At 41.3% G+C, this 144,179-nt stretch overlaps 1 protein-coding gene across 4 annotated transcripts; it reads left to right on the top strand.

Moving 5' to 3' along the window:
* Positions 1–26,808: 26,808 nt before the first annotated feature.
* On the top strand, positions 26,809–130,772 carry CHRM2 (cholinergic receptor muscarinic 2). 4 transcript variants are annotated; one of them, XM_075051101.1, is made up of 3 exons: positions 26,809–26,945; positions 74,446–74,532; positions 129,333–130,772. In XM_075051101.1, exon 3 carries the CDS (start codon positions 129,372–129,374, stop codon positions 130,770–130,772), a length of 1,401 nt encoding a protein of 466 aa, XP_074907202.1. In that variant the 5' UTR covers positions 26,809–26,945; positions 74,446–74,532; positions 129,333–129,371. The 4 variants fall into 4 exon arrangements, with proteins under 4 accessions (XP_074907202.1, XP_074907201.1, XP_074907204.1 ...); XM_075051100.1 differs by lacking the exon at positions 74,446–74,532 and having other exon boundaries at positions 26,835–26,945; XM_075051103.1 differs by lacking the exons at positions 26,809–26,945; positions 74,446–74,532 and adding an exon at positions 95,209–95,227.
* Positions 130,773–144,179: the final 13,407 nt, after the last annotated feature.

The raw sequence follows: 144,179 nt of genomic DNA, 5'->3' as shown, positions 1-144,179 counted from the left end.
GAAAAAGGGAAACATTGCACCCATTTTTTAAAAGGGTAGAAAGGAGGACCTGGGAACTATTGACCTGTCAGCCACACCTCTGTGCCTGGGACGATCATGGAACAGATCCTCCTAGAAGCTATGGTAAGGCACATGGCAGACAGGGAGGTGATTCAAGACAGTCAGCATGGCTTCTTGCCTCACCAACCTAGTGGCCTTCTATGATGGAATCACTACATCAGTGGACAAGGCAAGAGTTACAGATGTCATCTATCTGGACTTCTGTAAGGCCCTTGACACAGTCCCCCACAACACCCTTCTCTCTAAATTGAAGAGATATGGGTTTGATGAATTGATTGTTCAGTGGATGAGGAATTAGTTAGATGGTTGCATCCAGAGGGTTGTGGTCAACGGCTCAATGTCCACATGGGGATCAGTGATGAGTGGTGTCCCTCAGGGGTCTGTACTGGGACCAGTACTGTTTAATATCTTCATCAATGACATAGCAGGATTGAGTGCACCCTCAGCAAGTTGGCAGATGACACCAAGCTGAGTGGTGTGGTTGATATGCCCGAGGGATGGGATGCCATCCTGAAGGACCTGGACAAGCTCAAGAAGTGCGCCCATGTGAATCTCATAAGGTTCAACAAGGCCAAGTGAAAGGTCCTGCACCTGGGTTGGGGCGACTGCTGGTATCAATACAGACTGGGGGATGACTGGATTGAGAGCAGCCCGGCCGAGAAGGACTTGGGAGTGCTGTTGGATGAAAAAATGGACATGAGACAACAATGTGCGATCACAGCCCAGAAAGCCAACCATTTCCTGAGCTGTATCAAAAGAAGCATGGCCAGCAGGTCGAGGGAGGTGATTCTGCCCCTCTACTCTGCTCCTACTGCGTCCAGCTCTGGGGTCCTCAGTACAAGAAAGACATGGACCTGGTAGATTGGGTCCAGAGTAGGGCCACAAAAATGGTCAGAGGGATGGAACACCTCTCCTATGAGGAAAGGCTGAGAGAGTTGGGGTTGTTCAGCTTGGAGAAGAGAAGGCTCTGGGGAGACCTTATTGTGGCCTTTCAACACTTAAAAGTGGGATTGTAAGAAAGATGGGGACAGACTTTTTAGTAAGGCCTGTTGTGTTAGGACAAGGGGTAATGGTTTTAAACTAAAAGAGGGCAGATTTAGATTGGATGTAAGGGTAAAATTTTTTACAATGAGGGTGGTGAAACTCTGGAACAGGTTGCCCAGACAGGTGGTAGATGCCCCATCCCTAGAAACATTCAAGGCCAGGTTGGACGGGGCTCTAAGCAACCTGATCTAGTTGAAGATGTCCCTGCTCACTGCAGGCAGGTTGGACTAGATGACCCTTAAAGGTCCCTTCCAACCCAAACTATTCTATGATTCTATGATTCTAGTCAAGAAAACTTAGTTGGTTCTTACTCCCCTATTGCTCTTCTACCCTTTAGACTGTTAGAGCCCATCACATGCCCCAGAAATGTGTTGTTTATCCAAGTCCAGAGTACGCACCTCCTATGATCTGAACAGTGATAACTTCACCTAGTTAAATATGTGTGATTGGTAGGGTCTGAAAGCAATCTTGTCCAGGCCACTTCAAAGAAAGCATGAAACTTTGAAACAGAGGTCACCAAAAGAAAATGGGAAAAATAATTTAATGTCATTCTCAGGGTTTTATGGCCTTGAAGAATCAAAGTGCATAGCCACATTCCTGGCCACAGAGAAAGAAGAAAGCAGCAGGAGGCTCTGACAGTAAGATTAGTTAACTTGCATATATACCAGCATCACAGACCTGATGTGAATGAGCTAGCAGGTTGGGATGCACAAATAAGCACTGAGGAAAGATGAGGAGTACAAGTCCCTTCCTCCTTCCTGAAGGTCATGTTTGGAGAGCATGGTGGAGGTGCCAATGTCTCCGGAGCACACTAGCCACCTGGCAGATTTCACATCCAGAGTATTGGCCAAAAACTTTACAGTCACATTCTTGCCCACAGCAGTGCCAGGTCTTGAATAAGTTGGCAAAGGGTCTTACAGAAGAGTAGAAGGTGCCAAGTGGGAATGAAACTTGGGAATGAATCTTGTCCTTCTGGTCAACTGAACAACCCAGCTGGATAATTATAAAGCAACAGCAAAGGCAGTCAAGCAGAATAATTTAAAAAATATATCTTAAATTTTTTCTTTTCATTTCCCTTCCAATTTTTCTTCACAAATTGCATAAATATGAATATAAGTCATCAATTAGGGTGGAAGATATTCAAAGTCTTTCATCAAATTCTCATTTTAAGTCTCCATTCTCGTTTTGCTTTTCTGTTTCTCTTGCGCTCTTTTTTTTTTTTTTCATTTTGCTTGCAATTACTTGCATGAAACTTATTTATATGTTTAATTTACTTCATGATTACAGGTACATTCTCATACTCTCTGGTAGTTATCACTGGAACAGGATGTGATTGGCATAGGTAACGATGGCTAGACTCAACAAAAGAGTCTGCATTTCTCTCCATTCCCTGAGAAATGCAAAGCTTCAAAATGAAAGGGAAATAAGGTCACCTTAGTCTAAAGGCCAGTTGTTATCGTAGATTGTAAGTCAGGTCCTCAGCTGGGGCAAGTCGTAACTTTGGGTTACTGTGAGTTACAATGTCTGAAGCTCTGCTCCCTTATTTTTATATACAGCGTTTTCTGCACTGTTAATATTGCAGAATATTTTATGGATACTTTTATGTTCTGCAGGTAAATGAGATGTTCTGAGATGCTCAGGGAAACTAAAAAAAAAATAAAATAATCTCATCAAGGTAGCACTTACAGAGAGGAGAGTGTAGGAGTAAAGGGTAAAAAAGCCAGACTGCTGCCAAAGAGAATATCTGAGCAAAACATGCTCTGAGGTTTATTGTCTTAATGTAAAGAAGGTTAAGAGTTATCCCACTATGAAAATTGTGTCCTCAGCCAAGGGGTGGAGAAAACAGCACCACTGGCTGTACCTGGCGGCTGCTAGAGCAGAAGGTAGGGAAACAGAGGGGAAAGGAAGTCTGCTATTAGGGAGCTCAGGATTTGTAGGTCAAATACAAACTCAGCCAAGATAAGTGAGAGACAACCCAGTGTCTTGGCCAGTACTGGATCCAGATCTGGCTGAGCTGCCCCATTTGCTACAGGCGGCAGGTCTCCTCACTCCAGTCAGTGCTGGACTGCTCCGGCAGGAGGATCCTAACTGAATTTCAGATTAGGAGAACTGCCTTCAATAAAATCAGGTGGGGTTTCTTTCCCAGTTGAGTAATACATTTAATGAATGAAAGAAGAGTAAGGGCAAATGATCTGGTATTTGCATTCAATGATGCTTGGAATAAATCAAGAAAAGGTCCTTGTTTATACCTCCAGACAAAGCACGGCCTAATCAGCACTACATCATCTGAATTTGCATTCGAGGACAAAGATGATGGATTTTTTTAACTATCACATAACAGAAGTTGCGATGCAACAAATAAGAAACAGGGCTACACAATGGCTTGTTACAGATGAACTGCTGTGAGGACAAATTATTAGATGACATTTAACCTATGCTGACATTTTTGTTTGCCCTTAGAACATCACATAATTAAATGTGAATTTATTTTGACAAGCCAGATGGTTCTGTGGTTACTGCACAGGAGTCATGACATACCAGATCTATTCCTGGCTCTGCCACTTATCTGTTCTACGACCTTTGCAAATCACTTAACCTCTTCACACCTCCAAATTCTGTTTGTGATACCAGAAGAATAATGTGTTTTTCACTGTGCAAAGGCTTTGTACAGTTCAGTGCATTAAGATCACTAGCTGTTTCACTGTTAATGAGAGGACAACGGACTTAAGTTTGTGGAACTACATAATCAGCTGGCATTAACTGGTCCACCTCTCCTGGCTTAAATGGACTCTGACTAATTCATGCTGTCTGAGGTTTTGCCTTATTTTGTGCTCTCATTTAATTTGTAGTCTGAATATTTCGCTGGCTGCATTTTTTCCATTAAGGTCCCATTCTGTTACAGTGTTGTTAATAAACTATTAACAAATTTATTAAAGGGCAATAAATTGTTATGAAATCATACAAGTCGATGACTTGCTTGTTATCGTTGCTAATGGATACCTCACATTTCAGTAGTGTGCTTCCAAGGTATTTTATTAAAAATAGTTATTGCTATGTCAGTCTTTATCAGTAGCCTTTAATATGTTTTAGAAGGTAACATAAGTGGGTTTACACAAGTATCAGAGCCTGAACCTTAATATGATTCTTTGATTAAAAAGATGATAATATTTCACACTTAACTTTCTTTAGTTAATACTTTGGGTTAAATTTCAGATTAAGTATATTGGTAGATACAATGGAGACTTCTTTTTATCACAGAGGAAACAAATATTACGTCTTTATAAAGATTTTATTTCAAATTGCCCTCTATCTCAACCTTGAAAAAACAGTGGAAATTTGAAAACGAGCAAGAGCTATATAAAAAAAAGAAACAAGTTAACTCTAGTAAGATGTGTTTTAGCAATGTTTTTCATCTCGCCTTTTTTTTAAATACTAGTTAACTTAAAATTTTGAAATTAGAATTAATTTTAATCTCTTCCCAACTTTCAGATTTTTTATGAGATACTTCTACACCTTTGAAATTTATGGGGTTCTTTTCCCTTCCAAATTGGGACCTTTATCAGAACGAAGAAAGCGTCGAAACCTACCCTTCTGCATCTCTCACATCTTCCAAGAAATACCAAACTTACTCAGACAATAGCCAAATTCTGTGTCTAGTAACAAACTACTGTTAATATAGTCAGCATTTGCTGAAGAAGAGATCTGCAAAGTGACTGGTTTTTAAGGAAGGAAATCTGGACAAAAAGCTATAACCATTACATGATGCAAGTACAGCATTTGATTAAAAATTCTCTCCATTCCTTCATACTTCGCTTTCCCTGGGAACATGGGCTTAGAGATATTCCTTATGTTTACATAAATGTAATCCTTTCAATCAGACTAAATATGCAAACAAGTCAGAAAGAACTGGTAGACTTGTGTCCTTCTTCATTCCTTGTCTCATCTTCATCTCCTACATTTCTATAATTTTTACATACTTTAACATTCTGTTGCACACTTAGAGATGATTTCTTTGATCTACAAACTTCATCAGATGACTTAGCATCACTGCGGCAATAAATGGGTCCCTCAAAGTATTCTGGATTAATTTATTTGCAGCCCTTCCAGTAAAGATGTGTAGTCTGCAAAGTGGAGGCAACTACTGTTTTTCCCATGTTTTGCTCATGTTGGAACTTTCATTTTTCAATTTTAAAAATAATAATTTGCATATTTAATTATTTGCTTCTATAAATTCACCTTTCAATGTCATTGTGCCTACAGCTGGAACCTGAGGTCTCCAAGAGGTGCAATTAATTGTCAACGCTTTTCTCTTAAACACCTTTTTTGCTGAGTTATTTACTTGTTAGAAGATGATGGTGATATGGATGTGTCTTTTGCATACCAAATAGCAATAGCAAAGTTGATGTTCTTTCCGCAAATACTTCCTGCCTTCCTGATGCTATCGATACTTGCTTCAACCTCTTTAATAACAGAGGCAGATTTTAATGTGTCTTTTTAAATAAAAGAACGCAAAGTACGAGCAAAAGACATTAAGGCATCAGTGATGCGTATGAGATACCTGCAAGAACATAGCTCGGTTTATACCATATTGGATAGTAATTGGCTCCTGGAATTTAGACAAGATGGAAATTGGCAGGGTCAATATCAGATTAGATATTTCTGTCAGAAAAGTCTGTGCTTCATCAAGTAGACAGGTGGCTACATTTCTGCAAAGGCCCAAGATGTATCATGGAGTTTTAATAATATCCCCAGGAAGCCAGTTTTAAGAGCCTGATTTAAAACTCTTGGGAGGGAGTCTTTCCACTGGCACTACCAGGCTTTCAATCAATATGCTCACACCTCTACAGAGCCTTCATTTACCCTGGACATACTACTAATGAGTCACTACAGTAGATCACTGGCACTGAGCCCAGGCAGCAACATTTGGCTCTGGAACCAAATTTACCTCAGGCTGGCGGATGTGTAGATCTGGGGTTTGGACTCAGACTCCTACCTGAAATATTATTCCTTCTTATGTCTTAACTGAGATTTCAAATTATTAAAAGTTGGCAATCCCATGGTCTCAGTGCCCTTCATTAGCTACACAATAGCACACGATCCTAGCAGCACAGAGATATTCCTTCCCACACGTGACTTCTCCAACCCAGCACCCACAGGGACTTTCCCATCACTTCGGCGGTATGGGCATTATTCAACATTACGCTCTTCCACAGCATTCTCCCGGCCTCTCAAAAGCCATTCTCAAAGGCTTGCCTTTTACGCTGTACTTCCTTAAATTAACCATGTGCTTCTGTTCCCCACCAACAGTGGCAACAATCCCACTTTCCCAGGGAAAGCTCTGACACCTGAGAAATAGAAGTGCTTTGGTGACCCCAGAGGGGTTTCAGCAGGTACAAGGAGGGAGGGTCTTTCTAGGGCTCTTAACTCTGTTTTGTTGGTCTACTCAGCTCTGTGTTGGAACTGGTTACAGGCTGTACAAACAGCAGTCAAACGATTAAATCTATTTATTAGAGGCTTCTCCGTTCAACTGTGTTTGCTTCTCCTGTCTTTCGTGCATTTCACATGGATGTTTGAGGCCTAGCTGTGCATCACTTAAATACCCATCCAAACATGAAAACTAGGACCTTTCCGTGCAAACAAAATCATTCACTCTCCCCTTTCCTATTTATTGCACATTACTTGCCAATTGTAAAATGTTCACTAATTCAAACGGGAGCAGAAGCTTTGTCATGTGACTTAACTATTCACCCCCTGTGAGCAACAAGCAATATGTAAATAAAGCCAGCTATGTGTGGAGCTGCCATATGCTGAAATTTACTGCTAGAAACTACTTGATGAGAGCTGTGACTAACAGGCACTTGCAGTTTGCTTCCCAGAGAGACCCAGGGGTAACATCTGTAGAATGAATACTTTTGACCAGTTTTCTCATAGTATACCTGGCTTTACAATAATATTTTCTATGGAAAGTTTCTTTATCTCAAGTAGGACTTGACGTAAAAAAAAAATCCTAAAAATTTGGCATGTTGCTTTTTTTTTTTTTTTTCAAAATAATGTATTCAGCTAGTTTTCTTGGTGGTTTTATTGGTCTGAAAATGTAAGTCAAATTCCATGAAAAAGTTTGCAACAATATTCTGAACAAAGATGATTAAACATGGTGATACTTGCTGAAAAGGTTGTATAAATATTAAGTTCACTTGGTATGATCAACACTCTGTGGGATTATAAAGAGGTTGAGGTTTTTTAAGTTCCAAACTATATCTATGCAAAACAAAGGAATAAGAATGTGAGTGAACTCATCATAGTTTGAAAAAACCCTATTTATTTCCTGTGTTTGGAAACAGAACTGAAAGTAACCCTTTTCTGCAAAACTAAAAAAATCAAGTGTTTTTTCCATGGGTATGGGTGAGAACCTGACCACAGATAAACGAATGACACTTTTGCAATTCACATTAACAGAGCCAGGAATTGACCCTTTGGCTACAAAGTCACAAAAGGTTGTTACAGGTTTGTCATATTATTTCTGTATGGTAAATTTTCTGCTCACCTGCAAAACAGAAAAAAAAGGGGGGGGGAAGGGGGGGGAAGGAAGGAGAATAAAATCCTATTCTTTTTAATTTTTTTTATTTATTTTTTTTTTTTAGCAAATCAACTTTTTTTTTCTCTCTTTCTTTCTCTGCACAGAATATCCTTTCCCTTCAGTTTCATTTTTGGGGTATTTTTGAATGTGGGCAGGAATCACCTGTCCTGCAAATGACTTTCTGCACTGTGGACCCTGTTTCCCTGTCCATATAAAAAGTAACGACATGGTAGCAAGTGGAAGAAAGAGTTTGTCATTTGTTCCATGGCGCCAACACACAGAATTATCCCTACTTGATATCATTTGAAGATGTTATCAAAATGTGCTAATCTTCCAGCAGTACGTCAATTTTCATTTCTTATTAAATATTTGAATGTCTGTTCTTCTTCAGTTATAGTGTGTGGTCACTTCAAATATATTGTGATACTTATCCTGTGTGTTTGAAGGAATTGAACTTTTACAAAGATGCAAAGTGAAAGAATTTTCAGAAGACTAAATGTAAAGTCCCATTGTACAAGCCTGCATGTTAGTTATTATTTTCATGAGCCTTCATAAGATGTTTGGGTTTGGCAAAAATTCTTGCAAGTTGAAGCTACAGTGGATACAATTGAGAAGAATCTAAAATGGAACAAAATGTATCTTAGGATTTTTTTTAAATTACATAAAATATTTTGTATGGCAAATATCCAGCACTTATTACAATCTTCTCTTCTTAGACCAAAGGCCACAATTCTCCTTTCACTTATATCAGCAATAACTGAGAATAATTACCTTAAAATGCATGGAGCTGTCCTAGTGCAAAACCAGGGATATTTCTGGATTGGCAGAGAAATCAAGGTCCATAGATTTACATTCTTTCCTTGATAATAAAATCACTTGATCTTCTTTTAATTTCTGATTCTGTTTTCAAAGCTAGAAGAAAATGACCCAACATGTTTCTTCAGACACACAACTACAAGCTTCTTAAATTGATCTCTACTTTGGCACAATCTTCAGAAGCTTTCCCCTCATTCAGCGACGAATTCTCAACAAAGCCTTTGGAACATTCAGTATCTGCCTCAAACAAATTAATTCCTCGGGAGATAAGTATCCAACATCTTAGAAGCAATTAAAAGTTCTTTTAAGTGAATGGTTTTATTGTCTATTACAGTCCTTGTATAAGCTTACTCAACAGAGAGCTGCCTAGAGGCCACTGATACTTTGCATTCTATGCAGGTGTTGATGCATTTTCTGGAATTCACAGGAAACTGCTGTAAATTTATAGAACAGTTTGTTCTGGCGCCTGCTAGTCACAGCTGTGTGTGTTCATATCATGAGTAATTAGGCAGGCACAGGAGGTGTGTATAACATCTTTACTCTTTTTAACCAACAGTCCCTTTTCAAATTCCCTCCTGTTGTTTCCTCAGGAGGTGGCGTGGAAGTTTCTGTTCGCACATCTAATTAAGTAAAGCAGAGATTAGTTAAGACCCCTCTAGCTCCCTGAAATTAAAGCACATCCCTCCTAGGGAAGTGTGCTGGTTTTGGCTGGGATAGAGTTAATTTTCTTCACAGTAGCTGGTATGGGGCTACATTTTGGATTTGTGCTGCAAACAGTGTTGGTCATTCAGGGATGTTTTCGTTCCTGCTGAGCAGTGCTCACCCAGAGCCAAGGGCTGTTCTGCTCCTCACCCCACCCCACCAGCGAGGAGGCTGGGGGGGCACAAGGATTTGGGAGGGGACACAGCCGGGACAGCTGACCCCGACTGACCCAAGGGATATCCCAGACCATAGGAAGTCATGCCCAGAAATAAAAGCTGAGGGAAGAAGGAGGAAGGGGGGGACATTCAGAGCGATGGTGTTTGTCTTCCCAAGTCACCGTTAGGTGTGCTGGAGCCCTGCTGTCCTGGCGATGGCTGAACACCTGCCTGCCCATGGGAAGTGGGGAATGGATTCCTTGGTTTGCTTCGCTTGTGTGCGCAGCTTTTGCTTTGCCTGTTAAACTGTCTTTATCTCAGCCCACGAGTTATCTCACTTCTACCCTTCTGATTCTCTCCCCCATCCCACCGGGGTTGGGGGGGAGTGAGCGAGCAGCTATGTGGGGCTTAGTTGCCAGCTGGGGTTAAACCACAATGGGAAGAGACCACAAAAGTTTTTCTAGAACTGGTCATGACCACAGTTCTGAGTCCCAGAAACCTCCTGAATGCCTCTGGTTGCATGCAAAGGCAAAGTTTGCTGGCCTGGCATGAGATGTACGGTGAGGGTCAATCACTCAAGCGATAGCTGTTGACACTGTTTTCTCAAGTCCTGCCAAAGAAGGGCTTTGCAGCACAGATTTCAGGTGTATCCTAGCTAGAGCCATCAGTTTCCAAACTGAGGCTATCCTACCTGCTCCACAACCCAGAACTGCTGGGGGGTCTGCGCCGTAGCATTCTTCCCTGGGGGGGCTTGTACCCGCTCACCCTTGCCAGTGGCAGTTCATCCGCCAAGGATGTGCTGCTGGGAGCTGCACTCCTCCAGCAGAACTTGCGGCCGGTTGAAGTATTTGCTTTTATGAGGGCTGACTCCCGGCCCTAGTAAATCACTGTTTATACTTCAGCATTTTAAAAACACCTGCTAACACAGAGGGAGAAGGCAGTATATTGCAAAGCTTTGTTTAATAGTGTACTTTCAGCTTTAGCTTGGGGAGAGAAATGAAAGCAAAGATGATACCTCAGTTGGGGAAACCACTTTCCTCTTCAATAACCCAATGCTCAGATTTTTCACTCACACCATAGGAGGCTCCACCCTTTGGTTTTTAGCCAGAAGCAAGAAAAGGGCTAGTGCTTATTAGATACAATTAAGCACTATTTTAGTCTGGACACTCTAGAATGAGTGCTATAGATTAATAATTTTTTATTTTCTTTTTTTTTTTACTTCTGTGCAGTCCATGAGAGATGAGCAATAGGTAATCTAAAGGAATCCAAATCCATAGCTGTTTCAATGAGTGGAATCGTTCCACTAGCTAAGAATGGTCCTCCTTAGGGCTTTCTGAGCTGTACTAATAAGATCTATAGGGAGGACCTTGCTGGCAGATGAAGAAGCATTGTTGTTAAGAATAGATTTTAATTTCCCTCCTTCACTCACCTGAGCTGTTACAAAATCTGAAGCATAAAGCAGTAGGTTTTTAGGAGGAGTGAATATAGCACAAAGAAAATGAATCTAGAAAAATGTAGCCCACCTAGTGGCATTTACAAACAAGGAGAGCAACTGGTTCATAAAAGTCAGAGTGAGTGTCCCACTACAGCTGCAACAACAGTGCGGTCACTGAGTCTTCACTACTTCTTCCTTTCACCTTAAGGAGGAAGTTCATACTGTCTGCAATGCTTTCCCATGGAATTTTTTCATTTCTTATGAAATTCACAAGGGAATTTCAGACAAGGTCCAACCTCAGAAGTGTCTACTGAAAAGTCAGGAGCAATTCAGAACTAGCAAAAATATAGAAGACCTTAGGCCATAAAATACATTTACTGCTAGAAGAAAAATGAACCTATATTTCCTCATGCAGATAACTGAAGTTATACATGCATGTGTACATAAATGGAGAGAGATCCCACAATGATTTTATCCAAGGATCCCTCAATGCATACATTTGCCCCCTGAAGCCATTATTAAATAAGCCTAAAATTATTTATCTAAATTTGATTTAAAATATAAACAATAATTGAGTCTGTAAATCTCATTTTTAATTTCTATTGAGTTGTAGTCATTTAATCTTGAAGCGTGAACTCTTTCTGAAAAACAAATGCAAGTGATGCTTTTTTATATTCAGACATATGCTGAAATAGGAACAATAAACACTGTCTTCTTCATAAATCTATTTCACCATGGCAAAGAGCCATCTTCTGAGGGTGACATAATCACTGAATTATTCTCAGCAGCTATTGTCACTGATATCCTATTGAGAAATATAAATCTGAAATAATTAAATGAAAAAATTATTATATGCTAATTAATCAACAAGTGCTGGTCTTGCAACCAGTTAAAAGACCATACACACCTACGTGCAACTTCCACTGCATTTTTCTGAAGGAAGAGTCATAACGGACAGTGTACTTTTACTTAAAGAGCCAAGTCCCAAAAGGCATCCCTTGCTCTTCCAATACAGAAGAATTTTGAATATTATGTTATTGTACATTGAGATCTGCTTCTGCCAGCTTAAAAAAGCCATTATACTCCTTAATATAAAAATACTATTTCTCTCCCTTTTTGTTACATGTCAGACTGCATCAACTCTCTTCCACAAGGTATGTCTTGCTACCACACACATGCTACCAGAGGAGCCTTCTCAAACCCAAAAGCTTTACTGTTCAGATAACACCCAAAATTTTGCTTGACTCTATCCTCAAGGTACAGAAAACTCATCTTTTATGCCTCTGTTTTCCAGTTGCTCATTCACAACCCCCTGAAGATACTTTGGCTATTTCTAGGGAAGGCAGGAAGTACACCTAAGAAAAACAAATCTGGTTTCACTAGTCTTATATTTGCAGCTCCATTAGGAATTATTTTAGGATATACAAAACAGAAAAGTTTGAAAACTTCTGCTCTAGGGTCTTACAGTCTAGACATTAAGCACTTGGTAGTATGTGGAAGAAGGAAAAATAACAAGGAAACTGGGGGGAAAAGGATGCAACTGGAGGGAGTAAGATCCAGTAGATTCTCACATTAGAAATGGACATCTCAGTGATCCTGTCAAAGGGGTTGTGTTTTATCTCATGAAAAAATATAGGTAGCTTATTCTGTGTCCTTTTAAAACAATGAATTTCTAATAAGGTTAGAATGTGCTGTGATAAAGTAGACTGTTGATTTTAGGGGGGCGTTCACTCTTTTTTTAAAAATAACTGTGTGCTTGAATCAGTACCATTTACCCACTTAATTAGTAGATCTCCCTGCCCCCTAAGGTATAAGAACAAACACATATATTCCTAGGAGTTTCAGGGTGGGGGATGTTCTTTTCCTCATCCATAAGCGTGGGGTTCTTACTGAAATTGCAGATGTTGACATGGATGGCATTATTATTATTATTATTGTTGTTATTATCGTTATTGTTGTTGTTATTGTTATTAATAACCTAAAAAGCAAACCAAAATACTTAAGCAGAAAAATATCAATGCAGAGAAAATGTTCCATATGCCAGTGTATAAATAGATCTGGCAGAGAACATAACAATAGCTCTGCTTCTGCTCTCTCAGAGCTGGGCTGATCCTGATAAAAACAACGGGTGACTGTTTCTTGCTGTCTTTCACTGTAGATGAGAGGGAGCCATTGTAATGGTACTGCCTATTAAGGAGGATGTAACCCAGTGAGGTAAACAGTAATTATACAACAGGAAGAACAGACTGGGTAGGTTTGAACATGCTCACAAATAGGTTGTCTCTGTTGGAAAGCAGTGGCGAGTGCTGCCTCTGCCCCCCAAATACTTACATGGCAGCACAGAGTGCTTTATCACTGCAAGTGGTCGCTGCCTTGTGCTGTGCTGTTAATTCCAGAATTACCACTTTCTGTGAGCAAAGTCTGTAGGAACCATATCCTTGCTCAGTACCCCAATAGTTGGATGTTTTGATGTTGAATTGCCTTGCGGCTGCTGCCTAAATGTTGCATGGCCTCCCTAGCAATAGTGAACTTTTATTAAAGGCAGCACACCTGCACTAGTGAGGGCAAGGAAAAAATACAGTCATTAGCACTGGCAACAATTTACTTGTTGACCATGGTCCCCAGCGCAAATGTAATTCTGTGCTTTGCTATTTTGCTTCCCTGTTTTGAGAGGCTGTGTGGCCTAAAGGCTTAAAATAAGGAGCAAATATCACTTACCTGCTTTCCCTGCCCTGTACAGTGGAGATGCCAATACTAGCTGTCCATTACCGAACTCAGGCAGAATAAATTAGTTCATATTAGCACAGTTCTTTGAAACCATGCTTGAACCTGCTTGCTGTTGAGAATCTTTATCCCAAAAAGCAAAAGGAGTCCACTCCTTCATAGATCCAGAGAGGCATGAGGAGCTCTGGATTAATGGTGCCATCAGCAACATCCCTCAGCTAACCTGGTTAATCAGAGAGGACCTCGGATCCTGGATGATGGGTGCTCAAATAAAGGATGCACAGATAAAAATAGTATTCATCAAAGTCATCTTCCAAATTCACTGCACTGAGGGAAGAGGTAGAATAAATCTTGTAACAGACAAAAAGGGGGTAAGTGTTCAGGCCACAAAAAATAGGTCAAGTACAAAACATCCCACGTCCATGTTCATCATACAGTATAAGAGGAGCTGAACTTGCTCTCTGACCTCAGAACCAAGGTAGCTCAAAAGGTGCGAGTTAGCTGATCAGTGTAAAAATAGAGGGCAAACACACTTCACTTTTAGCTTAAGCTAATGGGTATTTTCTTTCTCCTGGAAACAAATTATATCAAAATAGCAACTGTTCTTGATCCTTTTTTTTTTTTTTTTTGGTGTGTGTGTGTGTGTTGGGTATTAATCACCTATATCCTAGGAGTCAAGAACAAAGATAATATATTTTCATTTTGTGGTAATAACTCTGATTACACCATGCAGAGGACCATGCATCAGGCAGTATTTATATGATTTAGTGAAGACAAATATTTATCTTCCATAGAGGTGTTGTAGCTAAGCAGATCATATGCTCATTACACAAATCATATCTGGGATCTGTTTCTCAATCTATCATTTTACCTGTTGCAGAATTGGAGCGCAGCTCTGAGCTGTACTTTCTTACCTGTTGAAGAGTGGAGTCCTAACACATATAATTTTTTTTTATCTGTCTGAGGATAGATCATGGTAAAAATTACTAAATCTCTTCAGTTCTTCACCCCTTGTTTTTACTCTCCTTACTTTTAATGGCCAGAGTCTCCAATTTAGATCCAATGGAAGTCTTGTGTGCAAAATATATTTTTTCTGTTTTATTGAAGCACATGTTTGTGTGTGTTTTCAAGGTAGATTCTTTTGGGGACATAAATCTTTCTGGTCACTACTGGTTAGGGAGAAAGACCCTTCCTCCATCCTCCTCCTGAAAGGCTGACTTCTTAGATTCACAAATTGATGTTTTGACACAGTTCTCTCAGAATAAAAAACTTTTTTCAGTGTTCTCGTCTTTACAGTGCAGAACAAAAACAAATTTTGAAACACTGATGGGTGTTACCACATGAAATTGGCATTCTACAGCCAGCTTTAATTTCCACAGTAGGTTCACACACGACTTACTTACTTAGTCCTTTGTGAATTCATCTAACTAACTGTGACTCGCTATGTAGCCATCATTCCATGAGCTGCCACACACTGTTAGTATGTCCTCAAATGGCTTCAGTGCTATTTACCTTCAAAAATTTTGTCCACAAAAAAAGGTAACCTGTAGTCCAGATTATTTTTCCAATCAGAAATCCTGGAAAAGCAGCACAGTCTAATAATAACCTTAGTTTTGCCAGATTTAAAAATATTAGCAAGGAAGTTCTATTAAAAATGATAGTAAACAAACAGGGATTAGTGAATCCAGCCACTCTCCTACTCATGGTCACTTCTACTGAAAAAAATCAAGTGTCCTACCCAAAGTCTGGACACCCTTAGCCCAGGGGTCTAAAGTACAGCAGACATCTAGAGCTCAGAAGTTCCTCATCACAGCAGGAACTATGGCTGGCTACTGATGTGGTTTAACCCTGGCAGGCAACTAAGCAGCATGCAGCCTCTTGCTCATTTCCCCCACCAGTGGGATGGGAGAGAGAATCAGAAGGTTAAAAGTGAGAAAACTCATGGGTTGAGATAAAGACAGTTTAATAAGAAAGAAAAACCCAACCAAACCAACAACAAAACCCAAAACCCTCAAGAAAAACAAGTAATGCAAAAAAACCCAATTGCTCACCACCAGCCAACCGATGCCCAGCCCACCCCCAAGCACCAGCAGCCCTGGCAAACTTCCCCTGCCCCTGTATTTATTACTGAGCACAACACCACATGGTATGGAATATCCCTTTGATCAGTTGGGGTCAACTGTCCCAGCTGTGTCGTCTCTCAACTTCTTGCTCACCCCCAGCCTACTCGCTGGTGGGACAGAGTGAAAAGTAGAAAAGTCCTTGATGCTGTGTAAGCACTGCTCAGCAATAGCTGAAACATCAGTGTGTTTTCAACACTGTTGTCATCACAAATCCAAAACACCACCACATGAGCTACTATGAAGAAAATTGACTCTATCCCAGCCAAAACCAATACAGCTAGCTACCAACAATGTGGACAGAAACTGATCGGCAAAAAGCCCCAAATCTCCTTGCCCATAGACACACACAGAGGCTGAAACTTAATCTAGTTGTATATAAATGGCCAGAAAGTTTGAGCACAAGGGGTCATTCTTCATCTGGATTCTTATTAGTCAATTCATGCTGTTGTCTACTGACTGAGCTATCTTTTATGAATCTTAGGTCTTAAACCTCTACAGGAAGACCCATGTACCTGGCTCAGGGCTGCGGAGTCAACAAGTGGTACAAACTAGTTCATTTTGCAGGACTAGATCTAGCTGCTTATCCTTCAAAGGCCCAGAGGATGGCTTGGGATGATGAAAAGAGAGTTTCTGTTCTGTATATGTTTCCCTGTTTATTATTGTTGCTTGGAAGTGAAGAGATTTTGGTCTTTGTTCTCCAGCACGTCTTGTTTAGGCTCAATTCAGATAACAGCATGTACAAAAAACTGGGATTGATATAAGGAACACTTTTCTAGGTATCGCCATTTTCTTTTCATAAAATCATGCTGAGTGTAGACCAGAAATGGAAATGTCTGTCAGAAAGGCCCATTAGAGAATAACATGAAGTCTGTAAAACATTCTGATGTTCACCAGTACATTAATATAGGGAAGACTTGGGGGGGGGGGTGAAGGGAAAAAAACCAAGCAAAAAAAAACCCAAAATCAAACCACCATAGTTCACAGATAAAAAAGTATGGAAATGTTCTGATGCATTTTTCTTTGATTTTAAAGAACAATCCAAACCACATCATCCATGTTTCTGGTTACTGGTACAGTGGGTGGGCCCTAATTCAATGAAACACCAGTACAGAGGTGTAATATTAAGCACATGCTTGAATCTAACCCTATTTCATGGGTATTTAGGCACATAAATTTTAACTTTGTTGAATCAGAGACATGAGTAGGAGGAACAAATAACCCATCCATTAAATGAAATAGATATATGCCTGGTTGCTGCTCTCTTAATAATTTGTGCTATAGCACCTTTTCCTCATGTACACTTCCACATGTTACTTGAAAGACTTTAATTAGTAATGTCTCATAACACTCCTTTGAGGGAGATAATCACTGTAGTGATTTTGCAGATTAGAAAAGGAAACCAAGACAAACTGTAGTCTATATTTTTGTTAAGTGCTTCAGTCTTTTAACAACTGACTTGAAATACCCAAGCGCTGATTCTCAGTGATAGCTCCTCTGCGGCAGTGATAGCTCCTCATTTGGCACTTCAGCCAGTTCAGCCAGAGCAGCCTTGTGCTTGGAGCACGAGTGCTGTATACCTATACTTGAAGGAACTAGTTTGAAAACTGGCACTTAAGTGATTCATTAAAGCAATAATCCTGATTCCTGAGCTTGATCTTTAGTCCCTGAGGTCCAGTTGAGAACATAGCATCAGTATTCAGGAAAGCAACCAAAGATCTTTTAACCTTTAAACCAACAATTTCGTGCTGAACACTGGGCAATCACTTAGCTGTTTTCACGAACAGATATTCTGATTACACCATTGGGAATCATCACAGAACATCCCCAGGTGTTACAAAAGTTATCAATAAATGCAGACCCCAGGTTTGTCATTCATATTGAAATAGGAATGAAAAAAACTCTCCCTCATGGTTTACGAAAGTAGCATTTTTCCTTGGGTCAGTTGCTGTGCACAAATTCAGCTTTAATGGTAGCTATAATATTTCAAAAGATAGTACACTGGGCTCAGCAGTTCAGGTAGTCAAGTATGGTCATTCCCTGAAGAGACAAGTCAGGAGCAGAATATTAACAGTTTCAGTATGTTATTGTTTGCACCAGGGTGTGACTTTTTCTAAAGGTTCTCAAAAACTTTGATATGTGAATATTCCAAGTGGCTCATAATTAAATGCAACTAGATTTACTTCAACATGTTTGTCATTAATGTCAAAAAGGGTCTATCTATCTACTCTGGAGGAAAAAAACACACTTTCTTCTTTCTAGAGGGCTTATACAAAGTTCCATAGCATCATTTGTTGGCTCTAAAAATGATGCAAGAAGGAATTGCTCTTACCAAAGGCTATTCAGTTGTTGAAATGTGTGTGGTACAGTGAGGAAGAGTACAAATTATAGTAATTTGATACTGGAGGTAGAAAAGATGGTTTGATGAAAAGACACTGTTTTGACCTAGCAGAAGTCCACACTGACAACTTGGAAGGTGAAAGAACTTATAAAAAGATCTTAGCTATTTCTCATTCTAAAGGTTCATACAAGAATCAGATACCAATGGATCCAGATCTCCATTTCTGCATAAGATTGCCACATGTTGTGATCTATAGTCTTGCTGGCTCACCAAACAATACTAAAAGTGTGCCCGTAAGACACATTTCTGAAGTGTTCCAGAGCTCATTTGGTTTGCTGGCTGAGCTTGACCACGTGTGATTCATTGCTCTTAATAATCATTGCAGCAATGTAGAACTTCAGCTGACACCTTTCTCTTTCTAATTTAAAGGCTTATTAGAAAGGCTGCTTATACTTGATTTAATACCAGCTTGAGCTACAAAACTATTGTCAAGTCTCCTCCAGAGAGTCTGTTCTTTTCCATGCAAAGCAATTCAGCCAATGTGTTACTGCACAGGAATATGAAAACAGGTAATTTTAAGATGTACAATAGGTAAATACTGCCAGAGAGTCCATATATTCTATGTCTGCTGAGTCAAACTGCATCAGAAAATTTTATTGTTGTTATTAGTAATATTGTCATTATTAAATATATCTTATTGACAGGAAATAACCAAAAATAATAGAAGGAAGCAAAAAATGGCTTCTTACTGTCATGTTTCATAGGTGTATTTCACCCTTTCTAAGTGGGAATAATGCATAGTTTTCAACAAAGGACATAAGCAAATTCTCCAGGATGCTTAGGAATATACTTAAGTTCTTTCTGTGATGATAATGAAGATGAGGAAGGAAAAAAAACGCAGAAGGATTTTAAACATTTATGGAAAGATATTATTGACTACAGTTCAAAACAGCATAGGAAAAAAAAAGTATTTCAGAGTAAAAAGGTGAGTTATGGAATATGTGACAGTATCTGTTACTAATCTTATCTTGATTCACAAACTGAAGGTTGAGAAGCTGTAGGTATATGGCTGGTATAAGTCAGTAAAATTTCACTGCAACTACTACAAATAGGAAGGAGGGGAAGTCTAAGCAACTCCATTTGGTGGACTTTTTTTTTTCTTTCAAAGAATAAATAGATAAGAGAGGAATGATATAATAAAGGAAGTAAGAGTTAGAATTTAGCACTCGACCATTAGTAATGAAAGGGTTTACAAATTAGTTCTGACAAAGGGACTCCTGTAGCACTTCAAAAGAGGACAGTGAATTGAGAAGGGGTTTTGTACTGGACTGGAAGTAATAGAAAAAGTGAAGAAATTTGAATATATTTAACAAGTTTGGTGGCTAAACAACAGGACAGTGAATAAAGATCAGCATTGATAAATACAAAGCAGTAGATGCTAAAGAAAAAAAATATATGCTGATGTATTTTGCTGGAGTTTTTCAGTTAAACATATCAGTGACATGGGTATAATTCCAGATAGAATAGCAAAGTTGTGTTCAGAGTTCAGCTAAGTAAATAAGGCAGAAGGATCTTAAGCAATGAGGTTTATACTGATTAATGAAATAGCATTAGGCAATCATATTAGAACATTATACAAAACATCTAGGTGGTGTGGTTTCATCTAGAATAGTATCTGCTATCAAATGACCTTGTCTCAAGAAAGGTGCTCTAGAGGGGGATCAGAAAGGGAAAAAGAATTGCTGTGAAGCATGAAAAAACAGAGACCCTTGGCTAAACAGAGGGTGAACAAAAAAATACGGACTCCTTACTCTTAAAGAGCCGGGGCATAAGAAAGAATATGGAAAAAGTAAAGACCTAGTGAATAATTCCAACATGGGAATTTGCTGTTCCAAGGTATGAAATTATTGTTTTTGCCATTTCAGACAAAAACAAACAAACAAACAAACACACACACACACACACCCAAAAAACCCAACAAAACGTGGTGGGGGGCCGTCAGTCGAGGTAAAAGTTATCAACTTTTTTTCACAAACTTAATTGAACTGTAAACCACGTAATTACACTGTAGTTCTCAAAGTCAAGGATGACCTTGAGCTTGAAAACTTCACAAAGTTGAAAGAACAGGGCATTTCTAGACATACTAGCAATATCCTAAGCTATAGTAGCTAATGCTAAGACAAACAGTAGAAGGCACAACAAAAAACATGCAAGAGAATTTATGCAGCTGTAATTCTTTGTGATTAGGAGGAGTCTTCTTGTGTCTTGTCTATCCCTATGTCATGTGTAGGGGAGAAACTGTTTTGCTCTTTCTATAGAAAGACCCAATTCTGGCCATTGTTGGAGAAAGGCTGCTAAATTTGTCAGTCTACAGATTGGGAATTCTTTACACACAAAAAACTTCGAAAGAAATTCCAGCTGTGAAGGAGAAGAAGTGAAAAGCTGCCAGGGGTCTAGCTGCCCTGGGAAAAATTTGTGTTTGAAATACCTCTTGGTCTTTCTCCAGCTAATTAAAATAAAAAGAAGTATATGGCATGCCTGACACCTGCCTTCCTATGTCCACACACCATCCCTGTGTATAATGTGAGTGAAGTGGGTAGGCTTGCAGTGACTGAGGCTCTCTTTGGAAAAGTTCCACTGACACTTTTGCAATAACACATTTACTTAGAGCCCGTACTGGAAAGGGAGCTATTCATAGTCCCGAGCTTCGGGTTACTGTGTTCTTCAGTGTATATTAGAGCTTCTCTGACACTTTTAAAGGACACGATGAAATCTTCCTCATTTCTACCCACTGACTCCAGCTAATGGGTATATGCAATGCACAGAAGTAGCCTTCTCCAGCTTGCTGCAGGGAGCAGCATTAAAAACAACAGATACGACCTCAAAGAACATCGCACCAGATGTGCAGCTGATTGTTGGCTTCCATTTGCCTAAACAGCTGCAAACACCCATGCGAGCAACGGTTGTATGTGCAAAGCGGGGAGGGGGTGGTGTGGTGTGTGCACACACGGACAGACGGACAGACGGACAGACGGACAGGCGGACAGGCGGACAGACGGACAGGCGCCCGGCGGCGGGCCGGCCGCTCTCCAGGGTGCTGCAGCCGGCGGCTCCCGCGGCTCTGCGCGTTGCAGGATTTTCTTATTTTCTCCCCATCAGAGACGCTTCAGGCTACAAACCCCTGAGTTTCCGGTCAAGGAGGGTCTGTGCTTCTGTGGTCAACGTCAAGTAAAACTTTTATGTGGTAGATAACCCACTCCACACACAGGCACACAATTTAGAGAGGATTTCACTCAACTCTTGGCCTTTTAAGAGCTTTGTGCCACAGCTGTAAAACATATCCTGTTAAAAACACAATCGGATGACTGCTTGCCCCCTTGTTAATGTTTTTTAACTCCCACATCACATAAATTGAGGCCATATACTTCCTTCTTGTTTTCTTTCTCCTGAAAGTCACTTTTCTGTCTGTACTCAGAAGTATGTCTGACAGCCTTGGACACATGCTATACTGTCATTTTCAGTAGCTGTCTTTCCAAGCCTGGACCAAGGTGACATCAGTTCTCAGAAAATACATTTTGCAGATTGTTCTGATGCTGTTTTCAGATCTGCCTACCTATATACTTACTTACTCACCTGGGATGCTGCAATATTTGCAAAGAGCAATTATTCCTACACAAAAAAGTGCAGAACTGCAATTTATAGGGTTTTATTGATAGGCAAACTACTTGCAACTTTACATTAAAAAGTGCCCCCTCAGCTTTGCTGTGCCTAGTGGGATGCTCCTCCAGATACTGTGTTTATCCGTAATAAAACAGTAGATTTGATTTTCCAGTTCGCCACCTAGCTGTTCTGCAAGAGAGGGGATCAGTTTGGCTTTGAAAATTAAACTCTGAGCCCCGTCTAAACCTGCTGGGAATTTCCATTTCATCAGTGTGGTCTGTTTTAAATAATTCCTAGTATATCGGGCTTTAATATTCATAGGGGCTACAAAAACATGTCATCATGCAGGGGAAAAGTGAAAGAAAAGCTGTTAGTAAGGCAGTGCTTAATGTTGCTGGTGGGTGAAAGTAAAGCACCTCCTTGCAAGCTGTGCTGGAAGACTGAAAGGTTTCAACCGGGAAGAAGAAACCGAGTTGTTCTTAGTTCCCTAGCACTAATGAGATCCAAGCTGTGATGTGTCAATGTTTCAGTATCTTCCCCTGGCAGATCTAACTGTGCTTTATAACACTCCCTTGGACATACTGCTCTGGACACAGCTAAGTGCCCTTTTCTCTTAAAGGTTTGACCATCAGTTTATTTAACTCATTTAATTTCCTCTAGTAAGTGCCTATTAGCAATTTATTTGCATGGAGTCTGGCTCGCCGTTGCCTTGGTTTGGATTTGTTCCTTCCTTTCTTCTTGCTCTTGGCAGTCTGCACCATCAGGATGATTTGCTGTTCTGTTGCCCCATTGTTTAACAGCCCTGTGCTGCTTGGGTCAAGTGCCTGTCTGCAGACATCTCTTCTTCCACAGGGGGATTAGGGCTTCTCCCTGTTCTTCCCAGTCCTGTTGGCCTAAACTGGTGGCAAAAACTCCAAGGGAAGAAGTGCTTCAAAGAAACATTGCTCCCAGAGCTACTTCTTTCCCCTGGGAGGTGACATGTCCACCTCCAGCAGGGACTGAGGGGGGGACCAGACCTCCAAAGGGAAATGAAACATTTCCATTTGCAGAGCTGGCTGTCTCCTGCTCTTGCTCTCTCAGTGCCCTGAGAAGGCCATCTGCTGGCTGGGAAGTCGATCGCCTAAGCCATGGCAAACAGGTTGGGAGGTAGCCAAGCCATCGGTACCCCCTCTGCCGGGCATCCGCACGTCTAAGGGTGCACCTTCCCTCCTTCCCTCCTCCTAGGAAACTTGGTAAATTGGAAACAATAAGCAAGGGGAGCTGTGCTACTTTCCTTGGCCATCCTTATCTGTCTGGGGATAGAAAGAGGCTAACAGGAGGGAAGTTCTCATCTGCCCTGGCTCCAGGTAGACATGAGTGCCTCTAGGAGTGAGCGGGAAGCCAGCAGTGTTACCTGGGGTCTGCCCATTTCTCAGAGCCCCTCTCACCCCAACCCTGTTGCAAGGGGGTGAAGCTGGGGTGGGGTGGGAGCGCTGAGGAGGGAGGAGTAGGTGCCGTGGGACTGTGGTCACGACCCACCCAGGACAATTTGTCCCCAGCCCCTCTGTAGCCTCCCTCACCCTTGAGGGGACCTTGAGTCTCTGCAGATACCTCTGCGGCCCCCGGGTGCAGGGGAGGGCTGAATCGGAGAGGGACTGCACCCACCTGAGTATAACAGGAAAGAAACTGTTGGAGGCGGTCCCCGGGGACACCCCTCCTTCCTCTGCACCCCTCACCCACTCAAGCTATAAAAGTCTCGGGACAGGGTGCTCGTCCTGCTGGAGCGCACCCCAAGGAGGCAGCTCCACGCCCGGGGGAAGGAGCCATTTGGGAGACGGGTACCTAAAGGCAGGGACACGGCCCGCAGCAAAGTCTCCCCAGAGATCACTCGGCATCACTGGATACAGATGCGACTTCTTTGGGAAATTTCCTCGTGGAAAGTTGCCTTCTTTACCTCCCCTCCCCGGGATCCCCTCTCGGTCCCTTCGTGGGAGGGGAAGATCATCATTAGCAAATACCCGCTTCCTCATGCGCTTTCCTATTTTTCTGTGAGCGAAGGGCTGAGCGCTTTGTTCTGTGGTTTTACGATGGATTTATCTCTACAGCTGTTTAGCACACTGTAAATGACTCGGCTCCCCCGCCCTCCCTCCTCTTGCATGAGCGGGGAGGAGAGGGGGGTGAATGCATTTTAAAGCTCAGGAGCAGCATTTTTTTCCCCACGGGAGGTGTGTCTAGCACGTAGTGCTCTGAAGAGAGGAGCCGGTAGTAACAAATGCTCTGTCAAACTTAAAAGGCGCTGCTTACCACGGAGTCACCGGCTGCCACCGAGATGTATCTGCTGACACTGATGAAGAGCAGGGCTCGGGAAGGCAGCGCTGCTCACACGCGTTTCGGTTGGGGGTCGTGGGGGGCAATCTCTGCTCTCCCCAGGAAGGCTGCAGACAAGGCAAGGTGGAGGTGGGGGTCACACGGCCGGCTTTTCACCACCGGCCTTTTATTTCCATGGGAGATCACGGAGGGGTGCTGGAATATGTACGAGAAGGGGAGATGCTCCCCGGCTTGGACGAGGTTTGCCCAGTGGAGAATGCCCCCCAACGGTGGAGGATGCCCCCCCCCGTGCAGCTGTGAGAGCACCCAGCTCTGAGCAGCGTGGCATTGGGGAGCCCTCTGCAGCTGGGTAGAGCTGAGCCGAGCCCCGGGGCAGGACGGCCGTGGGCTGCCAGGGTCACCCCGGGGCAGGACGGCCACCCCGTCCCTGCTCCTCGCTTTGGGAAAAGGCTGACTCGTGCTGGCCAGGATTGAACTCTAATTAAATCTCCGGAAATCAACGTGCACAATCAAACACTCGCGATGTCGCTGGGAGGGAAAAAAAATAGCAATAATAATAATAATAATAATAATAATAATAATAATAATAATAATAATAATGGGAAGAGGAGGCGGGCATTGTCCCTTTTGAGGCTGCTGATCATTTTGATTAATGAATGTTAAAATATGTTAAGCACCAAGGTCTCGGAGACAGCCAGTGGGAGGTGCAGGGGGTGGCCAGGGCTCGGTCTCGCCAAGGAAGGGGCAGCCAGGCTATGGGGCTGGTTGTCCCTGCCTGGGGGTGGCTGTGGCTGTGGCAGAGCAGTCCCACAGGACCACAACCAGTTCGTGGCTTCCTTCCAACCTCCAGGTGCCAAACTCCACCTGAGTTGCCTAGATAGCTGCCTCCTAACTCTGCTGTGAAGCCAAGGCAAAATTTTCTGTGAGGAGGGCTAAGAAAACAAGGGGCAGATGTCAGGTCCCAGCTGCCTTGATGGTCCCAAAGAGCTACAAGTGATCCAACCCTTAAACCCTGTGAAAGTGCTTTCAGGTAAAGAAACACAGACTTGTGAACACTGAAGCATGAGTACCTCCAAAATTCAGACCTCCCCACCTCCAAATTAGCCCTGCCACCGAAGGCAGGGGAAATACCCACCCCACGGCCGAGCAGAGTATTTCCAGAGTCCTGCTATCCTGAAGGTACATCCCCCTCTTGGGGTTAAATCCACCCCTGAGATCCCTCCAGGAGCAATAGCTAAATGTATGTGAGCAGTGTAGGCAGCTCCTCTGCCTGGGGTAAGCCCAGGCCAAGAAATACTTTCTGCAAAGTGAAAGGGGTATTGGAGTGGAGAGGAAGGGGAGTGGTTGGGCTGTGGCTCCATTGCAGGGCAGGGAGCAGCCGGGGTCACCTTCATAAGGTGCACCTCTCTCTCCTCTTCGCTTCCACCCTATTATTCTTCGGAGAAGAGATGAGATCGGTTCCCCTTTCCTGCTTCCCACCTTGACAGCCCCTATCCCAAGGGAAAAAACATCATTCCAGACCACAAATCAATCCCGGTCCACGAGAGAGGCAAACAAAGACAAAGCAAACCTAAAGATATTTATGTCTAGATTATTTCCATTGAACTGGCAAGTTCCCTAAGTGAAGTAAATACTTCTCAGCCTAGTGACTATTAATTAAAGGCGAATGCTTTACACCCAAGGAGATTTAACTCTTGCTCGCAAAATGTATCTGTTCCCGCTAATTCATTTGTCATTGTGCCGGGGTAACAGCTTTCCATGAATATTTCAGCACAATAATAAGTTTTAAAAACTAAACTGGATTTAGTGTAACATTTTTCCATAGTGCGTGGAGACTCTGATGACTGCAATAATCTAAAAGCAAGATCTCCTTCTCTCTTTCCCCTCCCGTACATCACCTTAGACTTACAGCTATCATGGAACTGTGAAAAAAAGTAACCAGAAATAAAGAGCGTTGCTGGGAAAGATGGGGAATAGGTAATTGAAAAAAATAAAAAAAAGGTTCTGATGCTCAAATTGTAGATAAAGACTTCTGATGAGGAAGAAGGGAGTGTCTGATGAGGAAAAGGGGAGAGTGTGTTGAGAGATAACAAGAACCAGTAATTTCTATTCAGCAAAGCCACCAAATCAGAGAGCAGTGCTGATCTTATTGGAGGAGAGCCTTCAACAGCAACTAATCCTGTCATATTGAAAGAAAATTGTAAATGTTCTCTGCAGAAATTGCCTGCCCATTGCAGCTAATCGAGCCCACTTCACGCTCACGCCCCCCCCACACCCCCCCACACCCCCCCCTGTCTCCGCAGGTGGGCAGCAAGGGACCCCACAGCCGCAGCACCCCAGCAAGGACATTCACCCGAGATGCTCACCTAAGGGGTCCCATTTCCCTCCCTCGCCACCCCCCCACCCGCCCCCCGAAGGTAGCAGCTTGCCCTCGTTTCCTCCGAAGCGCTGGGGGAAGTATGAATTATCACCAGCTCACTTACGAGTCCCAGCTTCTGCTATTTTTAATTTCTCCGGTTTTGTCTAAACCGTTAAGCCAGGTTTGATAGCACTATCGCTCTAATTTTTTTTTTTTTAAATATATTTTTTTTAAAGCTCAACTTGACTGAACTGAAGCAGAGACTCCCAAGGGCCAGGGCCACGGAGGGGGGGCGTGTATATGCGTGTGCCTGTGCGTGTGGGAGGGAGAAAGCGAGGGAGGGAACCACAAAAACTCCACCAGCCCGGACAATGCCACCTCTTGTTTAAAACCTCCAAACTGTTAATCCTTCCCCCCCCCCCCCCCCCCCATGATCACGGTACCAAGTAATCTGTCTTTCCCCCCCCCAACCCCCCCTCCTCCCTCCCTCCTCTTGGAAGATATGGAAGCGAAAGATAAAGCGGCTGGCTGCGGGCGCTGAGGGCGCGCAGCCCGCATGCCTCCGCCGCCAGACTCCGCAGCCGCCGCTCGCAAGGAGCCGCTCGCAAGCGGGATGGGATGCAACTTCTGCTAATTGGATCACAGGTAGGAAAGCTTCGGTTTTTACTAGCGTTTCCTCCCTCTCTCTTTTTTAATTTCCTTTTTCTTGCCTTCTATTTTTTTTTTCCCCCCCCTTTTTCTTTCTCTTCCTCTACCCTCCGCCCCTTCTTCGCCGCACCTAGGATTTCATCTGCTGCTCTCCTAGGCAAGCTCCCGCCAAGAAAATAATGTCCAAGAAAGGAGCTTACGTTTTGCTTCCTAGCAGCAGGAGCAGAACAACACATAGGGAAACTTTTGCCGAAAGGGTCCACGGCGGTGCGGGTCACCGGGGAAAGGCAGCGAGAGGAGGGAAGGCAAAGCGATCGCCCCCAGCCCAGAGCCTTTCTCTGTTGAGTTACGGTTGCGATATTAATCCCAGAATCGAGTCTATCGCGGTACAGCGGGGAAGGAGAGACGCAATAGCCTGATTTAGCGAAATCCTCACATTAGCCAAGCGCTGTCCACAGGGTTGTTTTTTTTTTTTAATATATTTATAAATGCTGCATTCCCACACAGGGACACCCCCCGGACTACCTTTCCCAAATCCCTCTGTGACAGGTTCGTTGGCGACTCCTGCAAAATGTCACCGGCAGCCGGGAGCGAAGCCGTCCCCGGGGAACCGAGCTGGCTGGGGGGGGGGGATCCCTGCCCTGTCGGGGACCATGCAGGGATGCGGGGTGTAAGAGGAGGGGGCTTCCACCCTGTCACTGCAGTCCCTCGCCCCCCCCCCCCCCAGCATCCCTCCTGGGGAGCGCCCCTGCCCGGGGTCGGTGCCCATCTCCGCTGCCTCAGGTCTCAGCTCCTGCCCCGGGGAAGGGGAGCTCCGGGGGGGGGCCGCTGGAAGCAGGGGAGGTATGGGCTTGCCCCGGCTCGTTTCTGAACCAGTTTTCCTGGGTCCGGTCCCCGGTGCGGCCAGCGAGCCGGGTGCGGCGGGGGAGGATGCTCCAGGGTCGGGGCCGGCTCCCCCCGCTCCCCCGGCCCGACCGAGCCCCTGGCAGGGCAGAGCCGGTCCCGGCCGTGCCTTCGGGCTCCTTTTGCTCTCGCCCGTGCCGCCGCCGCGGGGTGCTTGTGGCCAGAAAGGAGCGGGCTGATGCCTTGAGAGGGAGCTCAGATCAAGGCGGGGGAGAAAAACCGCCTCCTAGAAACAGCTCCGGGGCACCCAGGTCCTGATGACCCCCCCAGAGTCCAGCATTTTGGAAGGCTGTGGAGGAGCAAAGTGCTTTCCGGGTCGCTTCTTCTCGGGCAAAAGTGGAGCCCGGCCATCTCCCCGGCTAGGGCCACTCTTCGCTTCGCTCCTTCCCACCGCTCCGCACCCCCCGCCGTGCTCGCCGGCTTCCCCGCCGCTGCCCCGGTGCCAGGGCGATGCTCCGCCGGGGGAGCAAGGCGGGCTGGAAGCGGCATGGCCGGCTTCTCCCCTCCGTTCCTCTCCCCGCAAGGCAGCCGGGCCGGAGGGCCCTTCCCCAGCCGGCGAGGGGCTCCCGCAGGGCGGCTTTGCTTCCACAGCGCGACCCGCTGCCAGCTCCGAGGGGAAGCTGCCAGGGCTTGTAACTCATTCCCACGGGCCCAGGGGTGAGTCCTTATCCCTTCGCAGGGGAAAGGACAAGGGACCCTTCCTCCCTTCCCCGTAAGATTGTTTTTTCCTACTGTTTTCATGTGCTAAAGTTCCTTTAGGGCAAGGAGATGTAGCTTTTTTTTTCAACTGGAAGAGGACACTGGGAAGGGGGTAATTCTTGTTGCAAATCTAGCCAGAGTATCATGTCCCCATTTTTATGTGGCAGCCAGTGTGTTTGCTTGTCCCTATCCCTTAAGGAAGATTTTCCCTTTACAGAAGGGATAAAGGCAAGGGGGAAAAAAGGAGAAGGGCCAACCTCTACTTGACAGACTGCTTTTGCAGTTTCAGGGGGAAAAAAAACCCCAAAAACAAACAAAAAAAGGACCGACAATGAGGAAGGCTAATACGGGAGATCAGAAGTATGCACGCTGTCTGCTTTTATGGTATTGCATCGCCTGCAATCATAGCCCCTGTCTAAATACACACCAGCCTTGATCGTATGGTTTATGACACCAGCCGCTCTCGGTGACTCATCTATAAACCGCGTTAAGCTACACAGAGTGCGCTCCCTCTCTCCTTTGGGCTCTTTTGGATTATAACTTTGGTTGAACTTCCCCTCTGCGGGACCCCTGGACCGCAAAAGCAGCCCTGTTTGCTTTTGCATCACGAGAGCAAGAAGTGCAGTGGGCTCGCTGACTTGGTGAGCGTGTATCCCACTGAGCTGCCCACTCTGCCCGTGTCCGCAGCGCTCCGTGATTTCTGCATTGCAGTCCACTTGGGAAAGGGGCTTAGGACATGGGGACGGGGGTCTAGGATGTCCCCAAGTTGCTTTGGACAGAGGGCAAAATAATAAAATGAGATGTCATGCTCTTCTCCCATCCAAAACCAAGATTTTAAGTAATCTCCTCTACCCAAAAGATTGCAGCTCTGCAGCTGAGCAGAGTTTGGGGAGATCTGGACCATGCGTGATCGGGAGCGTCCTGAGAAGGTGGAAGGGGCAGCAGCCATGCAGTGCTGTGCCATCGCCCAGGAGGGAGACCAAGACACAGAAAGGGGGAAACTGAGGACATCAGTGAAAAATAGCATCTGTGAAAAGAAGTGTATTTTTTTGCCTGTGTGTTCAGTCCCGTGCCCCGCTGTCATTTTGGTTGTCACCTCTGGGCTGACTCCCTGTGTGTGTTTCATGGCTCTCAGTTGCTCTAAGTGCTTGGATCTTTCAGCCCACTGGGTGTCTAATTCAATAGTCTTTTGAGGACATGTATTATGAAATTCTGCACTGTTGTTGATTCAGTCCCAGGAGGTTACTCTGCCCCACTTCACTCCCGTAACCCACTCACCCGTTCACCCAGACATTCTCTTCTCCACTAATATCATGACCTACATGCAAAAGACTTATTTTCTGGTCCCGTTTCCATAGCAATGCAGCATGGGGAGCGCAGACAAACCAGTAAAAATGAAGGAAATTCCCCTTCTGTGAAATCAGGACCTCTTTGAAAGTTGACTTCAATTTAAGGGAAAGTAGGGCTCCGCGGAGAGTTGGATTTCCAGCCCAAAGCCCAGATCTCCGCGCCCTCTAGTGCCAGAGGCAGGCGAGGGAGAGCATCCCCGGGCACAGGGGATGAGAGGCTTGATAGCGAATTACAGGGGAGGGAGAGAAACAAGTGGTATGAGGTAAGGACATTCCTCCCAGTGTCTGTTTCCAACCAGCTCTTCCCTCTTCTAAATCCCAAGTTGCAAAAAAAGGCAGGTGGGGTTCGGCTGATCCTGGTTCGGTCCCTCAGGGGTTAACACTGCAGGTCCTGTGGGGTGGGTTAAACTATTGAGGAATGAGTAGGAAGAAATTAGACCTGGGAAGCCCTGTCTGTATCTGGCCATTTATTCGCAAATTCTGGATCTCTCTGGTTTAGAGCATCTCAGCTTGCAGCAATTTGCAGCTGATTCTCAGAGATTTGAAGGCACAGAAGAGGATTTCTCACTTGTGAAAAAGCTGCCCTGACCTCCTGTGGGTTCTTTGGGTGGGTGGATGGGTGGCCAACAGTAATCAGGCTAAGGAAAGCTCAAGGGGCTTAGGTCCGGCTCATATGAATGACGGGGATAACTTTTTCACAAATGCTTGTAGTCTTAAATCTTAAAAAGCTTAAATTGTATGGTAATATTTCAAGCCCTGTTAAATCTGAGCTTGGAGTCCCGTCTTTAAGAACCAGGCTGTGCAAATGACCAAGCACTAAGAACTGCTGTAACTAAATGAGACAATTAGCACACTCCTCACACACCACCCTACCCATCTTTTCCAGTTCCTATGTTTTGGCAAAGATAACTTTCAGTTTTGCCAGGGTCTCTGTGGCTTTTCCTGGGTCAGAGCTGCCCAAAAGATGCAGAGTTACTTACTTGCTTGTCCTCATCCCACCAGCTGAACGCCAACAGCCTGTGCCTAGCAGATTGCATTCCCTAGCCCTCCGTACCAAGTTGAGTAGGGATCTCTTGCTGACTTATCCCACTGCCTTCCTACATCTCCCTGATACAAGTGGGCAGAATTAAAAGATGAGGTCACCCCTGGAATTATATTAAAAGGCTGCATCCCCTTCCCATGGGCCCTGAGCTTGTTTTTATGTAAAAATGCTTGAGGCTGTGGAGCTGCCTGTCATTTTGGACTGTCTGTCCTACATTTAAAGCTGTATCATTACTTATATCTAACACCGTCTATTCCCTGTAGAGAGATATGTATCAGTAGGTGTTCCAAAAAGACATCTCTCATATAACATGATTTTAAGCCCCAAAAGGATGGGACAGGGTGAAGTGAGTTTCCTCTCATTTTCGTCAAGCATTTCCTAAAGAATGCTTACCAATGAAACTAAGATATGCAATGGGATTTCAGTAGTCCATATGCTTCATGTATTCATTTTTAAGAATATGATAAGGACAAAATGAAACAGACCATCATTTAGGGCCAGCTGCTTTGCTGAGAGCCTTCTGCATGTTTTCTTTTGACTCCATGGGCTAGGTTCTGATCATAATTACATTTTTTCAAATCAGGGGTGACTCCACTGACTTTAATTACTTTTGGTTTATTCTAGTGCAGTTCAGCTCAGAATTTGACTTTCACAGAAACATAATAAGTGTTGTAATTAGAATATGCCAGTATTTTGACAACTGTCCATGGAACAGCTCTGTTTCATTTGCCTCTGCCGAATGTGATATGGGCATTGGGAAAAGTATGGGGCACCTCTGACAGTGATGACAATAAAGGTCTCTATAAGCAGCCACAACACAAATAGGTGAGACATTCTGTAAACCAGCATCTCCCAGGGTTTTCCTCAAGCTCTTAGAAAAGCTCTGAGTAAACTGTGGGCAGGTGTGGGTTTTTTTAGATTTTTGTTCTTTTTTTTTTCTCTTTTTTTTTTTTTGAGAAAGAGGTGGAACAAGACAAAAATATCTTCATAGATCTTTCTTCTGAATCATTGTGAAAATTAGTGTTGGAAACCAAGGAGATAAAATAAACCTAGTCATTTAGAAGAATTCTCTTGCTCAGTAATTTCTCTGGGTCAGGATTTTCAGGTAGTCTGAATATGTAAAGCTCTCTTGATTTCAGTGGAGATAGGATGATCTGCAAACTCTGAGCATCAGACCCTTCATTTTTATAATCCATTCCAGCATGCGAGAAATAAAAATTAGCAAAATCTGTCCAGAGGAAACAGTAAGTTTCTGGTACAGCCCACAGCATTTTCATAGATTTCCTGAGAAATTTTCTCTCAGCTTCGCAATGAATTACTGATGTCTATTTTATACTCATCTATCTCACATTTAGTCAATTAGAAAGCAGAGTGGTCATATATTAAAAATGATTCACAAATTTGTTCATGAATAATGGCAACAAGCTCATTCCACTATGATTTCTGAAGTCATTTAGTGCAAGCCGGTGACCAATGATTTATTCATGAAAACATTCATACATTTCAAAAGTTTCATGAACGTTAGCATGAATAATTAACGGAAATTGTGTTATTTGTTATCATTACTCATTATTTTCCTATTCAAAAAGGCATCAGTCATCCAGTTAAAGAACATTAGAACATAGTGGTTGCCACATTGGATCAGGCAGGTGTTTTGTCTTGTCCAGTATAGTGTCTCTATTGATGTCCCTCACCGCATGCTTGAGGCAGGTGCAGGGAGTGCTGCCCTGGATATATGCTCTGCCCTCAACTAAAATGTTTTAATGCCCACCAGCTTGTGTTTGCTCGCTGCCCGGAGACCATTTCCAAATGAAGAGAGAAACCCGCCCTCCTCACCAAATGGAAACCTCTAGCGGTTCTAGACAAACTGCAGATATACGCACTGGCCAGATAAACAGCTAATGCAGTTTTGCCCCCAGTTAGTTCACTACCTAAGTGATAGCATGAAGCAGTGAGTTCAGTAGGTTAATTACATATTTTCTTGGGAAAACCACACTCCAAGCAACCTTTGATCTATTTAAATCAGTTGTCTTTCAATGTTATTGCTACCTCTCTGTTATATGAAGTGAAAAGGCCAACAGGAGCACCCGGTTCATTGTATAGGTGCCATTCATTTACTCAGCCATGAACCCTCTTGTTCTTTTCTTCTCTCAGTTAGACAGTCCCAGGGTTCTCAGTCACTTTGCACGTCTTAAAAACTACTAATTCTTCTATCTCCTTCTTTGGTGATGGATTGACCAATGTGGACACTGTTTTCCAGGTGAGGACTATTGGCTTATACAATAAAACTGTTTTCATTTTCACACCTTTTACTCCTTCTATGCACTAATGGAAATTTTGTTTTGTTTGTTGGGTTTGGGGGTTTTTTTGACCGCTGCTGTAACTGAGCAGAATATGCAACTGGGTTATCCGCAGTGATGTCAATAACCTTCCTTGAGTGGTCACGGCTGGTTTAGAATCCAGGAAGGTTTGTAAGTTTTTCACTCTACCTGTGATTGTTCTGCATCGGCCAACACTTATTTCCATCTTCAATCCGAATGCTATGTTCACCCAACTTAATTAGCATACTCTGAAATACTTCAGTCCTTATTCCCTTTTCCGAACAGCAATAATTTCAGTAAAGAAGTTATACGTGGTATAGAAACTTGGACAACCCAACTGTTAATCTTTTACAGTGAAAAATTATCATTCATGTGTAGTTCCTGCTTTCTCTCTCTTAAACAGTTTCTAACTTGTAATAATAAGCTACTTATTCTACAAAGACTTAAATTCCTCAAAAGAAATTTGTTAAAGAATTTAAGAAGATATATAAATACTTATATTTGTATATATGTACACACTTGTCAGGTTGTTTTTCTTGGTCTATTAGCTTGATGCTTCAAAGAATATATAGAAAAGACAAGATTTCTTTGAAAGAAACTATGTTGTGGTTTGGTTTTTTTTCTCCTGTGTGTAATTCCAGTTTTTCTTAGTTTGAATCAATTTACCTGGAAGTGAAGTAAGACTTTTCAATATATAATACCTAAGATCAATCCAGTGGCTGTCCTAAAGATAGGTATGTTAGCTGTTACCCTCCAGTCCTTCTGTAACGTATCTGACTTCAGCGACAGCTTCTGCATTTTTGCTATCAGCACAGCCACTTCATTTTCAAATGCTTTCCAAACCCTTGCATATATAACCATGAGGTCCTTGTGACAAGCTGCTATTTAGTTTATCAGTTTGTTCCAGTGTTTCCCGTTTCAATGTTTCACATTCTGACAGCTCATGTCCTTCTTGTCTTGAAAAAAAATAGGTCTAGTGTGGACATTGGCACAGCATTATTTGTGGGAAAGATTTACCAAAATGAATTGTTCAGAACCTCTGCAAAGTCCTTTTGCTCATTAATTATTCCCATTCCGCCCTGGATGTGCAGCAGATCCCATTGGTTCCTTCCTAAACGGGGTGAATTTAAGACCTTTCAGAAATGTCCTGCAGTTCTCCCCTCTGCTCAGTCCCCACAAGCTCTTGTCAGTTAATGCATCCTTGGCCCTCTTCATTTACAGCTGACATTTTGTTTGTGTTTTATTGTAAATTCCCTCCCTTAGTCAGGGGTTTCACCGGAGCTGATGTGCCATTTCCTGAAAGCTGGTTGCTTGACTCAAACAACCTCTTGGACCTTAACATTTCACAATACTCTTTTTTTTCTACCTTGCCTTTCAGTTTGCTTACTGCACGACTTCACTGAATCAGAAACTGTATGTTAATATACCTGTTGTTTTGAATCTATGGATTTCACTGTCTTTTTCTTTCATTCTTTGCTTTTCTTTTTTTCCCCCTTATTTTCTTTCTACCTTCAGTAGTTTTTAAGCAGTTCACTAATTATTAACAGTTTTAACCTCATGCTTTTAATATAGTAATAAGTTCATTACTATTCAGTGACTTGACTGTATCATTTCTTCAGCTACTTAAGACTAAGTTAAGAATATATACTGTTATGTTTTCCAGTTATTCTAGAAAACACCTAGAAATTGGGGATTTTTAATGCCTTTGTACCGTTTGACCTACCAACGTACAGGTGGGTGAAGTCACCCATGATTACCACTTTATAAGACTTAGATACTTCTTTGATCTCTCTCCATTTAACCCATTGAATATCCCAGACATTTCCTGGACTAAGTGTGCTATTGCTTTGTGCAAGCATCAGGATTTAATTAAAGAAGGATATTTTTATGCTTAGCACACTGGACTAAGACCAAGAAGATGACGGATAAGCTCCGGACCATGCCACCAGCCTCCTGCCTGATCTTTGACACGTTCCTATGGCCTGACACAAAGCCTTTTGAAGTCAGAGAGAAACTCGTTACCTTTGGGTAGGTTTTGGCTTGGCACCCTGAGGAAGGGAGAGTAACTCTTCTTGGTCTCATGACAGTGTTGTAAAGATTCACTCGCTCCCGTTTGTCAGGTATTGAAGTTCAGCCGTGGTGCTGCCCCGTAAAAACAGGAGCAGACAGACTCCATTCACAGGGGCTTTCCTTCCACTGGGGTGTTGGGAAATTGAGCCTTTAGGAGCTGATTATCAGGAAAGTTTCTGTTCAGAACAGAGGATAAGCTAAAATGTTCAGCATCCATCGAACAAAAAGGTACTGAAGCTCCTAACTGCTCCAGATCTTGGTGAGGAGTAAAAGAAAAAAATGGCTAACAAGGCCAGGTTTACATGGACAAAAGTAGATTTCATAATCTGGTCTTATTTGAAAAAAATGAAAGAAGAGAGAAATAAACTGAAGGTAATGTTTAACAACTGGATCTAGGTCTGGGGCTTTACTCAGTTCTGTGAGTTTTCGGCTTAGTCAATGTTAAGTACAGATGCAATTGCCAAAGTAGGGTTTACAATGCCGTGACCTTGCTCAGATCATATACTGCATCAGAGTTGTTCGCAAAATTTATAAGGACCTACTGGTCCTCCTGCTCCCCCCTGCCCCAACACTAATATCTCATGTAAAACAGAGTTAGTGGACTCTGAGAGCAGGGCACATGGGTGGAGCAAAGTCCATGTGTGGACAGAGAGGGTACACTTTTCTCCTCCACTATTACCTAGGGTCCTTGAGGACTTGTATTATCATTACCGTGGTAGATTAAGTGTAGTGCTTCACACTTCAATTGATGCCAAGGCCAGATGATGTATTAAAAATGGTTGCCTCTGAGACTCACTTTCCTATATGTCCAGCAGCATTCTGCCATGGTGGGAAATTGAGTTTAATCCATTTTATACATAATATTGCATGAGACTAAATTAATTTATGTGTGGAAAATGAAGGCAGATGAGGGCTGGCAGTGGGAACCTTGGGGAGGGTCTTGGTATGGAACATGTATATGGACATGTGCTCCTCACTGAACTTTAGAACTGCTGCTCAACATGGACGTCGGGGGAAGAGTGGCTTTTAGGGGAAGGGGACTAGTCAGGGAAATGTCTTCTCTGCTCTTGTTTTTCCATGCTTAGGCTAAGCTGCAAACTGATCTCCTGATCCGTTACTGGCATCTTTCACCCACACTAATTTCACTTTTCTAGCAGTGTATTCTCAGCTGATGAAAGCTGTCAGAACAGGAGTGACATGAAAGGAGAGGCCATCACCAAACAAAGTGCTATATTTAACCTGGCAATCTTGTGCCTTCTCAGGTCTGACCTTGAGCCCTAGCAGTGAGGATACAAATGGGGCATCTTGGTTGCAAAGTTTCCTCCTTTAGCCAAACATAGAAGGCTCTTAAATATAAGGAAAAGCAGGGAAGAAGGAAGGTAATACAAATTACCCTTCTGCTTTTGACTTTTGCGATAGCCAGCACACTTAGCTGCCACTAGAAGGAAAGAATACATGAAGGGCTCACTGTTAAATTCTCATTAAAAATGTCTGTTTGATGTCTGCAAGTCATTTTCACAGTTTTATCCACTGGGAGTAAGTGTAGGGATCTTTACTGAAAGGTTTTGACATCAGAAGCAGTTCCCTGCGAGGAATATCCTACTGTTATTAATCATTTTGCGATGTGATGCAGTAAAGAGAAAAAACCCCAAAAGTATACAGTTGGAAAGAAGCAAGGAAGGAAAAAGAAAGAAGATGAAGAAAACCATTTGGTCTGTTTCATCTGAAGAAAGCTTGTAACTCTCTCTCTTCCTTTCTTTAGCAAAGAGAGTGAGACTGTATATCTCCTACTTTGAAACACAGGGGAATGCAAAATATCTGGTTTAAAAAATGCAGATAACTCGAGTATTGCCGTTCTTTCGAATGACAAATTTGACAATTAATATTCCACTTTATTGTCTTTAATGCCTCTTAAAAATGATGTGGGGTGTGGAAATGACACATAACTAAAAAGATGAGAAGCAATTTTCCTGTTACTTCTTTCGGAAAATAGTGACAAGGGCTAAATTCCTAGTTTCACCACAGATTGTTGACGTGGCCTCGGACAAACTCGGGAACATCCTGTACCTCAGCTTCTAAGATGGTAACTGTATAAAATAGCAGCTGCATTCTCACATGCTTTGTCTGCCTTTCCTCTTTAGATTTTTAATTGTTTGGCAGCACTTCTGTAACAGTCTGCACAGGAGAACCTTACCTAAATTTGGGCATTCATAGAAAGAAATGAATGATAGAGGATCTTTCAAACATTCGGTTGCTTTTTATTCCCTGTGAAAACTAGCTTATAACATGGACCTGATCTTTCTTTTCTTTAGAGAGTAAGAGCCTTTCCATTCACCCCTGGGTGTTGCGGGTACAGGCAGCTGTACATGGGATACCTCTTAGCAGCCTCTATCTGGAGTGGGTCCGTAATAGATCTTCTTAAACCCTGAGAGCAGTTCTGCCGTGCCAGTGCTGCAAGGGTACAGAGGAACTGGGAAAGGCACATGGGAAGGTGACAAAGATGGTGAGAATTACATGCCTTCCAGAGAGGAGATGTTCAATAGACTAGGACTCCTCACCCCAGAAATTATATGATTTATGAGGAATACACGTAGGTCTAAGCAACCTTGAAGAAAGGGAGAGGGTGAACAGGGGGCTATTTCATTTTTTTTCACAACATCAGACTCAGAGCTCTCAGGTGGATATTATCAGGCATAAATTTAAAAAAATCACTGTGTGGCTGAGCTGGGGCACTTAGTGCCCTATGATGTTTTGCTGATTCCAGAGGTATAAATGAGTAAAAAGTGATCAAACTAGACAGAATACTGCAAGCAAAACACTACCAAAAGCTTTGTGATGCAAATAAAGTCACAGGGACCTCCCCATACCACCAATTGCTTCAACCTAAGAAATGTATACTAGGGTGGCATCACTGTATGCCCATTCCCTTTGCTTGCTTTTTGCTACCAGCCACTTTTGAGAGAGGACAGTGGGCGAGCTGGCTTAGAGAGACATGTTCTTGCACTCAGAGCCTCATTTGGAGTCATCAGGGTAGCTGCTGCCTTTGGAGAGTGCCCAACCTGTTTTACTTTTGCTGCTCACCAGAAATTTGTGGTCCTTCTTGGCTAGGTGCTTATCAAAACAACCACAAGACACTTTGGAAAGCTGTTTAATTAAACCCTGACTCCCCAGAAAGACCTCCTACAAATAAATTTAAAGATTCTTTCTTTTATTTGTTCATTGTCACAGTTGGAGAGTTTTAATATACACATGGTTTCCAAGCAGATCCCAATGCCAGCCACAGAGCGTTCTCTCCTACCCCACTGTCTGAAACTCTGATAGAACAGCCTGAGATAACCTTGCAGACGCATTTCTCTTTCAGCTTAATGCCTTTGTGTTCCCTTTATAGGTATTCCCTTTACAGGGGAGCAGTGAGTTGAGAAAGGGAAAATGTGGTCACAGCTCTGCCTTTAGTCTCCCTTCTCATTCAGTCTTCTACTTCCAACAAGCACACGCCAAAAACGAGGAAGGGTGTGACAGGCAGTGAGAGAGACCTTTGCATCCCTGTAAATGTGACAAGAGAAAGCCTCCCTAGGCAGTTGCACGTATACAATTTCTTACCTCATTAGAGCAGACCTGCTCCTCCCAAATGCCAAGAGAGAGTGGATTCCTTCTTCTTGCTTTTCACTTGAAAGCTCCAAAGTCACAGCTTTCTCAAAGCTCTGTATCATTTTGTGTGCAGTATCAGGATTTAGACAATAGCCTTTTAACTAGTGAGTCCTAGAAAAAAAACAAGAACTTTACAGAATAGAAAACTAAAGCTGAACTTCTGATGAAGGAGATACTTCCTGAAGATGATCTCTGCTTTGCTGATGTCTTTTATGTCTGTAAGTGGTGGGACATGGGCTCATTGGAAAGCTCTGTAGGTCAGAGTTTTCTCGTTATGACCATGGTCCAGTGGGAATCACACCACCATTCTTTCACCTATGTAGGATTGCTCTGTACTGCAACTACATGTCAATTTAAAAGCATGAACTTAAAGGTGAGTTGAAAAGCTTTGAAATGAGCAGAAGCCAAGCTTTCTGTTTATTAAGAAACCCACACAACAGCAGTGTTAAAATTACATTTCCAAGCTCATAATAGCTGAGGCCCCCATGTTTTCTACTGAAGAACTTTAAAGATGATTTCTGGGTGCTTTGTTTGTTTAAAAATCAAGCTGTTAGTGTGCGTTCTTGACTATGGCTTTAGAAATCCAAGTTTAGGTACACTATTTTTAACTCTAAGCCAAAATCTTTAACAAGTCAAGCAAAATATATCTCAAGGAAAATGTGGGCTTGGTTCCATTCTGTCTGGAACCTACTTTCTTCCCTTGCTAACCACAAGGCTGTAAAAAGCTGCAGCTCTCCTTGGGCTACACTTCAAAGCTATTTTATACACATACAGATGACTGCAAAATACCAGAGGCAAAGGAAAGCCAGGCCCATGCCACACAAATTAGCAATACATTATTTTCTGGAGGCACTGTTTGTGGGTTTTAGAAAGCAGTGGGCAACTTTGCAGGTAGCTGATAGCAGGGCCCAGTGAGTTGGAATTGGAGTTTTTCTCCTGCCAAATATTTCATTGGCATTCTCCAAGTTATTCTGAAAAGTGAACAAAGGTTTGGTGACACAGATCCTTGCTTTGCCGAGGTTGGCTAGGCTGTTCAAGAGTTTAGTACTGCCTTTCACCTGTAAGTTATCAGTTTCCATGATCTATCACCAGATCTGTTTTCTTTTACTTTTCCCAATCCATTTCAGTCATTTGGTGATTTCCTCAACATATTTGGTGATACATATGTAAACCAAATATACAGCATAAACCAATACATGATATATGTTATACATGTTAGTGTAATAGAAATTCCCTCCCACTATGGCTGGTTTGCACAAATGATGTTGAGACAGGTTCACATGCATGAAGATTTATTAGTGTAGTCCATAGCTGATGGCCTACATTGTCTCTAACTGTGAAAAACTGGGGAAAACATAAGCCAGGGAAAAATAAAACAAAGAGAGACAGAAGGGAAAAGGAAAGCTCTCCCTGTGGCACTCAGCTGGGAAGAAAAGCAACCAGGGTTTCCAGACCTTTCCTGGACACCCTCTGCTGTGCAGCAGCTGGTTCTGCTCATAATACTCTTCCCACAGTAACCATACTTTTTTCCACCAGGACATGCTCAAACCCTCAGCCGGTTGTCACTGCTTACTGTCAGTGTTGTTTGGAGCATGCATTGGTTGGGGCATGGGGCTGCATGGCCAGTTGCTTGTGTGCACATGAACATTTATTGCATAAACCAAAAGCTATAACCAAAATGTAGCGAAAGTGGGGAAAAAAGGCTGATTCTCTCACTGGTGGTAATCACTGCCCATGAGAACCCACCACAGAAAGACTGTTGGGGTGTGCAGGTGCAAGGCTATAAGAATAAGAAGCATAAGAATAACAGCACTGGAGCAGTGGGAGGAAAACACTGTCCCAGGGGCTCAGAAAACATTGCCCCAGCAGCCTGGAGGGGAGGGTACAGAGCTGTGAGGGAAAGGCAGGCTGCAAAGTTGCAGAGAGAAGGCCCTTAGCCACACAAACCAGCAACAGCGGTATTTTCCTAGCATAGGTAGGTGTGACAAGGTGATATAGTGGCACCCTAGAAGTCAAATGTGCCGCTCTTCAGGGACAGGCATTAGACCTGGCTGCTTTGGACAAAAGGTACAGTTTTGGAAGACCCACTCTGGCTGGAGGCTGGCTGAATCACCTTTTCCTTGTGTGATCTCGGGCACGGGCTGGCTGCCCACTTCTCTCTCAGAGGGGAGTTGAACCATCAAGTTTCCCCACCGCAGGTCAGCAGACAAGACCAGCTGAGGATGTGTTGATCCTGTGCTAAGGACGATAACATAACAAATACCTACAGCACAACAGCAGAGGAGAAATGCACCCTCTGTATTTCATTTTCTGATACACTTTAGATGCTATGTTGAGTTTAACTCAACTGGAAGGAGCAGAGACTCCTGATTGCACATCTTAGTAGGTGAGTAACTCTCAATTTAACTTTTATTCCAGACAGGGTAGATGGAACAAAGACGAAGGTCTTCAGCCCTTTACTTCAGGGTATGAGGAGGCTGTGGTTGAGCTTGTTTCCTAACCCTCAGGCACTGTTACTACTGCAACACAACAATGAGAACAAGGAGAAAAACCCAGGAGTGCTCACCTATTTGGTTTTGGTTGGATTTTTTTTGTTTGGTTTTTGGGTATTGTTACTTATTTATTTATTTCACAAGAGCTCCGTACCAAGATTTCATTTGTTGCACCTTATTGCTTCATAAACCAAGGAAGAAAACTAAAAGCACAACAGCCAGGAAGGAAAAAATTTTTTGCAGCTAAGCACAGAGACAGGGAAGAGTTAATAACTAAATAAAGGGGAATCATTTACTTATTTTGAAGGTTTACTAAGACCTCTTTGATAGGGATCACACAATTTTATCTATTTTTGTTGCACAGACAAGCACCCCATCTCTTCAGCCCGCTGTGCTCTGCCATGAAGCCGGTTCCTGCACTGCAGCATTAAGAAGTAATTATTACCCTTTACTGCGTAATGACTAGTTATTGCACAGGCCACGTAGAAGACTTCTGCAGTCGTCATGCCAACTCTCTCCTCTATCCTGCTTTAACCCACTCTGCTGGAACGATCAGCCACGGGGTGGGGGGGGCACGTTCAGGCCGTGCAGATCCCGTTCTGACTTCACTGCATCCCGGACACTAAAGAGCACACAGTCTCATCTAGTGTGTACAGGCACAGGGATTTTAAAGACTGTTATCTCTTGGTCAGCCCCAGCTTCCCTGCCATGATCTGAGCGGATTAAGATGTGTCCTGAGTGCCAGACCTCTTGCTGCTCTACAGTGAGCCCCTCTGGGTGCTTAAAGTGCAGCCTCAGAAGGAGCCTAATCCAGCCCTTGTCAGCTGGCAGCACGTTTCCTCTGACAGCAGAGCTTGGCAACCTGGGGGTTGATGGGTGTTTAGGAGAGATGCATGAAAGGAGGGGGAGAGGTGCTAAAACGAGGCAGCATCTCACAGAGAACCCAGATGCACTTATTTTCTGGGGTAGTAGCCAAGGTGTCTTTCCAGTTACCTCCCAGTGCTGCTGCTAGGATCTTAACCTGGCTCTTGGTCCTTTTTTGGGGGGGACAATTGCTTAGCTAGAAAGTGAGAACATCACTGCCTTTGCTTTAAAGTGATGGGTACGTGCCAGTGGGGAGAAGGGAGAAGGGCTGCATGTCATCTGCTCTCCCACTGTTCCCTGAACTCTGCTGTGAATTACACAGCGAGGAAAATGAGAGCTGGTCTTTGCTTAGATAAGCATTCTCTGAGCAAATTTACAAACTAATGACATAGCTGTTTGCGTTCCTGTAGGAAATTATGTACATGCCATCCCAGCTTTAGGTGGAGTCCTGTAGTCCTGCATGCTGAAGGGTGCAGAACCAGACCCTTTGTAGCTAGCCTAGCTCATGAATAGCTGGGATTTGATACAATATCCATATTTAACACTTTTTAAATTTTGTTCGCTGCTTGCTGCAATTAGTACGTACAGCCCCTCAAGGGGAAAAGAAAAAAAATCTGCAAAAAACCACCACGTTCTCCACAACAGAGAAGATCATGTCATGCAGTTGCTCTTACTGTTATTTATACATAGATGATTATGCTGTCTGCCACACAGGGAGGAATGAAGGGCTTAACTGGAGAAATAATCTGAAAATAAAATCATTCTTTTCGTGGTGTTTCTTCAAAGAATGATTTTGCCAATGTTGCTCCACATTTACTTTTTAAAAAAAAATAAATCTATCCATTCTGTAATTAAACATCTAACTGAAGGGAGCAATATTTTTCTGAAAACAAGTAAAAGATTCATTCTTTTATGGAAAGCAGCACTCTGGTAACCAGAGCTGATGGGAGACTGTCGCAGTAGAGACGGACACGACAAGTAATAGATCATGCAAAATGGCTACTTTATTGTTCTAACACACCTTTTTATACCCTTCTTTTGAGTATGTGTTAGTATATGATTGGTTTGGTTAGTAACTAACAACTCATGATTGGTGAGTTCGTTAGGACGGTTCTTCTTATCACTATCTTGTTTTTGTACTGGTCTTCTCGGATCTTTCCAGACTCTCAAGGATACACTACAAGCTGCTCAAGGTCGCACTGTTCTCGAACTGTCAGGAATTCCATAGGCTCGTTGCATCCCCCGACAATTCCCCCTTTTTGTATTTGTGCTAAAGATATTGTCCCGGCTGCCCTCTGCAGGGCCCTTTGCAGAAGGCTGAAAAGACAGGGTAACATCAGGAGCATAGTTATCACAACCAAGATCACTACCCCCACAGTCTTGAGCAGAGATATCAACCATCCAGACAATCCCCAACCCTCGAACATCTTCGTCAGCCAATCTAATTCATCGCTTTCTGTCAGCTTCCTGACTCCCTTCTTTAATTGTTGAATACTACTGAAAATGGATTCTGAGTGATCGGGTAAATTCATACAACACATCCCTTCAAACTCATCACAACCATGTCCTTGTGCTAAAAGCAAGAAATCAATTGCAGCTCTATTTTGTAGTGTAGCATGTCTGACACTATCAAAGGCTAGCAGTAAATCAGATAATACTACACCAGTCTGTATTCAGGGACCCCAGAATTTGTGATTCCTGGGGTGGCAATGAGGGTGAATGCCCGATTCGTGGAAACCAGGCATTCCCATCCATTGAGTCCATGACCTGCTGCACAGGGGTCTCCATCAATAAGTTCTTAAACTCTGTTGATTTCAGTGTAACCCCTTATTAAACCTGCAAAAAAAGGATTGCTTGGTGTTACTGTACTAAGGTATAAGCAATCTTGTCCGGTCACATCAGCCAGGGTCATCCAGATGTTTTCTTTGGTTTGCGGCGGTATCCATGACTACGTCCATCTGAGGACTGTGAGGTAGATGAACCATCTGTACATTCTTGTGCTGTCTTGCTCTGCGAACTCAGCCCAGCAATCGGTAGGTGCCAGCTTTGCGTGGGCGTCCCCACGGAGGCAACGATGGCCTTGCTGTACACCAGCCCGATGCTCTTCGGAAAATCCCGGTATTTATACATTTGCAGAGGAACAGATTTCAACACACGTGGCCAGCGGGTGCCAAAATCCGCCTCAGTTGCAACATATGACGCATGCGCTCGCTGGCCAGGCGCGCTGCACGAGTCATAGCCACCCTGTCTATTGGTTCATGGGCTTTGTGGTGCGGTTGCAATACACAGAGAATCTTGACCTGTTATATTGGCCAAGGTGACCTACACTTAGTTTTTTGGTTGAGGTGGTATTTATATTGCCGCACCCTCTGGGATGTTCCAGATGATGACGGTCGCACAAATTGAGCGGGAGTCCATTGTGGGCCTGTATCTGTGGAAACACAAGCATAACCTCGCCCCCAGGTTAATAGCTCACATGGTCAATTCCACTGACCAGTAACTAAATCTTTAACATGTACTTTGATACCCTTTTGTAAATTCTGTGTTGAAAAGAGAGAAGTGTTGAGAAAGAGGAGGTAGGGAAGAATTGTCCCCATAACGGAGAAAGTTAAGAACATAAACTGCTTTATCTAAGCATGCCTATGGTAGTTCCCCAACCATTCCCCCTTTTTGTTTTTTTGTTTTTTTTTTTTATTCTGGCATTACCTTCCGTATAAAAACCTGGTGAAGTGGTATGACTCCAGATATGCACGATAAAATAAGGTTCTGTTCGTAGTTGAATACTTTTCCAGAGTTCTAAAAGCACATCAAATAATAATTGATTGTCTGACATGGTCAAAGCCACTTTGTCTAGTCGAGAAACTAAATTAGCTACATATGCTGAGTCAGTTACAATATTTACAGGAGTAGAAAAAATAGAAAAAGCAACAGCCATTGCACGCAGCTCTACCACTTGTGGAGAACCATTTTGATGTACTACTTTGCCATTCCAGTTGTTGTTTTCATACCATACTACTGCTGCTTTACCCGGTATTCCAGAACCATCTGTGAAGACAGTAGGGCCTTTCACAGGTTCCGGCTGGCTTAAGTTTTTCTGACCAAATGGTATTTCTCGAGCAAATTTCAGGAGCGGGCGCGACGGTAGATGATACGAAATCTGTCCTTGAAAACCCGCCATAGCTGCTTGCAGCTCATAATTGTTTGCCAGACACCATTCAAAGTACCAATTTTGAACAGGTAAAACAATCGTAGCTGGATCACGTCCTATTAGTTCTACACAGCGTTTTCTGGCTTTTATGATTACATCAGCAATAAGTTCAAACAAGCCAGGAGCAGTATTTCATGGCTGGAATGACAAAAACATCCATTCTAAATTACGTAATGGGTCATCCCACTCAGAATTCCACTGCACCAAAGCACCAAATGGCACAGTTTTGGCAATTAGCACAAAGAATTGTACCAATCGAGACAGATCAATTCGAGAAACAAATTTCTAGTATATACATTGTTCCACCATGTGAATTACATTTAACGTTTCCGTATTCAATATTCTGGGTTCTGTTGGATCATTGGAATGTTTTAATAAGTCCAAGAGAGGTTGTAACTGCGAACTGGTCAGTCCAAGATAGGGCCTGATCCAGTTCAAGGATCCCATTAATTTCTGTACATCATTGAGTGTCTTAACCGCAAGATTAAGTTTCACAGGTTGGGGCACAACCTGCATGTTTGTAATTGCCATTCCCAAATATTTCCAGGGTGCTATTTCTTGCACTTTTCCAGGGGCAATAACCAACCCATATTGTCGTAGCGAATTTGTGGCCAAATTTTTCATGTCATTCAACTGCTCCTTGTTGTCTGATGCTAACAGAATGTCATCCATATAGTGATAACAATAACTAGTGGGGAATTTTTCCCTTACAGGTGACAGAGCTTGTGCAACAAACCATTGACAAATGGTTGGTGAATTTTTCATGCCCTGCGGCAGAACTCTCCATTGATATCTTTTTGCTTGTTCCGCATGATTGATAGAAGGCACAGAAAATGCAAATTTTTCTTCATCTTGAGAAGCTAATGGAATTGTAAAAAAACAATCCTTAAGGTTCATGACAATGATTTCCCAATCTTGAGGGATCATGGCAGGTGAAGGCATGCCTGGTTGCAGAGCCCCCATCATGGCCATGACAGCATTGACTTACCGCAGGTCATGCAAAAATCACCATTTACCTGATTTCTGTTTTATCACAAACACTGGAGTATTCCATGGGCTGTGAGATGGTTCAATGTGTCTGGCAGCTAGTTGTTCTGCTACCAATTCTTGCAGGGCCTTTAATTTTTCAATTGGTAGGGGCCACTGATCCACCCACACAGGGTTATTTGTTAACCAGGTTAAAACAAGCATGGGTTGTCTAACACCCTGCAGCACAGTGGCCCCCGTTAAAAATCCGTGGTAATTCTCACCCCCCACTGCGACAAGCAATCCCTCCCCCATAAATTGCGGGGAGCTGCCGTCACATATGGTTTAATAACTGCTTGTTGGCCCTCAGGATTGGTAATCAGAACTGGTGTGTCTGCCGTCTTTGCTCACGCAGAGCCTCCCAGCCCCACTACTCCCATACCAGCCTCCTCTGTGGGCCAGGTGGACAGCCACAGACAATCGGCAGTAATAGTCACATTGGCTCCGGTGTCCAGGAGCCCTGCAAGCCTTACTGTAGTCGGCGATCTTCCGTGATTCGACAGCGTGCACGTCATACGTGGTCGGGATGACGAGACAGTCTGAGACCAGCAGAACTGAGGGGGTCCCGTAGAGCCGAAGCCTCCATCGCATCGCAGGTGCTGTCCTGCTCTTGAAATAGAACTCGAAAAAGGAACAAGTTGAGCAATACGAGTACCTTTAGGGATTGTCACTGGTGGGTAGGGGGTCGAAACCATCGCACAAATGTGACCTGGTGATGTTTTGTGTGGAGAAGTTACATTGATATGCCCTTCACTGCCACACCCACAGCACTGTCCAGAATTTCTCATAGCATTGGCTATGGTGGTCACCGTGTGTTCCAGTGTCCCAGCTTTAGAACATGCAGCGACCATGTCAGGGACAGAAGGGTCTCCTGGTAAAGCCTGTATGATCTTTTGACAGTCCTCATCAGCATTATCTCTTGCCAACTGTTTGCATAGAATTTGCCTTAAGACCTCATCTTCTACCTGTTTTTCCAGGGCGGCAGATATTTTTTCTACAAATTGTAAAAAGGGTTCTGTGGGGCCTTGGCAGATAGTGGCATATTTTTGCTTCGGAGCTGCCATGTCCATGGTTCGCTTCATTGCCATAAGGCCTATATTTTGTGCTTGTTCGAGAGCCATCGGAGGCCATGTAGCCTGCAGCTGAGGGCTACTATACTGCCCTGCACCAAGCAAAGCATCCTCTCCAAGGCCTAATCTCACGTCACCCTGTAGCAGTCGTAAATTTTGCTGTGCTGCTGTGCGTGCCATCTGCCTCCAAGTAGATTGAAATACGTGCAATTGTACGGGCTGAAACAGCACTTGTGCTAGATGCATAATGTCATATGGACACAGCAGATCTGTGCTGATTACACGAATAAGTTGCATCACCTCAGGAGAATTGATTCCGTATTTTTGTACTCTATTCTGCAAATCCTGCACTACTCTCCAGCCGATTGGATTGTGCTCATCGTGCCGGTTTGTGCCTGGAGCAGCTCTGAAAACAGGAAATGTAACAGGAGCCTCTGCTGCTTTATCTAGAGGCTTTAGAAACGCCGGTGTTAGAGAGCATGGGCTGAGGCGTTCTACTAGATCCCAGTGGCCAGAGTCGGCAGCATATTTTCTAACTCCCTCCCAGAACTGATCAGGGGATCTCAGGACCACAGTTATTGTGGATGGAGGGAGAGCCCCCAGCAGGGGTCCCTTCGGTATGGTTTTATCTGTGAGCTGCAGAGATCGCATAGTGTCAGTTAGAGATTTTTCTGCCTCAGTTTCATTTCGGCTCTCACTTTCCGTTCGGCCCTCACATTCAGTTTGACTCTCACCGTCCTTTCGGCCCTCAATTTCAGTACGGCCCACACTGTCCGGCTCGGTGTTAATTGCCACATCATTCTCCTCGGGGGGGGCTGATGGAGTCACCCCTTCTGCTGCCGCACCAGTAGGTGAGGAGGGCCCCTCATCGCCCGGTAAAGTAATTAATGGCGTAGGAGGAGGAGGAGGTGAATAAGGGTATGATCTGATTTTGCCCGTGAGGGGTTTTCTGCCCGCAACTGCTGAGATTGCAGCATTGGCTGCAGCTGTTACTTGAGCAGAAACTTTTTCATTGCTAACATTGTCAGAGTCCTCAGCTTTCTTTTGCTGATCTTTCGCATCACATTCTGCTGTCCATTCCTTCAGGGTCTCGCGTAATAGATGCCATACGATCGCCAACATACACAGCTCTTTCTGTCCTTTAGAGATTTCACCAAACATTTTCCATCCCACTGCTTGCCACACACCCACACTGAATGCAGTAACTGTTGTGGCTTGAAAGCCTTGCATCTTACACCATATTAAAATCCTTTTCAAGCTTTGTTCTGGGGTCTTAACCCCTTTTCTTTGTAATAGGGCTCTCCAGGTAGACAAAATCGTCTCCTTTTCTTGTGTTAATTGCTGCCCCATTCTAACAGTTTTGTCCCCGGTGGCTCACCTTATTAGGTGTCTAGGCTCAGGTCCGGACCAGGCAGATTCCACTGCTCTCAGCTTCACCGGGCTCCGTCTCCGCAGCTTGTCTCGCTGCCCGTATACTCTTTCGCAGCGCTCGTCGCCGCCGGTATACTTCTTGCTAGTGCTGGATTTATTGCCTTTAAATGATCTGTTCGCTCAGACGCATCGGGGTCACCATTTGTCGCAGTAGAGACGGACACGACAAGTAATAGATCATGCAAAATGGCTACTTTATTGTTCTAACACACCTTTTTATACCCTTCTTTTGAGTATGTGTTAGTATATGATTGGTTTGGTTAGTAACTAACAACTCATGATTGGTGAGTTCGTTAGGACGGTTCTTCTTATCACTATCTTGTTTTTGTACTGGTCTTCTCGGATCTTTCCAGACTCTCAAGGATACACTACAAGCTGCTCAAGGTCGCACTGTTCTCGAACTGTCAGGAATTCCATAGGCTCGTTGCATCCCCCGACAGGAGACAGTGAGCAAAGGATGGGGAGAGGAGAGAGAGAAGTTTCTCTCTTCGGTCTACATCCAGGAGACTGAAAGCAGAGGACTCTCCCATTCAGTTTCTTCCTTTCTTACTACTCTCTCTTTCATATCCCTCTCCCTTCCACCATTCGTCATAAAGAGACAGCCCAGACAGTCATCAAATGACATCATCTGCTGTTTTAGCCTTTGGGTTACATGATCCCCTAAAAAGCCCCAGTCACACGTAGAGGTACTGTTTTTCTTGGTATTGCACATCCATGGTAGGAGGGCATTGCTGTTCTGAACAGTTTGCAATCTGCCACTTTTGTGGGGGTTGTCTGGGTGTTATCTCTGACCTCTCAGTCTGAGAAAGGGAAGGCAGGGCACTAAAAGTTGTCAAGCTATAGGTAAAGAATAGATATGGGACAAACTCGCACAATTTTCTTATATTCCAGCCAGCTGCCCTCCCGGCTCAGTCTTGCCTGTGGTCATTATAAGGTTGTGCCATTCTCCAGGGTAATGGTGAAGACATGTGTTTGTAAGCAAGTCATCTGATCAGACGGGTGTGCTGGAGGGTAATGCCAACACAAATTAGTTATTATGGGGACATAATCAGTAGGCTTCTATGCAGGAAAAATGCCTGTAAAGAATTGATTGCCATTAACCTGAAAGATGTGAGAAAATTTTTTGGCTTTCAAGTAACCTCAAAGACAGTTGTGTGAAGATGGACGTTTCTGAGAACAGACATTCCCTCAGTCCTGAGTGACTGGACACTGGTGTCATCACAGCTGATGCTTGCTTTTGCTTTCAAATCACTGAAAATAAAATGACGTATGCTGAACAATCTGTTAATTGTCATTAATTTGTCCACTGGATATTTCCCCCCTATATTTTGAATTGTCCATCTGCAAGTGTGCTGGCTAAGCTTAGCTGTCTGATTAATAGTTTCAATGATCATATCAAGGCCAAAAGATTCTTCTAAGTTGTTCATGTTCAGCGTTGACAATTTGGTATTTTTTGTATGTGACTGTTCGCCTAACTCATGTGACATAGCTTCCTACTTCTAATTTAATGACCTGATATTTATAAGCAGAAGCTGAAGGTGCTCTAGATGGTGGGGCAGGCACATAAGGTGGCCAGCAGCTGTTCCCTTTTGCTCTAAGAAGGGCTCAAGAGCAGTGTAGCTGAAGGGAGAGATACCAAACCACAAAGATCTTGGAGAAAAGACAAAAACAGAGGGGTGGCCTGGTCAGCAGGGGCTGTATTTTTTGTCCTTTTTCCCACATCAGACAGCTACTGTGAATCTCTGGTGGCTGACTCCGTACCTCAGCTTGTTCTCAGTGATGGCTTGCAGCAGGACCTTTTGGTTCAATACCTCTGAACATAGTGCTGATATGTTACAGTTTAAGGCTAGAGGGGGCATTGTTTTGCATTGTCCACTTGTCCATTTAAAGAAAAAGGTAAGTGCCATTAAGGCCAAGTGCAAGTCCATACTGTGGCTGTCTTTGGGACAATGGTGGGCAGTGTTAGAAACTACCTTTGGGGATGTTTTCATGGCTTACACCAGGACTGCCACCACACAGGAGAGAAACTGTGCTGCATCTCCTCCACTCTGGCAGCAGCACAGGGTTCATTTCACTCCAAAAGTGCAAACTTGGCTGTGCACGTGTGTCCCAAGGGAAACTGTGTGATCCCAAGACAGATCTGGCTTCCCTGGGAAGATAATTTCTGTTTTGTGGTTTCCTTCACTTCAGCATCTTGCTGCTTCATCGTGCTCTTTCTTGAATGCTTTGGACCTGCAAAGCAAGCAAAGGATTTCCAGTCTTACAACATTTCTGCTGGTTTAGCACTGCCTTTTTTTATACCACTTGCTGTCTCTTCTGCTCACTGTAGGACAGATGCTACTGCTCTTTTGTTCACTTTGAGTAGTACACCACTGTTGAAGAAATGCCCCAGAAATGTTTGCCATATCAACTGCTACATACCGTGAGTGATGGTCCCCAGGTCTGGCACAAAATACTAATGGAATGAAATGGTATCCAGTCTGAGCAAAGACTGAAAAATCTTTCATGATCTCTCTCACCCACATTTCTTAGCACCTCTTCTCCACACATACAACCTGTTCACACATGCTGAAAATACAGGGCAGTGCATTTGAAAATGTTTGCAAGGAATATTTTACTCAGTGACTTTCATGCTGTTAGGCGACAGACTATGGGCGGTTACTGAACTAAGCAATGTAACGCGTTTTTAAGAAGCATTGGTCAGTCACATGGAAGTAAGCACCACTTCCAGCTACATTAATTGTTATGTCTTCTATGATTAAAATTACTAGTGGTATCAGTTCTTATCTGCCTGGTTTTACATTGATTACCAAGTCAGAGTTCAAAGAAGTATCCTTCCACTTAAGACTGCTGATCGATGAGCAAACTGCATGATTTTCCCTTGAAGCATGAAATATAAATAATTACTATATGGTAGCATACATAATTACTGTACTCTTGGTAGGGGCATCAGTGATCTCTGCCTACATGGAGATTCTTATGTTTCAAAAACATCTCAGACTCATAAAAGAACGACCAGAAAGAGCATGGGTTATGCACAGGGCACCAGGGACCTGTAAATAGACAGAGAAGTGTCTCAGCTAGCACAGTTAGAGAAATTCTATTTGAGATGTCACTTCTAAAGAGTCTGTCCTTCATTTGGTGCACTTTGTTAGCAAAGCAGAGCTTATAAAAATCTATTTCTCTGCATCAGAGTAAACAAAGGCAGAAGGAAGAATAAATGGCTTCTGTCTAGTATCATGTTCATGTCAAGGGGACCAGAACTCAGATGTCCCGACTCTGAATTCAGCACCATGCTCTTATTATTGGACCATCATTTTACAAGGAGGTTTTTTTCTTTTTTCTCTTTTTTTTTCTTTCTTTTTTTTTTTCGGGGGAAGAGGAGGAGGAGCTTGGTATTTGTTCATGTCAGCCAGGACTGAAGGAAAAATATTATGTATAATTACAGAGCAAGACAGGCTAAAACGTCACCCATCAGAATCATTTAATCTCTGGTATTATTCTCTGTTCTTACTCACCCTCATGTCAGTGCTGCTTCTCCCTCCACCTCGAATCCTTAACTCCTCCTTCCTCTGACAGGATGTACAATAGGCAGAGCAGTATAAATCAAAGCCTAGAATCAGGAAAATTAGAATAGATTGGAAGTGCCAGTTCCTCAAGAAGGAAAAGAAAGAAACAAGACCACAGGAGATCAGAAGAGTGATTGCAGCTTCATTACAAGGGCCGTTGTACCATCAGAACAGGTTATTGCCTGTCACAAGCTGTTTTTATTTGCCAGCTCCTGACTGATTCAGAGCTTGATCTGAAATAAATACCACCTATCCACTTACTTTATAAATCTCCTCACTGTACTCACATTTAATATTTACAGGTCTTCACATTTTTCAAGTAAAAAGTAATTTTATATTCATTGTATCTTTACTGTAAAGCAGGAGGAGACAGGTTGAGGGCTACATAGGAGCTCTTACTGGTCCATGCTGAGGTGGGACTGAGAGGGAATGAAGTCAGCCATGTCAAAAGGCAGGATAAACCCTGGTGGGACTTCCATGAAGTGCACTCTCAGTGTAAATTGCTTCCTAAATCTGTGTCAGGTTCAGACATTAACAACAAGTCATATGAGTGGTCAAAATACTCCAGTATTGAATTTTTAAAGATGTCTTTCATTAATTTACTTAGTAGTTAAAAAACCCCAAGCTTCTCAGCACTTCCATAATATCAAGTTTTTGATAACAGAAGGGTTTCAACAGCATGTCATTGGGAGTTTCAAATTTCAAGAGAGCAGTAATAAAATACCTGGAGCAGAAAGAGGTAAATATGATTGCTGCCTGAATGCTGGCTCTTTCTCTGCTAAGAACCTTCATGGAGAGCAGATCTCCATACTGACTTTTGCTCTGGGCAAATAAAAAAAAAAAAAAGAAAAAAAAATCTCTTTAGGGTAAAGGTTTTTTTTTTTTTCATTTTAAAACCTGTGTGTAAAACAATAACTGATCTTTATATTAGCAACAGCTATAATTGTTAGACCTGCTACTTACACAGCCAACACAGTATACTCGGGCGCGTTATTTAGAAGTTGCATTTGGTCGTAACTGTAGCAACATTTGCAATATAACTCCAGAATTAGTGGGAAGGCTTATTCTCCCTATGCTCTGTAAATAGCAAAGTGCTTCAGGTTATACTTTTTGAGTAGCTGCAGTCTTTAAGGCAGCCTCAGAGTCCTTCGCCTGGGGTAGAGTGGGTGTTTTGAAACCGTCACTCTCACAAGCGGTCCCTCAGATGTAGGTAGGAGATTTGCGTGAGTAACGGTGGTTTGTTTAAGCGAGGACTGCAGAATTGGACACCTTAACTGGGAATGAGGAGCTCTCTTTGCACGAACAGCAGCTGTCTCCAAACAGTGAGGGAGTGATCCAGCTCTGATTTCCCACCAGGGTGTTGTAACTCTGTGGAGGAAGGCTGCTAATGACATGGCACAGGAATTATTATTTTTAGAAAATGAAGAATGTAAGTGTACATGTACAAGCATGAGAAAATCTGCTAGTATTCAGTATTGGCTCACTGTAAAAGCTGGTAATGAACAAACTGGTTAGGTTAGTTATGCATCAGTGTCACTGCACTTCACCACTGCTGAAGTTCTGTCCCCTGGTGCCATTAATCACAATGTTTTTAGTACATAGCTAGTCTTAGAAGACAAAATGTTCACTCCGTCTTTTATAATAGGTTGTTTGAGACCAAAATGATCTTATTCTGCTATTTTAATGAAGGGTCACAGTGTTGCTTTAAGTTGAGATGTCATTGACTGGCTAACTGTCCTGAACGGACCAGTCTAAGTTGAAAGCTCATGGCAACAACTGGAGTCAAAAAAATTCATCAGGTTTGTTTCATGTACCTGTTTCTCAACTGAGTTGTGTTTTTACTCTCTACATGGAATTGAAGAGTAAGATTTCAGCTATACTTACCTCTACTGAACGTCCAGATTTAGGACTAAGTATTACCATTTCAGTTCATTTTTTGACCCTTTCTCTTTATACTCCCTAATTAATTGTATAAGACTCTAAGCTGACACCACAGTTGCAAGGAGCTTCCCATTTCAGACTCAGTCTTTTTTTAAACAGTCTGCCTCTTTCATTTTCAGTCATTATAGTGTTTCTTTGTGCATTAAACTTCCTTATTGGTATATGTATTAGAGAATTACTGCTGACTGTCTTACCACTATTTTAGAGCAGAGGGGCTTTATTTCTTTTCAGATATACTAATTTCCTATGTATAAGCACTAGAAAACACCTAATAAGAGAGGAAGATAAAAAAAAACCAGCTGAAACCACCAATAACTGCCATTTATTTGTATTAAAAAAAGAAGAATGCTAAAAAATACAGGAACTCATGAAAGTTATTACTTTAGTATAATTACTAAAGACTTCTCAGTAAAATATTTCATTTTCTATTAGCTAAAAATTCTAGTAGAAAATATCTGTTTGGGTTTTTTTTAAAAAAACCAAACAAACCACAAACAAAAAAAACACACCACACAAAAAAAACCCAAAACTAATTGCTTCATTAGAAATTCAAAACAATGCATTCTCTCAGTTTTTGGTCAGCTCATTGAAACTGTTTACTTTTAATTTCTTCCATTTTTAAAGAAAATTTTAAAATCCTTGCTGATCTTTTTTGCTTATTATTTCTTTGAGAGATGACAGTGCCAGCTCAGCAGTGTGCAAGGTATATGTGGAGAAACCAAATACAATGCCAGATCAAATCAGTGGAGGCAAAGAAGAAGAGAATAAGGACATATATGCCTTAGAAGATAATGGTAATTTTATGAAAATATATTTGTTACTACAGTGATATAGCCTATTAAATGATAAGATCATGACCCAAAAGCTTGATATTTTTCTTGAGTAAAACAAAGCACATATTTTATTTGACTGGATCCATTTACATTTGGACCTCCTTGCAATTTCTGGTACAATAGGTAATTTTATCTATTTTTTTTTATGAATAGGCTACTATGAGAATTTCTTAGAACAGACTGCATTGATTTGCTACAAATACACTTTCTGAACCTGAAAACACTTTCACATGTCTACCTTTGAACAGAAATACTTTTTTGTGCCTTCTGTTCATGTGTTTGGGCAAAGTGGGTATGTCCCAGTTTGAGGGTAACCCTTGTCCCATCTTTTCCTGTTGAAAGTCCTGCAGGGTGATTGCCTTTCTATCAATAACACCATAAAACATAAGTACTTGTGTAGGATGAAGTATGGTCACAATTGTTTGCGATTGCCTAACTGTGTCAGGGCTTTGACTACCAGGCAATTGCATTGCAGGTTAATTTTCTTTAAATTGTCACCTGGTTCAGTTTTTTCACCACATGAAGACTTGGAGGAGGGAAGCCAGTGCTTTGGGGTTGGTATTTTCTTCCAATAAGTTTTCCTGTTCTGCATGAGGACTAGCATGTATAGAAACCTGCTTATATCCTACTAAATTTAAACATGCTCAACTGACATTCTGCAATGGGGTTCCTGCGGGTGATGTGTTTTGGACATACAGACTAGTGAATACAGGAGAAAACAGAAGAATTTGGCAAACCACCACAGGCACCGAAGCTGGTAGGAGCGCGTGGGCGGGCAGGGGGTTGGCAGACTGAGAGACATGTCCGCCTTGGTGCAGGTATCAAAGTACGAGGAGCACTCGAGGTGTGGAGGGATTTGACGGTGCTGGAAAGTGGGATTTTGACCAACGGTCAGGGAGAAATGGGACAAAATGAAACAAATTGCTGGCTTACACTAATACCAGCAGGAGCACATGCCATTGCAAAAGACGGACAGGACAGACCACGGAGCTGGAGAGAATAATGCTGAGACAATACTTTTTTGGCTAGCCAAAAGCCAAAGCCATCCCAATGGGGTGGGGAATGATAAAATCCTATTAATGACATTGCTGCTTTATGGTTTCTACTATTCCACAGGCTCTGGAATAGCAGGGGGGAGCAAGATGGAAGGTAGAGAGCCTGAAACAATCAACTCTGCTTCTTCAGGAAATAACTCAGTCCCAAAATCTATTTTCTGTTTGCAGCTGAAAGAAAATCATTATAGGATCCGGAGGAGGTCACCCATACATATATATAAAAAATTATACCTCTGCAAAAGTTAACTAGCTTACACTATTTTTTAAATATGATCCCAAACCAATTAATTATGCATCTCCATTCTGAGCTAAAACTAGTAACTGATGCCTTTTTATTTTTATTGTATGCAAAAATGTACCAGAAAATAAATAAAAATATCAAAATGCTTCCTGATATGTGGCCATAGAGAATGGGATTTAAAGATGAAGGAAAGGGTTAAGAAGACACAGTTTGAGACAACCACTGTATCCCTCCAATAAAACCCAGGCAAACCAGTTGAGTGGGAAATGAACGATGTCAGCAAATTATGCTCATTTTTTTAGATAAATAAATTAGGGATGGAACCATACCAGTACTTTGGGCCAAACTCTGATTTACCTCTTAAACTCTGTTTAGCTATTAGTCGTTCTTTCTTCAACTGTCTGCCTCCCTATCCCATTTTTCTTTAAACTAGCTTACATTTTTGGGTGGAGGTCACAAGGAGGTTGTATATGTTACCTAACTTACTAGAGTATGCTTTTTTCTTTCTTTCTTTCTTTTTCATTTCTTTTTTCTGTTACATTTCTGCTTTATGCTTCTTTTCCATCCTTCTTTTTCATTTTTCGGGAGCCTTTTTTTATGCTCACATGCAAGGATTTTTCCACCTTTTTCCTGCCTCTGCCTTCTCTTCTCCACTTTCCTTCTTCATATCTTATTCCCTACAGATGTACGTTCATCTGTAGTGATTTTGCAGAGTGAATGAGATGGCACAGTTCTGTCTTCTGATCCTTTGCAAGCTATGAGTGTCACAGAGAGAATCCTAAAACCAAGTGTAATAGCTAGGATTTGGTTCACAAATCTGGGACTTGGTTTTTATTTTACTTCTAATGTATGCTCTTGAAAGTACAACACAAATTTAATTTTAATTTTCTGGCTCTATTTTTTTTTTTACCAGCATTGAGGGTTTCAGTATTCCAGCTCCTGTCACACAGGGTGACTGAAACAGACCTATCCCAGGTTTATTTATATCTTGGTTTCCAGCAAAGCTGCACCAGCTCTGTACATTACACCATGCCCTTCCATCAGAGCCACAGGCAGATGCTGGCAAAAAGAGTCCAGCCTCAAACCCATTGACATTACTAAGCTCCGCAGTGCTTGGAGCAGGCTCACCCCAGCATTTGTACAGCAGAAGTCATGCTGCTGTGGCAGTTTCTGTCAGAGCACTTGCATTTGTATTTCTTTTAGAAATAGCTGGATACAAGAAGAGGGTAAGCAATCTCCCTCTGTCACGCTGTCAGCTACCAGTAACAGCAATTATTTCGCAGGCATCAGATGCCAGAGGAACAATCTTTTCCTGCCTGCTCCCACCACCCTTACACCTGAAGAGAATGACCTACCAGCAGTGGCCACAATCGCAATAATATAATGAACGCTATATTAGATGGACTGGCAATTGCAGGCCAGAGGGACTTCAAAGGTCTCCTGCATTAGGCACTTCATAATGAGCCCTGAAGAGTGCCAGTGCCTGGAAGAGAAGTAGGAGCATACGTGTGTCTGCTCCACTCCTGCCATATTATCTTAGCAGAGTTTTTGAGTCCAGGGTATTTCCAGGCTCTCTGGAATTCCCGGGTGTGTTATACCCACCTGATGCTGTTTCTCTGAGTGTCTCAATGTTAGCCTGCTTAGATCAAGGACCTGACTGCTCAGAAGGTGCTGCAGCATGGCTGGCAGAGGGTGATTTCTCCCCAGTCACGGTCTCCTGGGGTGAACAAGCATCTTTCAGCTGTACAGATGGGAGAGAAATTCTTCTCAAAGCCCAGACTGCTCTGGGAATAGAAGAGAACAAAAGCCTATTCTTTATGTTTTTATCTATTGTAATCTTCATGTTCTCTACAGCAAAAGATAATTTTTCTATATATTTATAAGCAGATTTAAAAACAAAACAAAACAAAACGCACAAAGAAACCCTAGCTACTTACTCTTTCTTTCACCTTTCCTCTTCTCATTTTTATTCTGCATATGTGTATGTATGGATTTTCTTCAAGTTTTACTGAAGAAGCTCCTGGAAGGCTTAGGAGAAGTAAAAAGATTAATTTTAAAGCCCTGCTTGCTGTGCACTTAGTGGTGTTCTTCAGAAGGAGAATTTTCCTTGTTAATGCTAATGTTAGAATAAAAATCTTTTTGTCATCCATGGCTGCTTGCAGCTAGCATCCTTTTATCCAAGAATGGTGGGAACAAGTCTTCCAGTTTATCCTATTTAGGAAACTATTTAGGAAGTAGTTTGGTCTTTTGATTGGAGAAGGAAAAGAGTTACAACATAACTGGAGTCCATGGGCAATATAAATACCTACATAGATTTACAGAGAGCCCTCTACTGAGGAGAATAGCTTTGCAGTATGTTGGGAAATTACCTGACAGCTGGTAAATGATGCTTCTGCGTGACAAGTTATCCTGCTACTTATTAAAGTAAAAAGTCCAGAAAATGACTTAAAGCCTGAGATAGTAAAAGAAAAACACAAGAGCAAGGATAATCAAAATACCTTTAAAGAGTCTCTTGTTCCAGGATATTACCATGTAGTTGCTTGCTGTCCATTACCTGCTTTCTAACAAGATGCAACGTATTTCATGATACTGCTTAACTAACTCTGTGCAATGCAGTTCTTCTAGGAATTAACATGACAGTAGCAGAAGCAACGAACATCTGCTCTGGTTTTTGTGTTGGTGCACACTGGGCTGAGTTGCACTCTGAATTTCTCCGTGGTACCCTGTACCCTACCAGGCTGTTCTACTCAGTTACCTCTGATATGCACAGAAGCCTGTTCCAAAAATACCATATTTCTTGGGAACTTCAGTGGTCAGAGAGGAAATCAGGTTTCCACCCATTTAACTGGGAAAAATCAGTTCTTCTAAAACAGTGTTTCAACTGGTAGGAAGAACAATCATCATTTTATGAAAGCAAAAAGTAATAAATGGCTCATCTTCCAGGTTTTTGTTCTGTTGTTCATGGTTTTTTTTCTTTGTCCTGCAACACATCACAGCCCTTTAATGCAATTTTGTTTCCTCCATTTTAATCAGTTTATCCTTTAACTATGACATTTCTCTGCCTGCCTGTCTTTTCCTTTCAGCTTTTAGACAAAATTATTACAAACTAGGAAAACCAAAACAAAAACATACCAAACCAAAGTTGGATTTCCAATTAAGTCTCCAAACAAGAATCTGTAAATGAGAACATCCTGCTGGATATATTTCTGTTTTGAAAGAGCAACTTTTCCTTTAGATGAATGTCTAATTTTCTGTTTAGTTTAATCGGTATCATTAATGAGAAAAAAGTTCATCGTACTCTACATATACATTTTTAATTTAATGCATTCTGTAGTAAGCAGCATATGCTTTTTAGTGGGTAGGACTGCTGCCCCTTGGATTGTTCTTTCTGTTTTAATAAGTGTTCTTTCTCTTTGCCACCTGTCATGAATGATGCGTAGCAGACTTATAGAAATTAGGAGCTTTCAGTCACTGGCAAAGCAGCACGCCTCCCTGAAAATTAATCTAATTTCCTGTGTTTGGCATTACAGCAGAATCACAAGACTGTGACACAAGAGAGTGGTATGTGCTCTCTTACCTTCCTCTCACTCTAACCAATTTCCTTCTGGCATCATGACTGTTTGCCCAGTTAAACAAACAAGCAAACAAACAAACATCAAAAGTAGCATAAGAAACAAAACTCCAAAGCCGTTGATCAAAATCCTACTGTTAAAGCCACTTGCTTTTCAGGCAAGATCATGTCTTTCTATAAAAGGCAGTGTTGAATTCTTAATAGGTCAGGATCGCTGTGAAAACCCTGGTTGTTCCAAGACCACTGTTATGTTCCTCTGAAAACTTGTCCTCTACACGTGAGGATTGATGTCCTCCCTAAAACACAGTTGTGAAACACACTATTTCCATAACAGTTTTATGAAAAAGGACTACTTCTGCCAGGCCAAGGGTTTTGCTAGTGTAATGGATAGAGCGCAGTTTGTTAAAATACCATGTAGCTATCTCAAATCTGAAGTTCAGCCTTTTAGTGTACAAAATGGCTTGTGCTGCGCTTGAGATTTTTCTATACATAGATGGCTCATTCTCTGGCATTAAGCAAATGACTAGCACATTGAGGAGTGAGCTGGCAAGGAGTTAAAAATCTTAATGCGAAAGATAATCTCTCTTGAAAATGCCAGGAACACCAGGGTGTTGTCCCATTTGATCAAGATTAAACATCCCATGTTTCTCACAGCAGAAGCTAAACTCATCAAAGAAGCAAGTTCTTGTAACCGACCCCCAGCAGGCTATTTGTTTTCAATATGTAATGATACAGCTAATAGGAGTTTTTTTCAAAGAGTTGTCTGATTTAAGTCCCTAAAGGAAATGACTACCCATAGGCTGGGGTAGGATTGTCTCTTAGGTGCAAACAGGTAGTCTCTTATTTTGCAGACAAATTCCTCTAATGGCTGAAGCCTCTGATTTCCCTGTGGATAACTATCAGGCTGGTAATATTTTAGAATACTGCCCTATGTAAAACTCATCCAAATTCTCTTCTCTCCTTTTATGGATACATCTGATAAGCAATTGTTTCACAATGTTGATGTCTTTAATTACACATCCCAGCTTGAATTAAATTATTTCAGACCTCTATTTTCTCTTGGTTTCTGCCACAGTGTTGCCAGATAGCGGCTTGGTTTTATAAGACAATTAAAGCAATTGTAGTAAACCATTCACCATTTCAGTACTTGTTATAACTGTTTGATGGAAGAGGGCACGTGGCAGTATTTGGGGACAGGCAGTTTGCATGGTCAGTTGCTAAGATATTGGATAATGTCAAAATCATGTCTGAAATGATGGATTGTGCTGTCCCTTAAAAAGATTTTAGCTGCCTGTTGGTCTTTATTTGTCTTCAGAAAAATGCTGGCCCTTAGAAGAATCATTTCATTTTTGACATACTGCAAAAATTATATGACTCAGCAGAGTGAAATGCCCTCTAGACACAATATCCATCAGCAGCTATTCATTAGTTCAATAGTACACAGTATACAATTCACATCAAATAAATTTTGCCTGGCTTTGCCCATTAGGTAGAAATCTCAGGTCACAAGCAGCTGTCATGGATAAAATCTTGCTTCCACAGAGGTCAAAGTAGATCTCCTTTTGCTTCTGGTGGTCACAAAAATTCATCTTATGCCTTTGTGGATAGGTAGTATTAGACAACATCTTACTCCAAATTAAAACAAATCAGCAGAGACACCCCCCTATGGCTCCTAAGAGATAAAGGATTTTTTTAATCTTCTGAGAAGGCTGTGTCTTTTTAAAACAACTATCTGTCTTGATCAAGTTCCCCACAGAAATTAGTGGAAATTTTTTATTCAAGTAAGAGACCTAAGAGACAGATTCCACCCTGGTAGAAATTTTAAACAAATACTAATCAATTTCTCTGACACGTCCCTTTGACTAGTAACTTTACATAGGCAGGAAAAGCCTTGACTTGGCAGGACATTCATCTTAGATGCATAACTTCCACTCAGGAACTTTCACTTCTGCAATGATTATCAAAAATTACTATCTAACCAGAGCTTTCATCTTGTCTGTGCTGCATTCCCTCATGTTACTAGCAATAATTACAGGAAAGTCTTCAGTAGTATTTTAGAAGCCTATGAGGCTGATTTTCTGAGATTTTTGGGACTCTTTTGCTTTTGTAGCCTTCAGTTGGAGCTGTTAGAGCTCAACACTTCCAAAAAATGTGTTAGATTCTCCATTATGTTTAGTCGGATGCTACTGAAAACAGTTTACATTTTCATGTTATCTATCTCATTAAGGGAGTAATAAAATATAGTACCAATTGATTGGACTTCAGTACAGTGAAAACTCCCCACTGCTTCGTATTCAGTACACTTCTGGGCTGAAACGTGCCAGCTGGTTCAGAGTATTTAGCAGAATTACATCTTATCAGAGGATAAGAAATAGAGCATGGTATGCCATTGCAATGCCAGGTAGAATTTTAAATATTGGAATTTAATTACCCAAGTTGTATTAGGGTAGCAGTTCTCTATCTCCTTTAATCCAGCTCATTATCATTTGAGAGAAGATACTTCCAAGTCAAGCACAATTGCTGGTAATTAACTGCTGGTGATACCAGTAGTCTCTGGAGGCAGTTTTATCCAGCCCTTGTAATGTTAAAAGAGAAAGACCCAAAACCAGAACTGTTTAAAGGAACAAGTGAGGCATAAAAGAAAATCTACTTTGAGGAATGTCTTTCACATAACTTCAAATCAATCACTGAAAGACTTTGCAATAACATACAGCTGAGGCCTAGTATTTTGCAGACAATAATATTTTGCAGCATTATAACAGTAAATCTGAACTCTCTACTCCAGACTAAAAACCACTACCAGAATTAATGGGTTTTGGAAGGAATAGATGCTCTTAAAACTCCTCTTTGCCTTCTGAGGAGAGAGGAAATCACAGAGACTAGGTTACTTTTTGAGATCTGCAAAAGAGCTTTGTCCCCTTCTCCATAGCAGCAAATTCTATTTAATGTTGGAGATGGACAGTGATCAGTCAGCCAGCAGTTAATATGTATAATTAGGCCTGTGAAAGAAATCTTGGAGCAGATCCTCAGCCAGGATGTTTGACACAAGCAGAAACAAAATCTAAATATTTTCTGTATCCCATTCCCAGGAAAGAACATTTCAAGCTTTTTATTGGCACATTTATCAGTCTGCTCTGTTGTTGACAGTCAGGAAGTTCTTAAGAAACTTTCTCTGGTGGTGCACTGGAATTTACAGTTATAGTGATAATATCGTAAGGGAGAGTAACTGAATGCAACATCAATTACCTTTCCACAGTATTATGGTATCTTGCTGTCAGTCATCACTGCAGCATATTTGAGGTATAGGTTTACAGTCCTATAGGAGCAGTGAAGGAGGCAGGAGAGGTAAGTGAAAATGAAAAGATCATTGGAAGGTGGGACTACAAATTTAATCTTAATCTGTTTTTCACCTTCCTTAGTATTTTATGACAGCTCCCTATCCCCGTTCTTCAAAGATTTTCTCATGACAATTGCTTTAGTAAAACTTTGTTCAGATTCATGCTTGTTGGAAATGAAACAGAAAACAATAAATCTACAGTGCCATTACACAGTAAAGTGATCAAAGGGCTGCTGATGCCTTGTAGGAAACTTTCAGAAACACAGTCTTGTAATTTAGTTGATCTAGCAGATACTGTGTCTTTTTTTTTTCCTTGCAGTTAGTTTCTGCCACATTTTTTCATTCTGAGAAGAGCTATTCTTCCCATCAGACTCACATGTTTCTGTGGGCTTACTCAGCATTAGTCCATATATTCCAATTGGGCTACTTGAAGAGTAATGCCTTAGTAAGCAGGAATCCTATACATTTCTGTACAGCAACTCAGGAAGTAATGTACTCTTCGCTATATAAACTGACTATATGTCATCAACATAATTTGAATTACTGTGCATATGTTTGCTTGAAATGACTATTGGCAAGGGCATGAAAGCAAGGAATAAGAGTTCATTGGTACTTTCTGCTTATATTCATTACTTGCCCCTGCTGTGACATCATAAGCATCTCTGCTGCAACTAAAGTTAATGACACAAACAGCCTTGTAATTTCAGATGAAGAGTAAGCAGCAAGAACAGGTACACTAAAAACCCTCAGCTTCAGCTCATGTATTTTGTCTCTGCACAAATATTCATTGCAATACATTGCAGAAGAGAACAAACACCAAACACATCCATTGTAGAAACCAGAAATTTCTTCAGATCAAATACTTTCAAGACATCCACATGAGCCATCTTTATAAGGATGCACTGCAAGATGCAGCAATAATTTCTTTGCCTTAAGTAGTATGTTCTTGATACAGTGTAGTTTTCAAAACTAAATTGTCACTGGCATCTCTTTATATATTTTTAGAAATATGTATCATATATATCAATACTAACTGTTAGATCTGCTTTCTCGTAATGATAATGTAACATCCTTTTCTACAGTTCTAGAAAAAGAGAGGATTAGAGAGTAACTTTCACTATGCTGTTGAACAGGACCCTAAATGGGGGCAAGGTTTCCTCTTAAACTTTTCCTCAGTTATCCAGGCTTTTACAGAGTGAGCTGTCTGTGTGTTCTTCTTCCCTATGACAGGTTAGTGGGGCATGCATGAGGAGTCTTGTCTCTACATCTTCTCTACCCGCCAGGAAATGCTGTCATGTGTTGTCATTATATATCAATAGTGAGTAATTGCTGCCTTCTTCCCCCCCAAAATTAAAAGAAGATGATTCAGGTCACAGAAAAATGAATGGCCAACCTACTTGCCAACTTACAGGTATCAGGGCTTTCTAGTTCTTGCTTTTCTATGTGTAGCTGACTTGTTTGTGTACAACTGCACAATTTATCCTAAGTCTACCTCTCAAGGTTTGCCTCTCCACTCATGTCTCCATAACCTCAGAAGATATCTGTGAGGCATGAAGTCTCCAGCAATTATCCCTTGGGGTGATTTTTTTCCTTTTTTTGCATTATCTTTCACTCATCAAAAAAAAAGAACAAACAAACAAACAAACAAAAACCCAAAACAAAAAAACCCAAACACAGCTTAAACAGATTGCCTTTGCACAGGCGCTGAAAAATTAAGAAACCTCAGCTGCAAATCAGTAGGGGAGATGAGTTCCAAAATAGATGCCTATTTGTTCAAAATGTCCTGCTATCGCTCCCCAGTGGAGCAAGCTAAAGACTCTAGCCAAGAGTGTATCATCACACGATTTAATCAACACATTGGTCAGCTGTCTGCATAAAGTAGTAATGTGGCATTTAGTCTTTCTGTGGACATCAGCATACCCATCTGTAAAATGAATAGCATGTTGTAAAATTCATATAATACCTTGCAGGGGTTTTGTAAAGCTAAGCTAATTAATGTCAAGCAGTCAGCTGAAATTTGCTCTTTAAGTGAAATTAATTTATCTAAACCTTCACAGGAAGAAGATTTCTTAATACTTTTTCATAAAGCTCCTATGGCCATCATGCTGACCGTTTATTATTTATACATCAAAACCAAACCGTAGGAGAGAAATGGGCAAGCCAAAAAGCTTGAAAATAATAGCCGTAGTTTGTAAAAGAGTTCTCATTAGGGACACAAAAGTTAAGTATGGAGTCAGTGGAACCAAAGAACAGTTCATGACATTGTACTTGCATATTTGGTAATAGTAGGAAATTATATTGGAAGATCATCATCACTCTGCCATAGCAGAGTGGTCCAGAATCTGACCATCTTTGAGAAATACTGAGAAACCTCCTTCTTTTATAAAACTTTCTTGGCCAACCAAAAATACCTTTCATAATAATTTCTCACTTCCTTCACCATCCCTGCAAAATAGAGCAGTCACCCAAGAATCTTATTCAGAGATGATTAGGATGTGAAAGGAATCAGGGATTTTGTAATTCCTGTTGGGGGTCTCCACCTTGATATTCTAATTGACAGAGAAGCTACTGAGCATGGAGGGTGTAGAGTGACTGCCACTTACCAAATGCTGAAATGAAAGGCATGCATCACCTCTTGTCCATGTGTATAAACTGTACAATGCTGGAAAAGGGGTACTGAAAGAAAGGAACTTGCCTGTCATAGAAGAAACGGTAAAGGATTCAGCAATTCCTGGACTGTTCGACGCACTGAGGATGAAGAGGAGCTCCCCCACCCACTGGAGTCAGTGCTATCTTCATAAGTTCATGGTTCGACACCATGGATCTCCAGGTGGGTCAAGATTATAGAGATACACCAACCTGGAGGACTCCATGCTGTCGAGCTGTTCATAAGCAGCGGAAGCCAATAAACTCTTCTCAGCCAGCAGGTTATTTTCCCTGTCTGCCTCTGGAGCTCTTCTGACTGCATTGTTTGCGCCCACTTTGGAGGAAATTACCCATGGAGAAAACCAAAAACCTTCCACAACTGCCGAGAAGGAGCAAACCATCTCTGTTGGGGACTAAAGCACAATCAATACTGATACACAGCTAAGGAGGTTTCCAGGTTGTTACCGAGTGTGTGCATGTGCGTGCAGGTGTGTGTACTTGCTTCTGCAGTGGATTTTCTTCCACCTTTCAGTGAATGCTGTAACTTTCCATTCATTGTCAAAGGGAGAGACTGAATGGGCAAATGATGTCCTCTGTGAAGCACTTAAAATACTATGTGCATAGCTATCTAAAGCAAAGAAATCAGGCATGTTCTGAAAGGGTATGCCTACACTATCAAAAATCTATGGGTATGAGACCATTCTCAAACCCACACCTGCCTTCCATCCACAACGATTACCTGCAGGGGTGTTAACAGCTCTGGATTTAGATTACTCTATGATTTTTCTGAGAGGAGAGCCCGAGCCCATTCCCAGCCTCTGCATGAACCTAAACTCTTGTTTAAGTGATACAGACGGACCAGGCTGCGGTGGGGCAGAGCATGTTACGCTCACACAGCATCAGCAGATCTGTGAAGTACAGCTTTTTCCATGTATAGTGTGGACATTCAAGCTATAAATACCCGTGTGGATGGAAAGCTTTGAGGTCATGGGGAATGGCATCCTTACATCTGCTTTTGAGCCCTCTTTTCACCTGGAAGTGTAGACATACCTACAGAGGATCATGTCTTCTGCATGATAGTAAGTATTTATATGCACTGGTATAATTCAATATTGAGTCCTCTGTTGTTCACTTGGGTAAAGGCAAGTCTTGTCATACTGGAAGAGGGGGATTACCTTGGAGCAGAAGACTGCTGCGCGGGTCAAAGACCTTGGTGTTGTTGCGTCACTCACTTGTTGCACCTGAGGACACTAAGGCTCTTCAAGGAGGTTGACAATGAACCATTGTAAATCAGTTTTGCTCTCAGGATTTGTCAGTGGTAAAGCTTAGGCCATTGCTTACTGGACTTATTTACATTTTGTATTTACTATACAGGATTTCTATTTCAGGGTTGAGTAGGAGGTTGGAAGAGAATAGACGTGAGCAAGAACTCTATAAAGCAGGATGTATCCTTATGCATGCTGTACTGAACTGTAATTCAAATATATCCTGGCTGCCACTGTTGAGCAATTTAAAAGTGATGGAATTTTCACAGACCTCTTTTGCTTTCCATAAGGCTTTTCTCTTTTCTTTAGGGAAAAAAAAAAATGAAAAGAGAAAGAGAGAGAAAGAATTCTTTGGGGGATAAAGTGACTTTTGGAGACAATGCATCTGTACTATACAGCATTGATTGTGATGTGGCTGTGAGTTACATGGAATTACAAGCTCCCTTGCTCTCTGTTTCGCTAGGGCCATTCCATGTGATATGAATTGATATAGGACCCACAGCTGAGTGGCCATTTGTTTTATTCTTTTACCGGAGCCCTTAAAGCTGTTGGTAATGATTGGGAAGAGGAGGGAGCTGATGACCAGGGAGAGTGGATGCAGTGTGTTAATCACTTTCAAGTACCCTGTTAGCATAACTGCTGAGCTGACAGGGGGAACAGCCCTCTCCAAAGCAATCCCCAGTAGTGCCACTTGCCAGCAGTGGACGGAGAGCAAGAAAGCACACGGGGTGTCATTTTTTTGCTGGTGATCTAATGTCATGAAAGAAACTTTTTGGATTCCAAAGTGGCCAGGAGTCACCAGATCGTTGTTACTAAGCAAAATACTTTTAATTAGGAAGAAATGAATGGTCCCCCTTATTCAAAAGAGCTTTGTGGTGTAGTTTGTTAAATTCTGGCTGTGTGAGTGGATTGTGCTCAAGCAGATCCCCGATGTCTTTGAAAATAATGTTCACCCAGTAATGTATCTTTCATTGTCCTCAAACAACTCCTGGAGCAGCGCGGGACCTTGCTGAGGCAGAGGGGCTCAGATCTGTCTGTACCCATCTGTCTAGACATGCCTGCAGAGAGTAGGGTGTAATCATTGACCCTTTTTTCCCTTGCCTTCTGAAGAAGAAAATATATTCCTACTCCCTCAGGTTCCTTTAAGAAACTCTGTGTTAACTTTATGGGTTTAGGGCTTTTTTCCCCTTATTTATGGTTTTTATTTTTAGACTGTGATTGGTGCTGAATTACAATACACCATGACAGCTGCTTATTCTCGTGTTATAGCTGTAGCTTTAACTCCACTTGCTCTTTGTTTCGTTGCAACAGTCTCTTAAAAATGCAAACATACTTAAAAAGTAGATCACATTTTGAACCAAAAGAAAAAAATGACCGTTTTCATTGTTTATGAAATTTCATGGCATATGGATATTTGTTAGCAGGCTAAGTAGTTCCAGCTGGTGTATTTAGTTTGCAAAGTGTAAGGCGTACTGCAAACTGGCTAATCAAGTTGTCCTTTTCAACATGCTGATTTTATAAGGGTTATGAATCTATCCTTTCCATTCTGGTATGGCTGGATAAACAATGTAACAACTCTGAAACTGGTCCATACAAAACTGTGTACAACAAACTTTGAAATTGATCCATCAGACTAATCCAGCTTTATATGGCAAGGGTGATGCTTATAAATCTGTTCAGCACAGTGCACCTCAAGGCAGGTTAGAATTGACTTTTCCCTTCCCTCCTTTCATCATACACACACAGAAAGAAAAAGGAGTAGAGACAAGTGAAGGAAATCTCAGCTTCTGGCATGTAAGCTAATAGAGAATAAGTTTTAAGTTACGCCACCATCACCACAGAAAGGGTTGCTGTCTCTCCTCACTAGAAGCACAAGCCACTTCATATATAGGACACTAGACAGCAACACAGAAACCTTTACGCAGTGTTAAGGTTTCATCTAGCATTAGATGACTCCTTTGTGATCCCTTTTCACAAACATTAGATATGGACTCAGCCTTGCCTCAGCTCTGGGAATCTCCTCACATCAGTCTTGCTGAAGATTGTCCCTCACCAAACATCTTTAAAAAGAATATTTTTTGATTGTTCTCAGTTCCTTCCAGATGTTCGAATGGTTTGATAGAGCAGAATGAGGATTAGAAACTTACTTTCTTTCAAAGTATTAGATGCTATCATTACCTGATTCACAGAACTGGGATTTTAAGGGCGAAAAAACCCAAAAGAACAAACATATGACTCATGTTAAAATTACAGGATCTGGCAGTACTAGATTTTGCATTTGATTTATAGCAATTTTTTTTCCTACTGGATTATTATTCTCATTTTCAGAAAAAAAACCCACCAAACAACCAAAACCATAAATAAAGATGAGTTCTCAGTACTGGATTCTTCTCCCAGCTGGAGCTGCTGATATTAAAATTTTGTTTGTTGTTCAATATTACTTTATTGGATAAGGAAATTAGTCCTCTTTTGAAGGACTTCAGTAAGATGAAAGCCAGTTTTAAATAGGAACAGAACATATTCACAAGTTGGATTATTGCTCTGCCTTTCTTTCTATAGTTGCATGAAGGATGTAGCCATCTCATTGTTGTGTTTTCTACTCAGAGAGTAGAAACCATGACCATCATGCATGTTCCTTCCTACTCTTTACTACAGAGGTTGCTTCTTTGAGGGCTAGGTGACAGGAGAGATCCTGCACAAAATTCCCAGCCTGAGCTAATATCAGGCTACTCATGCTTATACTGCTTGCTGCCTTCTTGAAGATGTACAGAGGGAGCTTTCTTGCTCCTCTACATCAAAGATCTTCATTATAGGCACTCCTCAGCAGGTGCCTTTGATGGGCTGTGGTGAAGCAGTGCCATTACCAATGAAGCAATACCAGAGCACAAGTCTACACAGTTAATGTAGTCTCAGTCTAAAGTGTGAAAAAGGCACTTCTTGATCTATATTATGTACGAGTCCTTGAAGATTTCTGCTTCATTTACTGACCAAACCAAGATTTTCTATTGTTAGCAATGCAGAGCTATTACAATCTGAACGAACGAGCTGTGTTCTGTTCTGATGTATGCACCATCAGCAAAATTGTCAGCTATGTCTTAGTCACTGCACTTTTATTATAGGAGTTCTTAGACGTGAGGCTGGGTTTGCAGGGCTTGTAGACACTCAGATTGTCTTTTTACTTGTGCACTGAGCAAATATGGCATAGAAAACTACATAAGCCAGCAAACATGGACTAGAACCCTACTTGATACTTTTACAGTGTGGCTGTTGTGGTTACTACTGACCTTTGGAATGAGGGTTAAAAAAATCCCATTATTATTCTGTTTTGTTTCCAGAACTCCCTTCGATCTCATTTCCAGCAACTGCGAGTTCTGTCTCACACACATAATGGAGAGAAGGAAATAATACCTTTAGCTTGAAAGCTTTCTAATCACAGGCTAGAGGATTGACATTTTACCTAACAATAGCCAAAGAAATCTATGTGCTTTAAGAGCCCTTGCTAAAGTGAAAGAAAATGAATAACAGCTTTACTATTTAGTAAGCACCAAGACATTCATAACACAGTGTGGTGGGTTGACCTTGGCTGGGCGCCAGGTGCCCACCAAGTAACCCTATCACTCCCCTCCTCAGCAGGACAGGGAGGGGAGAAAATGAGATGGAAAAAAACCCTTGTGGGTCAAGGTAAATGCAATTTAATAAAGCAAAAGCAAAGGCCATGCATTGAAGCAAAGGAAAACAAGAGGTTTATTCTCTATTTCCCATCAGTAGGTGATGTCCAGCCACTTCCCGGGAAGCAGGGCTTCAGTACGCATAGTGGTTGCTCTGGAAAACAAAGTTCATAATAATGAATGCCCCCTCTCCTCCTCCTTTCTCTTAGCTTTTATTGCTGAGCAGATGTCCTATGGTATGGAATATCCCTTTGGTCGGTTTGGGTCAGCTGTCTTGCCTATATCCCCTCCCAAGGTCTTGCCCACCCCCAGCCTACTGGTGAGGGAGGAATGTTGGAGAGACAGCTTTGATACTGCTCAGCAGTAGCCAAAACACTGGTGTGTTATCTACACCCTTCTAGCTACCAGTACAAAGCACACCACTACGAGGGCTGCTATGGGGAAAATTAACTCCCTCTCAGCCAGACCCAATACACACAGTTGTGATGGTGTCTCCTCTTTGTAGTGGGAAGCTCCACAAGTGAAATCTACTCAGTCCAGTGAGGTACTCCAGTTTAGTACTGAAGGTGGGATTTCTCCCAGATAGGTTCTAAAGTCTACTTAGAAGTTGGGCTTCTAGTCTACAAGGTCTGGCTAGAGTTTCTTTATAGTAAAGAAGCATCCCCTGGAGGCAATTAATTCCATCCTACGGTGGGGCCAAGGAAGAGGGGATGAATTCCTATCTAGAGGCATCTCTGCATTGTCCTTTACTGTAGAGGGACCCCAGATAAGTAGCTTTGATAAGGTATATAACTTTCAGTACACTAAAATCAGGCAAACAGTATCCCACCAAAGGAAAAGGAAAATCACATCTAAGTGTTTTGCATGTTGTCTTCTCTTTCCAGCCCCAAACCCCAATGAACATTGGTTGCAACGGGAAAGCGGTATCTTCCCACAGCCCTTGATATTAGGCTTATGATGAGGTATGAAGAGCAAGGAATAATGGGCAGAATATCCTAGTGACAGACACCTACTGACGTTTGTAGCACAACAAACAGCGGGTAATAATGGCAGCTCAGCTGCCAACAGACCAGAGTGTCCATCACGGTATTTTGCGCAGCAATTTTGACGGTGAGATAAGAGACTTGAGCTCTGAACTGTGATCCATATGCTCCCATTTGTCCTGTACACCCTCAGAAGCCCTTGGATCGGGTCAGGGTGCAGATGATAGCATGACTGCCTGGAGCTACACAGAGTGAGGAAATAACAGGGCATGCTTCCCTGCAACTTGATTAGGCTGTTGTTTCTAATGGACTACCCCTGCTGGCATCTGAATGTCTCCTTACTTCAGAATGCAATGGATTTTGATAGGAATGGAGAATATAACTAGTCTACCTCCAACAAACTCTTCTGCCTTAAAGATCTCTGCGCTTACCTAACCAAGGGACATAGCAGACTGTTTTGTTAGGACTGAAATACAGATTATAAGGGTGGTCTTTGCAAGCAGCTGTAAAGAGTTACTTGGATATTAACATGAAGGAGTACCCTTTTAGATGATGAATGAGCCTTATGAGGACCAGCTGAGAGAACTGGGGTTATTTAGTCTGGGGAAAAGGAGGCTGAGAGGAGACCTTATCGCTCTCTACAACTACCTGAAAGGAGGTTATAGTGAGGTGGGTACTGGTCTCTCCTATCAAATAACTAGTGATAGGATGAGAGGAAATGGCTTCAAGTTGTGCCAGGGGAGGTTTAGATTGGATATTAGAAAAAATTTCTTTACTGAAAGGGTTGTCAGGCATTGGAACAGGCTGCCCAGGGAAGTGGTGGTGTCACCATCCCTACAGTTATTCAAAAAGTGCATAGACAAGGCACCTCACAACATGGTTTAGTGGGCATGGTGCTGTTGGGTTACGGTTGGACTTGATGATCTTGAAGATCTTTTCCAACCTAAATGATTCTATGATTCTGTGAATATGGTTCCTAAGGAGGGCTTGTCCTGCCTAACTGCTTATATACTGAGCAGGAACTGGCTTCTAGGCAGAAAGTGAGGATGGTCAGCTGAAGCTACTCTGTCTTCAGACAGGTTTGAGTGCTTCCACAGCATATTGTCAAGGAGACAGGTATGCTGTGGTGGCATCCAGGATGTGCATCTTTCCCTTGGTACTTGAAAGAAGAGATTGTGCTTGTTCTTCTCCTTTGCCACCTTGTTTGTTGAGACTTTAGATTGTTCTGTGGGTTATTGGGAGCTTATTCATTGATTTCAGCAGGAGTTTTACCAACAGGGCAAGGTGTGTCTGTGAAGAACTTGTTATGCATTTGCACTGTGGCAAGCATTTTAGTAGCCTTTGCTTTTGAAAAGAAAATGTCTATGATCTGGGACCTTGAGCCTGGAACATATCCTAAACCCCAGGAAAATATTTGCTAAAACTCATTCCTAGCAAACTCAGTAAGATACAGAACAAGCTACTTCTGCATATTAGTTTTTTTCTAACAAATAAAGGTATGCCCAAAATTGCCTTACCTAATTCCTGTTTAATTAATGGTGCCTCTAGAGGAGGATTCAAAGTTCCCAAGAAAATTTCACTGGTACTAGAAGCTGAACCAACAGTCAGTTCCAGCTTAGCTCCAGACAGCTTAATTCCCTGTACAACAAAGCTCCACAAATTATTTTCCGAAATAAGCAGATAACCAACGTCCCACTGAGATGCTGCTGTCAGTGATCTTAGTCCCTCTTTCTAACCTAATGTTCTCTGTGCCTCTGAGATGCTTATTGTGAAAATTGATCTTCTGGAGAGGGAAGAAGTGTTGTGGGATTTTTTTTTTTTTTACTTCTTTTTCTAACTCATGTTATTTTATAAAACTAAGACATGTTACAGTTGCATTTGCACTGTTTATCAACTATGGTTATACTTACCTATATATAAAACTCTCTGATGCATCAAAGGATTTCTTTTCCCAGCAGAGAAACGAGATTCAAATTAGTAAATGCCATATGAGGACTTTATTTTGGTCACATATTAGTTTTAAAATGAATCCATCCAAGCAATATTTCAGGCAATGAAGTTTGGATTTCTAACTTTTTTTTTTTCTGATTCCAGACAAAAAAAACAGTGAGTCATTTTCTCCTTTTTGAAATGTACAGATTTCAAAAAATGCCATTGAATTGGGCCAGTAATTTGTGTAGTTCCATTTTTATCCCTCCTCTTGAATCAGCTAAATCTTTCCTCAGTGCTAAAATTTCAGACTGCCTTTTCTCCATGTGGTTTTAGGTTATCCCAAAATGAAATGCTGTAACACAAAATATTGAAGAATTACTAAAGCCTACAAAATGCTGCCTTCTGCATATCCTACAATAGGTGAGTCCCATGTTACAAAGCCAGACAGCTTTAAATTTATAGTGTAGTGAAGTTCCATGCGCTATCTTAATGTATGCATACTGATGGTTTCTGGAGTTTACAGTTTTTCTCCTGCTGTGAAGGATTGCTTTGCACTCCTAATTTTCCTGACAGCCTTTCCAAAATGGACGTGTAGTTTTATGTAATGCCCAGCTGAATATGTTTTTAGATGTTCTGCCAGCAAAGAACTGAGTCTTAAAAAACAAAAATACTGGGGGGTTTAGCTTTATTCTGAGGTCACTCACCTTTGTTGCCATGCCCTGTGGCATTATATTGGAACTGGCATTTGGTTTCAGATTCCAAAGATCTATGCAGGAAGTTTTACATTATTTCCTCTTGCTCTTTGACCCATTGAATTTTTTATTTGATCTTGGCAAAAGTATTAAGGGACCCCAGTAAAAGTACAAGTGACTTGATTTAGAAAACATTAATAGATAAATGCTTGTATTTTTAGACTGTATGTAAAGATAAATGACTGTAAGTAAAAATCACATTAAGTCAAAAGGCATTATATCTTTAGGCAGTCCTAATGGCAGAGTCTCAGCAACTGTTACGTGACACAGCTCCATTACAGTTGATAGAAGGACAATTTGCTGTAGCCAAGAAACTATCTCATAATATTTCCAGCAGCTCAGAAATGACAGGGAGCCCTGTGCAGAGAATTCTTCTTCCAATGACTGCAAGTCATTTAAGTTACCTTCTAGAAGATGCATGCAAGTAACTTCCTCAAATTATGTCAATATGGATAAGAAACTTGATCATACCCACATCAGAAATATTTTTTTGTTCTGTTCTCCTCATTTTTACAGCCACCACCACCATATCTGTAGGTCTTCTACCACTAGTTGCTCCAATTTATCCTTCCTGAGCTCATTCCAGGATTTTCTAGGAGGTGCATGTAGTTGGTGTTACATAGCTAAACTGAAGTTATGAAAGAGATCTCTTTGCTTCTTCACGTATATTCACATGTTATATGAGAAAACTCCCTTCTTCATATGGAAGAATTACTATTTTTTATATAATTTAGCCCATTCTGATGTAGAATGGTATTGTTGTTCTGTGCACTCATAGACATTCACTTTACTAAAATTGTGTGTGAATTTGCTAGTCATCCTTGAGAATGTCAAACAAGCTCAGTAAGAAAAAGTTGAAAAACACAATGAGTAAAAATGGAATAGAGCTATCAAACCACCCACTGGTGTATGCCTCTTTCAGGGTTTTCCCGCAAGCATTTTAATGGTGTCATGATTAGACCTTTTAGAAATTGTACCAGTAGATGCTAGAAGGGGACTCATGATGCTTTTACTCTTCCTCCCTGGAAGCAATATCAAGGATATCTTGATTATCCCTGATAGATGCTTGCATAACCTAATGTTAAAAACCTCCATGGATGGAGATGCTACAAAACTCTTGGTACACTGATCTAGTGTTTAACTCTCCTTTTAGGTAGAACCTTTTCCTAATTAGGAACCAAAATCTCTTTTGCTGCAGGTCAAAGTAATTATTCCTTGTGTTATTGCTTATGAGTGTAGAGAACAGTTTCTCACCCTTTGAAACAGCCTTCTGGAATTCAAGCTTCTCTAGAATAAAAAAATCCAATTCCCCCAATTTCCCCTCTATTGCACGATTTCTCAACCTCTGATCAGTTTAATTGTACTGCCATGGACCCCTGATAATACATCTGTGCATTTCTGAAAGTGATGTGCTAAATAGGATGTAGTATTCTATCTGAATACTCATTATTGTAAGGTACTAGAATAATTATTTTCCTCAAGTTGCAGATTTACACATTCCATAATCAAATTTATGTTTTCATAGCAATATTGCATATTGGCTTTTACTAATATCCAGATCTTCTCCACAAGCACTTTATTCTCTGTTTTGTGTTTGTCCATCTAATTTTCACTTCCTTTATGTAACACTTCATTCTTGCCTTTATTAAATTTTATTTGATTTTTTTTTTTCATTGTACTGGATCATTTGAAATTCTGATCCTTATTCTAGGTGCTTATCATTCTTACTTACATACTAACATTGGAAAAGTTTGTGAGTGATCAGTTCTCATTAACATACCCAGGGGTTTGGGGGGAGAGATTTTCATCTTTGTGGAATCCTCTGTAGTTTGTCTCCACCTGACCCACTGAAAGAAATATGCTAGTTCATGTTCTGGTTTCATCACAGTGGTGTGGGAGGGCAACTGCTGCTTTTTGCTTCATAAACGACCTTTCTAAGGAAAGTGTTATATCACACTGTTATTTGGTATCTATATTGCAGTGCAATATACTATCTCATTAATGTTCCCTATTGCTGAGGCTTCTCTTAACATCTTATTTTTCTCATTTTCATTGCATATTTGTATTCTATTTTTCTTCAAACTTGACAATTGATATAGCTTTTCTCCTGCTCTGGTTCCAAACCTCCTGAGAACCCAACTCATGAAAATATCCCCTTGAAGAAAGTGTTTAAAAAGAGGTTTAATGGTAATCCTGAGTTTTAAGTCAAAATTACAGCATCAGATTTCACAGCTAAGGGGAAAATAACTCCTCCCCTCCTCTCATTCCTGTGGTAAAGTGCAGTCAGGAGGACATATGACAAAAAGAGGTGTCATTGTGCAATGTCTTTCATCAATATCCTGGCCACTGCCAGCTCTAGAGGTAAATTCCTAAAATGTGACATGTAATTTTAAGTGTTTTCATGAATAAGTGACGGTTTAAGTGTTTTCCTAAATCAGAGCTCAAGTCAATTTGTATTATATTTCCATCTCCTCTATTATTTCCTATAATATATTCACATTTTTCATTTCTAAGCTCTTTATGTTTTTGTAATAATGAATAAGTTAAATAAAATTAAATCAAACAGCTCTCCAAGTAGCCACATTAGAGGATATCACTCCTCAGATCAGACATATCACAGAACTGTTATCTTTATTTGCTGTCTTTTGGTTTTCCTCAGTTCATGGACAGTAGTGTTCCTATTTAAGTCAGATGGGGTTTCCACGGAGAGCAACGTTTCATGGAAATCTACATTAAATACTTTAATATAATATGCCTTCATTTTGGAAAACTATTTCATATTCTGTCTCCTAGAGCATTATGTGCAAAATTAATATGCAGATAGGGCATATGATATGAATGCAAATTAAAAAAAAAAAACTATCTATTACTCATTTATCTTTTACTACCTATAGATACTGAACTGAGGGTTCTGGTACTCATTAAACACACTGTGATCTTTCAGTGAAACTACATGGTGTTGATGCATAGAATTCAGAGCCGGGTTATAGCTTCTTGATTAAGACCAAAACTTGGTACCTCTAACACAGGGGCCAGGGCCAGGTAGAGAAAAAAAGGCACAAGTAGGAGAGGGAGCCAGAGGGCGAGAGCCTTGGGGAAGCAGCCAGCACCTACTGCTTCTGCCAGGAGCCACCCCTGCAGCAGTGTCGGCTTTAGGTGCCCACTACTCTTCTCCCCAGCAGCAGCAACTGGAGGTTTCCAGAACTGTGGTGTTGGCAAAGCCGGCGGCGAGACTGAGCTGTGGTACTGCTCTGGTTATCTGACACTGCACACGGGGGGTTCTGCCCATCGCAAGTCCTGTCCCTAAGAGTACCGCGACCAAACGCTTGTTAGATCTTTCCTGAGCTGGTTGAAACAATACCACTCTCTGGTATAGACAGGATCCGTCCCAGATTCCAGCACGTGAAACATCCAACTTCTCATACAGCTGCCAAAACACAGGACCCTGGTGGCACGCTGTGAAGTGCTCTAGCAGGCTGGGAATACGCAGTTGATCTCATTTCATTGCGAGCACCAGATGCTACCCCTTCGGCTCAGGCTACGGACGTGATAAGGCAGTGTACCAGATCTATTTATAATTGTAACCTTTAAAGAGTTTATTTTCAGGACTAAGCTCAACAATGTGATAACACCATGGGGCTGCATCTCAGTGTAGCAGTGGTGTACCACAGTGCCACAGTGGTATGGTATAATGCGGCGTTCCCATGTCATATACTGGCTCATATCACTCACAGATAGAAAGCACAATAGCGCTAAGTGCTCTGGGGGCAGAATGCAGTCTCCTCTTAGAGTTACTATCTGATATTAATATGGTACTATGTTCAATTGTATTTAAAAGCATTAGGATGAACAGGAGCATCCTGAAGCACAGTGAGAAAGCGAGTTTTTAGTGGTATCTTGTTCTTCCATTAATATCCTTTATCAAGATCTACCTAAGGTAAAAGTTAGGGTGATCAGATGAAAGTAGAGCTAGGTGGCAGAGCTCTGTTATTTAATGATGTGTCTGCAACAGCAATTTCTGTCTTTATTTTTTGTTAGTTTGAAAAAAAGGTGAAGGAAAAAAATCATCAGTCTTCCTCTATCAACAGGCTCAAGCCTCTCTTCCTAAACATGAAAAGAACAAGGATCTTCACTAATCTTAGGCTGCTTCCAGCCAGAAACCAACTGAATCTTCTGAAGCTTTAAACATGTGGTAATTCACCAGCTACAACCACTGGACAAATCATGCAGGGAAAATCTGTGCTGTGTCCATAAAAGCTTCAGAACATCTCATTTTCCTTTTTTCCTGGTTTTCATTTTTTCTATCCCCATTTTCATGCCTTTCATCCTCCCCTTTTTTCTCCCTTTCCCCCTGGTCTTCCTTCCTCTCTCTTTTCACTCTGTCGTCATACACTTCCAATTGCCTTCACTCTTTTATGTGAACATTTCAGTCCTGTGATAGGGATGGAGCAGATTCTCTCATAAAAGCTACTCTGAAGAGCTTAGAGACATCCAGCATGCCATAAGGGAAAATCTCTCAGATGCCAGTATTCAGCCAGGATTGGGCTGCTACTTACTGCAGTTCAGTTCCTGAGACCCCCAGAGACCCCCAGTGACTTCAGTGTCTGTATCCCTGGTGGGTACCCAGCAAGGTACAACCAGTGACCTCAGGAGATCGCTGTGAGGTTTTGTTAATCAATATATACAGAAACTGCCAGAGATGTAATTGCAGAATAAAGTTCCACTTATTGCAGGAGAGCAAACCTGTGTTCAAACCCACCAGGGGCTGCAGAAGGCTTTCAACAGGAATATTTTTATGTTGCAAGATTTGTATTCATTAGATAGCCTCTAGGACTGCTGGTCCACTCTAATAAGTGTTTTGATAAAAGAGGTCATGTCCCCAAAAGATGTCTGATTGGGATGTGTCATTTCTCCTGTAAAAGATGATTACAATAGGCAGACACTGATTGTCTTCTAACATTCGTAAGGTGGCAATTTTTTTTAAAAAATTAAACAAGTGACATTTCTCCTTCAAGGTTGTTCAGTGCTGATGAAAGTTATTAGACTGATGACTCTGAGAAACAAAGTCCTCTGCCTCATAGTATAGGTACTGTCAGTGTAACAGAATTTTGCGTATTTATCAGCACTGCATGACCAGCAGGGTTCAAACCCTCATCCAGGGACAATCCTCAAAGCCAAGGATAATATGACTTTCAGTTCTTCTATTCCAGCTAATGCAAGGAACCGCTGCCATGGTGCTGCATATGCTTCAGTCCATGATCTCCATATAGCCCTTAGGCAGGGCATGACCATTAGAGCAGATAGCCCAGCCTGCAATTTAGTCCTAAGAGATTTCAGAAATGGATGTGGAGTGAGGCGGGTGATAGCTAAATTATTTCTGGGAGCCTCCTCTTTGCTGCACTCTCTCCCTGTATCATCTGATTAGAAGTGGACCCTCTTGTCTCCTGCCTGGATGTTGTGCACATCATGCAATCATGATATCATAGGATTGGGCATGAGCCTGGTGCATGAGGAGGGTACCCGCACTGTGGATCACAGAAGGAAAGGTCAGGGTATCCACTCCTCGCGTGTTTTCTTTAGAGGCAGTGGAGCCTCCATATTGCCTTCACAAGATGAAGGGGTTTTCAGCCATGCCCTCAGAAATGACGAGACCAATTGTGGAATCTGAGTGTTATTAATTGGCAGAGAGTTGGGAAAAAATCTAGAAAGCAGAGGAGGCAAATTCTTTATTGGTTCTTCCACAGAAGACTGAATTCAGTAGAACACAGCCCAGTAGAAAATTTCAAGTGTAAATAACCCAAAATTTCCTCCAAATAGTTTCTTATCCAATTGTTTATTCAGGACATACATGGTAATGTCAAAATTTAACTAAAAGCCAAAAAAGACAATGAATAGTTCACCACTCTTTCTTTTCTAGCTTTTTCATTTCCACTGCCCAGTTAAGTTTTCATCACTCAATTTTCGGGAACATGGTAGGATGACCTAATTCACCTTATGGTGAGGTTGTGAAGTGTTCAGGTAACAGTGACACAGAGAATACACAAAACATAGACGCTCATCTTTCTTCTGCTCCTTCCTTCTCATTTGTAACTTCCTCATGTTCCCAATTAATGACTTTTTCAGTGCCAGAATCCTAAATTCTCACCTACCCTCACTGGTCAATCTCTGGGTTTTGGTATCTCAGTACTCTTTTCCAGATCTACATGCTTTTTACTACACCATAATACTAGTGCAAATAAAAGGGACGAATCAGATTCTGATGGCTTATAGAATCATTTTCCTTTAATTCTTCTTCTGTGATGTTTTTATTTCTTTCTTAATGCTGTATCATTTTGAAAGTTGTATCTGGATACTAACCTGCAAGATGAATGGTGATAAAGCTGTTTACACCAATCAAACCTTTAAACTAAATGACAGTAAAAAGAAAAAAAGGAGAAAATACACCTTCTTAGACTAACACAATTGTTTAAATAAAAAAACTGCAGGAAAATAGCTATACACTAGCACAAGTAACATTTCCAAATGAGTCCTATTCCATAGGTGATGGAGAAATGTAGGAACCCAAATGTCTTTTGGAACTCAATGGGAATTGCAGATACTCTACTGCTCTTTTAAATTTGCAGCCTCCTGAAACAGCTTGGCACACTTCAATTTTTTTTTACTGCTAATATGATTCACCTAATCTCTAACTGGAGGTGAAAAGATTCTAGTCACTCCAGGTACTTTCTTACTGGGAGTCACTGGGCTGGTGCAAGATGCGGTGTCCTTTAGTGACACGAGGAGGGGCTCATCGCAGTCCTGCTGCCAGAGCTTTCAAAGTACCTTTGCACAGGTCAAGTCCAAATTCCCCTATGACAAAAACTTGGTTCCACATTTGCAAACATAGCTCAAATAAAATGCTTATTCCCATCACTCTCATTTCAGACAACGTTACAGAATAAAAGGCTAGAAGAAGAACCTGGAACACATTTTGCTTTCAGTTGTCTCCTCAGACTTACAGATCCCCAACATATTCTTTATTGAATTTTATTACTGGAAAAAGTCATAGAGCTAAATGAGATATTTGCTTGGTGATGGAGCAAAAATAATTGCTGGCATTTCAGCTTAAAATTAACGCCGAATTCTTTACTTCAACATGTGTGGACCTCGTGGAAGGACTTCTTTCTCAGACATGCCACATTTCTGTTCTTAAGAGGGGTAATTCCCAGCTCTATGAACAATAGTTAACATTTCCCTCCCCGTCTCTCCAGAAAGGTCTCCTTGTCCTGTGCAATTTCATGAAATTAAAAGGATTGCCCCTTTTTTTATCCTGACTTTCAAATAGTTACTTATTTATCCACTTCTACTAGGTTTGAATAGGTAAAAGATATTAAAACTCCTACCTAAAATAGCAGCATTACTTCTAGTGCTGCACTTTGATAACCTCCCTCATCTTGGGCATACCTCAGAAATTGCAATTACATCTGTTTATGACTGGGGATTATGAGCCAAGCTCATATAACCAATGGATTTCTTCAGTTGTGGAGTGGAATTTTGCCAACAAGAGATTTGGCAGAGAGTCAGGCTGCCACAACAAGAGAGAAATCATAATGGAATTTAACAGAATTTCCTTGTATTTATTGTTAGAGAAGAGGGGAGGAGAAAAATGGCCAACTGTTAGATCTGATTTCACTTCACTCACAATCTCTCAGATAGAAACCTAAACTTCTTTTTTTTATGAGATTCAATTTCTCAGAAAAGAGCCATTCAAATTCCACAATCGACTCTTCTTAGTGACCTTTTCCGCTGAATTTCACGTAGCCTTGAAACGTTGGCATTGCTGGTGCAGAGAGTTTGCAACATGCTCGTTACTGCTAAGACATTTTGTCCTCTGTGCTTCCATAGTAGGGTGTCAGACTCACCCAACTGATTCTTAACCCAGAACCAGCAATCAGGTTGTCACTCACATCACATTTACCTGCCTCTGGCAAGAAGAAAGAAGCAATGTTTTCTTTGAAAAATTTCTACAGTAGCGTTGCCAAATACAAATTAGCCCAGACAGACATCTTTCATTTGCTTAAACAAATTAGACTTCTAATGTCAGGGCAGGGCATACAGACTAAGTATAGGGAAAACAACATAATTAGATCTTTAATCACACAGCTTTCCTGAGAAAGGGGTCTGTGACCAGAAACACTAAGCCCAGTTATGATGCAGTACCACACACCCTCTTAGGGGATGGCTAAGAGCTGCCTCTTCCAGGCGTCACTGCTCATTGAAAAGGAAATTCTTTGCCTTCCTTAGAGCTGGTGTTGGAAGAGAATCACTTTTCATTTCATTAAGTTTGGAAAAGCCCTCTAAGGTCATCAAGTCCAACTGGCTGCAGCTGGCTGCAGCCACATTTTCTTTGACAACCTTTGGGGATACATAAAGGGATAAATGAATCAGCTGTTTGCTTATAATGAAACTTTATCTTTATGAGGCCATTTCCTTAGCTTTTTATAAAGTATGACCCCTGTTGTACAAAGAGTGTTGTCTCACCTGAGGCCCAGAGCGCAGGGCTTTGGACAGAGGTGGCCTTCAGCCTCACACGTGCCCGCAGGAAGGTTTCATGCTCTGGATGAAGCCCCTCTGCATAATTCAGCTGGAAGGAAAAAGTCAAAATTACACCAGAAATTGCAAGCAGAAACCTGCTTTGAAACACACTAACCCTGTTACCCACCATGATTTTAGGGACAAACTGGTAACTGAGAGGATTGCACAGAAGTAGAGTGTGTGGGACCAGTCCTCCACTGCTAGAAGTATATTAAACGGGGTTCGGATGTGGCTCAATCTGTATATTATATAGTCAAGGATCCCTGACCATTAAACGTCCCCAGATCCATCCATCCTTTATCACCCTCTGTAGCAAAAGGCTGAAAGAACAAATCATTCCCAGTGCTTCCTTGCTTTTAGTATGTAGCTTCTCCCTGGTCGACCACCGCCTATGTGTTTAAGACCTAGCAGTTGAGAATTATTTCTGTAGGAAAAACAGCCTCCACAGGGAACATTGTTTTCCACAGGGAACATGATGCTTTCTCACAGTTCTCTGTTACCCATATATTGTCTGGAAAGGGATTTCAAATACTCATGCCTAACATGAAAAACAAAACAAACACCATCATTTGCATTATCAAAATCCTAAATTGTGCATCTTGGTGAAGATTTTAACAGTAACAGAAACAGATGGGTTTTCAATTTACTTCAAATTCAGTGGGGGATTTTACCCCAAAGTTTTGCTTTTTATGGTCAAAATTTTTTTTCAAATATCTTTTAAAACAAAAAATGTATTTTTTAACCTTTTTAAACAGGGAATTTACATTACAATCCTGTAAATACATTTATACACCTAAACCCTTCAATAACTCCTAACTGAAAATAACTTCAAAATACTTTCTGAATGTTTAAGATAAATCTGTTATAGCAATATCCAAGGTCTTTTTCCCTTCTTACATTCTTGTGTTCCTTGGTTCCTCATGTCCAATGAATATTCTGAAGGCAGCCATTTATAGCAAGATAACAGTTCTTCTAATATGAATATCAATTATGCAGAAATGTGAATAATAAAATTCATTTTTCTGAAGACAAGATACCCTGCAAAATACATCTTAACTACTTACAGACACTTAATTAATTCCAAATGCTTAAGCCTTCATAAACCAGAACTGAATTTGACAATTCCTGTAAACAGTGGAATTAACGTGGATGCATTCGTGAAATGGGCTGTGTGAAACTCTTCTTTCTCTAATACTGTCAAGAATCCAAATAATATATTTGCCCATTTTGACCAGATGCAGTGTCTGGCATTGTACTGAATTTTATAACTCAAGGAACTTTTGCCAGTATTGATCGTATTTTGCCAGACAAATATGAAACCAGCCATAAAAAGTGATGTCAAATTGGCTTCAAGATATCCAATAGTCTGGAAGAGTAGCTCAGTCTTTTGTATCTTTAATAATCAGTGTAATAGCACAGAAACACTTTTGACTTATAAAACACCTTTTAGTTAGGTTCTGCAAAATCTCTTACATGTAAAGGTATGCCTTAGGGTGCTTTAAAATGCAAACTTCATGTAGGAGATGATGTGCTGTTCTTCTTACACTTTATTAGGTTCACAGTTTCATTAGTACCATGTGGCAATTTAAAATATTACTTTTTGTATTGAATATATGATGCAGAGAGTCTGATCTTTCTTTCTTCCTCCCTGATCACACTCTACTTTTTCTCTATTTTTAAAGAGCAGATAAATGTCTATGCAGGGAATGTTTGCTATGGACAAGCCATGCAGATGATTAACTTTGGCATTGTCCCATGGCTCTCAGTGTAAAATTTTCACTAAGCAGATTTCAGGTGAATCATGCAGCCCACTTCACTTAATAATTCCTCTTTAACATTCTCTGCAATTATGTCATTTGTGCTGTTGAGCTTGACCACTTTCCTTCTTCATTATTTGCTTCTCCCCAAGGAATGGCAGTTTAACAGACATTTCCAGTGATATAGGTAGTTAAATGAGGCAGTGAGTTATCTCACTGACCACAGGGTTTCTCTCTCCTGGCAACTACTGCAGTCTGGTGTCATGTTCTTTTCAGGAAGAATTCATCTTCCAACCTAGACCACCTGGGAAGGCTGGTAGAGCTGGTCCCTTCTCCCAAATATGAAGCAGAAGGTTGGACAGAGAGGTCCATGGTTTGTGCCCTGTTCTGTGGTTCCTCTGGTGTACCAACACTGCTCAAAAGCTGGCAGAAGGTACCAGAGGGATGCTCCAGTTCATGTAGGCCATCAGCTATCCATGGCTGCCCCACTGGGCTTTGGTTTTGCAATTTCCAAATCCCTGCCAACAGGTTGCAGAGAATGCCACAATTCCAAACTTCAATTTTTACATGAGGTACCTGCACATTTTGATGAGTACATGCTTTTCCCATAACGGGAACTGTCACTATAAGGCAGAACACAAAACTATACTTACCTCACCCCATTTAAGCTCAGATCCAGCTCCTGGCAACTGTGGGTCACTGACAGGGGTATCATAGCTTTTACCCTTGTGCTCAACTGGTCTTATGTTTCTGTGGGAAAGAGGCTTTCCTTCCCATTCTCCTCTTCTCCTTCCTCTCCTTTGCTCTTTTAAATGGTGTGGTCATTTAAAAAGTGGGTTTCTTATACAGCACAGGCATTCATGCAGCTGTGACACTCTCAAACCACTGCCACCTGACTCTGGGTTACCCCTTAATTGCTGTCTCATTTTTTGCAATAAGCAGATCCAAAATCTTTTGAAATCTACTGATAGGCAGTGCTGACAGGGGTGTTACAATAATTTCCTATGCAAGCTGCAGTGAGGGGTTCTGGTAGGCTGGTGAAATAGTGTTAGGGTTCTCATACCTGTCCACATTTGAAAAGGACTATTACCTTGTGGTTGACTATGTGTTTTATCTGTGACTCCACAGAGTCACATAATAGCCCCATAATGTCAGCAGCTAGGATTATAAAAGGAAAATAGTTAACATACTTAGCAGGCTTCCTGAATCAAAGGCATCCTGGTCTGATAATAACTATTTTGGCACAGTTTCACCTCTGTAGGAACATTTGAAGAATCCTAGTTCTATTTCAGGGCAGAATAAAAACCAGTATTAAGACCATCAAAGTTGCCCTCAAACAGGATGGTTTCCGTCTGATAAGTGGGAAATAACATGCCAGAAACAGACCCTGTGTACAATAAATGGATGTAAGTGAACTGAAATTCAGAAAGGGTCAACCCCTTTGGGTTAGGTTTCCATATGTTTAAGTACATGATACTATGGTAGGATCAAGCGCTTATGGAAGTGGAATAGTAAAAATATAACTCTGTTTTAGTAAGTGTTGTGGTTTAACCCCAGCCGGCAACTAAGCTCCAAGCAGCTGCTCTCTCACTCCCCTCTGGTGGGATGGGGGAGAGAATCAGAAGGGTAAAAGTGAGAAAAATCGCGGGCTGAGATAAAGGCAGTTCATAGGTAAAGCAAAAGCTGCGCACACAAGCAAAGCAAAACCAGGAATTCATTCCCCACTTCCCATGGGCAGGCAGGTGTTCAGCCATCTCCAGGACAGCAGGGCTCCAGCACACCTAATGGTAACTTGGGAAGACAAACACCATCGCTCCGAATGTCCCCCCTTCCTTCTTCTTCCCCAGCTTTATATGCTGAGCATGACGTCCTATGGTCTGGGATATCCCTCGGTTCAGTCGGGGTCAGCTGTCCTGGCTGTGTCCCCTCCAACTCCTTGTGCCCCCCCAGCCTCCTCGCTGGTGGGGTGGGGTGAGGAGCAGAACAGCCCTTGGCTCTGGGTGAGCACTGCTCAGCAGGAACAAAAACATCCCTGTGTTATCAACACTGTTTTCAGCACAAATCCAACACATAGCCCCATACTAGCTACTGTGAAGAAAATTAACTCTATCCCAGCCAAAAGGAGCACAATGAGATATTTCAGATAGCTGTAAAGAATGAATTTATCAGTTCATAAAGTGACCTTGATAACAGGATCAGTGACTGAAAGGAGAAGGAAAAGGAGAAATCAAAAGAAAATTTAAAAGAACTTACACAGAGAAGAGACAAAGTCTTTTAAATATAAGCAGACATAAACAAACCAAAAGATTAATAGGAAGAGTATGTAGCAGAAATTAAAATCTATGTTCCTGTGATCTAAACTGAAGGGAAGTTACATTGAAGACTATCAGGACACAAATATAGTAGTGGCTAAGAAATCTCTAAATGTGTCATAAAATTATTCTTTTAACATCTGGTTCCTCTGTACCTGTATTTGATTGACAGAATGTCATCATGCATTTTTTTATTTTGCACAAAAAATGTTTTGGAGAACCACAAGGTATTCCCATAACAAGGAACAAAGATATAAAAAATAAAATAAGGAGAAAAGGCAATTTCATGAACAGGAAAGTTAGAAGCATCCTCAAAACTGAGTTCCAAACCATACTTTGTCATTGGCTTTCCTTTGGAAAAAAGTTCAGAACAAAGTTTTCTTAGTTTTATTTTAATTCACGCTACCTGTGAAAAAGATTGGTGTCATTGCTGCTTAAACCCAAAGGGAATTTCTCAAATTAACTGTAATGGGAGTTTGCATCTGTCGCCTTCCTTCTCCACTTCAGGGAGGAAGCACAGGCAACAAATCTGTTTTATAACAGCCTTCCAGCCATTGAAAGTCCTTTTAGGTGACACCAAGCATAAGAGCTATTCTAAGATACTGTTTGCCTGTGACTGACCATGTAAATTAGTGTGTTACAACCATGTTCCTGATGTCTTCCCCAACTTTGCTGCAGAGATCTCTTGGTGAAGAAGAAAATGTAGCTCTCTATTAATTTATCCCTTAATTACTTGCCTGTAATAAGTAAGTTTTATTACAGGCAGTAATATTTCCTTTTTTACACCCTATCTATCTAGTTGATAAACTCATTCAGAGGGAAGAGTTTTCTTCTTCAAATATTCAAAGGCAAGATGCTCAGGCACTGGTATAATTGAATTAAAGCCACAATGGAGTTATACTGATTTATCTGAGCTGGTGATTTTGCCTTGAAAATTTTAAAGGAACACATCCTGTTCCTGCTAGATCTCTGATCCCAAACTGAGGAAGAAATCTGTTCTGCCCTGAAACAGATTTAAGAAGTTCTGCCATCAGTTCAGACAAGCAGCGTGTTGAAAACTACACTCTCCAGACCTTTGATGTGTTTAATATCATCTTCTGCAGTCACCCTGCACCTCCTCACCTTGTTGCTTTCCATTAGATTCTGAAAAGTTAATAACACTGTCAAGACAATCATGCAGTTACTAGACAGTGTCAGTTCCTATGCCTTTTCCCTACCCTGTTTTACTTTTGGAGCAAGTGTACTGTCTATATACATTGGACATTTAGATTAATCTCTCTATTAGAATCATTGTTTGGCCATGAACTGTGTTACCTGAAAGTAATTGAAACTTGGAGAAAGTTGTGGCTGTGAATACAGGAGAACACTAATGAACCACGGCTCCTTCTCAACCCATAGGCTCCCAGAAAAGTTATACTTGTTGAGGGAAAAGCTCATATTCAGATTAGGTTTTGGCTGAAGCTAAGATTGGTGTTTGATTAGTGGAAAGAAATGGTTTAACTAAAATGAAAAATGACCTTAATATTAACCTAAAGCTCAAACTAAATCCATTTTCAATTATGAAAAGATTTGGTACATGTGTGCATTTGTGCTTCTGTTATTTATCCATACATGAAAACACCAACAGAGCAAGATAAAGACTGTTCTCCTCAATTTAGTTCAAAGAACAGAAGAAATAGGAACTCTCAGAAATATCAAGAAAAGAAGTGATCAAAATTTCAAGGAATGAGGCCAGCAATGTTTTAAATTCTGGTAAACAAAGTGGAGAGCTATTCAGTAAATGGATTTCTATTGCATTTTGGTTCATTGTGACAAAATAAGTGATTTTCATGAGATTTTCAGTAGGATTTGTTTACCGAGGTTCTGAGAAAGTCAGTTTCACTTCAGGCAGAATTCTGAACTCTTGCATGCTTATCTAAATTCTGTTAAGCACTCAGAGGGTCACCTACTGCAAATTCAACCCCAAACCTTCAAAAAAAGAAGTCTATTAAATGTTCAGACAGGTTACCTGCTTTGTATGACCCTACCTAAGCAGGAGGGTAGACAAGATGACCTCCAGAGGTCTCTTCCAACCTCAACCATTCTGTGATTCTATGATTATTTTTTTAATGCTAGTATCCTAAGCTCACCCTGGTCTTTAAAAAAAGTACAATATTTTCTCTTTTTTATTCAGATATTGGCTCTGAAAACTAAAGAGCCTGCTGTCCAACTATCTGGCACCTTCACTGGTGATGCATTAATGTGTCTCATGATCTTGAAGGTTAAGCTGGTATGTGCATTTGTGTACTTCTGATTTTGTGTGCAAAGCCTCAAATTTTCCTTGTCAAAACATTTACGTAGCGTCGAGGTACCTACTCAACGCTGAGGTTGCAGGACAGCAGGACTGTAGAGCAGCCTCGGAATTGCTGAAGCTGCTTGTCACATGTCTTCTGTGAATGAAACTCCATGAAGAACAGTAGCAGCTCTGGTGCCACCCTTCTCCCAACAGTCTTTCCAGATGGTGTAGCTATGGAAGGAGAGTGTGGGCTGGCACCCCAGCCTCTGGTAGTATTTGGCAGTCACTGGTAATTTGGAAGGACTTCAGAGCCCAAAGCCTCAGTGGCAGGGGGATATGGGTCTTCACAAATAGCAAAACACAGTTCTATCTCCTCTTTTTTTAGCAGGTTTCAATCATTTTAGGCTACAGCCCTAGGATTTATGTGTCCAGAAACCTCTCATCCAGCTACTCATCCAAATTGCAAGTCAAGCATGGGCAAACCCAACTACTCATTCAGGCTCACTGTGTGTTGATAGAGTTTGAGTCCAGCTATATTCACAAGTAGAGTTGAGGAAATGTCCAAGGCACAACAGCAATGAATGCCTGAAGACTTGAATCATGCCATCCCTAAGTATAGGCCTAAATATGCCATGTCTGCATTGTGAGTGGGGAGATAGAGCCCCAGATTAACCCCTTCAACTGGTTCTTCTACAGCATATCTCAAAAGCCAAAGCTCGGTAGACAAAACATAGCTTAGATGGGCCTAAGCAGGCCTGAAACAAGATGCAGTGGGTGGTATTGACAAGTGCAACGCAAATATCTTCACTGTTGTGATATAAGCAAATGGAGCACAGAATTTGGCTGTTAAGTGCTCTTCTTCACTAGTATCAATTAAAATAGTGTGTCCTACCCCACTCTCATGCCTGCTCCTAGTGATAGCATAAACATAGCCCCTGCAAGCATTGATAGGTGTACTCATTCATGTCTCATTTCCATGCACAAGTATCTGAATTCCCTTGTATGATAGTGCCAGTTGCAACTGTGCACCATTCCACTGTTAGGGAGCTGTTGACACTGGCTAATTGAAACAAAGACAAATAACCAGAAAGATTTCATGAGTCAAAACTTTAGCAGCAAGTGTGCAAGAACCCATCATTGCAATGCATTTGCAGAGAAACAGTGAATTCCATAGGATAAATTAGATGACACCTACCTGAACTGTGCTGTTAAACATTTTCTGGAGTTTGTGTCTATGGATTTTATTATATGTGACAACCTTTATTGCTCCTACTAAGTTCCTGTTTTAAGAGTTCCTTGAAACTGTCATATATGAACAAAATGCCTCTAATCCTAAGCAAGAGGAAAAGGTGGGGAAAGGATTATGGCCCTAGCTCAAACAAGTGGAAACATGGAAGAATCACAAATATTTGTATTTTGTAATAAGACTGTCCTAACTTTAACTTCAGTGTATTTTTTCCTGATAAAGTATTCAAACTAGAAAAGCATATAAATATTTATGTGCAGAGTCAAAAACACAAACATGCACTCTATATAAATATATAGATGCATATATATGTACACACAGACTTACTTGAAGGACAGGTGTGAGTGAATTGAGTTATGAGGTATGAAGCCTGGCTCACCACTGCTTTATTTTAGTGTTGTGCTGCTGTAATATAGTTTATTTTCATGTAGGCATGCCAATACAAAAGTGGATTAATATAGAAAGCGTCTATATGCTGCATGTTGCAGATATAGGGGAAAGCCACAGTGGTAGTAGTGTTTACTTTTGGAGTCTGACTGTATCGGTCCTGGGTTTTCTCTAGGAATTCGGCATCATGATTCCCATGAGAGCACTCATGGCGCTGACAGGTACTCACAAAACGTAGCAGAGCAACAGTTAGTGGTAGGAGGTAGGAGTCACTGTACCTAGTGCTGTGATACTGTAGTCATAGGCTGTAGACCATGGGAGCAGCAGATACTTATTTCCAGTATGGTCTCCGACAAAAGACAATTCAGGTGTCAGAGCATGTTGGTCAGAAAAAGGGGTCTGCATTGCTCTCTGTAGCAGCAAGTTGAGGCAGAACACTTCTTTGGGGGCTACAGGAGCTTCCCTGTCTCTCAATATCCCCTACCGTTTACATGGCTGAAAACTCCGGAGCTTAACAACAAAGAATTTTAATCAAACTGCTTAATCCGAATAACTGTTGAAGAGAAACTGCAGTAATAGAGTTAGAGAATAGAATTGCTGCCAGGAAAATGAAAACAGGTTTAAGAAAGAGAAACACTAGGAGTGGAAAAACAGCTTTGAAGGGAACCATGTTGCACTGACCAGCCCACCTTTGCAGGATTTTAGCAATTCAATTAGAAATCTTTACAGGTTTCGCAGCTTATTGTTGAAAATACACCTCCATCCTACAGTGCCTGCTGTTGACACATAATACCTGGTTCTGTATAATCATGATTTCTCTGTGGCTCAGAGGGCAAGTGAGCCTGAGGCTCTCACATCTGCTGTAGAGCACTTGAGGTTTTAAAAGAGGAGCAAGGATAACCCGTGGAGAGAAATTATGAACATCAGCATCTAGTCCAGGTATGAGAAAACCTGGAGAGAAGGAAAACAAGCGTGCATGGGAATTAGAACTAAAGGGACTTGCCCCCAAAGGAGAAGCTGTCTCCTCAGGGCATACTGTTGAGGTGCTGGGATAAAGAAGTTTCAGTATTGCTTTTTTAGCCTTTGAAATGTGCTGCATGGAACTGCAGGGAGGCGGGTGAGAAGGAGGCAATGGGGAGGCTGGGGTTTGGGAATGAATCGGTTGTCTAATCCAACAGATGGCCAACTCACAATGTTTTTCCTCAAGAAAATTCCCATAGAGGAGAATTCAGCTTGAGCTTGAACCGTAATAATAAACTGTTAGGAATTCAACCCTGGTTTGGGGGGAGAGGGGTATTACTGGTCTCTTAAGTATCTGGAGCTTTTACCTATGCTGATAAAACTGACATTTCTCAAGTGGCAAAGCATTCAGAAATATGTTTGGTTTTCACATAGAGACAGCAAGAAGTGAGCCACCAGGACTTGAGCTGTAAGAATATATGAGTTTTTCACTTGTAAGCTATGGCACACCTCTCCATTCTATTTACTATTACTTTAATTTTGAATGTAGCAGTTAAATGTCCCAGAAAATCAAAATGGAACTTCATATTTCACCCAGTTTTCACTGGGAAGTCTAGTTTGTTTGAAAAAGGCTCCATATTTGCAAAAACAGGATATGAGAGATGATGAGTAGGAATCAGGCTTTGAATATGTTGTGAAACATAAAGTCAGAGGCACCTTGCATAGGTGGAGCTTTGCAGAGAACTGCTTACACTGCTGTTGTTAAAATTCCTCTAACACATCCTGGGTTACTGTAACCTTCACCAGTTCCCTTAACTTGGCTGCAGAATGTGTAAATTTAAACCCATCTAGCCCATGCAGTTACAGAAGAGCTTACAGAATTGACATTTGTGAAAGGCCTTTGTATACAAGTTTTTTTCTAAACTGTAATATACAGCAATATTCTACACATTTGTCAGTAAAAGCAACTAAAACCAAACCACAAAAGCGCAATTGTACTGACTCTTTCCAATTACACAAACAATGAAGGGAGATAGAAGCAAGGCAGATGAACACTTCTAATATGGAGCTGGGTAACCCAAGAGGATGGAAAGGTGAATGAAAGGCCAATGTTAATTTAGAAAATGAAGTGGCTTCTTGATGTTATTTCACTGTGCAGTTTGGTAACATCTGAAAGTACAGTAGCTGCAGCCTGCAGCTGGAGGAAAGAAAAAAACAAAATCCTAATTATAGTTTACTCTGTGGCCAAATTCTTCAGTCACAACTGATCTGGCTTCCCTGATCTGACATCCTCACATTTTATCACTAAAAAATGAAAAATCCCTTTCCACTGTCTCAGATGGCTCTGCTGGAGGGTATCCTTGTGCCTCACCTGGTGCCATTCATCCCCACTATTAACAATCAGCATAAACCTGCCACTTCCAGGATGAATGGAAAGTTGCCTGCCGGCATGAAAAACTTCAGAGTTTTGTATTGGCCAAATTTAGGGAGAAAAAAAATGAGAGGGGGGGGTAAAAAAAGTTTAATTAAAACATTAAATTTCTGTCATATGCAAAAGATCGGTGTAATTAAACCAAAACCTGTGAACATATACATACGTAGCCTCTGCTGGCATCAGACACCAACTTATGGGGGAAAAATCTATTGTTTGTTGACAGAAAATACACATATGGCAATGTCTTCCAAAACGCCACTTTCCATTTCATGTAGGCACAATACCCAAGAGAAGCATTTGTGCCTACATTAGCTGACTGTTCTTCCTAATGACTTCTGTGACCAAAGCAGAGAGGTAAACTCCGCCAGAGAGAGACTCCCAGGAAGCACCTGATTTATGTGCTCAAAGCCACCTTGCAGAGGGTCCTCTTTCCTTCGGCTCTGGAGGAGACCACAGACACAAGCCAGCTAATTCACGTGACTGAAAGTGGGAGCGATGAATCCCTCTCCTCCCAATTATATCTCTCTGCTCATATATTATTGTAGTTTCTCAGGGAACATCACTAGTGCAGGGTTAACTCAGGTTACCAAAGATGGAGACGTGCAATTAAAAGCAATAAAATCTCTGTGTCTTATTGAGTTACAGCTCATCAGCTGATTAGAGGTAACTTGTTAAGCCTCAGTAACTCAATTGCTTGCAGTCATGTGCATGTACCCTTAGAGGCAGCTCGATTCCTCCGGAGCTGGCCTCCCTTGGGCAAACACGGGCACGCTGTGGGCATTGAAGCTGCGGGGAGAGACTGGCTAGTGACACACTCCATGCTGGGATTAGCAGCGAGCGGCTAAATTCCCCCTTGCTGGTTTGAAAATAAGCATTACTCAACCTTTAGCCTGGGCCTGTGACAAACCAGCTAATTCAGCTCTGTTGCAGCACGGCAGACTGCGTGCCAGCTGTTAGCAAGCCTCCGCACCCCCCAGATAAGCAAATCACCAGGCACTTCACTTCATCCACCAGCACAGACGCAAAACACAGCAAAGGCATCTAAATCATTGCTTAATTCATTGTTTAATTCAGACTGCTCTGTATGCGCAGGAGTTCAGCCAGGAACAATGCTGGAGTTACACCTTATGTTACCACTTCACTGAGGACAAGCCTTCCTCAGAGAAAAATTAAACTGCGGTGACATACAGCCTCTTAACGCTCACAAGAGAACGCCCGCAGGATCTTTAATGCACTTTAATTCACACCGTTAACTGATTAAGTTTGCCTTTGCTGCACGTCCCCAGGTAGCCAAGCCTGCAGTGAGGTTGGCACACCGTGCCCTACCTGCCTGCAGTGGCAGAGATGAGACGAAGCCCCCTTGAAATCTGAAAGGTGCATGTCTTTTGCCACAGAACTCTCATCCAAATAAGCTAAGGTAATACAGATAAGGCAAGGTAAGCAGAACATTTAATTTCATCCCCTTTCTCTTTTTGTGGTTGTTGTTAAAAAAAGCTATTCCAGTTCCACAGATGTTTACCTGCAATCAAAACCAAGATTTTGGTTCCTACTGTTTGGTTCATTTATTAAATGAAAACAAGTGAATTTCTGAGTTTAGGAGGAAAGATGTGGTGTCTTTCTAAAATGAACATCTTTTCACAATGACCCTTCCCTGGCACAGTTCAGGAAAAGTACTTGCATGGATGTTCTCTATATCTTCAGCAAACCAAGTGACAGTTCTTTCAAAGATGCTTCTTCCATTTTTTTCCTGCTAGCAAATAAATAGAGAGTAGGAGAGAAGAGAGAAATCTAAAAAAACCTGACTGAATATTTTCCTTAAAAATCTAGAATATCAAAGAAACAAAAATAAAATAAAATAAAATAAAAACCAGGGTGTTTTTCCCATAACAGCAATTATAGAATATTTCAAGTAGAACACTTCGCAAAAGACTTTATTTTAATCGAAAAATAACCCCAACACTGATATTCCCATTTGTCAGAAGTATTGCAGAAATTTTTGAATACCAAATACATCAGCCTTTCGAGATTAATAATCTTCTCTTTAACTGCAGTTCAATATTTCCAAATTGAGATGGGTTTCCACTTTCTTGTATGTGAAAATAGTTGAGATGTCAAAATTTCATCAGTGTGGGTTGAAAACAATTTATTAATATTTCCTGCAGCATGCAGTCTTTGAAGTACCTGAATACCCTCATGTCCTATTAAGACTTGGTTTATATTCTGTATAAGCAAAGACTCTTCACCTCCATCCTTCAGCTCTCCTCAGAGCCCACACTCTCAAGGAAAAAACTTTCTTAAAGAGATAATAAGACAACAGAAATAATATAACATCAAACCTCAGTATAACACCAGACAGATAAATGGACTATTACCGGGATTGTCGCTCTTAATTAGTTGCAATTATTAAAAACCTAAAAAAGTCAATAGGCTGAAGGGAAATGTTGAGTTGGCAAAATTAGCTAAAGGCAGTGGTTAGGTTAGCCAAGAAAGAATAGGTAGGGTTCCAAAGTACTCCTAAAGAATTACATTACATATCAAGGTGGTAAATACAGACACACCAAGACTGTCCCTGTACATTGGTAGGCTTTGAAATCAAAGTAACCTTTCTAGGGAAAGAAAATAATGATTAAAGACCTCTAGTTAATCAGAAACAAAACACTGAAGAGGAAGGAAGTGAATAAAATGGAATATGAAGTGTCTCATCCACACTGGTTTCAGCACTCTTGTCTTTGGTTTCAGTTGTCTTGTCTTTAAGAAAGAAAAGACAGAAATGGGAAGGTCTAAAGGCACTGGGGGAACACAACAGTATAAGAAGGAATTGAAGAGGCTAGGAGAGTCTACTCTGAAAAGTTACATCAATCATGATAGTTATAGAAACAAATGAATTGCATAGAGAAGTCCAAACAGAGATGTCTGTTTACCTTGAGTTCAATAATACAGGATGCATTAATAGGCAGCAAATGTACAACAGGGGAAAAGAAATAGTTTCATGCAACATTTAATTAAATTGGAGCTTCTCACTGCAGGGAAATTTTACTGACACTAAAAGCTTGGCAAGATTTAAAAGATTGTGTTTATATGAATTACATGGAGAATCCGTTCCTATGTTTTGGAAATTGGTTGATTACAGAAGACACATTATTGCTGAACGAGGTACGTGGCTGGAAACCTGGGGCTTGATCCCATTATCAGTAAAGTATGTGCAGAGCTTTTAGGATGGGAAGAATTTCAAGCCCCTGTCCTACCATGACCCCACTACTATAAATGTCAAGAGTACTTTGTTATTGACTTTAAATGGTAACGGAATAAAGCAAATTCTAGGCACTTTTTGGAAATGCCTTCTTTATTCTCGCTCTGAGACATTCAGTGGCAACCAAGGTGGCAGACAAACTATTGACCTTCTCCAGCATGCACCAAAGGCCAGCTAAATACTTTACTTCTCATCTTTATTCCTTCAATACAATCCACCTCAGCAGTATGAGGACTCTGCAGTCTGTAACACTAACTGACAAGAAAGAAAATAGAATTGTTTATATGGTTTACCGCAGTTTGTTATTGATGATTCTCTGACACATCTCCTACCATGATATGCCACCAGTGACAAACCAGCCGTCACACATAAAAGCTACACTAGGTTTGCACTGGAGACAAAGTAATTTAACAACCCTTATCAAGTGCAGTTTTATACAACATAAAAATAATAGTAATACCCACAGAAGCAGAAGTTGAGCAGTATAATGATCAACAAGCCTATTTTGCAATATGCTCTATTTTATCTTATACAGTTTCACAAGGCCCCAATCCCCAAACTATTGAAACACAGTGGAGAAAATCCCTCTGACTTTAGTAAGCTGGAATTCAGCTCCAGAAATAAATTTAATATATGACATAAACTTTTTATTTCATCAGAAAGCCAGTTTTCTATTTTTCTTATCAATCCCAGGTGCCATTCATTTGCATTTCTAGATACTTATACTTTATAGATATAATTTGAGGAAGCTCGGGAGAAATGCCTTGAGAACAGATTAGTCTGGAGAACATCTACCGATGGAAACTTTTGCTGCAGTGAGTTAACCCCGCTGATATGTGTCCAGTGGCACTGCGTAGTCTTGTCCCATATTAAATTTGCATAAAGAAAAGAGTTAATGAAACATGAGTTATGAGTTATCCTCTTTTCCATAATACTTACTGTTTTCTAGGAAGTTTTTTCTTTTGCAAGCCTGGCCTCAAGCAAGGAATTGCTCTCCTAAAGGTGTTCTGCCACTCTTCATTCTTATACTTGTTTTTTTCTTGTTTCTCTTCCTTCTTAGCTTCTGGAAGTTCATTCTTTGGACCCAAGTGCAATTTTTAATAGTAAATAAATTTAGACTTGGATAAATTCCCCAAATGATACTAGTGAAGGAAGAGCGATTTTATCTCCTGTGATATACTTCTGACAAAGTATAATTAAAATATTTTCATGCTGGCTTGCCTGCTCTGTCTGCCTTTCATGAATGATGAAGTCTATCAAGCCATTATTTGTCTACACATTGTGTGAGGAAGGATTAAGCCACTGAAGTGTTCAATATCAGTAAATGATCTGGAACACCATAAAAACATCAATTATTATGCAGTTAAAGATGTCTTAGCGCTCTCTTAGGAAGCTGGAGTTTTGTCTTCATTCCTCTGGTGATGGAGTGTGCGGATGACTATCTCCAGAGACAGAGAGAGCATGTACAACTAAAATGTAAGCTATGGGAATGTGAAGAAGAAAAGGGATTTTTCTCAGCTATTTATTCAGATATACTGGAAGAAAAATGGAACCTAAGTCAGTGTAGAAAAAGGTGCCCTACTTATATCTCTGAAAAGATGGGCTCCGCTGCCTGAGCCCCTCCATTTTGGGCTGACACAACATAATGGGACCGTGTCCTGGGATCACATAACCTTTGAGATTTTTGATGGAGTGACCAGAAAGTATTGAAATAAATTTGAATGTAGTGGTGTCTGGCTAAGTGGTAGGCAGCCTGGAAACCTACTGACTGGGTGTTGTGGTTTAACTCCAGCCAGCAACTAAGCCCCACGTGGCCGCTCTCTCACTCCCCCAGGGTGGGATGGGGGAGAGAATCGGAAGAGTGGAAGTGAGAAAACTCGTGGGCTGAGATAAAGACAGTTTATAGGTAAAGCAAAAGCCATGCATGCAAGCAAAGAAAAGCAAAATAAAGAATCCATTCCCCGCTTCCCGTGGGCAGGCAGGTGTTCAGCCACCTCCAGGAAAGCAGGGCTCCATCATGAGTAGCGGTGACTTGGGAAGACAAACACCATCCCTCTGAATGTCCCTCCCTTCCTTCTTCTTCCCCAGCCTTATATGCTGAGCATGACATCCCATGGTCTGGGATATCCCTTGGGTCAGTCGGGGTCAGATGTCCCAGCTGTGTCCCCTCTCAGCTCCTTGTGCCCCCCCAGCCTCCTCGCTGGTGGGGTGGCATGAGAAGCAGAAAAGCCCTTGGCTCTGGGTGAGCACTGCTCAGCAGGAATGAAAATATCTTTGTATTATCAACACTGTTTCTAGCACAAATCCAAAACATAGCCCCACACCTGGCCCTATGAAAAAAATTAACTCTATCGCAACCAAAACCAGCACACTGGGGAATGGAGCCCTGCTCAAAGCCATATTGTCACTTTTTTAGCTGGCAGGACTCTGCTACCTTCAATGCAGCTCTGCCTATTTACAGCCAAAGAGGATCTGAAACATCAAGTAGGATGATGTATCACTAACTTCTCTTTACAGCCTCTGATGTCTCAGCATCATGGGTCTCAGACCTGGTAGCACAGGAATGGCACTTCATATACAATTGGGGAGATACCAGATACCACAGGCTTCACCTTTAAGGCTCTCCACCATTCCCAAAGTCTTTTACCTAAGTATAAAGAGTTTGAACTAAAGCAAATAATATATGTGTATTTGGTGGGAATTGCATATAAGCCTCAATGTAACTATAACATAGAAAAAAATAATGTTGGTGACCTTAAATTACACAACAAAATAACAGAGGGCATCTTAAAATTAATTCTAACTAATTAAAAGCATTACTCAGTTAATGAATGATTCATGATTCATGTTGCTTAAGTTGCCGAATATTACCTCAAAGTATAGATTGGGCACATCCTTTCACCTCAATTAATAATTGCAATTATGTCGGTGTAAGTACCTTCAGCTACAAAAGCCAGTATGTTATCACCTCCAACACTTCCTGCCTCATCCTCTGAGTAAGACTAAGCCAAGGTCCCTAGAGCACACAAGGGTGCAGAGATGGAGTACGCTTTTTCAAGAAAACAGCATCTTTGGGAGATCTAAAGGTCTAACGAAGGCTAAAAGATGTGCATGGTCAGAGGTGATCTCAGCACGCCCTGTGCTGGCCAAACAGTATCGGACCATTGGAACATAGGACTTGCCCAGTGAGTTTCTAATCCTCACTCTGCTAGTGTCCAGTAGTGTTTCAAATCATCTTATCAGAGATAGGAGAAGCTCCTAAACAAATATCAGGATGAATAGCTGTTACTAGGAAAAAAAAAAAAAATCCACGTAAGTCAGACTGCTTAGAAATTGTCCTAACCTGAAACCCAGCCACAGGTGAGTTAGAAGAGCAGCATGCCATCTCCCCCTGCACCTTGCAATCTTGTATTATGAACATTTTACATATACTTATTATGAGCCCATACGTTCAGTCCTTTTTAAATGCTGATGAGTCCTTAATCACAAACCTCTCTTGTGGCAGTGAGCTCTGCAGCTATATCTGCAGTACAAGAAAAATCCATCTCCTTGTACCAGATTCATATGTGTGGAGTTTCAAATTTCTCTAAAATCCCCTTATTTGAGAGGGGTGGGGCAAAATAAGTGTCCAGTTTAACCTCTCTCTGATACAGAGTGCCTTTCATGTGATCACTGCATCCCGTCCTTTTTTTCTCCGAGGTAGTCTGTCAGTCTCTGATGTCTGAGTAGATCAGCTAAATAAACCTTGGTAGAGACAGAAGAGGTGAAAGATATTTCTATCTGAAATGTTCAGAGAGAAGAATCTTAACTCAGTGTAGCCATTATACAGCTTGGAAACAGTTGCTTAAAGTAATTTGTGGTAAGTGCTGGAATGAAGCTTTTCTTTCCCTTGTAGTTAAATTGCTTATTTATTTATTTACTCACTTACTTGTTGGACAACAGGGAGCATTTAAGCTAACTTTTGAGGTAATGAAAACCATAATTGAACCAGGGTATGAAAAGAGGAATGTAAGTTGTATTAAGATCATTTCTAGCAGGGAATTTTTAATGACTCAACAGAAAAACAAGGAGCGTGAAATCTTCTTCTATAGTAAAGAGCAAAAAGTCTCTGCCTGTTGTTGTGCGAAGATTAGAAGATGTAAATATTGTGGAGTTTTAGAAGTATCTGCTTTAGGATTTGAGACTAGCTAGGCGGTTTGGTTGGGGTTTCTGAAATATATTAACCAGAAAGGTTTATTGACCTTTCTAGAGCTGGGCACGGTTTAGTTTCCTTAAGTGCTAAAAATCAAGGCACTCTTTCTTCATCTCGAAAGACTGAAGACAGCAAAGTCACTTCGCTGCTTATTGAAATAGGTGCTGACCTGCCACCACGGCTGCCATCACTGCGTTCACTGACCTTTTGCCTCAGTTTGACGCAGGGTGAGAAATTGAGCAACTGCTTTCATAGAAATTTCCACTATTATCTCCTAGAGCAATGATGTGTTTGAATTTTTCTCATATCTTTGTTCCCCCTCCCCTCACAAAACATACAAAAATACCCTTTTTCCTCCCCAGTGAATGTTACTACATTAGTGGAGCACCAGCAAATTTACACTGCTCAGTTTACTAGTAGGTAAACGCTGTTTTCCTGTATCTACCCTCAACTGCTTAGATTATACTATAGCTTTTATTCTCCACCCTGAATCCCTCTGCTATTGCTCTGGCATCTCAAATAAATGATGCATAGCTGCCTGACATGCCAAGGCAATGCATTTGAGGAATGTCCAGTTGCAGTTGTCTACTCCATAGCAACAAAACAAAGTCAGGAGAAAAAATTATGGGGGAACACTTGCAGTATTATGACAGTTTATTTGCCATGAGCTGACCACTGCTGGATCTCCCCACTCCCAAGAGAACAGGAGTGCATGCAGATTTGACTTGTAACCCAGCACAAGATGAATGGGCAGCATTAGGGAAATGACACTTGCAGCTGAACATAATAAAAAGCATCTCACAAGGGAGGCTGGCTGGTCAGCTTTATTGTCATGCTGCTTACTCCACTCATTTCAAGGTATTTATAACATACTTGATTGACTGTCATTTGTCCCCAGATGAGGCTGCACAATATGTCATGGAGGGGAGGTGAGACAAAGATGAGAGACTGAAACACTGCCCAAGATTAAACTGAGTAACAGAGACTAAATGGCACAGTTCTCTCTGGCACGATGGGGATTCATGTTCCACATCCCTGGGCGCCCAGCTGAGGTGCTCGGGTTAGGAGCCTAAGAGAGAGCAGAGAGAAAGCCTTCAGGAGGCTAATTCAGAGCTCTGAAGAGCCAAATCACTGTGAAAGAACCTCTCTGTCTTCATTCATTGCAGAACCAAAGATGAGGCTGCTAACTTAGGTACCACAATTAAACATCAACCACTATAGGTATGAAAACTCTCTCCTCCATCCTTCTTTTGTTCTGTAGTAATTAACCAGTAAATCAGTAACCATCACTAGCAGCCAGGTATTGAACTGGCACAGCAAGGCTCTTATATCCTTGTCATGATACCATTCCACCCGCATGGCTTTTATTTGTATCCATGGGCAAGGACTTTTTCCTATTTTATCCCCAATCTGACTTTCACATTTTCTCACTCTTTATTTCTTTACTTCCTACAATTAGTTGCATAATCCTGGAGTGGAAAATCCTGAGTAGGCTTGTGAAGTTTCAGAAAAGGCAACGGCTCATTTCTCACCCTTCACAAGGCTGAAAATGTCAGTAAAGGTTGTTATCATCACCGTTACAGTTAATGCAGAAGTGATTTTAAAGCATGAAGGTAGCAGGCTCAGTCCTGCTTGCCAACAGAGATGAAATCTCCTCTAAGCTGACATAAATCACACATATCATTTGCAACGTCCTGCCCTGCACGTTCCCCTCTATTTCCAAATAGATTTGAAAGTAATTTTAATTGCAATTTGTAAGACTTTGTATACAGTTCTGATAAACAAACAAAAAAAAAAGTCAACAGAACTAGGAGAGCTGACCAGATCAGGCCAGAGTTCAGAAGTCTTAGATGCTTTTTAGCTGCTCTTCAAAGGTCAAAAACCCTACTAGACATTTTTCCATTACCAATCTGTTTCCAGTTTTATCCTGGAAATGTCTCATAAGCCAATGCATGCCATTGACAGTAATAGTGAACATGAGTTATCATTCCTTGGATTTTTCTGAAGACAGGCACTACCCCATTGCTGAAAAATTGACTCCTGTTTGTAGGCATGTGATGAACACAGCACATAGCAATTTCCTGGGACAATCCAGAATGGATTCTTTCCTGTTAACCCTGAATTCCACCACACTGAAAAAATTTGGACTGGAATGACTGAAAATGTCTGTTGTGCTGGCTTGTGTCCCTTGGAAATGGGCTAAACAGAATTACTCTGCCCATTCTTGTGCACAGTGTACCAGCATCAGCATTGCCATGAAAACAGAAACTGTCGTCACTGGGGACTCAGGCTTGCATCTTTTTTCCTCACTGGGTTTCTGATGCAGCTTCTGTTCCTTCTAAAGTTGCTCTTAAACTGGGTCCCAATAACCAAAACAGGGCGATCTGTGTAACAGTCACGTGAGGCTGCTAAAGAAGTACCTGGACGAAGACAGTTCAGCTGCTTCTTTTCAGGCAAATCTTTGTTTTCTTTCTTCAGTGCTCTATTGTCAAGAAGGAATATGAATACTAAATAACAGCTATTCAGTACACAATTTTGGCCACTCAAACACAAGGGGGTTCAGAAATGAGAGAAGTGTTTATTTGTGAAGTGAAAGAACCAGTGTTACTATTAACTGGAATATTCTTTGCAGAAAGCGGCTCAGGTTCCTATTGAATATTATCAGATATGCCAGAGGAAAAAAGTAATAATAATAAAAAAATTATGCTATTCTGGGCACCCATACATTGACTTCTTTTATGGCATTCAAATTAGTTACCGTAATGTACAATTTCCTGCAAGGAATGTGATAACTGTAAGTTTCTTTAAAGCTGTGAGCTTCTCCATTTAAGGTATACTTTAAAATGGCATTTCAAGTATTTATGATGTTGTTAAGGAATGAAATAATCTAAGTGTCATAAAGGAGATTTTAGACCATGAGTTTAGTAAGTTTTTTGGGCAGCAATCAAATATTTTTTAGATTATGTAACATGAAGTGATGATCATCTGGAGCTATTCTTGAGACCCTGAAAATACATAAAATAAGTGAATAAGCCTAGAAAGAATAAGATCTATGGTAGTCATAGACTGTTCAGGGTAAAGAGCACTTCATTGGGGCAACCTGCTTCCAATCCTTCTGACATATCAAGTAGCAGAGACCGTGAATGCTAGACAATGAAATTGTTGAGGAATCTCAGCTGGCAGACTCCCAGCAGTCTGGCAAACTGTCGGGTATCAGCAGAAGAGCGAGGCATGGTAGAGCCTCTGCTCACACAGTACCTGAAAGACCAGAGGAGGGGGAAGGAGGAAATAACCACGTAGTTTCCTACTAGGTATCTGTCAACTGACGTGACAAAGAGGGTGATAGATTCCTTCAGATATCTGGTGCCTCAGTTTACTTGTTTCAGTAACACATGGAAAGAGTTTTTGAATAGGGCTGGCATGATCTGAGCGCTCAACAAATTTTGTACAAGTATCATTTTGCGAAAAGCTACCTTAGCTCACTGGGCCACTGCTGATGGTAGAGGACTGGAACTGGAGACACAGTATTGAGCAGTTGCAAGTGACAGGCTGGAACACTTGCTGCTAGATTCTTTTTCTGGACTCAGAGGGCTCTTCAGAAAGTTGGTACAAATGTTTGCAGGAGAGGCAGTGAAATGTAGGGGACTTGCTCTGAAACCAAAGAACGCTAACCATTTGACAAGACATTTCTTAAACACCTTCTAAGCACCACAGCCCTTCAGGTCTCAGAACTGGCACTTTCATTCCCTGAATGTCTACAAAATTGGAGGTAAAGATTAACAGGAAAAGCAAATATCAGGCAGAATGTGTTTCAGAAGTTTCTTCCAGAAGGAAAGCTATTTTCTCTGAGTAGAAAAAAATGACCATCAAAAAAAAAAAAAAAGCCACTTTGAAAGCAGCCCTGAGGAGTCATCAAAACCTAAATAACTTATCTTTGCTAACCTCCAGGGAGGATGGGAAATGACAGAAGAGAGAGACACGGTGCACAGCTTAGTGGATACAAACTATGGAACACACTGCAGTATGCATTAAACAATCTTTAGGGAAGCAAATGTGTTTGGAATATTTTCAGCAGTTTTATTTCAAATGGCATCAGAGGACCAGTTATGGAAATGGATGAATTAATGAGTCAGAATGTATAGGCATTCATAGGAGTTTTTCTGTAACTGTCTTCACTGATAGATCTTTTAAAGCAAAAGAGAGGTGGTCATGACAACACAGTCTAGCTGGTATCCATGCTAAAAACTACCAAACCAGTGCTGTCAAAACATATTACAATTGATCAAGAAAAGTAGAAACTCCTTGAGATGTTTCTGATCTTCTACTTTTGTGTTGTGCATTATACTTTCCAATATCTTTTCTAAAGGACACCAAATGTGAATGAGTAATGATGAAAACTTAGGTTTTGCAAGCATCATACTAGGTATAGAGCTAGGGTTTTGTTCATGAATACTAGATGCTCTCCCAACACCAATTCCTACACACTGAAGTTTTGATCTCCTAGGGTTACTCTGGTCCCCAGCATTAACCTATAGGAATCCTGCATAAAACAATATCCCTGTGCGTGTCTACATACAGCCTGACTAAAAGATGTCAGGCCGTATGTAGACAATACAACCTTGTAATAGCGCACGGTAAGGGTTTGGGATTGTTTGGGGGTTTTAGTTTTTGAAGGGAGGGAATTAAGAATTTGTTCATCTGTGTAACTATTATAATCAGAAATAACAGTTTACCCTGCCTGCTACACAAACTAGCTATAAACCAATAACAGTGTTTAAAAATGCAGTTTATAGCTGTGTCTCACTCTGAATTTTCTTTCCTACTTCCTTTTCTTACTGTGTATTGCAAAGTCCTCCTCTAGCTTTCAGCTCTGATTTACTGTACCTTTCCTCAGCCTCCTGTTTTGTTCTTCTTTTATTTCTTTGTCTTCTACTAAGTTCCTACTTTTCTTCTGCTACTGTCTAGCATATCCCTTATCATTTCTTTCCTCTTCATCCTAAGATTACTGCTCTTTACCTCTTTACCATAACTGTGCCCCCCTCCTGTGAACAGTAGAAGCTCCTTGCTGCAGTTTTACATCTGGCAATGAAGCATCCCAAATTCTCTCTGTCCTATGGAGGCACAATCATTCCTTGCATTCCCTCCATCATGTTCCTGGCTCCATCTTTCACGCCACCCTTTGATCACCAACTGCTGCTTGACACCTGCACTATCCATAGCAGCAGAAGACTTAATTTTGTCAGGAAGGGAATGCAGAAATACTTGACCAAAATATGGGTAAGAAATAGATTCCAATATGCACCAGACCACAGCCAAATATGACTTATGAGCAAACAATTCAGTGATAACAGTACATCAGTAAAACAGGAAAGATGAGCACATGATGCTGTAGGAAAGAGTCACCGATGCAAATTGTAGAGAGTCACTTTTTCCATAGTAGCTGCCCTGTGAGAGAGAGAATTTTCTCAAAATAAATGAGATCTGGCAAATCTGAGACCCTGTAGCAAATAGCAACACTGATTTTTAGAGGTGTTAAGCTTTTAAGTCCCCTGTGGCATTGGGACTGTATGACACAAATCACTTATATTGTGGCTGAAGAGAGAGATCACCTTTCAGGGTTGCTTTCCACCTTTGGAAGCATGCAGCTTTTCTGGAAACAATGATCTTTACCTTTCTTTAGGACTGGAATAGTGACAAGTTATAATGTCTTAATTGTAACATTCAAATTTGCAACATTTGTACAATGTCCACCCATTGCCTCAGTAGTTTTCTTTTTTCCTCCTCATATGAGTATCTCAGGCAATTTCAAAACTCTTTAGTGAAATATAAGATTAAGCTAAAAGCATGTTAGCAATTTTGACAAGGGCTGAAAGTGCAATGAAAAGACTTTAAGAAGGAACTGTATTTTAAAACACCTGTATACCATAGAGAATTACCTGTGAATATGCAATAACAGAAAAAAATATTTAAATCCTTGTTTTCATTAGAGCTATCTTATGGAGCACTCATGAAAACTGTATTGGTAAGGCCTGCCTAAAGTAATGAGGTAAAGTGTTTTCTGGATGAGTCATGAGCTGACCTCCTAAAACAGCGCCTGAGATGTCCTGTCATCAGGGAGAAAAATCTTCTCTGGGTTTGCGAGACTTTGTCATTAAAATAATATTCAAATGGCTCTTCAAAATGAAACCTTGATAATTAGCTAGCCTACTTCTGCAAATACAGAGAAGTAATCTTTTCTCAGTATTCAGAAAAAGCTGAATGCTAATATTGGATGCTAGATCCACAGTTTAAAGATTAATTAAAACACTAAAAAGAAACTTAAACTAACAACACAGTTATGTGGTAAGAGTCCTCACTTACAACCCGATTAGAGACAGGAGGATAGTTTTCAGTCTATATTTCCCCATAGAATCTTTCCCAGTACTTTTTGACTGGATGAAAATGTCCCAGAACACTTCCGTCTTGTGCTTTACAGATATTATAATTTATACAGAACCTGTGGGGCAGTCTGAAATGAAACTCTGCTCACAAGCAGTCCCATTGACAGCACTGGGATTATTTTCAGGCTTAAGACCAGGTATTATTGTGTTATCCATGTACCTAAAGATGTATATAGTCATTTAACGGGGCTTACAAAAATGCAGTATAGACATCTAACACAAAGAAAAGCTAAAAGATGCTAGAATCTGACTCCAGGACATGATGGAAGTTCATCTTTAAAACTAGGACTTGCTGGGGCTCTATCTTCCAATGAACTTGACCAAAGACTTTGTGGCACTGGCCCAGTTTTGCCCTGACAAGGGAGGAAAGAGACACAACCTGCCAATGACCCTCTCTGCAGGAGGCTGAATTTCCCTTGCAGTGATTCACTGGGAATTAAATTGCTGCAGAGCTACAAAGCTGCATATTGGCTGAGGATACAGATTCTTCTTAAAGAATCTACGGTGAACATCAGCAATTTTACAGTCCATTCATCAAAGTGCCAATGGCTCCCTTTTCAAGGCAAGTGAGGCAGTAATATATAAGGATTGAAGAGATTATCTGTTTCCAGGGTAGTTTAATATATAAAGAAGGTGATGGCGGTTGGGGGTGGTGGGTTCTTGTCTTTTCTTGCTGTTTTTAGGGAAAATACTGCAAACCTGTCAGGCTCTTGCCAGTTCTTGTTATTACAGCTGGAGCGCAACACTTGCTTATTTACTGTTTCACTGAACATAGCAATACGGAATAAGGGCTTGTTTACCTTCAGCACATACAGATGAAAGAGAAAGGGAATGATAAGCATGAGTCACTTATTATTTAGCAGTCTCACTGGGGCCAGTTCTGCCAGGCTCACACCAGCTTCATGGTATCATTTCAGGGCTTTGATCCGGGTTTTAGCTCAGCTCCACCGCATTAAATGAATCCTCTTATCTTCCCTTACTCCTTTCTCAGACCCTACTTTCTCCTTTATCTTTGAGCATTGTTCTAGCCCTCCCTTAGCAAAAGCTCTGTGTGTGTACATGGAAATGCTTGCTCCAAAATCCCACCACTTCCCAGCAAGCACAGGCTCTGTGTAACAACAGGGAAACACAGAGCTAAAAATAAACTCAGTCTTTGCCTATTTCACTGGGTGTCCTGCCTGAAAACAAACAAGCAAGTGAAAACGTGAACAAATCTCCAGCTCCCTCTTGCACCTTGAACACCACATGGTGTGTAGTTATAGACTAGCTCCAGTGTCTTGAAGACCTATTGTGCCTGCATTGCTCAGATGTGAGTGAGAGATCACCCATGCCCTGTAAACCTTTCAGGTCTGAGTTGCAAGATAAACTTGGAGCAGGAGAAAAAAGATAAAGCACAGACAGAAGACTGAAATAGAGAAACAGATTGCCATAACCAATAGTATTTGGGTGCCTGAGGTGCTTTTGATATCAGAGGTGATGCACTGTGCCCACATTTTTCAGGGACAGACACTGATCAAAGGCAAGTTCAGTCTAAGTCATTGCTTTTACTGCAAAACCCTTGTTCCTTCAAAGCTATGTGTCACCCGGTGTAATATCATCATCACTTCTAGTGTAATGGTTCTGCCCTGACACATCCTCACAGTTCTTTCATACTCAAGTATTTTGCAAAGTATATTTCTGATACTATTAGGACAGCCAAAAAATGAGAATGCAATCTCTGCGAGATTACAGATATTTCTGATCTGCTGGACACAACCTCCCTGGACATACCTTCCATCTCATGGCTGGTGTGAAATGAGGAGATATCCGAAGCCACTGCCCATTGGACGACAGCCACCCCCACCTAAGTGTTCTCCTAAGACTGAGGAGAACCAGGGCAGAAAGCAATGTGGGTTGAAGGAGGAAACACCACATTTCTCCCAATGGTGATTCTTCAGCCCCAGTGTTGCAGGCAGAGCCCAGTTGCTCCTGGGAATACTGCATTGCTCCTGCCTCTCTGTATGGGTTCAGTGACTGAACTGAAAGAACCAATCTTCCATCCAACAGTTCTCTTAGGAATTTCCTGTAGTCCCCACTGATTTTTTTGAAGAGGGAAATATACATATAGCATTGCTTTTTGCCTTTGCTTTTACACAGAGAGGACTTTAATTAGTGCCCTTTGTGTTAAACCATTAGATGTGGCCACCTGTGGTATCTTGAAGTTATTCACATCTTTAAGTGTTTTTAAACGTTGGGTCTAAGCCACCCAGAGGTTTTCCAGCAGGGGGAAAACATTCAGTTGCCTGAAAGCTTTTCCATTACTTCACACCACAGGTGTAGCATAAAGGAGCTAAAGAAAAGTCTGAATCTAGTACTAATGTTTCTACTACAGGGAACACAGTTTTTCTTTTTTAGGAGGTGGAAGGGCAAATGTGGGGGAGTTGAATTTGTTTTGCTGATATTTATTTATTCTTTTGTCTTATTCACTCAATAACAAGACCTGAGTAAAAATGGTGATTATTTAGATCTAGTTTGTTTTATTCAGAGAAATACTTGCCCATGGCAGTCATATAATTTCTTTCCCTTCCTTCTCTTTGCAGTATGATGACCTCGTCTTTCCCAGGACCTCCCCATCCCATCCCATCCCATCCCATCCCATCCCATCCCATCCCATCCCAGTAGCTCTTCTTGCTGCAGCTATTTCCACAGTTTTAATTTCCAGTATATAAAGGAATGAACGTCTGTTATCCAGATCTCCTCCATAGAATAGGTGAATGGCAAAGATGGGATTTTATTCCTTAGTCGTTCTGTTGCTTTTCATGGCTGTTCATAACTATTATATGCTCTTCGTTATGATACTTTTGCTAGCCTCTGTCATTTACAAAGTGCTTTTATCAGTTAAGGATTCCATGTTACTTTATGAACTTAAAATGGTTATATACATAGAAACCAATCTAACTGTAAAGAGAATGTGTTGGGCAAACTGCAGCAGGTGCTTAAAAGTGGGGAAGCACTGTCCTGTACACACACTTGGAAAAAAACTCTTTAAAGCAGACTGCACCTACAGCTCTGGAATACTCAGAAACCCATTAGTCTCCAACCATGAACCCAATGTTGCACTTTGCAGATGTGTTTTGCAATAAATTATGTGTGCCAACTGCCTGGCAACAGTCACAGGCCCCAGGTAGTTTTGCAGGACCCTGTGCTAAGGGGAAAAAAGGGAAATGTTGTCCTTCAGAAGGAGGAAACGCTTGGTTGGGCACTCTGAATGTTACAAAGGTGTACCAGAGACAGACTTTTCTCCTAAGTGATGAATAGCAAGCCCGATCCCAGGACAGTTTACAGCAGTGAACAGAAGAATATAATTCTGGATCCAATAAAACAATGAACTGGGACTAGTCCCCAGACACCAATCCTGTTTTTTTCCCTTTTTTGCGCAAAAGTCATGAACCTACCAAAAGCAACAGAAGTTTTGCCTTTGGCATACACAGGACTTTTGACCTATTGATTTTTTTTCGGAGCAATTTACCATGGGATTTCAGACTCTGAAATTGGAGTTTGGATGAGTAATGTGGCCTATACAGTAGACCCCTGCTCTCAGCGCTCTCCAAGTCAGGCTTCCACTGCCAATGCTGAGGTGTGGAAATTCACAACTCACTTACTTACTTAATGAAAATTCTGTAATATCCTCCCAGTGGCTGCTGTTTTCATGAGCAGCCTGATATTTAATTCATTCTTGAGAATATAAACCTGCACAAAAGTAGCATGTTTGCAGAGCAGATGAAGGGAATCTAACACAAGCAAATATTATCTGTGCATTTTTGTCATGAATAGATAGCTCTGTTACAGAGTTACAGAGGGAGCTCAGATTAATTCTGTGAATCTCAAAACCAAACAATATAGAGGAAGAGACATCAGAGACACTGCACATTCAATGGGTGTGCACTTTGTGACAGAAATACCGGCTATTCTTGATTAGCCTATATAATTTGGATTATATTGAATTTACTGTCCTTTGTCTAATATTCACAGTTCTGTCCAAAACCCTTGTGTACGCTACTACAAGAAGACAGATAAACAGAAAAAAAATGCAATACAGATCAACTATATTGAGAAAAATAGCAGTAAAGAACCAAAAGGATAGGAAATAACAAAACTACAGTAGAACATAAATATATGTTCCATACAGATGCACACAGAGAAAGAGAGATTATGCTTTGCAATCATTATCGGATTTTGATTTTCTATCTGTTGCAGAACAGATTCCTTTTAAGGAAACAGAAAAAATAATTGCTTGACTAGTGGTTAGCCCTAACCACCTTTTGTATTTTCTGGTGTAGCTGCTGTCACTGTTGGTGATATAACAGCTCCTTGAACAAAAATGGGAGGACAAAAGGAGATAACCAAGACAACATAATAGGAATAAAGCATCAGGATCCAGGTTGTAAGAGGAAGGAAGGAAGGAAAACACTCAACTCCCTTCCTTAAAAGGAAGGAAACAATAACTGAATTAGGATGGTATCAGCTGAAACGGGTAGGATCAGATACACAATGCACAAGAGAACCTTCCTGCTCTGTGAAAGAGCAGATGCCAGAGATATCTGCCCCTGGGATGTACTTGCTTTTTTGTTCACAGACTTCTTATGTGTGTCCTGTAAGAGAAAAAGGCATACAGGTAACTTCAGAATTTTCTCAAAGTAGCAGGAGATGGGCTGTGCTGCTTAGTTAGCTGTAGCTGTGCTGGTTGGGTTATGCTGAAAGTTCCTCACAGGTGCTTGTTCAAAATTGCCTCTTCTGCCCAGCTGATATGTTTGCCACAGTGAAAATAGGAACTGAGGGAATTCTTGGAGAGTAGCTGTTGCCCAAATAAGTAATAATCTGAGTGAAACTGTACAAATAACAAAGTCTAACCTGCTAAAAGTACTCAACAGACAAGTAATGGATGCTTTTAAGAACTGTAATTAAACTTACTTTAAGATAAGTACATTTGCAGCTTTTTGGAGACCAGAAGTTCTCTCCATACAGCTTTGCTATGATTTTATGATTTGCCTGTTATGAATACAATTATTCCCTAATTGATACCTTGGTTATGGCACAAGGCTTCAGACAGGGTAAGGACCCTGCTGTGCTGGGCACTGCCCAGCTGCTCCAGAAACAATCCCAGCTAAAACTCACTCATAAATTCAGTGAAACCGTAGAGTGGCTCACCATGTTGCTTAGTTCAAATCAAGGTATCAAGAGCTAACAGTTCCTAAAGGGTGCCATTAGCCAGCAGATGCCCATTGTCCCCAAAGATAACAACAACCATGTTAATGCCAAGGGGGTGAGATGCAATCTTTTAAGCTCAATGGATGGGGCACAGCAGCCTATTTGATTAGTGAGGTCCTTCCCCAAGGCTCCTGGTTGCTGAGTGTACAGGGGGAAGATAGACGAGGCCAGACACTTCCCTAGCTGCAGTCTCAAGGGCTGATGGGAAGCTGTGCCTGGGCTGGAAGTGGGGGAGATGGATGTCACTTCAACATGATTTTTGTGGAAATCAAGGAGAGGGCTTCTGGGGCACAGAGGTGCCTGCCAGGGACAGACTTTGTTAGTGCTCAGCCCTGGTGAGGGAAACAGAAAGGTCTCCTGTAAATAAGGAAATCTCACTAGCAAGTAGTTGCCTTGTGTCACCAGTTTCTCACTCTGAAGGAAACAGTCCCATCAGAGTCAGAACAGTGTTAACCACTCAGGCTGGCGAGGCAAAATCATGTGGGCTGGTTCTCTTATAGCTGACAAAAGCATTTAGAAAAAAAACTCACAAGAATTCAAAACATTTCTTAAACCTCAACACTGGTTTAACCTGCCTGGGTAGGGTGAGACAAACATAAGTTATTCATGGCAAGCTCTTATTCAAGATATTCTTTTGAGGCTGGAGAGAGAGCTTTCATTTAGCTCTCTCCCAGGAGACTTTCCACGGTGCCTTTCCTGGGCTCCAAGGCGATGAAAGAGAGGAAGCCCCAAACTGCGTGTCTTGTCTGTCTAGGAGCAAGAAATACCACACTCTTATGAGCAGTCTTGAATTCATAGGCTTAAGAAAGTCATATATGAACATCCTAACAATCGTTTATCTGAAGTGAAGCACTAAACTTCTTGGCATTCCCCATCGTTAATGCTACTGTCTTTGTCAGTTTGCTTGTAAGTCTTTCAGAAACACCTTTTGTCACTTCCTGTAGAAAGCCTTGCAAAACCAAAACTTTTGGCTCACTCATCCAAATTTACTACGTAAGCTTTATTCTTATACTGATTGTAACAAACACAGGTAGATTGAACCACTTTCTGATCACAGAAGCACAGTGTGCATCACAAGATTGCAAAAGAGAAACTACGAAACCTATGAGCTTTTCTTCTTTTTACTACATTGTCTTTATTCTCAGCCAAATATCAGTACACTCTTTGCATCAGAACAGACTGGATCACTATTTATTTGTTCTCAAACACCTCCCAGTTTCCTGTTACTGAAAGAACAGAAGGTATTGCAAGGTATGTGCAGCAGGTCCATGACAAAATTGCTAGAATGCTGAAACCCAAATTTCTATTTGTGTTTAAAGTCCATGTGTATTTACACACGGGAGTCTGAGGCATATTGGCTCTGCTTAGTTCAAGGTAAGTTGCATCAGTTTCCCACTATCTGGAGCACTAAACCAGTCCATTGAGGTAAAGCAACAAACCTCCTTCACCTGTGAAGACTACAAGACAGCAAGAAGAGATTCTCCCAGAAAAGGTGTAAGACTTCAGTTCTCTTAGTCTCTCTGCCAAGTCTGTAGTTGAAAATAACTATGAACTGTGTTACTATGTTTGGTTATAAACAGATTGTGCAGAAATATGGCGTATAAATTAAGCAAATCACAAGACCCAGCAGGAGTAGCTAGAAAAGACATTTGTCTTATTACCAGATATAATTGTGTTACCTGGGAATGCCATCTTTGGGTGCTTGATCTTCTTTGCACAGGTGATGCAATTCAAATGTGCTATCTCTAATCTAAATGGATTATGCATTTGCAATACCTACCTTGGAGATAATGAAAGAAAGAATTAATACACTTCTGTAAGGTGTAAGTAAGGAATTGTCCTGTATTTTTCCGCATCCCTTACACTTTTTTGTCCCTTGCCTGTTTCCAGCCTGTGTGGATAACTGAGACATCCCTTGTGTCAGGTGTTAGAAGCAGAAGCAAGATTGTTGATGGGAATGAAGCAGTGATGGTACCACTCTTCACTTTCTTTCTGTCTCAGTAAAGTGAGGCCCCCATGGAGCCTCTTACTCCTGTATGCAGGATATATTCCAATTGTTTTTTGATGTAATTGTGCTGTAGCTCTCCATTGACCACCTGACAATAGTGGTCAGCCCGGATCATGTTAGCTGATATTATGAGGCAGGGTGTTGGACACCACTGCACTCTGTATTGATAAATATTTGCTTGCCATCTACTCCTACAGGACCCAGCCTTACCACATAGTTAAACCAATACGTTTTCCAACTTTCTGTTGCACCTGACAGTCAAAATGGCAACTGTTTTCAAAACCAGCAGACCCCACAGTATCTCCCATGAAAAGAAAATAATGAATTGTTGCCTGCTCTTCCAAACATTTGAGAAATTGATATGAAACTATAGATAATGTATTGGCATAGTTTGTATCTTATGTAGAATCCATACTAAGTTACTTCCTGAGATTTATTTTCTATTTGTCAAAACATTAATAATTTAGATATTTTTCTGGAATAAGTCTCTTCTCAGGACAATGCCACCCATCCCCAATTAGTTACTGAGATTTTTGCTACCTGGAGATGCAAAATCATAGTCTATTAAGATTTGAAATGCTTCTAATATATGGTGGGGTAAAGGAGAAAGCACACTATGCCTTGAATTACATGGTCTGAGATATGCAAACCTCAGACAATTAAGAAGAGAATAAATGATGCTGTCAGTGGCATAGTGGGTTGGGTGGCATTTGCTTAGGATGACCAACATCAGTATGAGTGGATACAAAATTATTATAGATCTCTGTAAAGAGAGATGACTGACATTTTTAAATGCTCATTAGCAAAGTAGTAAATGTAAAGAAGCAGATAATTAAATTTAAAGGGCATTTTCCAACCATAACGTTAGAAAGATTAAGAGGTTAAACATTAACTTGACTGTAAATCCCTCCATTATGTCTTTCTACAAACAAGAGTGTCTGCATTTTAACTATTCAGTGCCTTTCAGGGTATCAAATATTCAATGTGATTGCATTGCATATCACAGACTAAAACAAACAGATCCAAATTAACTCATTAAAAATGTAAAACAAAATAATGTAATACTACTTTACATATAGTAAAAGATACACTTCAGAAACTTCATGAAAGCCATTCAGGACTTTATATATGTGGAGGATATTGATGTTATCGATAACATGCTTAAAGCCTTGAAACAGACTGAATTTAGAACTGAACCTCATTTACACTCAGAAACAAGAGAAAATGTCATCTAAGTGATGTTGCCTACAGCCTGAAAGGGCACCACCAACCCTCAGAGACTTTTCTTATTTACTTTATGACTGGATATGCAGCAGGGAGCAGTACATGCTTTTGCATATGCTACTACTGAAAGTCCTGATATGAAAAGTCTGAGAGTCACTATCATGGACATCATTCCAGCTTGACCCAAGGAGTCTGCTTAGAGATGGAAAGTTGCTTGCCTGCTTTTTGACAAGTCCACTCTAAGATGACAGCATCTAGACTGGGATCACACAGCTGTTTTCTTCCTCACTGCCAATTTCTTTTTGTGGTCTTTGTAAAGGAAGAAGGAAAAAATGACCCACTGAGAAGCAGTTATACCGAAGTATCTTAAGCCTGTTATATCATAAGCAGAAAAAAAAAAAAGAGACAAGCAGACAATCTTTCTCTGGGTTGTTTTTTTTCCCCCCTGTTTTTTTTCCTCCAAACATTTCCTTTCAGATATCCCTTTGAAGTCATAGGCTTATAGTGTCTGTGACTGAGAGCAAGGAGCTGTGAAATGCGCCTTTGAGCCATAGACTTCTCAAAGAGTATCACAAGGCATATATGACTGGGGTACACGACATCTGCAAATCAGTGTGGCGTTATTGAGGCTTTGTTCAGCCTCAAACTCTGGGAGCTGCAGAGAACCAAAAACTTCAGCAGGAGAAAATCAATTCTCCCATCCTAGTTCTGCTTTCCCACTTGGGGCATCTCACTGCTACTGTATGCAGTGACTGTGTTGGTGTAATTTGCTTATGAAGAAATAATTGAACATATGCATACATTCTATATATAATATAATTGCTTATTATATGTGCATAAATTAGGTATATTTACTATCTTCTGCTCCTCTCAGCCCTGTTATTGCTGTGCTACTACTGGATACTTTTGCATTGTTAAAAATATACTGCCAGTTCTCTGCTGTTATAAGGTCATCCCTTCAAACTAGCCTCACAATATGCCACTTTTCATACTTACTAAAAACAATCCCTGCTCAGATGGATCTGATTCACTTCATAATCAAACACACAGATTAGCCGAACATCTCACTCCTGACTGGTTATGTCCCTGATTCTCCACTTACGGGTCTTCTGCATTTCTCACCTAAAACAATTTTCATTACTTCTCTTACATAAAGGATATTATATAAAGGATACTCTGCCCCACTGATCATTCTCAAACAGGGGGCAAACCGGACTCTCATGATTTTGGAACTGTCAGTACTGACATATTAGTTTCTTACAAACTTCAGAGAAGAGCTGATGAAGGTTAGGACTATTTCTGTAAGTCGCCTGGTAGAGCCACTGATCAGCCTCACCCAACATTCATCTCGAGTGGAAAGGCAGCACCGTAGTGTGTCAGTACAGCATCGCTTCCTGCTAGACTTGCTAGGAGGTTTGTATTAGACTGTATGAATCTTTTTTGCCTTTCTGCAGTTTAAAGTGCTGAGAGAAATGAGACCTGAGCACTGCCAGCAAAGGGAGTAGTAACTGTTCGACCAGAAGATGAGAAAAACAATACAGTGTAACCTAAGGAAAGGGATAGCCAGAAGACTGATCTGAGCAGCAGAGAGGTGGAGAACAAGATGAGAAAGACCAGAGAGACTGAAGGGTAACCAGGTGCTGCACTAGGCAGCAAGGAAAAATGAAAAGGGAATGAACGAGAAGAGTGATGTGGGTCTGTCCCAGACCCACAGGTTACAGATCCTGCTTCTCCCTAAAGCAGAGCCACTGCAAAGGTCTGAGGGAGGAGTGTCGCTGTTGCGGAGGCAGCACTTGGTAATACAAACAGAAGCAGCAAAAAAAAAGGTACCAACACAACTCAAATCCCCAAGACATGACTTCACAGAGAGCTGTGGCTGTTCCATGGCGCTGAGCTGTGCCTCTGCCAGTTCGGCTGAGACAGCAGGGACGTGGTGTGCTGGACACCAGGCTCCGGGGGTCCCCAGAGTTCGGTCACAGCTTCCTTCCCTTCATTGCTTACTTTATGTAATTTCTTTCTTTTTTTTTTTGTAACATTTTACCCTCCTTAAGGATCACAGGCAGAAATATAGAAACCCTACAATAAATGCCAGCTTTACCTGGAGATAAGCATCTGAATCCCACTTGATTATCTGAATCTCATACCTTTTGGAGGCAGACCCATCATGGAATTGATTGCTAATGGTCCCAGACCCAGGGTCATGGCTTTGCTGCAGAACTGAGCAAGAAAAGAATGATAGGGCATGGGGGAAATAAATTCACATCCACAGTATAGATAACAGCACAGGAAACAACAAAAGCAACCTACAGGGGAAGAAATCATCTCTATAGGAAAATTGAATAGACTGGAATTCCTAATTAGGGGAAAAAAGGTAACTTTTTGAAAAAATCATTTACATCCTCTTCTCCAAAGAGGTTATGGAGGCCAAGTCTTAGTGAATGGCAGCAGGATTTAAGAAATTAAATATTTGAATGACTACGGGGGGAGAGATTTCAGATCTTTAAGTCACTTCAGTACTTCAACAATACTGCTCAATGCACCAGATGTGAAGGAATGCTAGCCAATCCCTCTGTGGGCTGGCATGGGATAATGCAGACAGGTACTGAAACTAGGGTCAGTGAGGAATTTCTACGGAAAACAGGCAATAAGGCATGACAATTCAAGTAGCCCAGGTGAATGCTCATGCAGAAGTCTGTTTCTCTTGCAGTCACTCTTTTTTTCTTTCTCCTCATTAACTTCTTCTTTTTCATTCACACCTCAGTCTTGTCCCCATTTCCTCCCTCTTGCTTCCACCCCATTTATTATTTTCTCTTTTCTTTTGCCCCACACCTCCTGATATATATATCTTTAGGTATGTACTGGTGCCCATCAAATAGGTTTGTGCTGCGTGGAGGCACGTTGCAATGCAGCAATCGCTGCTGAGTGATTCTGCTGCTGTTGCATGGCACAGTGGGAGGGATTTAATCTCCGTCATGACGCCCCAGGGATTCAGCAGTTTGATGGAGGAGATTGTTCCCTAGGTACATTACTAGGTAGTATTCCTATCTAGATAGTATTTCATATTCCGTAAGTTTGCTTTACCATCAAGTCCCAATTTAAAGAGTTGTTAAGTAAAGATAGAATTAGATTGAGAGAACTGGACCATGTAGGTGACACTGCAGAAGACAAGGGTAAAGTAAAACATCAGGAAACAAAATATACTAGTTAGTAGTCTTTTTCTCCTCAGACATGTTTGTTGTGGAAAGGTGGTCTGAGATGAGGAAGCAGAAATGGCAAAACTTGCAGACAATAAAGATAAGCCTGCCAAAGGAAGGTAGAGAGTAATGTACAGCATAATTATGGAATTTCAGCATATTAATAAAACCAGTTTGAGATCTTCAGTACCAGAAATGGGAGAGCAACTGACTTCATGCCAGTCAAGTAGTTCTAGCAACAGTCTTGGTGAAGCTGATGTGGTGCTTCTGCCACAACATGAAAGGTTCCTATGCCATAAAATATAAGAACAGTCTCTAGAAGCCTGAATTTCAGAATCAACCTATTTGTCTCAAAAGCCTTTCTTCTTTTTTATTTTTTTTTAACTCATCTTTGAATTAGAATGAAAGGTACAAGGGACATCAAGTATATTCATCACCATCCCCCTGTGGAAGCGTTGTATCTCACAGACTTCATTGCTAAAGTGACAAGATCAGTTTGCAAACCCCCCTGTGGGATAACAGTATTTTCTCTACACACTTATGTCCAAGCAGTTCCTGTGACAGGGGCATAAGTTTTTGTGTTTAGTAATCATAGTAAACTGTGTCCCATGAGGGAGAAGCTAAGCTGAAGCCTTTGCACCTAGGGACAATATTCAGTGTAGCCTTTTCATGCCTCACAGTGCAGATCCATGCATACAATAATCACCTGCTCTTCTCTATCCTGTGTTAGTTAATGCCTCTCAGGCTTTAATAGTTTTGGATTCAAATAATCCCATTTAGCACTTCTGACACCTTGCATTTCAAACGTTCTGAATATTTTCTTTTTGCAAACATGCAAGAGAGGTCAAAGTTTGATGTGAACAACCTTTGCAATGTCTCTTTAAAAATCAAAATGTGCAGAGAGCTTGAGAGTATTTGCTTATGCATTTTAGTCTTCCTGGCCCAGTGATGCTGAATATATTTTTAACAGAAGGTACATGGTCAGAGACAAGTCCCCCAGTTTCCTGTTATTAAGTTAACCTTGTTAAACATTACATTATTGTTTAACATAGGATAGGGGCTTCTCTTAATGCCATGGTGAATTATTCATATGCAAAGCTAAGGTATTTTACCTTGTTAACTGCAGCGTGTTGAGACCAGTATCTGGAGCCATGCATCAGAACCAGAATTAGACATGGATTTCTTAAACCTGGAGTGAAGTAAAAATGCAATTAGTCTGCAACTACAGTCTATGTAATTAAAGTAGGTAGCAGTCATTTAGTGAAACATAACACAGTCAGAGTCTTAGAGAGACTATAATAATGTAGCAACTGGGAACATAAATGCTGCAGAAAAACTGCTAAATAAATATTTCCTTCCTTTGGCAAGGAATATGTAATCTTTGAGGTTCTCTGTCCACAAAAGGGGAGATGATCGTGCAGGCTCGCAGTAAACATTCAAAGTTGTGATCAACATGTTTGTATTTAGCTATAGCAAACACTTCATTTGAGATTTTCAAACATATTACAAACATTTTGTTAAGTATTGTTAGCATCTTTCCATTTTTCACAAACTTTTCTCAGACTGCAGAATGTGCTTGGAAACATGGATTCTAATTTGGGAATTTAGGTACCACTCCCTTCTGGTAAGGTAAAGAACTAATTAGGTTCTTTCACTATTTCACTATCACTGCCTTAAATGCGGTCTGCAGAAATACAAGCATAAATAAAGATTTAGCTGCCCTTTCAGAAACAAGTTTGAACTAGAGTTCAATATATGCTTAAATTCTTGCAAAGAATTTGAGTCAACTCCTTTTATATCTGAGTCAGCTTTCTTCTCTGTGCTTCTAATCTACATCTTCGGTAAACTGTTAAGTAAGATGGAAGATGTGTAAAAATCCCCAAGATTAAGGGACACAGAAGCAGAACGGACTAGATTTTCAAGCTCTTGAGAACTTCATGTAGGGGTGACCATGATGGACTTAACACAAATTCTAAAATCATTTGCTGAGTAAAGAAACTGGGCACTTTCCAAAGCAGGTTCAAGGATGATCTAGAGGTATCACAAGTGAGACTGCTAGATCGTAAGTGGGTAAATAAGGAAATCACTGATAAAAGCAATGTACTAACACGATTTCCAACCAAGGGAAAAGGAAAGATTTTCTTTAACTTCAGTAAGAGTCCCTTTGGGCCCTCAGTATGTTAATATTCCTGTCACAGACACTACTGTGGCTGCAAAATCTCTGAGGAACAGTAAGAGTCTCCATGGGCTTATTCAGGGTCCCTAAAGGACCTCCATGACTTGGAGGGATTTGCAGAGATTCACTGAAATACCACAGCATCTTTGCTGCACTCATTGGCATGTTGAGGGGGATAATCAGCAGTTCTTTGAGAGACCCGCCCTGTACTGTACTGTAGTTCTCCATTATTATTTCATCACCAATATTACTTCAGGCTTTGGCAGAAAAAAAGTCATTTAAACCAGAAAAAAACAGAAATAGTGTGGGTTTGTGTTTTTCGTTTTGTTTTGGGTTTTTTTTTGTTTTCTTCTGGGTTTTAGGGGGTTTTTTTAGACCTACCTGTACCTGTTTTAAATAAGAGATGCATTTCTGTTATGCATTAACTCCAGGTATTCAGAACAAATTGTGAGCTGGTTTCAGCCAGCCTTCTGAACCCTCTCCTCTTTCACAAGCTTTGCCACTTGTCACCCAGGGACTTTGAGTAGCTCTCATAAGGTTTTTCTGTTTAATAGCACAGGCATGATAGCTGATATGAGGATAATGAAGTACTGTGCCTCCAATTCATGCTGGGCTGCAGAGGGAGTACTTACCTATCACGGCACTGTCCCTTCAGAGAATATATCCCGGAATCTAATGATCTTCAATTCAATCTTAACAGAAGCTTAAATAACTCTTCTGCTGCGGGAAATTTTCTTACGGCTGAGGATAAGTATAATTTTGGTCTGAGTTCTGCTATGAGTATTTTATCTGAAGTGCTTGTAGAAGGTAGTTATGGTCAGATAAAACTTGTCTTGTTGTGGTTGACTGGTGAGAGGAGCTTCAGTCAACTTCCAGCAACAGTGGTGTAGTGCAAGGAGGAAAAGAGAAGTGACTTACTGCAATCTGTCACTTTGATCTCCCTTTTCTAGCTAGCCTGTAACCTCTGCCAGTGGAAATCAGCATAGGCCCACTGATTAAATGTGAGTGTGGCATGAGCTAGCCCCTAGTTTTGTCACCTTTTGATGACACCAGCTGCTCTTCTGACCCGTTTACAACCTACTCTGAAACAACACTTTGAGTTGGATCATGCCCAAAGTGGTGAATAAATAATACTGGTGGCAGTGGATAAGCTCAGGCCTGAGCATGTGTGTCTGTGCAGCGGCTACCCCAGCCTAATTACACCTCAGTATTCAGACTGTTTGCTACAAGAATATCTAACTGTAATGTTTCAGGATTTCATCAAATTATATCTCTGCTCCTTAATTATAATAAAATGTAAAATGTGGGGCTCCTCCACTTGAGAGATTAAGTAAGTATCTAAATTTTCAACACATATTGAAGCCATCCTACTGCTGGAAATGACTGCTTTATGTGGTAGCTGCCTTTCTGTGCCTCTAGATGGAGATCCTGTCCATTTAACTCAACCCTCTAGAGAGAACTGTGGGATGATTCACTAAGAGTTCCATTTTGGTTTTCATACTCCATAGACCAAAAATTACTTTGTTCTCTGATTTCTGGGTTATAAAATCATTTTGATCTTATTAACCAGATTTCCACCACCCCCACACCCCCCTACCCCCTTCACAGCTTACCTGAAAAAAAGGGGAAAAAAAATGCCATTCTGCTCTAGCTTTCACAGCGAAAGTGTCCTGAAGTATTTACTTTGCTTGCAATGTAGTGGTGAAACCCTCTGCCTTTTCAATTGTCATTCTGCAAATTCCCTCCAGCATGTAAGCACCTCTGACAAGCTGAGGTGTGCAGTATGGCAGGTGGGACTCCGAAGGAATGACATGGACCGTTGTATTCAGTCACTTTTATCATATGGGCAACCATATTACATGTTTCCATGAGAGTGCGGAGGAAAGCCTTGCCATAACTTCACCAAGAGACTTGGTTGTTTGCTCTCTGGTTTGAGACCAAGGATTCTTTATATACAAACCTAGCAAGAATAAGGAGACACATGACTGAAAGTATTTCCACTAGTCCAGGAGGTAAAAATCCTTTTTTGTGGATCAGAACCAGTTAGATAAAACCAAGCCTATTAAGCATATTTTTCAGGTTTGCCCAATGCATTCAGATGCAGAAGTTAGCTTGTAATGATGTCAGCTGCCGAAGAGAGAATGCAAATTCTCTCTTGATTACACAGGTCCTGAAAAACAAAGACACATCTGCAGCCAAAACTATACTTACAGAAAGATAATAGATTAAGTGCCCTAGTACCACTGGGTGACTATCAGCATAACAATAGTGATAGTGACAACAGTAGTACCAGTATAGTAGAAATACATAATTATCCAGACCTTTGAGGAAAAACTGCTTCTTTTTTATTATTTCCTGAAATGAGAGAGACTCTTGGTTGTTTGGAGTTTTTTTTCTATACTGCCTATGCTTTTCCTTGTGCAATTTTGAATACAAACCAGCTGGGCTCATGGCACTATATTTACCAGTTTTAGACTGTAACAGCAGCAGCAAACAAGATGTAGTTAATAGCTGTGCAAATTCTCAGACCCTAACAATAGCACTGAGGCAGCAATGTTGATGCCAGCACTGCCACCTACTTGTGTACAGTTCCCTGCTGTTTTGGGGGGACTATTTTTATTTTTGCTTTATTTCAATTGTTGTTAGTGGCACAATGTTAGTTTGCTTTTGTTAATGCTCTACGACTCTGATCTACTTGTTGTTTCAAGAAATGTGCAGAAATTGTTTATTTTGCTCTTAGGTACCCTTCCTGATGAGATGGGGAAAAGTAGATCCAGACAGGTCCATAGAATATCTTTTTTTGTAGGACACATGTTGATTGAGAAAAACAAAAGTGCATGAAAATAAGAATGGACCACACCGAGGCAGTAACACTTTGCAAAGAGATTTCTGGTTTCAAATGGATTGCAGACGATAACCCATGTGGTGAAGATTTTAGTCTTCCGGTATTTGGGAATTTTCTGAAATGTATTTTTTACCAAAAGCCCAGACTAAATCTATAATCGCTCTTAAAGTCTGTAATAACTTCTGACTAACATGCCTAGTATATTTGTCACGGGCTTACGGGTTTTGTTTCTTTTTTTTTTTTTTTTTAATACTGTGGCTTTAAAAGATGCCAGGAAGGAATTTAGAATCAAAACCAATGCAGTTCAGGATCAAAATCAGTTCAGGAAAAAAAGGAAAAAAATCTATTATTGCTACAGCAAAAATCGAATCCATTTTACATAGGTTTGGACTAGAGAGGAACTAGATCAAAGAGGAGATGTTAAAAAGTATATTTTACTTTTGTTTGAGAGTTGAATGCTGGAAAGTACTCAGACTAGCAATGCACATAGGTTCCCGGGTAATCCCATTTAAATCACAAATAAAACTTTCAGGTACAGATTGTTTGTTTCCTCTTTCATGTCTTGACCTTTATATGGTTTCAGAGGATTCAAAGAAACCATTAAATCCTTACCATATTTAACTTGGCAATACGCACAATACAGAGGAAGAATTTGTCTAACAAACTTTGACAGGCATGGCATATCAGCCATTTTTTTCAGTATACACAACATTTCTGTAGTCTCTTTTGTGACAGATTTTGGAGATATATTCTAAATTTAAACTTACAATGATTGCTACAAGGCTCATCTGCACCAAAGGGATGTGATCCTATCAGGGCAAGTAGAAAGCAGAGTCAGCAGGATGCAATACCTAAGCATCTTCTGTTTGAGGCTCATGATCCTAAGGGTGACAGGCAGTCCTTGTCCCTTCTCCTTGCCCTCCTGTTTCTGCAGGCCTCCTCCTCAGGGTCTGCAACGGAATAGGATGAATACCTTCAATTAGCACCATTTTGCTTCCTCACACTCACCGCGATTCCCTTTTACAATGAACCAGTTTACAGACTTCACCCATCAGACCTCTGTTTAGCTTTTCCAAGCGACTGCTAGGGAGGTAAATGAAGGAAAGCGAAGCAGACCACGGCTGCCAGCATGCTCTGTGAAGGTTTACTCCAGCCTGTGCCAGCCCGGACTATGTTTCTCCTTGCAAGTGGTAACGGGGGTCCAGGTCAACCCACCTGTGCCCTGCTTCTGTCTGACTACTACTCACTGCAAAAAGACCTGGCATCACACCAGGTGAAAAGTGCACGTACCATGTAGCCCATTCTGCCCCAAACCCTTGTCTAGTCAAAGAAGGGAAGGGAATGATTTTCAGCACTATGAATTCTTTAGAGGGGAGAAACTACTGCACTGGAAATGTTTCCCAGTGACATATTAAATATCAAACAATGAATTATTTTATATGTGGATTTCTTGGCTTTGGACATTGTCCATGCAGTGATTATGAAGTTTGCGTTCCACAAAGTCATATAGATTTTAAAATATTTTTCAGAAAATGAACTTGGTTGGTTTTCAGGTCACAGGTGAAATTTCTTGCCTTTTCTGGGTACTCCCTGTTGAGCAAGAATGCACTTAGTATAGAAGGATAAATTATGGTAGCCCACAGGAGTCAGTGGCATATTGTGCAACTCACACCCATGGGCTTGCAGAGGAGAGCTCTGTTTGTTCAAGAATAAGATCTGGTACTACTCATAACGGGATGTCATATTACCTTAAAATGCCTCTGCCCTGTAGGTCTGTCCAATAAATACCAGCTGTTCCCATAACAACTGCCCCTCCAGCAGGAGAGACGGGCTCCGTGGCACAACAAAACCAGTAGTCCACAGTTAGTCCTGTACCAAGACAGCAAGCGGCCACGATAAGAAACAGAAACCTCACTACCAGCCTGATTCAAACCCTACTGGGGCCAACAGGAAAGAGTCCAGCACATTCCCAGGGGTCTCGGGTCAGGAAACGTGCATACTCCTGTCTCTGCTCATATAATGGTAGCTCTGTCACCGCCCATGATACATGTTGGTTGAAATCAAATGTTTCACCAGCCCTATACCTTCTCGTCAACACACTCAGCAAAACATGGTTCACTTTACAATCATGTTGATGCAAGCAAAGGAAGATTTTACTGGAGTAAGTGATAGCAGGTATGTTTCTCCATACCTAAGCAAGCCGTAACAGTCACGGTAATTTGCAGTCCAGACCTACCACCCTTCTCATGGCAGGAAAGTTTTGTGCAGAGAGACATCACTGGGAAAGGGACTCCTCGGCTTTGCTTCCATTCAAAAGAACACAGTGAAACCCTCTTCCTAACAAGTAAAATTAGCTTTTAGCTTTCATCCAGCTCCTTGCATCCCAGATAATAAAATCAGGGCAATTTATACTGAATTACCAATACTTCCACTGGAAGTGGGTAAAAAAATCAGCTGAAAAGACTTAGGAATAAAGTTAGCTGGGAGACAGTAATTCGGTTTCACAACAGTTTTCAAGGTTTTAAAATGATTTTTCGTTCTTCAGTGGAATGAAAACAAACCTCTGAACATTTTGTCTAAATGAAATTGTAGAGAAATACTTGTTTTCTTACCATAAAGCACAATTTTTTTCAGCTCTGATCCTCTCTCACTCTCTTCCCTTCTTGCTCCCCCTCTCACTCGCTGTCACCAGAGGTAGCTGCAGAGCCCTGGATCACAAACTCTTGTCAGCTGAATTTTTTTTAAATCAATACATCTCTGTGAGTTATTCTGTCTTTTGATAAAAAATGCATTCTGCTAAGAATGTTCATAAACAGCTCTGCTTGGGAGAAGTTCTTAGCTCATCCCAAAAAATTGGTATCTTACATATCTAACTGGATAGCCAGCTGCTCAGCTGTGAGGTTTTGGGTGAAAAGCACACAATTGCTGAAATGACAGCCCTATATGTTAAAGATGTCTGGGCTATTCTCCTGTATATTTTTTGCACAGAGTATAAATTTTGTTATATTCCACCCAGCCTATTTTTACTGTACAAAGCACATACTTAATTAAAGCACTCGTCCTCACAGTTTTATTTTCTTGAACCTGATCCCAAGGATTTTAGGGGTGTACCTGTGAATAGAGAGTAGGAAAAAAATGTCTGTCTAGCCTTATGTTCCTCTATTTATTCGTGTGTTCTCTTCAACAAGGAATTGGCAAACAAATCTTAGCTGTTTTTTAAAGCAAAGGCAAATGCATGAGCCCCACCTTCTGCCAGTTGTATTTCTTCAAGTATAAATTACAAGATTACAAAGTTGCCTCAGACAGAAAACCTTTACCCTGGTATAGCACTTTGACTTTTCCACAGAGACAGACTTGCTTATTTTTCTTAGAGGTCAGACGGGTTTTTGTTGTTGTGCTGACATTTTGCATCATCTTCTTCCTTTTGCATCTGAAAGAAAATATGCAGTGCTGAAATGACAGTGAAAATGCATTGCTCCATTTAAGTAAAAGTGACATGGATTGTATATGTCTGTGCATCAGCAGGTTAGTTACAGGGGCCAGAGGAGGATTCCTTAATCGCTGCTGTACAGAGGAGCCAAACATAACTGATCTTTTTGTCTTCCTTTGACCACACCACCACTTTCAGAAACTCTGTCTTAAAAAAGTGATGCCTTATGGGTGGGGAAAAAAAGAAGAATATTCCAATTAGAAACAACCTAACTTCTCTGTCACATCTGGCCTTCATGCCTCAATAATCCCTTAAGCACAGCTCATAAATAATGAGCACTTGGAGACTGGCTGTACAATTCCAGTGCATTCTATTGACTTCCAGGGGATGCACAAAAGGATAGGACATATCCTGAAGGCAAAAGCATGTGCTGTTTTCTTGGTCTTCTATCAAATGTATATTGCTAGTAGTTTAATTACTATTTATTGACTACTGCCGGTAGGCTATCCAGGGCACAAAAAGAATTGCTGTGTATAAACAGAACTGATTTTTATCTGTTTCTTTCTTTATCATTACCCTGCTATCCATTTCAGACCTTTTGTCGCAGCTTATGTGATACAGATTAAAAATACTGTGATTTGAAAAAAATGAGAAAAATACAAGCAAGCAAGCATCAAGAGAGAACCTCATCACATTAAAAAAATCAACCAAACAACTTTTTTTCCAGGTACAAATAGTCAAAACGATGTAAAAAATAACTTTAATCTCACTGAAATGGAAAAAATAAAAATAAACATTGCACACATCTAACTAGATAGCCAGATGCTCAACTGAGGTGAGTTTACTAATTCTATTGACTTCAAGAGACCTACGCTTCTTCTGTTTATTGGCAAACCAATAACTTTAGTTTGATGCAGTGCCAAAATCTTTGCAAGTGTTGACAGAAAAGATAACTGCAGTATAAGAAAATGAGAGGGAGACATGACACAAAGTTGTTTCATACACCTCACAGAAGCATACCCAGGTGGAACATGAAGGAAAAACAGAAAGATACGTCACCTTTGTGTGATCTGGCTCCTGGTAAATCACATCTTCACCTAGGGTTATAAGAATGGTATACCCTTAGGACTGGACTCTTTTATTTGGAATAGGGTTTGAAATGAGCAAAAAGTGAACTATTTTGTTGGTAGGAAAGAAATCAATACGCAGATCCGGTTCCAAAATTTTGAAGTTAATATTAGTTTTGTAACAGGACAAGGAGAAAAATGTTTCTGAGAAGTTAAAAATCTAGATCTAGATTCAAATGTTGTGTCTTTGTCACATATTTAGAGGTATCCTATCCGTATGTTATTCCTAAGGGGATATTATATGTTGTAAGGTGTTTTCATTAGCCAAAGCTGACTGGTCCTTCTGCACACATCTTCTACCTTTCCAAGTAGTTTTTCTGGGATCCATTTCCTAAAGGCAAAGGGACTAATTTCATGACGGTATCTGTTTTGTTTTCTTTCCTCTGCAGGCTTAAGTGATAACTGGGTATCTTGTTAGGAGAACAGAAATGAATAACTCAACATACATAAACTCCTCCACTGAAAATGTGATGGCTTTGGAGAGCCCCTATAAGACTGTTGAGGTGGTCTTCATTGTCCTGGTAGCAGGGTCTCTCAGTCTAGTCACCATAATTGGGAACATCCTGGTCATGGTGTCAATCAAAGTCAACAGGCACCTACAGACTGTCAACAACTATTTCCTCTTCAGCCTGGCCTGCGCTGACTTGATCATCGGCATCTTTTCAATGAACCTCTACACCCTCTACACTGTGATAGGCTACTGGCCCTTAGGGCCTGTGGTGTGCGACCTCTGGCTGGCTCTAGACTATGTGGTCAGCAACGCCTCTGTAATGAACCTCCTCATTATCAGCTTCGACAGATACTTTTGTGTCACCAAGCCTCTGACGTACCCTGTAAAGAGGACCACTAAGATGGCAGGCATGATGATCGCAGCTGCGTGGGTGCTGTCCTTCATCCTGTGGGCCCCTGCAATTCTCTTCTGGCAGTTCATTGTGGGAGGAAGGACTGTCCCAGACGGGGATTGCTACATCCAGTTTTTTTCCAACGCTGCCGTCACTTTTGGCACTGCCATTGCAGCCTTCTATTTGCCTGTTATCATCATGACTGTCCTTTACTGGCAAATCTCTCGAGCCAGTAAGAGTCGGATAAAGAAAGGGAAAAAGGAAGCTGCCCAAAACCAAGATACAGTTTCCCCCAGCCTTGTCCAAGGTAAAATAGTGAAACCAAACAATAACAACATCCCAACCAGTGGGGATGGGTTGGAGCACAGCAAAATTCAGAATGGAAAAACGACCGGAGAGACTGTGACGGAGAACTGCGTTCAAGGGGAGGAGAAGGAGAGCTCCAACGACTCCACCTCTGTCAGCGTGGTTGCTTCCAACGTGAAAGAGGATGAAGCTGCCAAAGATGCCAGCCAGGCTTCTGCCTCCCAAGACCATCTCAAAGTGGAGAACTCCAAGCTGACATGCATCAGGATAGTCACCAAGTCCCAAAAGGGTGACTGCTGTGCCCCTACCAACACTACTGTGGAGATTGTAGGCACCAACGGGGAGGAGAAGCAGAATAGTGTAGCCCGGAAAATCGTCAAGATGACAAAGCAGCCAGCCAAAAAGAAACCACCTCCTTCTAGAGAGAAAAAAGTGACAAGGACTATTTTGGCCATCCTCCTGGCCTTCATCATCACCTGGACCCCATACAACGTGATGGTGCTCATCAACAGCTTCTGCACATCCTGCATCCCTGGCACTGTATGGACCATAGGTTATTGGCTCTGTTATATCAACAGCACCATCAACCCTGCCTGTTATGCACTCTGCAATGCTACTTTCAAGAAGACCTTTAAGCACCTTCTTATGTGTCATTACAAGAATATAGGAGCTACAAGGTAAAAATAATAATAATAACAATAATAATGGAAAGGGTGAAGAAGTTCTAAATTAAATTTAAAAAAAAAAAACCAAACCCCAATGCCATAGCACTTTATGCTCTTCTATGGAATGTGCAATCCAGGATGTTAGTGAAAATACTGACATGAGGCATCAGCTCCACCCCTGAGAACTACACTTAAAAACATTTTTTTAATTATTGAAAATAAATCTTGAGGACATGGGTATGTTTGAGGAATTATTCAAGTATGTGGACTGGAGGCACAGTTCCTTGCTTTCTGAGAGTATCCTGCAGAAGGGCTTTAGAGTCTACGATTTTTTGTGATTCTGTGTAAAATACTTGTTCTTTTTTTTTTTTCTTTTTTTTTTTCTGTGTCTGTTTAATATGTCTTCATCTAGGAAAAAAAAAAAAGGAAATTTTAACAACAGCTCTGTGGAAGAGGCATAGTTGTTTGGAAGATCCCTACATAATCCAAATGAATCATGGTAGAAGGTTTCTAAAGCTCAAAGTTGTCTAAAGTTATTTTTTGTCACTGTCATGTAAGAACCTTGATGTTACGTAAATCATGATGAAAGATATTTTATGTTGTTTATGACACTACCATTTCCAAAACTGCATCAGTTCTGAAAGTGTACTTATGCTCAACACGTAACCATTGCCTAAACTGTCTGTCATTCAAAGTCTGCTTCTTGCCCCTTCTAGGGGCTTTTGTTCCGTGATTCCTTCATCACATCAAGATTAAAGTGAAAAAAAGCGGTCTTTTCCAGATTGCTACATCCCAAGACTATTTCAGCATCCATGTAAACCAAAGCTTTTGAGACAATTTTGTTCACTTTATTTGTCGTATAACATCCACCTGTGGATTTGTCTTTTACCTCCATCAGCCTTTTCTTCCTTTTTGTACCTTACTTGTCCAGGGCACGAAGACTGAATATCAAAAGAAGTTGTAAATTCAAAGGTCTCATCCAGTCAGCCACCATGGTGGCCAAACAAAGGGCCTCAGCTGAACGATAGAAACAAGGTTATTACTAGGAAAATGGAAGTTACATCCTTTCAAAGTTGGATGTACAGTTGAAGAGGTATGCTGAGGCTCTGTAGAATGAATAGTTAATATTAGATGACTCTGCTCTTGACCAGTCAAAAGTCACACTCATTTATTGAGGAAAAGAATAAGATGGACTGACGTGCCCACATGGATCAAGCTCTGCCTAAGTCCTTAGTGTGAAACCAAGGTCCTTCCTAGGTGTATCCTGGACAAGATGTTTACTTTGTGGAAAAGCTATTGGCTACATTGCCTTTTGTACCAGCTGGGAGCAATATTTTCACTGTAAGCCAAGGGATAACGCTAATAAAAAGGCAGAGAAGAAAACAGTGATTACACAAAACCAGATACTGAAATAGTCTGGCTGGGGGGCTGGCAGGGGTAAAGTTCAAATATTATCTGCTACTCCACACCAGCTCAAATTCAGATTCTTTCTGCCTGGCAAAGAATTTACTATTTCAATATTTGATATTTATTGTAGCACAACTGAGCACTGTGTGGATAGAGCAAAGTGTATCAGATTACTGAAAACAGCAATTGTCTGTGAGTTATGCATATTCTAGTTACCTCCTTCTTAGTAACTCTAACTTCCAGGCACTAGTGAAGGTACACATGCAGATTTTGTTACCCAAAAAAGTAGTTTGCTGCATAGACAGTGTCCTGACAGACTGTCTTCTGCAGTGAAAGCCACCTACCAAATAGGACACCAAATCATTCTGTTATTTCATGCTACCACATTAGAGTCTTCCAAAATGCACTTCAAAATAGCAGCCTTCAAGATTACGGGGAAATTAATCTTGCAGACTTAAGTTTTACATTTGACAAGCTCATTAGAACACAGTGTCAAAGCACTTTGGCAATATGACAATTTTCATGTTTCGAAGTACAAGTTCCTAGCAGAAAGTGAAAATGAGGAGGATTAAACTGCAGTAAATTAAGGCCACATTAAACTCAGGATTAATGTGTCTTAATATGCATTCATTGATTTTATACCGCTAGTGATTTCATCCTAATATATCTAAGTGTCTCCATGCAGCCAAGGATCTAATTTTGCAACCCTCACTCACCTTCAATCATATTTACTATCACTATTTTCATCTTCCTGCTTGTAAGGAAGAATTACTCAATGATAAGACTTGTAAAAGTGAGTGCTGCTTGTCTTTCAAAACTACATTCACTAAGCTTATCTTGACAGATCAAGGGAAAGACTTACATGATCATTTCTAGGTCATTCATTCTCTTATAGTATTAAAAAATCCATATAAAAACCAAAGATAAAGTGAAATCCATTCATTTTCTAATCTTACTTCTTTAGAAAAGTTTCATAAAAGAAACACACCTGCTTCTTTCTTTCAGCAAGTGCTGTGGGTATCAATAGTGCAGGTACTCAAATTGAGAAATAATGGTTTGTATATTCTTACTTGATCTTTTAACTCCAGTTTTCCTGGAGTTTTGCAGGTGTGCAAATCCTTTATTCTGACCTTTGAAGCTGTCACTTGTTCATAAATTATGAATCCGTCTAACAGTTAAGGACATTTCTACAGGTTAAGAAGTGCAAGATATAGATTATAATTATACTTTTCATTGTGTGTTGTGATGACACTCAAAATACCATGCAGAAAAAAAATATTTTGGTGGCAGCATTCATGAAACAAACAAAAAAGGAAAACCTTCAGTTTGAAGCTTTCTAGCACTTTTCCCTAACACCACCCCCCACTCTGATCCTAAAGGACAGGATATTTTGGGTTGTGTTGTAGTATTTTAAAATGCTTGCAGGACACACACTCCTGTATGTTTCCACCTTGTACAGTTCAATGAAAAAAATATTTCCATGGTACATCCACATTCGTAGCCAATTAAACAATGTAAAAAATAGATGACATAATGCACCTATGCACGTACACACACAGGCATGCAAACACACACCCCAACATGGTTTATATACATGGAAAATAATCATCTAACATTCAAGATATTGCATGGGATTGTGTCTACGTTGCGCTCGGTGGGAGGTGCAGAGGCAACACTTACTCATGACACTGTCTACCTCCTCCCGAAGGCAGAGAGGAGGCAGAGCCTGCCCCGAGATACTGGGAACCTCTCGGGACTTCAGCTGGTTGTGGCTCAGTAAGACAAAAAGCGGGATAATCTTTCAGAGCCGCAAAATGATTTGTTCTTTTGAACATCTTTTGAGCTCTCATGTCTTTCCTTTGTGTCCCAAACCACGTTCACCAGGTTTCACTTCCCTTCTGAGTGATAGTTCTGCGAGATGTAGATGTCGGTCTTGAAGAGCAGCGTTCCCTGGGTACCTCCTCCGGCTTCCCCGGCTGCCACCCGCGCCCCGTCGCCCTCAAGGCCCCAGGCGGCCCTGCTGCTGGTGCTGCCACATCTTCACCTTGGGCTTGCCCAGAGGATCCCAGTGGCACGTCCACACCATGTGCTGCGCTGGCCACTTTTCATTTCACATGGAAACTGAGCAAACTGTGCAGGTGACTCATGAGAAGAAAAAACAAAAACAAACAAACAAACAAAAAACAACCAACAAAAACCTGCAGCTAGCACTTCTTGCCCTCTCCTTTTCTTCCTCAATTATTTCCAGAAACAGCCTAAAACTGAAAAGGCCCAACCAACCCTTGACAGTAACCCTGCCACAGCAGGATCTGTCATGGCAGCAGCCCATGGGGAGCGACTTGTTCTGCCACAGGCCAGCCCTACCTTTACTCTCCAGGGAGAGAACAACAGCCTGAAGATATGTCAATCCAACTGGCACCTTTTCTGAGTATTAAAGACATCTGTGGTGAAAGAAAGAAAGAAAGAGAGAGAGAGAGAGAAAGAAGAAAGCTGAAGTAAAGTTGAGAAATCTGTTTTCCAGTGAGGACAAAACCTAAAAACAATTTCTGTCAGCCTTCCTTCGATTTGGGATTTTCATTTGATTTACTAGGAAACATGAGGATCCATTCAGAAATAGCAAAGTGCTTGAACATTGCCTGATGAAAAATAGTCCAAAGGCAACAAACACATCTATATAGGTCAGATTGCTTTTTCTTTCGTTCTTTCTTTCTTTCTTTTTTCTTTCTTTCTTTCTGTCTGTCTTTCTTTTTTTGCCTCAGAAATGCTCATGGGGACAGGAGTGCTCAAATGGACCCCAGGGATCAGTTGTTTGGAATCCACAAAGCATGAAGGGGACAAAAGCAAGTGCTAAATCTATCAGCCCTCTGGTTTATATTTTTCTGGTGGAGGAAAACACATTGACAAGAGGAGGCGTCTTTAGTGAGTGTGGCTGTGGTGAGAACAGCCTGCACACCAGTGAGGAAACCTTTGGGGTGGCCCAGCTGCTCCTGGCCATCCCAGCTGGGCCAGGGGCAGGAGGGGATGGGCATTTTTTTCTTTGTTTCATCTCCTGATGGATTTGAATGTGTCCATGTGTCTTGCTTATAAGGTCTTGCTTATAAGCTCACTGTCCCCTTCCCCAGTTTTGACTGATTTTGATCCCTGTTCTTCATTCCTGTGGATGCAACAGCTGCCCCAGTGCTGCCTGGGGACACAGCTCCTGGTTTCTGCTGTGGTGCCGAGGTGGCACACTTTGAATTTTTCACCTCGACTGGCAGCACCTCTGCTTGCCGCTTCTTTTTTTACCCAAAACTGATCCTGGTACTGGCCTTGCAGGACCAAATAGGTAAAGCATCCTACAGTTATCCCGCTGCAAAGCTGAAGTGATGCAACTGGGGCGGAGGGGCAGGAAGAGTGCTGCTAATATTTGTTTTCCCTCCCTCCCCTTACAATACTTCCTAAAAGTCTTTTTTTTTTTTTTTTTTTTTTTTTCAGAAATCAGGGTGCTTCTTGTAAGAAGCTAAAATCTTAGGGAAGAAACTGCAGGAAAACAAACTCTGGTCCTGTGGGTGCGGGGTGTTTGCTAACAGGTAGTGGGCTTGGAGTCTAATAGCCTTTGATATTTTTAAAGATCTCATCCTAGATGGCTCTGTACTCCCAGCTGACAGCAGTGCAAGTGGTAGAAATTGAGAAGCTAAAAAGAAGTAAGCTTTTTTTCACCCCTGGGTCTACAATTGTTTTATAGAATATGTCTAGAGATACTTGCGTTGTGTTTTCTATACAGTAACACTTTTATTGTTCTTGTATATCATGAAAAGCTCTAGACTTTTAAGAAACTTTTTTTTTTTTTTTAATTTATAGAAAATCTTTCCTTGAAGGAAGCTGAGAGATGGTCCTTAATTTGCTGTGGCTTCTTTTCTCGTTTCTCTGCCTGTCCTTCCTCTTTTTTCACAGTCCTGAAAAAAAACCTTTCCTCCTTCCTCACTTTAACAAGTACATTGCCTGTGTTTGAGCTACAGGTGTGCAGTTTCTCTTGCCTTTTAGGCACTGTGAATGCTGGTATTCAAACTCATTAACTCCACCAAAATACTGCCTTCTTTAGCACCCAAATCCCCTTCCACTGCAGCCCGAACTACTGTATGGAGCGAGAAGTTCAATAAATCCTGTCTGCATGGGTTTTAAATTGGAAGTAAAAAAAACCCTTGCTGAAACAAAGCCAAATCAATTTTCTTCCCCAGTTTTGTCATCTCCATATTAGAAACAACAGTGGATAATGGCAAAGAGTGAATGTTCTTGTAATGGAATATCATGCAGCAATATGCATGGATTAATTTTATACCCTTGTTGTGGTTTAACCCCAGCCAGCAACTAAGCCCCACACAGCCCCTTGCTCACTCCCCCCCCTCCAGTGGGAGCAGGGAGAGAATTGGGAAAAAAAGCAAAACTCATGGGTTGAGACAAAGACAGTTTAATAGGACAGAAAGGAAGAAAATTATAATGATGATAATAATAAAATAACAATAATAAAAAGATTGGAATATACAAAACAAGTGATGCACAATGCAATTGCTCACCACTCACCAACAGATGCCCAGTTAGTTCCCCAGCAGCGATCCCCCTGGCCAACTCCTCCCAGTTTATATACTGGGCATGACATCACCTGGTCTGGAATACCCCTTTGGCCAGTTTGGGTCAGCTGTCCTGGCCGTGTCCCCTCCCAACTCCTTGTGCCCCTCCAGCCTTCTTGCTGGCTGGGCATGAGAAGCTCAAAAATCCTTGACTTAGTCTAAACACTACTTAGCAACAACTGAAGACATCAGTGTGTTATCAACATTCTTCTCATACTGAACCCAAAACATAACACTATACCAGCTACTAGAAAGAAAATTAACTCTGTCCCAGCTGAAACCAGGGCAGCCCTGTGCAATGGTAAGGCAGCCCTCCCTTCCCTTGAATCCCCTTTTATTCCTGTGCTTACTAGCAGTGTATTCACTGAGAAACCAAGCCTAAGAATGTAATTATAGCAAGGCTCAGCTGGACATGAATCATTTACCACAACCAATGCAATTATTTCTCCTGTATTTTACTTCCCTCCTTTTGCTATAGCATCTTTTGCTACATTGTGGAACTAGTGGGTTACACGAGTGCATCAGTCCTCCCAGGCCTCGTATTTCAGGATACTGGATAGACTTGTTATACACATTTCATTCCAGTATTGACCAAATAAAGGGAAACAAATTCTGGAGTCTTTTCACCTTCCAAAGGTCTGCATAACCTGAAAAGTGCCATTAGGTAACTACTCTTTTTCATCTTTTTATAGTGAATTTCTATTTTCTTTTTTTTTTCTTTTTTGACCATACTTGCCAAGAAGCACACAGAAACTGTTTCCTTTGAGATGCCTCAAAGTGCTCTGACTCTGAGAGAAGCAGCTGTGGGTGGTACATGAGGCAGTATGATCACTGATCTCGGTGGCTTTTGGAAGGAAGGATTTCACCGGGTGTTTAAACATTTGGACCGGCTCCCCTGAAAGCACTGAAGAAAGCACAGGGGGACAAGCTTGGCGTGCCCTAACTTGCGAAGGGACAGACAGGTCACGGTTGGATCGCTTTTCTGCTCCCCCCAGTTCATGTAGGCTGTGGGCAGGGGGGCAGATTTCTGCCCCCACTGGAGGCTCTGTCTCTACACCTCTACCCCAAAGGCAGCCCTTCTCTGAAGCACATCATGGTAGTAGTGGTAGTAATAATAATAAAAATACTGGTGAGAGTGCCATGGTTGCCAATAAACAGACCTTCTTACATCTTATCCCTTAATTCTGGTGCCACTTTGCAGAGGTTGTTGGTATCTTAGAGACTAGCAGTTTGTAAATACCTTTAGATAGTGTGTTTTAACATGACCAACACCATATCTTGACTGTGTAAAAAAATAAAACATTATGTGTAATACTATCCAGATAAGGTTATAATGTAAATATGTCTACAATGAATGTCCAATTACTCTTCAAGCTATATGTATGAGGAAGAACCTCACCTCCTCTTGAGACTTTTTTTAACTTAAGGTTATGGAAAACCTGTTATTCATTTATATAAAAAAACAACTGCATTCTTTTCTTCAAAAGAAAATACTACCACAAGAAAGAAGGGAATGCATTACATGTATGTGATATCCAAAATTGTATGGTAAAACTGGGAACTGAGGATCTCACAAGTTGGGGACTGGTCTATTTCTTGATGCCGTACATTTGATCTCATATAAATAAGATAAGCACAAGTTTATGGTTGGCTGTGTAAAGCTGACCCACTTGATTATATATACATTATAGATATATATTTATATATGCTGTATAGATATATACATATTATACACAACATTCATACAGTGAAAGCAAGTGAAAGTCATACTAACAGGGAATTTGGATGCAATGTTGTGCTCCATTTGGAAGAAAAACATCTGTGTTATTCAGCAACATTCAAACATATTATGCAGGATAAAGGAAGAAGGTGTTTCACCAAAATAACTCGTGAAGGACTGAGATGATGAAGGTTTAAAATATCTTGAAGACACAACTAAAATTACATGCAATATATGTGTATGTACTTCTGCTGAGTTGTATTCCTAGTTAAAACATTGCATTAAACAGCAAATTATAACAATAATAAAAATGTTTTTGTATGTGGTAACTCTGTTTATTTTTCTCTTTTTACTAGCGAACTACCCTGTGAAATGTGAAACTGGGATAATAAATGGAGAAAAATAGTTTCCCTGCAGTAGCCACAGGCCTCTGAGGCTGACTGTAGTAATTAAGAGAAAAATTCTAACTTTTTTTTCCCTGGCCTTTTTGGCAAGTGTGAAGTTCAAGAGAGGTCTGGAGTACCACTTTACTCATCCTTGTCTTGTCCACATCTCTGTTCTTCCCTCAGTTCACCTCCTCCACTGACTCTGCTTCAGAAGATATTGCCTTTAACTGCAAGGTCCCTTCAGCAATCTGATGAGGGCCTCCAGTAAGACATTCCTCCATGTATTTCTGTCATCCAAATGTTAAAAGGGAATAGGTAAGTGTCATGGTTTAACCCCAGCCAGGAGCTAAGCTGTCAGTCACACAGTTGTCCCGGCTGTGTCCCCTCCAACTCCTTGTGCCCCCCCAGCCTCCTCGCTGGTGGGGGGAGGAGCAGAACAGCCCTTGGCTCTGGGTGAGCACTGCTCAGCAGGAACAAAAACATCCCTGTGTTATCAACATAGTTTGCAGCATAAATCCCAAACACAGCCCCATATTAGCTCCTGTGAAGAAAATTAACTCTATCCCAGCCAAAACCAGCACAGTAAGACTCTTTTGTAGCCATCCTGCTATACCAAAGTAGAAGAAATTTTTAGGTAATTATGGGGGGAGATGGCACTGCTAACAACCAAATATGGCACCACTAACAACCAAATGTATTTTGAGCTCCCTTTGCCTTTTGCATGCAAACGTAGCTTCATGGGATACTGAGAAAGCATCTGAGAGGAGGAATAAAGAGCATAGTTCCTCAGGGTCTCAGGATACTGTCTCATCCCCACTTCAAGAGCAGACAGGGCTCAGATGCAGCAGAAGAAGCCAGTGGTAGTGACTGGGGACCATCCCTGGCCAGGTAAATCTGGTTTTTGGTGCACAGTCAGGCTAGCAATTTGAGCAGTGGATGAAGAGTGGGTCTCTTGGGCATAGTGGGTGCATAAGCTCTGTCAAGATCAGGATACTTCACCCCAGCCATTCCAGAGTGGAAAGAAGTAATTTTAATAAGGTGGTCTTTACTGACTTCTTCTTTCTAAATTTTTCCTTTGTTAATATTTGAGGATTTTCACTGTTTCCACTTTTCAGGACTTTACACCTATCTTTATCCTCTCTGTCTAAGATTTCCCACCACTGCCATTTGCTCTGTTGTTTCTTTAGTCCAAGCTCACTTTCAGCCATTTTACCATGTTCCTGTCCATAAGCTTTCCACAATGAAAGCCAGAAAAGTCATCTGCCTTTTTCTCAAAACAATCAGATAAATTTATTTGTTTTAATATATTCCTCTGTTTGCCCTGTATTTAAGTCCCTTGCACTCTGCAAAGCATATACTCTACTGACAGGTTGTAAGGTGGGAAAATACAATCACATCTCTTTTACAGGTAGATCCTGACGGTCAAAAAAAACAGTTGCCAAGATCACAATAGAGACACAAATAAGTACCTGAATTCTGTTCTCCCAAGCCACAGTCTACTTATTTCTGATTTATTTCTTCCCTTCAAAGAACAGATTACCGCTTTCAGGCCCTGGTATGCTAACCATCACATCATAGACCATATGCATAACTTAAATTGTTGGTATACCACTACAGTCCAATTGATTCTCTCACACATGCTATACCACCCTATAATTGCCAACATATGGTTTCAGAGGGGCCTCAAGATGCCGATGGTGAGAGTTTTAACAGATGAAAGAGGTTTCTGCAAATATGAGGGTTAACTTCCAAATGGGTGGAGTTGCCAATCCTATTTGAAACACAGCATGGCAGGCCAAGACTTAATCCCGTGCTCTATGTGCTTTGGAAAGCAGAGTCCCAAAACCCCCTTTTTCCAGCATGCACTTTTTTTCATTTGTACATGTATTTAAGTTCACTTAACATTATAGAAAGCTTACAACTAAGGGTACTTGTAAATTCAGAGCACTGAAGCTAAACTTTTGTTTGTCTTCCCAGAGGAGGTTTAGGCACATTTCCCTGACCACACACATATTTTGAAAAATTTGTCACCAGAGTTGATGGCTCACAGGGAAAAAGGGACATGGCTGGTGCCAAACTACTCATGCCCCTGCCTAAGCCACTCACTAGGACTCACAGTTTCACCACTGGGCTGGGAACAAAGTTACCTTTTTCTTTAAAAGAGTAGAATCAGACTCAAGCACAATAAAATTTGCCACCTCAACCTCCACGTACAGCCAGTAATATTTACATTTAATGTAATATCTAATAATATTCTTCCTCTCCCCTCTGGAGAGACATTTTTAGACAATGTCTCCCAGACCAGAAGTGTCTTTATCAAGTGCTTCCCTCTGAGGGCTTTTATTAGCAGAAAAAAAATTGTAGAGTGTAACTACCTACTTCTCCCTGAGTTCTGGAAACACCCTGAGAAAATCAATACAGAGAAATGCTGCTATTTTGTAAATCCATTAACTCTGTTTCTGGCCTTTTGCCAACCATTATATGCACCGTCTAGACATGGGAACCTACTTGGCAGTGCTAGGAAATTGACTTTGCCGCCTTCTTCTCAATGGAGCTTGCCAACTTCATTTCTACCAACACACAGAACCAGGGAGAATAATAAAACCGGCAAGAATGATCTCAAAGAAATGGAGAGACAAAAGATGCCTTTCCTTCTGCCCTCAATCACTGCTCCATCTTCCCCCCCTGCCTTGCTCCTTCCTCCCTCTCCCCGACCCTTTCTTCCTCTCCTGTCTCTGAAGTGTCTCAGCTAGCTCTCCAGGTTTCCCTCTCTCATTAACAGCTCGCTAAAGGTGCTGAATAAATCACTGTGAAAGCAAAGCCTTTGGCTTAAAAATGTGAAGCAACGTAGGAGGGAAGGAGGCAAGGAGGAATGCCTGAAAAAGCTCTTGAGTTAATTCATTTAAGTTTAGAGTCCAAAGGCTTTCCTTGGCTCCCACCATAATTGCTACTATGATGTTGCGTGCAGTTGAAAAACGCCCAGGAGCAGGGCTGAGCAGGGGTGATTGGATCCATATGGCACAGGAGCAACATTCTGAAACAGAAGCGTTACTGGTGGCAGCTGCACCAAATCACTTTCTGGGAGTATGGGCGCAATGGATCTGTGGCATCATAAAATTGTTCCTGCTAAAACTCCAGCCCAAAAAAGAATAGGAAGCAAGAAGAGGGAGCAGCCTAAAAAAGAATAGGGAGCAGTTAAATCCCTCCAGCACAGAAGATATGGCTCAGCTCCCCTTACAGATGGGAAGACTAAGAAAGGCCAGTAGCCCAAAGGAGCAAGAACTTCCCTCTGTAAAAGTCCCATTCTTTGGCACAAATTAAGATACTCCCGAGTCATCTGGCCAGGTTGCCATTTTGGGTAACAAGGGTTAAGCTACTGCCAATGATTACATGTGTTACAACAGGAGGGTTAGGCTTCAACTTTCCTGCCAGCAGCCAGCTTATAAGGATGAGAGCAGAATTCAGTGTATACAAGCTTAGTTATTAAAATAGAGGATGTTCTATAGAAAATGTGAATAAGACATTTCAAATATGGACATCAAATCCCAGATTTTGTTATGCTGTCTTCCTAAAATGACAAATAAAGAAACCAAAGTTTTCAATGGTTTTAATTGGTATATTTTCCATTACACATATGGAAAAAAAACCATAACTATACAAGGAACAGGGAATGTCTTCTGTTTGGTAACTTTCACATCATGCTGAGAAGACATGAGCTAGATGATTACAAAATAATGGAGTTGGTTGAGAACTTTCCAGTGAAACTTTTTTCCACTATAAAATCCTGATTTGTTAATTTTTTTATTTCTTATATTTATTTTTTTTCTGGGAAGGGGTCAATTTCAATGGATTGCCTGGTTTTGCAATGTTCTAGGAAAAAATCCAACTTGTCTTAAGAGACTATCGTAACACCTTTTTTAAAAAGTTCATTTTTTTGTTCAAATACCTTTCATTCAGAAAGCTTAAATACCAAAAAAATCAATATGAAAAATGAAAAGGCTTTTTCAAATATGTACACTAGTTTATCTAGTCTTACCTGGGTGGAAGGAAAGAGGGCATAAAACTCTGAAGAGATGGACTGTCTGCCAAGATTTTGGAGGGGAACAGGAAAAATTCTCTCTCATTAACTGCTCATTATCAGTTTCATTTGTGCAGTGGACACAAGAGCCCTGATCTGGCGTCACTGGGTGTACAACAGTGCCTGTACACAGCAGTCTTGGAGCCATTTACTAGCAAAAATACCTCTCAGGCATGTGCTTGCAACAGATCTGTCTCCACACTGATCTAAAGTCCTTTCCAAACCTTGTTTTCCCACATTGCTAGCTTGTCTGAGGGGATCTTTTGGGTGGCCAAGCACAGGGTGTCGGGGAGGGTTACACGTCAGGGCAGTGTACTGAAATCCATCCTGCTTAGGCAACCCCTGAAGAAACTGCATATAACAGAGCTACAAATAGATATTGGTGACAAAGCCAACTGAGTGCTGCTGCACAAACACCACTTTGTAAATTTGTACAGGGCAGGGAAAGGCTGTATGACTTAGGCACGGCCTTGAAGAGAGGGCATCGAAGAGGTGCACCATATAAAACAAGCATAAGTAGATTTCCACAGCACTTCACAGAGAACAGAAATGATCATGGGTTTTGTTATGGGTGTGCTTGTGCCATACTCCAATACAGACAATCAATCAGCACTATTATGTTTTTATGAAAACTTACGTAAGTGCTACTCCAATACTTTGGACTCTGCAAATGGGAACTATTTATAAAAGGGAGGAATATATATTTTAAAAGATAAATGCTAAAATATGTGTTAATCCTTGGGCATTCACAGTTCAGAGTGGAAAGTGTTGAAAAGTGAAAGTCAGTTTTTTGCAAACACCATTATGAAGCCACACCAAGAAATGAAGATGAGGCACGTCATGCTTCAACTGTCAAAAGTAGGGCACCCTCCTAGGGGCAATGTAGAAACATAATTTTCTCTAGAACAGGATCCTTATTTAAATGGGTTGAAGGCCTCTTTGGATACAGTTTTTTCTGCCTATACCGATGATAGGGAGAGCCAGGGGGACCAGCTCTGAAGACCTTCTTTTGAACAGCTACAGTTAAATGAGATTCTTCCCAGCCCAGGTGTGCACAGCCCCAGGGTTTCAGTCTTTGTTAGACTTTATAGCTGCAGCTGTAACAATAATTATAGTAAATGGTATTATGCTGGGGAAAAAAATGCTGCTTAATGATTAATTAGTTGTTTGTGCTCACAGTCAGAGTCACCATCTCAGATGTACTCCTTCTGACATGGGTTGTGCA

Source organism: Buteo buteo, chromosome 19 (genome assembly GCF_964188355.1).
Source record: "Buteo buteo chromosome 19, bButBut1.hap1.1, whole genome shotgun sequence".
NCBI classification, from domain to species: domain Eukaryota; kingdom Metazoa; phylum Chordata; class Aves; order Accipitriformes; family Accipitridae; genus Buteo; species Buteo buteo.
Note: the sequence above shows the minus strand (reverse complement) of the source record. Positions and strands in the feature narration are given on the sequence as shown.

Excerpts from the sequence above, each read along its gene's own strand:
- CHRM2 (XM_075051101.1), top strand. The coding sequence starts at position 129,372 with ATGAATAACTCAACATACATAAACTCCTCCACTGAAAATGTGATGGCT.